Source organism: Pelodiscus sinensis, chromosome 2, assembly GCF_049634645.1.
Source record: "Pelodiscus sinensis isolate JC-2024 chromosome 2, ASM4963464v1, whole genome shotgun sequence".
Taxonomy (NCBI): domain Eukaryota; kingdom Metazoa; phylum Chordata; order Testudines; family Trionychidae; genus Pelodiscus; species Pelodiscus sinensis.
The window spans coordinates 219231170-219373686 of record NC_134712.1 but is presented as its reverse complement, the minus strand read 5'-3'; the positions used below and the strand labels follow the sequence as shown (position 1 = coordinate 219373686).

The window sequence follows — 142517 nt, the reverse complement described above, 5'->3', positions numbered from 1 at the left end:
TTGTAGACTGCTCCTATTTGCGCAAAAATCCCCTCTTGTGCAAGAGCCATTCTTCCTGGAAAAAATAAGAGAGAATGGCTCTTGAGCAAGAGTGGGTTTTTGCGCAAAAAGTAGACATTTACACAGCTCCTTCTTACGCATAAACCTTTTGCGCAAAAATGGCTGCTAATTAATTATGGAAATGAAGCACAGTGATAGTCTACTCTGTGCTTCATTTGTATAAGCATTTGCGGAAAAAGGGTGCAGTATAGACGTAGCCATAGTCAATGGGGCTGCAGGACAACCTGATAAGTTTCATTATCTCCTTTTAAAAGATTGAACTACATGAAAATATTCCTATTTACAAGGCATAATAAAAAATGTGAAACCTTGACAAAATATCTTTTTTACAAAACTAAGGCAAAAGCTAAACCAGCTTACACTTTGTTTTCAGCCATTGATCTCCAGAGGAGGAATACACTTGAATTCAAATATGATTGAAATTTCACAAATGGAATAAACATCGGAATATATGACATGTGTTGAAGCTAAGCTGTCTGAGACCTTTAAAATGTTTTATTGTTTACATATTACAAAAAATGTAATGCAGAGCTAAAAGAAAAGCAAGCTTGGGCCTGATCCAGTGCCCTGAGATGCCAAACCAAAGAATCCTATTTACTTCTGAGGCTCAAGCACTACAAGAGATCGTTTTGAGTAGGTGTTGTGTGGTTATTTGAACTGAAGTTATACAACAAAAAAAGTCTCTCTTTATATGCTCAAGTTAAATATAGCATTGATACTGTGGAATGAGATTAGTAGGAATCCAATCAAATTAGACAAGTGCTTTTCTGAGGACTTTGAAGAGCCTGTAATGATTATTCTTATAATCTGCATGGTGAGTTTGGCTCTTTTTATGGAAGTTACAGTGGAGTTGCCAAGTAGAGAAAGTGGAATTGCTTGAATGTTTTCACATAGTTTGGTGTTATATTTGGTTTTTTATGTAACTCCCACTGAGCTAATCTTCTATAAATAGATCCAGAACCTTGCAAGACTATGGAAAGTACAGATGTAACACACAAATGCAAGTCTCTGCAAAATGCACTACAACTTTAACAGGAGAAAGCAGTCCAGATGTGTGATTTTTTTTTATCAAAATCATTTTTATTTCATTAATTAAAGCATAGCTTGCTCACTCTGCTCAATGCTTGCCACAAGATACTTTGACTAACTAGTTGCAGGAATGGCATCTCTTTTGCAATATAGAGTGCTGCCAAATCTCATATCGCTTGGTAGCTGGTTGTGTCTTCTTCTGTAGAAAAAATAGCCTGCAAGGCCAATTCCTACTAAAATGAGAAGGACCAGAATAGCTACCATGCCACTTAGGTGGTGTGCAGGTGCAGGAACAACTTCATCTGTTTTCAGTGCTGCAAATGAATATAAAGCAATTACTTGGGCTGCTAAGGATTATGATATTTATTAGGATCTAACAATGGAACTGATTTCTAAAAGTCTTAACTCCAACTGAAGTCAATGTAAGTTGTGGAGAATCAGAAGGCAGAATTTTATTGCTGTACATCATTACATTTTACAGTTAACTTTTGTAGTGTTACTCACAAAATATAGCATATAGAGATCCAATCAAAACACAATTAAATATATTAATTGAAAATGAAATTGAATTTTAGGGGAGAGTTCTGCTTTTAGTCAGGTTTGAGATATAATAATCACAATAATACATTTCAAATAAACGTCCATGGAGCTGGGCAACTAACAATAATTTTGTAATAAAATAAAATAAAATAAAATATTTATAGCCTGATTTGAGTCTCTCTAGTTTGCTTATGAGAAATCAGTCCTACCTTTATTGTCTGATGGCTTCTCAGATGGTTCAAGTTCAGCAACTTTCAAATAAAAAAAAAGATTTTCGGAGTTCTTACATCAGATTGTACATTCGCACACAGTAAATACATCATGTCTCAAGAATTACCATGTCGGGCACATTGCACTTTATTTTAAAGTGCACTAATAGAGGTGCAAAATATATGACACACCTATGATTTAATCCAACTGAACCACCCAACTAAATCAACTGAAACATTCCAGTTAAATATCAAATCCAGGAAAAATGGATTCTTTTTGCTTATTTCACATGAAAAAAAGTTGCCAGTTGACCGGGGGTGTCAAGACTTCGTGAAATTTTGAGAAGCTGAAGATTTCTCACAGGGAAGTATGGGGAAAACTGAAACTTCATATTTGCATTTCTAAGTTAGTATTTGTGCATTTTTCTTTTTCCTCCACTCCTGATGGAGAATAGTTTACTCAATAATCCTAGGACTAGAAGTCTCACTGCACCAAACAGGCAGATCTTACGTCTGTCTGGAACCAGGCAAAAGAAAAACAAACTGGGTCACAATTCCCCTCTTTCTTCCTATGAGTCCTACATAGGCTGACCATGTATCCCATTTTGTCTGGGACAGTCCCTTTTTTAAATTCTGCTCTGGTCATACTGATTTTTTTTGGCAAAATTGGACATTTGTCCAGTTTCTTAATCAGTTCATAAGATTAAATGGGACAAATGCCCACTTTTGTCAAAAAAGAAGGATGAGGAGGAATGAGGGATAGAGCAGCAATGCAAGTCCTACTCAAGGCCTAGGTAGTAAAAGGGTAGAAACATGCCATCCCCATATGAGGTGAGGGGACAGAGCTTGAATGAGACACTAAGGCCAGTTCTACAGTGGAGGGGAGGGCACAGGAAGCTTGCAGGGGCAGTGATGTCAACCCTGTGAGGGGAGGAGCTTGGGCCAGCCTTGTGCAGCAGGCAAGCAGTTTGGGCAAGTTCTGCTTTGGGGGATGGGGAGTCTTTTGGGAAATATGAACACCATTGGCCTAGACACATCTTCCTATCTACTCAGCTCACAGTTGCAGCTCCCTTTCCCTACATCTTAGGACCCTTCCACTGCTGCTGTTTCTCAGCAGTGTCTCCTTCCCCTCTTTCAGCAGCACCTCTGCCATTTGGTGTCCTCTCTAGGATGGCCAACTCTCACAAAATCTATTCTGGGAGCTCTTTTTCCCAACATAACCAATGCCATTTCTTTAACATGGTATTTTAAAATCTCCAGGATTGCTTTCAATAGTCACTGGGAGACTCCAGACCAATCCTGTAAGATTTGCAACCCTTGTCTTCTCGCCTTGCCTCCCCATCTCCAATTAACTTCCTCTCGGGGTCTTCTTCTCACATGCCAACTGCCAAACCTATTTTGACTGCTCCTCCCTAACCCTACCAGCAGAGCAGATGCAAAGTAATTGATTTGCTTAGCTCCTGCTTTTCCAAGGCACTACGGACAAGGCTGATAGGGGCCTGTGCCCCCTGAGTTCTACTCCATCTTTATTAGCAATTGCCCTTAACTGACATTTCAGTGGATTTAAAATTAGAATATTTACCATAAACATAGACACATACAGAATACACAATGCAATAAATATTAGTTACTGCTGATAACCCACTGTACTGAACATATCACTTACTCTTTGGTATTTTACAAATAAATCCTTTGTCAGCAGGGCAGTAATAGCTCTTCCAGCCTCCATTTGAGGCATCCATGACAACACAGTGTTCGTGATAACCAGCCGTAGGCTCTCCTTTATCCCAGTTTACAAAATCTACTGCATTGTTGTCTACCCATGTCCATTTTCCTAAAGTTAAAATGAAAAATACAGAATAATGTATGAGAGGGTAAAGATCACTCATGTCTAGAGAAATGGTTTCTATCATACTTGTCGCTGTTGTATCTGATCACTCAATTCATTAATTAAATCAACACATTATCATTTTACAGATCTCAGTTTTCTCTCTTCCTGTATGCAGATACAATTGAGAATGTGTTATGTCTTTAAATTTTCACCTGGCAAGTGTTAGCTGCCTCAGTAAATGGCATCACAAGGCCCACAAAGCCTTGAAGAGGAAGACCAGGAGTTTCACTTGAACCAGAATATGCAACTGGGATCCTGCACAGCAGGTGGAGCATTAAAATGTGTTCCCTGTGGTCATTCCAATGAAGGGATCTAGAGCAGCTTCTATGCTTTCGGCTCTGTATCAGAGCTACTTCTAGACATCAATTTTGCCAGTTTGGGCTCAGTTAGTTAATTCTGCCTGATTGTATCAGGATGATTTAAAATTACACCTGTTGTTCTCTCCTCTTCTCTTACTCAAGCCCAGTTAGCAGGAATAGTTGCTATTTTTTGTGTCTCCAGGAGAAAGGGTATCCCAGGGCTGAGACTATCTGGAAAATGAATACCAAATTGTTTTTATTAAAGGAAAATGTCAAGTTTTCAGCACAAAAATTAAAATCAAAATAATTTCACTCCTGTGTGGAGGTGGGTCTTTTGGACAGGGACTCCTCCCTCATGCTTTCCCTGCTTCTCTACTCAATGGGCCCCCTCCCTGAGTACAAGGACTTGGAATGTCTAGTACTAGCAACTGTGATGAAAACATCCAATGGACTGAAAAAAAGTAAATCAGTAAGTAGACATGCTCCTGTCTATTTTCTGCACTATCCAAGACCAACCAGCCAGCAAGGAGCAAAATGCTCACTTTTCACATGGCAGTGGAATTAATGGTGTAGCAATGGCTGCTGCTATATGTGGTCCCCAAAGCTTCCAGAGGTACCTGCTAATATGGAGATCCTCTTTATACCCTCCCTGCATCCAGTGGTAGGGTTGTAACTTCAGAGGCACAGAACAGAATTAAAATCCTAACCAATAAATACAGAATTATATTTCTTGAAAAGACTTCAGCAGTCTTTTCAGAACTTCCTCTTGCTGAATAAATGCTTACCATAGTAAGGTTTCTGTTGAGAACAACTGAGGAGCTGCAAAGTTTTTCAATGTAAAGGGAATGAAGGAAAAGTGTGAAATGAAATAAATTGATCGATTATTATAGGTGAATAATTTCTTTTTATGAGATCAAGAGAGAGAGCAGTCATGTTTTCTGAAGAATTTCTCCTTTTTATGTACTATGATTGAAAAATATTTTACATCATATTTCTATGATCAGTTTGAGTATTTATTTATAAATAATTACTGCAAGTTGCATAATTACCCTCCACATTTTTATACATTCCTATCCAAAACTGTCTGGAGTCTGCTGCAAACAAATCCAAGTGGTGCATGAGAAAATTCATTTCAGCTGTATTTTCTATGGAAACTAAAGAGGCTCCTGCAAAACATAAATTATTAAATTTAAAAAACAGCAAATGACCTGGTAGCACTTTATAGACTATCAAAATATGTAGATGGTATCATGAGCTTTCAAAGGCACAGCCCACTTCTTCAGATGACTGGAGTTTTGACTTTAGGACGTGCAGACCTAAAATGAATAGGGGAGAAGAGTGATGGGGGAGGGAAAAAAGGATGAGGGCTGGAAACAAGGAGCTGAGGGTATGGAAATATCAAAGGGAAAAACAGGAAGGCAGAACTAGGAATCAGTAAGCATCTGAACATTGGATAGTTAAAATGAAACAGATAAGAATCAGAGTCAATAGATAAGAACTCAGGAATCTACACAAAGAGCTGTTTGTACCTTCACTGAATGTTTGATTGATAGTGTCCCAACCATCCCTCATCAGGATTGAGGCCATTCGCATGAGAATTGAACTTGTGGATGAATTGTAATTCCAACACCTCTCTGTGTATTTGACTAGTAGAATTGGTTTGTGACAAGCCAAACACCTTAATAAATAAGCATCATTTAAGCATGGCAGAAGATGGGAAAGCTACAGAAGGAGGTGGCTAGATTGAGGAGCATTTAAATCCACGAGCAATTCCTGGACAGTGTTCCTGTGGAGACAGCTGAGGTAGCTGTCCCGGTACACACGACTGCTGACACACCATTGGTGGAGGAGGAGATGGCTCAGGGTGGACACTGGCAGCTGGTTACTTCTGGCAGCAGGCAGTGCTCCACCCTTGTTCCGAACCCTTTTACCATAGTACTAGGAAACCGTTATGCTCTTCTTGATACAGGAGATAAGGAATCACCTCCTACAACAGAGGAGGAGAAGCCTCGTAACCCCAAGGCTGGGAGGTCTGCTGCCACTACTGCGAATAGGAAATGTAGGGTAGTGTTGGTTGGAGACTCTCTTCTGAGGGTGTCGGAGGTGCCCATCTTTCACAATGACATAATCTCAGGACACAGACTATCCAATAAGTTCTTGGACTGCATTGAAGACAACTTTTTATTTCAGGAGGTTGAAAAAGCTACTGGGGGGAAGCTGTTCTAGACTTGATTTTAACAAGTAGGGAGGAACTAGTTGAGTATTTGAAAGTGGAAGGCAGCTTGCGTGAAAGTGATCATGAAACCATAGAGTTCACAATTATAAGGAAAGGTAGAAGGGAGAACAGCAAAATAGAGACAATGGATTTCAGCAAGGTGGATTTTGATAAGCTCAGAGAGCTGGTAGGTAAGGTCCCATGGGAATCAAGAGTGAGGGGAAAAACAACTGAGGAGAGTTGGCAGTTTTCAAAGGGACATTATTAAAAGCCCAAAATCAAGTTATTCCGCTGCATAGGAAAGATAGAAAATATGGCAAAAGACCACCTTGGATCAATCAGGAGATCTTGCATGATCAAAAAATAAAAAAGGAGTCATCTAAAAAATGGAAAGTAGGACAAATTACAAAGGATGAATATAGGCAAACAATACAGGAATGCAGGGGCAAGATTAGAAAGGCAAAGGCACAAAATGAGCTCAAACTAGCTACAGGCATAAAGGGAAAAAAGAAGACATTCTATAAATATATGAGAAGCAAGAGGAAGACCAAGGACAGGATAGGCCCATTGCTCAGTGAGGAGGGAGAAACAAGAACAAAAAATTTGGAAATGGCAGAGACGCTTAATGACTTCTTTGTTTTGGTCTTCAATGAGAAGTCTGATGAAGGAATGCCTAACATAGTGAATGCTAGTGGGAAGGGACTAGATTTAGAAGATAAAATAAAACAAGAACAAGTTAAAAATCACCTAGAAAAGTTAGATGTCTGCACGTCACCAGAGCCTGATGAAATGCATCCTAGAACCAATAAGCACCAAGGATCCCAGAAGATGATGAGGCTAGCAGCTATGAAAGCAAAGCTTGCTTCTTCTCTTTTTCTTATTTTTCAGTGAGCCAGCATCATGGTGCCAGCTTTTCCCAAAAAAACAATTTTTTGAGGACTGCATAAGGAAGTGTAACCTACACACCTCCTGGGTATGGTTCACTGTCCTATGTAGTGGCATGGGGGCTACGTTTATACTGCTCCCTTCTTCTGCAAAAGTTTATGCAAATGAAATGCGGAGTAGCATATTGCCACACTTCATTTGCATAATTAATTAGGGCCCGTTTTTGCAGAAGAGACTTTTGCGCAAAAAGAAGCTGTGTAGACAGCTCGTTTTTGCACAAAAAATGCCTCTTGTGCAAAAATGGCCCCTAATGAATTATGCAAATGAAATGTGGCAATATGCTAATCTGCACTTCATTTGCATAAACTTTTGCAGAAGAAGGGTGCAGGATAGACTTAGACCACTTACAGAGAGAGAGGGAGATAGAAAACTGTTAAACTAAGGGTGTGTTAGACTACAGGGTTTTGTCGACAAAAGTGGACTTTTGTCAACAAAACTATACCTGCGTCTACACTGTCACTGAGTTCTGTTGACATAACATGGACAGAACTCAGAAGTTTTGTCGATGGCTGTAAACCTTATTCTACGAGGAATAAAGCCTTTTGTCGACAGAATTCTGTCGACAGAAGGAGTTATTGCATCTACACTGTCCTTTGCGTCTACACTGTCATGTCAAAAAAACGGCTTGCTTTGTCAACAGAACTGGATGTTGTCTAGACGCTCTTTGTTGAAAGAAGCTTTATCGACAGTATCTGTTGACAAAAGCCTGTAGTCTAGACATACCCTAAGACTATCAACTCATTTCACAGAGACCATATAAAACTGTGGGTTTTGGCTAACTGCCAAGTCACCTTTTCTTGAAGTACTCAGTTCACTAGGGCTTTAACAGAACAAAATAGCAAAAGTCTCTCTCATTTTTGCACATACCAGGAATTCCTTTTACAGTGTTTAAATCACAATGGCTAAGTCTACATTGGCCCCTTCTCCGGAAGAGGCATGTTAATTTCCAACTTCAGAATAGGGAAGTCCGCGGGGGATTTAAATATCCCCCGCGGGATTTAAATAAACATGGCCGCTGCTTTTTTTCCAGCTTGGGGAAAAGCCGGAAAAAAGCGTCTAGACTGGCGCGATCCTCCGGAATAGAGCCCTTTTCCGGAGGATCTCTTATTCCTACTTTGAAGTAGGAATAAGAGATCCTCCGGAAAAGGGTTTTATTCCGGAGGATCGCGCCAGTCTAGACGCTTTTTTCCGGCTTTTCCCCAAGCCGGAAAAAAAGCAGCCGCCATGTTTATTTAAATCCCGCGGGGGATATTTAAATCCCCCGTGGACTTCCCTATTCTGAAGTTGGAAATTAACATGCCTCTTCCGGAGACGGGGCCAATGTAGACGTAGCCAATAAGTAAAAGGTAACCAAAAGGTCCATAATACATCTTCTCTTCCCCAGATACTTGGGAAAGAGTTCTTACAGACCTGCATCTTGAACTCTTAGCTTCCTTCCTGAGGAAAGGCAGCTAATTATTTTCCAACCATTGGGTTAATTGGCAGGATAAAAATGCCACTGGACCAGAAAACAGCCTCAACCTCTTTTGATCCTGATTCCTCCCTATTAAGGTTCAGGGTAGAGGGTTTTATTTCCAGGAACCAGAGTGCCATCATCCCAGCTGTGTTGCTTGTTCAAAAACTGAATGTCCAGCACATCGTGTCTCACCACCAAACAGTAATCACATAGAAACCACTTGATTCACTTTCAACCTATGTCAGGTTCAGACCAATGGCCTTGGGGCCTTAGTCTGACTCATCACTCTAAGTTTTTGGTAAGTGTCCCCCACTGGAGCAAATTAGGGAGATAACTGGTCAAGGACTGAATAATTAACCATTTAAGAAGGTGACTCTGCTCATCAACGGAGGGAAGATAAAGGAGAGATGGCAAGAGGATTAAGGGGATTTCAGAGGGAAAATATTGCTTTGTTTCATTCTATCTTTTTTTGTAAAGTTTCCCAGGTTTTTGAAAGGAGACACAGGGCTCCCTTTAATTCCAACTTCCCCATCCAACCTCTTTCCTACCCTATGATCTAGTTGCTTGGGGGCAGATAGTGGTGGTTGTTTCCCAAAATAAATGGTGAGCCTGCACGAAGCTGTTATAGTCTAATAAAAGAGGACACTCACCTAATCGAAAACATTCCATCGAAGACTGGGGCCAACTTTCCAAAGATGAGGACTCAATGTAGTAACAGTGACCATGGAAGGGAATCCAAGATCTACGTATGTCAGATATAGGACATTTTCCAGGGAACTGTGGAGGATCAGTAGGGGCTAATACTGATAAGAAACCATATATGAAATGAATAAGGGCTTCTCGGATATATTACTGAAGACACACCAATACTGTACCATAAGCAGCCACTACTAATTTGACTGTGATACCATGAAAAAGAACCTCAAACGTTCATGGTTCACAATAAACTCATTTCTCTGGGCCAGATCATCTGCTCTGCTACATTGTCTTTAACTGAGACCTGCTTTTCTCTACCCAGCTAGATAAATGCAAAGCAGCCTATGCTGACTTAATTATATCAGTGTTTACACTACAGCTTTGTACCACAGATGTGCGTGCCCTACTACAGTAACATAGCTCCAATGCCAAAAGAGGAGTGGGCTTATGTTAGTGTAGCTGCAGGAGGATCAGTTTATCTTAGAAGGGTCACAGTATTGCCTCCTTTACTTCTCCATTGACTTCAGAGTTTGACGGCTGGATAGTGGTGACAGTTGGTTCAGTTCCCAGCTCTGAAAGCAATGTGCCACCACCAGCAGCACAGATGCAAGGATGGCAATACCATGCTATGTCACCCTTACTTCTGCACCATTGCCTTCAGAGCTGGGCTGATAGCTGGGGGCTCAGCTCTTCAGGTAGCAGCACAAAAGTGATGGTGGCAATCTCATACCATGCCATCCTTACACTGCAGTGCTGCGGGCAGTAGCTCTGCTTTCAAACCCAGTCTTCCAGCCAGCTGCCATCACTCTCCCTTGCAAACCCCTTCCTCCCCACAACTATTTTTGGGGTCAGGTCAAATTACAAATTACAAATTTCAGATTTAAATAGCTGTTATCATGACTATGCAATTGGCCATAATGGATGGTGAACTTGGTACAGGCTCCAGTTGCATACTTCCAGTTCCTAAAGAGGTGTATGGTTGGGTGGTCCATTTGTAATTCTGGTCTCTGTAACTCTGAGGTTCTACTGTAGTCATAATCAAGACCTGAATGCACTTGAACTTGAAGCTCGCTAATTAAAATAGCTAAACTCAGTTACTTACCATCAGACCTTTTGCAGACAGAAAAATATTTTTCATCACAAGACCCTGTTTTCCAGGTCCCATCAACATCTAAATAAACACAGGCTAAGTTCTGTTTTGGCTCATCACTGGCCCACTTAGAGTACTTGACTCTCCATTTATCAGTCCACACGTAAAAGCCATTAGTCTAAAAACAAAAAGTGATTAAGATAATTTTGCATTAAAAAAACCTATCCATCTTTTTAAAAGACCATTAAAGTCACAAAGTCAACAACTCAATTGTTAGAGATAAATTTGTCTATACAATCTATTCAGCTCCCTTTTGTGTATACATTATGATTTTTTTAAATTACATGATCACATATATTTTTCCACAGCATGCTTGCCTCAGTCCAAGAAATGGATGGTGCTCACTGAATGAACACTTATTCAGTATTAGATTTTATCCCTGTTGTTCAATATACATCCCACAACTCAAATCCTGCTTTAAAAACGGAATCATGCATTTTCTAATGGGTTTTTTATGGTGTTCATCAGGATAGTACCTGGGTGCTTCCCAAAGATTAATTCCCATTTGACAGAAGAGGAACTGATGAACAAAGACATTAATATAAAAATTGTTCACTAATTTTGAGTGCCACTTGCGAGACACATATTACCTCATTTGTCAGGTAACTTAGCAGTATAGAGCACTTTGTATGTTTAGATCACAGATGTCATTGACTTCAACTGCAGTTGTGAGTAATCAGCACTTCTGCCAAAGAGGCCTCAAATATCCCAAGTTGAGCCTACAGAAAACAGGCACACACAATAAGGTCATTTCTACACTGGGGTGCTATGGAAAGTTCAGGCAAATCATCCAAAGGTGTGATGTTAACATGCATAAATTAATGCATTAAACTCCCACATGAATGAAAAAAAGCATTACATTACATTAACTAAGGTCACTTTATTCCTGAGTGAGAGCATCTACAGGGGTTTTTAGTTCACTTTAACTTGTGCACATTGATTTCACACCTTCAGTTGATTTGGCTTAACTTTCCTTAGTGTCCCTGGGTGGACATGGCCTTAGTGATCACCTGTGAAAATGTTAATTTAGTGACTTGCCACTATCACACAGGAACTCTGGGGCAGAGTCAAAATCCAATCTCCAAAGATGTATACTATTGCCTAAACCATGACTCCTTCCTTGGAACCATACACTTATGCAACAGGTGCCTCAGGTTCTACAGACAACAACCCCCTTCGCACAGTCCTGAGTCAGTCAGTGAGCACTCTTCAGCTTGCCCACTAAATGAAACAAAGACACTGTGAGAAAAAATAGTGTGTGATCACGATTGAAGACAATAACCATAATACACTGGTACAAACATCTAAACTAAGGTTGCACAAGTAATATTATTAACATTCATTTAACATAGTTTTTTAAATGCATTTTCCTGGTTTTCTGTTTGTTTAAAGCAAATTGAAAAAACACAGATTCCACTATGCAGAATCCCACCGACTCCTATGTGTCTTATAAGTAGGGCTAGAATCTTTAGCACCATAGCACAGATCTTTGTCACTTAAACTAACTGTGGCAGTTAGGGGTACGTCTAGATTACAGACTTTTGTCGACAGATACTGTCGACAAAGTATCTAGAGTACAGCCAGTTCTGGTGACAAAGCAAGCCGCTTTTTCGACAGAGAGTCTAGATGCTCTCTTTTCAAAAAGCAGAGTGTGGATGCAATAGTGGGTTTTTTTACATAACTCTGTCGACAAAAGGCGTTATTTCTCGTAGAATGAGGTTTACCACTGTCGACAAAACTGCCGTGTTCTGTCAACTTACTGTATACTTTTGTCAACAAAACTCTGTAGTTTAGACACACCTAGGAGTTTAGTTATCCTCTCCTAAGCCAGCCATCTCAGGGAGAAGAGAAACACACCTGTCAGTCAGTTTTGCCAGTGTTTGCTGATAGCAGAAGAACACTGAGGCTCAAGACTCTTGGGTAGTGGTCATAGACCCACTGTCTCTAACCTCTTGAAGACTGACCTCTTCTGCACTGGGTCCCCCTAAGACTGCCCTTCACTCAGCCTGTCTGCCTCCCCACTCTGACCTCTTCCTCCATTTCCTCACCTTCCTGAATTTCTGGTCCTAGTTTCTTCCTCCCCCCCTTATCTCAGTCTCCCCACCCCCTGTCTTTCTTGGCTACTTGTCCCATCCCTATCGCCTTGCATTTTGTCTCTGTGTGCTCTGGTTGCCCTCACCCGGGACACCACAGCACTCCGCAATATGGAGCCAGAGCTGCCCCTGAGCACTCTGGTACTTCTCTTGGACACACTGCTATGAGCCTGGCTGTACTTTCTGCAGGCTGTCATCCAGGAGGTCCATCGGGGGGCTGTCAGTATCCAGAAGACCCTGTGGGAGACCTTCCACCCTGAGGAGCACTAAGAGCCTCCCTGTTCTGCCCCACTGGGGGCTTGTGCCTCATTCATCCCTCACGTCCTTCCACTTACCCCTCCCTAACCCTCCTTCCTGATGTCTAATAAAAGACATGTATTTTCATGAACACAAACTCTCTTTCTTTAACAAAACTGGTGGGGAGGGAATGAAACTCTGGTGAGACTGGGGAAAGGAGGTGGGAGAGGGTAGGGGGAAACCTGGGAGGAGGGAGCTGGAAGGGGGAAGCAAGGGGAAGAAGGGAGAGGGGAAGCTCAGGGCTCAGGGTTTGGGGTCTTGCTGGACCTTCTCCTAGGTTCGCATGTGGCCTTTGGTGGCCAGGCTGGCAGCTATCCTGCCATAGATGGCAATGTTCCTATGTCTAGTGCAGAGATCGTGGACGTTGGGGGCATCCTCCCCAAACCTGAATAAGGTCCATGATTGCCACCCTGGACCAGGAAGGCACCCACCTTTTCTGGGCCGTGGCAGGCTCCTGGGAGCTGGCAGACTGCTCCTGGGGAGCGGTGGAGGGCTGGCTGCCAGTGGCTTGCTGGCTCATGTTTTGGGGCCACTGCGTCGGGGCAGTGACTACTGGCTCTGGGCTGTCAGGCTTGGAGCTGGCACAGGCACTGTGGCCAGAGTCAACCCCTTTAAGGGCTCCGGAGAGGGGGAAGGGAGATAAGCATTCTTGATTGAGGCTGGAGTGGCCACCAGGGCACCCTGGGAAGGCTAGAGGCCCCCTATTTCGATATAGGTGTCTACATAGCACTTATTTCAAAGTTATTAATTTTGAAATAGCAGTTTGGCTGTGTAGACGCTAGTAAAGTTATTTCAAAATAACGGCTGTTATTGTCAAATTTGAAGCCCCTGCTTAGGGGCGGACTGGCAATCAAAATAGGCCCAGAAAATGGGTTGAGAATGGCCGACTTTTTCAGTTTTTCATGCACACTACCTTTGTTCGGTTTGCACTGTTATTTATTGTCAGTTATGGAAAACCACACACCCAAAACGACAGATGATAACAGAACTCATCCAACCACTGCGTACTCTTTATTCCCCAGTCAAGACTCAAGAGACTCCATCACTGATTCCACCACTGCACAAAGCAGGCCTACGCATTGCTGTCATGCACCATCGTGCAGTGCGCATTGCACATCCGTTCTGTTGATTTCAACCATAATGTGACGTCATTCACTTTGGTGCCAAAGAAACCAAGACTGAGCCAGTGCAGCGGCCCATGCCTGACCACACACACTTACACCCACGGCTTTGACTACCTCGGATTTATTCGGAAACATTTTGAATTTTGGTATTATAGATTTTTTGATATTAGAACAGTGGTATCCAACCTTTTTACAACCAAGATCACTTTTAAAATGTCAGAACAAGCCAAGATCTACTGCCCCATCCTTCCCCCAAAACCCCACTCCTCCCTTGAAGCCCCGCCCTTTCTATTCTCCTCCTCTGCATCACTTGCTATCTCTGCCCCTTATACACTCTACACTGCCGTTTTTTTTCCGATTCTTCTGTAGGAAGAGGTTTTTCCAACATTTGGCCTCTCTAGACGGGACCAAATGTCAGAAAAATCCCTTCTTTCAGAAGTCCTCTTATTCCTCATGGAACGAGGAATACAGGGCTTGCAGAAAGAGCATGTTTGCTCTTCCACTAAAAAAAAGTGGAAGAACAAATGCATCCATAGACGTGGAAGAGTTTTTCCGGGATATCTCTGGAATCTTGGAAAAACTCCTGCAGTCTAGCTATACCCTCACTGGCTTGAGACAAGATATGTGGGTTCTGGAGTAGGAATGAGGGATTTGGGTGTGGGAAGGGTTGAGAGATGCAAGCTGTGGGAGGAAATTTGGATGCAGGAGGAAGTGGAGAAGGGGACGCTGGCTCAGGGAGGGCAGTGTTGGGGTCAGATGGAGGGTTGTGGTACTAAGTAAGCCACAGGGTTGTGGATGGAAGGGTGCAGGAATTTGGGTTGGAGTATGTCAGGGGATCAGGGCAGGGGGATCCCGTGTATGATAGGCTCAGATTTAGGGTTGGGGTGGTGGTGAAAGAGTGTTATGATGCTGTGGCCAGATGGGGGCTTGGCCCCTATTGGGGGTTTGTTGGACAGGCTTCATTTTTAAATAAGATACTGTCAAAGAGGAGGGCTGTGTCTAGACTGGCAAGTTTTTCCGCAAAATCATCTGCTTTTGCGGAAAAACTTGCCAGATGTCTACACTGGCCACTTGAATTTCCGGAAAAGCACTGATGATCTCATGTAAGATCTCATGCTGCTCCCGTTTGGGCAAAAGTCTTTTTCCGAAAACCTTTTGCGCAAAAGGGCCAGTGTAGAGAGGACAGTACTGTTTTCCGCAAAAAAGCCCTGATCGTGAAAATGGCGATCAGGGCTTTTTTGCGGAAAACCGCATCTAGATTGGCCACGGACTCTTTTCTGCAAAAAGTGCTTTTGCGGAAAAGCATCCTGCCAATCTAGACGCGCTTTTCCGAAAATGCTTTTAATGGAAAACTTTTAACGGAAAATCATGCCAGTGTAGACGTAGCCAAAAAGTTTCTGTGTTGTCTTTATTTATGAGGACAGGGAACCTGTTTTGAATCAGGGGTCACTGACTCACAGAAAAGTCAGTTGGGGCCACAGAACTGAGATGCAAAAAAAAAACCTACTCGAAACCCGCCCCCACTAAGCCTCACTAATGTGGCCCCAACTGCACTAGTGGTAGCAGGGGATATAGTACTAGGGAAAGGTGCTAGAGATTGCTGAGGCGGGGACAGGGTGCCGGGTGGGGGGGGGGGCATGGAGCAGGGTTCTGCAGCAGGGGACAGGGTGCCAGTGGGGGCAGGGAGTCCTCAGCACCTGCCTCCTCCTGGGACTCTTCTCCCCTCCCCCTCCTCCTCCTCCTTCACCTCCCCCTGCAGAGGGGAAAAGCCCAGGCATGAGCCTTTTCTCTGTGGACGACTCCGCCCTCCCTCCTCTCCGCAGAGGAGAGAAAGCCCTGGCACGCACCTCCTCTGGGGACTCCCCGCCAGTTCTCTGCACACCACAGACCTGGGGGAGGGGAGCAGCCACTGCACTTCTAGAACCCCTGGAAGTGATGCACAGCTGCCGGATGTCCACCAACCCCTCAGGAAGCAGCCACTACCTCCATTGTCGCTGAAGGTAGGTAGTGGGGCTTCTTGGGGGTGGGAGGAAATTGGAGGAGGGCCCCCGAATGACTTGCATTCAACTAGTCGATCACGACTGATGGGTTGGTGACCATGGTATTAGAAGCTTTATGGTGGATATTAGGACGTCTCTAGACTACAGGGTTTTGTCGACAAAAGTGGACTTTTGTTGACAAAACTATACTCGCGTCTACACTACCGCCGAGTTCTGTCAACATAACGTCGACAGAACTTGGCAGTTTTGTCGATGGTGGTAAACCTCATTCTACGAGGAATAATGCCTTTTGTCAACAGAGTTCTGTCGACAGAAGGCATTATTGCATCTACACTGTCCTTTGTGTCTACACTCTCATGTCGACAAAGCGGCTTGCTTTGTCGACAGAACTGGATGTAGTCTAGACGCTCTTTGTCGACAGAAGCTTTGTCGACAGTATCTGTCAACAAAGCCTCTGTTGACACAAGTATGTAGTCTAGACGTACCCTTACGGTCCATTCGGATGATGGCCAACGGGAAATTCTCAGTATCCCGCCGACCCAGTCTGCTCATGCCCTTGCTTCAAAGTAGGGAGGGACTAACACTTCTCAACACAATGGTTGTAAGAGCTGAGTAAGAGCATGGATAAACTGAGAAGTGGTAGCACTGCCGCTCTAGCCACTGCAACAAACCACTGCAGTGACAGAGCATCTGCAGTATCTTCAGGCCAGAGTGTTCCCAAGCCCAAGTTCTATACTTCCGCAGGAACCTGTTGGACAGAAGTCTGCCAAGAAGGAAGCATGAAGTGGCTCGTGCCAGTTGTAACCCACATGCTGCCAACAGTCTGGGGGCCAATGCAATTCAATGTGGGTGGCATGGACTGGGAATGGTCTGATGCCCAGGCAGGTTAGGGATAAGCTGATTTAATGCAACCTTTTGTCATTCTCCTTGGATTTTAAATTTGCTCCAATTCAATGGAAACTCCACTCTGCCTGCCCTTCCTCAATATCAATCAGCACCAATCAAGCAGGCCTTGAGGCTTTTGGGATCTTCAACCACTTTGCTAACTCATTGTTTTAGAAAAGAAGCCCCCATCTTTTCTTCCACTCCTAGGATTTCCCCTTTATACTTCTCTCCCATGTGCTTCAATGCCCTCTCCCATTGTTTTTATGGATTCTACACTACTATGGGTGTCCTTCCATTGCTGCGTTTCCATGGGTACATAATTCCGTCCACATCAAATCTCCTCTTCACACAGCCTTTTCTGTCTCTCCCCCATGCCCATTCCCGTAACTCCCACTGCTCACACATAAGCTGCTTTTCAAGCTCACTGACAGGACCAGTGGAAGTTCTGTCACAGTCACTGCTCAAGTAGGAAGAAAAGGAAACAGAGCCCATAGTAATAGCTGTAGACAGCATTTGAGTAAGGAATGTGGAAAGTCTGATTTGACATACAGCAGCACCATAGTCACACTTATTTGATGTCCTTACCAAATTGCTGTTAAGACCTATCCAAACAGGCTGCCCGAGTTTTGACACTTGTAGCCACAGGAATGACTGGCTGAAGAGATCTAAAATGCTGGCAAGTTCTGAGTATTCAGCCTTGCAGTTTTTTTCTGCTTCTTCCCAGTTCATTCTGGAACTGATGAGTGAATAGCTACTGTTACGATACGGGATAAAGCCAGAGACTGGAACAATTGGTTGGGAATTATATAATTTAGGGTCTGTAGCAAAAACAAACACACAAACACAAAAAAGACAGTTTTGTAGTACATGAAGGAACTTACTGTTTCAATGAACAATTGTCTGCAGAACCCACCATTTAGGAGTGGTAATACTACCAGAAATTAAGACGAAGCACATCACAGCCAGGACTACAGTGACAAAAACCATGACTCGGAATTCTTTAATACTGAGACATGGTCCTTGTTGCTCTCAGCCAGATTCTCCCATGAATTATATTTATTTGACTCCCTGTGCACTAAATTGTGATTAGCCTTAATGCAGCTATATGGATTCAAGGCGAAGCACAATCTTCCCACCCACTAGTCCTCCCCTTGGGAGATAATGTCATGTCAGTATAAATGCACCCCACTCACAACAAATGGGAAGAGACAAAGTGGGTTTTATAATCCAGGCAAGGTTTCAAAACCTGTGGCCACAACAGTCAGGTAGGACAGTTCAACCTTGACCCTCAATCTGCCCCGTCTCACACTTCAACCCCTCCGCATCCATCCAAAAATCACTGTCCACTCTCACGCAGAGCATCGGCCAATCCCTATGGTCTCTCCAAGCAGCCATCCCTATGGTCTCTGAGTGCTAACTCTTTTAAAAAGTTATCCTGCTCATCCACCTCCCAATCCAACACTTTCAAAATCATCTCACCCAATCGAATCGTCGAATCCAAACTTTTCCATTCAAACAACTTTAATTCTATATTCATGGTTCTCCTGGGTTGTATCTCAGGGCGTCTTACAAAGAACCATGTCACCACAAGAGGGGTCCCAGGCAATACCAGGCTGCAGGAGAAAAAATTCCGGTCTTGGTGCCTTTCCAGTATTGTGACTACATAAGAGCTGGATGCTGCAGAGCACATGCTGGCTTTTCTATAGGCCAGGCTGCGATATGTATTAGAGTATGTATTGTTTTGGTAAACTATTCACCAGTGCATGTGAGCCTGTGAAATTCATTTCTTGTAGAGATCATGTGTTTCATGTGGAAAATCAGAATTTACCACAAGACAAACTAAAAATCACAGTAAATCTTTTAACACAATTCACTTAAAAGGCTGGTGACAGAGAACTCACCAGCGTTTCTCTGGCATACGTAGCTTTTGTTAGTTTGGCAGTCGGCATCTTTCCATTTCCCTGCTTCCTCAATGGGAGACTTTTTCATAAAAATGCAGTCAGCCTAAGGGGAAAATGAGACATAAAGGAGTAAGAACAAACAAACAGCAAACAAGAAACAATCTTCTTCCTTCTGGATTTGCAGACCCAGATAGCTCGGGTGGTTCAAGCACACACACATATCTCTGTCACTACCTATCTCTGCTCTCCTCCATCTTATCAAATCGTCTATTGAATCACTGATATTGAGTTGCTGTGGTGACATTTCCAAATCACATCCTCTCCCATGTGGCAGCTCTTTAAACCCAACTTCTCTATTAGTCAAGGTGCTCTTGTGACAGCTCGTCCCCTTCACCTCAGCTCGCTTCTCAGTTATATGGTTTTATTGTTAAAATGAGACATACTTAGCCAAGACAGTACAACGAGAGCAGGACAAATGGAAGTACAGCCATTATTCCACACTAGCCATTTCATTTATTATGGAACCACACCCAATTATGTTTTGCTATTCAAGTAAATTGACATCATTCTGGGGAAAATTTCAAAGTCACGGCAGAAGCTTATTCTGCAGAAATATTCAATGGCGTGTGGGAGGGAAGAAGATGAAAACAAGGGACATATATTCCTCCTCTTTGGGGAATGTATTCATATAATTATATTAATCTTCATAGACTAAGCACTCATGCTTATTTGCAACTCATATTTATAAGTATCCTCTTAATGTTATTATTAATTCTAATAATCCCTTCTAAGGCTCCAAAGTTACAGTTATTGTCAGATTATCTTGTAACCTTCACTCATGTGAGTTTTCTGACTCATCCCAGTAAAGTCAATGGGTTTATTCCCTTCACTAAAGTTTGCAGAATATGGACCTTATTCTACCCACTTTATTGGATTCATATTGTATCAGGGAGAAAATAAAAAGTTAAAATTGAAGTTTAAATAAACCCTTAGACTGACATACACTATCTATATACACTTTATTTCTAGTAAATCTCTAACCAAATATAGTTCTGGTATGTTGCAAATAAATATTTGAAAATGAAGCTCCAAAAACATGCTTCTATTGTAAGCTGATATAACTACCTCTTTTTCCTTCTAAAAGAGCTGAAACTCTGCCACCTAACTACTCTACTCTTAACAGCAGCCAGTACACAGAAATAAGGCTAAATGGGAAATAAATTGTGCATGTTGCATGCTGTTTGATTGGCTTGATCAAATGTATAATGATTTAATGATTATTTGTATTCCACATTTACCTCAATGTCATAATCTGGAAAATCTCTGGCCCAGTTTGTATAGGAGACACGTTTTCCATCTGTCCATAGGAATGTGTACTCAGAATTTATATTATTCAGTCCAATCCAGGCATCAGCTGAGATATCATTAAAGTAGGTGATGAGGAATGCTGAAGGAAAACAAACATTTTTACAAGTGGAGCATGGAGACACCAGTATATCTAGAGTTGAAATAATAGTTTTAAAATAAAAGCAAAATAATTTAAACAAATGTACTGTAAAATCTTGAGTATAATATGCACTGATGTATAATGCACATCCTGACTTTGAACTCTTATCACAATGGAAAAATCTAGACTCTTATATCTAATGCGTACCTACGAAATGAACCTGTAAGTAGCCCCTGGGCCGGGGAACTCCACCCCTTCTCCGCACAGAAACTTTCCTGCTGCAGCGCGGCGTGGGGGCCAGGCTCCCAGACAAGGCGAGGAGCCGGCGGCGGCGCCAGGCTAGAGCACCCTGGCTTGCTGCCTGCCCGGTGCTCCTTCAGGCTATGCCCGGGGACCCCACAGCAGGCGCGAGCTTGGCACAGCATGGGGGAAACTGTCCGGGGGTAGGGGTGGGAGGCTGGTTTTAAACTCCGCTGCCAGCTCCCTGGGCTGCGCACGCCTTTCCTGGATGAGACTGCAGGTGGGAGCAGAGCATCCCTCCCCCCAGCTCTCCTGCAGCCCGGTGACAGCTCCAGGCAGTGGGCGAGGCTGGGCTTGGTGCTGCCAACGCCGCTGGCTCCTCGCCCTGTCCAGGAGCCTGGCGCTGCTGGGTAGTGGGAGGTAGGGAGGGATGCACTGCTCCCACCTGCAGGCTCGCCCAGGAAAAGCGCGCGCAGCACAGGGAGCTGGCGGCAGAGTTTACAACCTGCTCCCTGCCCCTCCCGCACAGCTGCCCTGGCGTCTCACTGAGCTCGCGACTGCCGCGGGGGCCCCAGGATGCAGCCTGAAGGAGCACCGGGCAGGTAGCAAGCCAGGGCGGTGCTGCCTGGTGGCGCTGCCGGCTCCCTGCCTTGTCTGGGAGCCTGGTGGGACAGCGGCCCCCGCGCCGCGCTGCAGCGGGAAAGTTTCTGTGAAGAGGAGAGGAGGAGTTCCCCAGTGCAGGGCTACTTACAGGTTCGTCGGCTTCTGAATAAACTGCTAAAATAACATTTTAAAAAATAACTGCTATGTATAATGCGCACCCTGACTTTGACCCCCAAAAAATCAGAAAAGAAGTGCGCATTATACTCGAGATTTTGCGAAATCATGTTAGAATAATGTCTGTGGTGACATGCATTGGATATTGAAATAAATCAAATAATTTTAAAACCTGAAAGTTGTTAGTACATAGAAGAGCCTCCGAAGAGATTGATAGGAGGCATGATATCTATCAGTGTATAGGACAAAGCAAATACATCTAATGACATTTTGTGTATTAGTGTATTATAGTGTTTCTCAACCTTTTTTTTTATAAAGTACCTATTTTTTTTAAAAAAAAGTTGTAAGTACCCCCACTTCTTACTGTTTTCAGACACACACACTTTTTTCAACCATTGCAACACATTTGTTTAAATCACTTAATTGTAGCCAGGCAGGCAATGAAATTTTTGGGTGTAAATAGTACAAAAACAATAAAGCACTGTCAAACTTAAAACAAAAATTCAGTTTTCTCCAAATTTCAATTGTGTTGACGTACTTCACAGACATCTCTTGAGTACCCCAAAGGATACTTGTTCCACTGATTGAGAAACACTAGTGTATTACAACACAGCATGCAGAGATTTGCTCTTTTGGAGACTCTTTTTTTTCCCTCTTTCATAGGTAATAAGAGAGGACAGGTGACTGTGTCTTCTAAAACATTCCCCCACAACCCAATTCCATCTTAAATTATGCAGGAGCTAAGTATGTGCATCATTGAGATCTGGGCTTCAGTGGAAGCCTGAGCCAAGCTCATCACTGTCAGCTATGGTGTGCAGAGCACTAGCCCAGTCTGACTATTCAAAGATGGGTTTGCATTGTGCTTGCAGAGAGAAGGTGCAAATAATTATTAATGGAGGGAGCATGGAAGAAAATCAGAAGTGCCAACCTTGCTAAGTGAGCTTGGGAAAGGCTAACAAAAACTGGCACGAGACAAAGCAAATAAAACAGGATGGGAAGCCCTATGTGGGAGACCAACAATTTCACAGTTGAGGTGGTTTACATGGCGGTTAAATCACTGTTTGGGGTATCTAGTTAGCAATGTCCCTAAGCCTGATTCCACAGTGTTTACTCAATTTGAATGGTACTTCATATGTGCATGATCTCACTTGAGTTTTTTTAATCCAAAGCCACATAATCTATTATAGGACAAATTTTGTGTCAAACTTTGCATTGTAGTACTTGCAACACCAGCATATCTGCTACTAATTCCTCCAAGGCTGAGGCTTTAGATAGGGCTTGGGTAAACCACACAATTGTCATCAAAATTACATTTTTCTCATCCAATTTAAGAATCCATTAATTATTACTTTTAAGCAAAATTAGCAGGCTCCATTATATAAACTGAGGCTTTACATCTTTAATTTGTGTATTGTAGGGATTAGCTGATGTCTCATTTAGTATCCAGAAGTCTATACATTGTACCTTGCTCTTCTTCATTTAGTATGGAAGCCAGGTTTCCCTTCAGTTGTATACAAGCCGTGCGTGCAGCATGCCACGTCAACATCTCTTTTTCACTGGAGCCAAACTTTTTGAAACACTGAAAAGAAAAGTATTCTGAAGGCTGTAATTTGCTAAACAAAAAACATTTGAAATTGACAAGATTAATTTTTGGCTTTGTACAGGTGAGCCTAGAATATTAAATGATCTAATGGTCCCTTCTGGATTTAAATCTATGAATCTTATATATAAATATATATATATATATATATATATACACACACACACACACACACACACACTGAAAAACTTACATAATTGCTTCTTTTTCTTATCATCCAGTGAGAAACATAAGTGGTTAATGGTTATAAGAACAGAATATAGCAGTAAGATAACAATGTACGCATATATTTATGTTTATCAATTAAAGGACTAAGACTAAGAAATACTCTCTCTGGTCTCTTAAAAAATGCTGAAGGGATTATACTTATTAACAAAGAAATAACAAAAGAATTTGATCCTTGCTATAAATAACCATCCTCATCCAGCCTGAAAATTCAAGTGAAAAGAAGGAGAAAGGGGGAGAGGTAAAAACACAATGACAGAAACTGATTTCCTAGTTTTTCAACTCCAGTATGGAAGACTCTAAACTGAACATTTGAAGTAAAGCAGTGGTTTGGAAACTGAAGGCCAGGCCAGTGCTTCCCACAGCTCACATTGGCCGGAATTATCGAACCACATCAACTAGGAGCTGCAGGGCTCTGTGCCTGCAGATACTTAGGAAACAAACCATCTTGCAGCTCACTAGCAGCTAACCCTTATGTAATGCATGTAGCTCATGGGACAGAGATTCTCCAGCCCTGAAGTAAAGGCTGATTTTTCGCTCGACGTTTCTTCCGTCAGCCTTTTTCCATGAATGGAAAAGTGTAACTATTTATACCATGAGAGCATTTTTCTGACAGGGAATGTGAATGCTACACTGACTGACTCATTGAGAATGGTGAATTTTGTTAACAGTGTCTCAGAGCAGTGGATTTCAAAGTACAGGTTGCAACCCAGTACTATGTTGTGAAATGCCAGGAGCTGAGACACTTTCCTGTAGGCTGACAAGGTGACTAGTGGAGGTTGTTTCCTCACTGTCCTGGCACCACAGTCCGCACTGCACCCCAGAAGTGGCCAGCAGTCATTCCAGTTTCTAGGCAAGAGGCCCCAGGGCTTCATGTACTGCTCTCTGAGCATTGGCTCCACATTTCCATTAGCTGGGAAACAGCCAATGGGAGTAGGGGGATACAGTGCATGCATGTGATAGCAGTGTGTAGAGCGGCTTGCATACTGCTGCTTAGGACTCAGACCTGTTCTTGGCTGCTTTCAGGACACAGGTAGTTTGAGGTGCCAGTACAGATGGGAAGACAGCCTTAATATCCCTGCTGCTCTGCTGACTGCAAGTTGCTGGAGGTAAGCACATGCCCAAACTGGCACCCCAATTTCTTGCCTGAGACTTCTTTTGCACCCAAACCCATCATTTCCCGCCCCACCCTGGATCCCACTCTCTAGTCAAAATATATAATTATGTTGGGTCACAGGGATAAACACTTTTCTTCAACTGCATCATGAGAAAAAAAGTTTGAAAACCCCCGTCGTAGAGAACAAAGCGGGGGGGGGGGGGGGATTATTATAAAGTACCACTACATTTGTTATACAATGGAGAGACAAAAAGTAGTTGCATAAATATCTGCCTTTTGTGCACCAATGGGCAATTCCAAATCAATATAAATCCATCCAGGAAGGCCTGCATTTATATTATCTATTTCTGAATAAATCCTTTTAGGACGGAGAGAGAGCTAAGTACAGATTTATTTTCCCCCATATTTTACCAACAGAATACATTTGGTTAGCTATCCAATATTTTTTAAATTAATCATTTGAAAACCAATGGCAGAATCTAAGCCTAAGCCATTTAAAACCTACAGTAACTCACAAATTGATTTCTTAGCTGATTTAAATGTAGATATAATATCACCAGTTTGGCCTGATCAGTCATTCAGAACACAACTGCAATAATAAAAGACAAACATATATTTTTGTTCAATTCCTTTTCCAATTAACAGAAGACGTTTGCTACTGTACCTTGTTATTGAACAAAAGCCAGTTTGGAGGGCAGCCTCCTAGAGGTGCAGCTGATGTGGGAGCAACTGTTGCATGAGTAGTACCATGGAGCCTTTCACAGATAAAGTGCTTGGGCACTCCACAGTTCAGATCATTCCACAGACCTGAAACATGTTAAATGTAGGGAAAAAAAGCAGTACTGAATCACCTGAAGACTCCAATAGAAATCTACCCCTTCTTCTGGTGATTACAATATAGATGGTACAGTTACTTTGGTTTCCCTCCCAAGCAACAGTGCCCAGACACCATAGAGGAAGAACAGGAGCTATGAATTTCAAAGAATAAAATAGCTCAATCAATTGGTTGTATATAACATTACTGTGCCATTAAAAAACAAGTCAATCCTTGTAAAGTCCTAAACTATGAGATATTCATACTGTAGTAAGCTGAGGGTTGTTAACATAAAATTAGCAGGCCTGAATTAAGGCCTGTAACACAAACATCAGGCCTGAAATCTAATGAGCAAGAGTTTGGCTCACTGAAACTGCAGGCAGGAAAAAGGGTGGGCTATAGAGAAATAGTATAAGCCAGGTCAAGCATCAAGTACTTGGTATAGGTACCCAGCACAGGCTGGAAACACATTCCAAAGGGGTTATAGCAGAATGCCTAGCTAAGAAACATCTTTGTATCAACCACCTTCCCACAAATAAAGTACGTACCAACATAGGTTCATGACCAGGTCAAAGTTGACACATAATAGATAGTAAGTTGACAGTAGGAAGAATAGTAAGTAAGCCTCCCTTCTGCAAGGTAAGGGGTGATAACCAGGTAACAGAGGGTGGCAACCTGATACGTCAGTGATGTGTGGTTTATTTTTACCTGTGTATAAAAGTGCATCTCAAAGGGTGAACACCAACTGACTGTGGTGGGGCACTGGATGTCACTCAATGTGTATTAGCACATTGCTACAGCTTACATAAGGTGTAGTGGTACAGCGGCGAGTCTGTTTGCTGACAACTATTAGTGTATGTGGTTTGACAATAAGCCTGCTTGGGTGATTTCGATCCTGTGACGCCTGTTGCATTTTTATGTTTATTTTCTATGTAACATGTATGTGTTTGCTTCCCCGCACTCACTCATCTTTGAATCTGTGTTTTTTCTATTTAATAAATTTTTTATGCTTCCCCCAATTAAGTCTTTTTTGGGCAAAGAGTAGGGAATGTTTGTATCACACAGAACTGATAACAGGGGCAAGTGTAGCTATTTTTTACATCTTTGGGGGTGATGAACCAAAAGAGAAAATTCCAGGTGTCTGGTAGTTAAGAACTCAGGAAAGATGGATTTGGGAAGACTCGGGCCCAGAAGATCTATTGAGGTCACCCTGCAAGGAATAATTAGACTGGTGGAAGCCAGGGTGAGACTCTCATGCTTGAGGGCTAGCTACTTGCCTTATAGGATTCTGGAAGTGTGCAAGCATAAGCCCACCTACAGCTAAATGACATTCCCCCAGCCCATGGGGCGGATCCACTTAGTCCAAGAACTCAAAAGAGTACTCGGGACAAATAAAAAGAAAACAGGGGCAGATGTGCTGGTCAAAGGGTCAAAACAGGGAAGCCAGATGGGGACACTGTGGCCAAAGCTCCAGATAAAGAGAAGCAGTCTCTCATAACTGCCTTTCTCCTAAAGTGTTTATCTCTGCAGAGCCACACAACTATTGTCCTATGTGTGGGACAGAGATCTTGGAACCTTTTGAAGCAGTATCAATTAGTGCTTCTACTGCCTATGAAATTGCTGTATGTAAACAAGCTCCTCTGGGGAATAGCTATTTATCAGAGAGTTGCTTTGTACACAAGAACAGTGCAGATCCAAAAGAAGCTGAGGAAAAAAAAGAAGATTGGAATTGGGTTAAGTGAGCAAACAATACTTTCACATGATTGAAAAATGAAGAAAAAGCTTATAAAGTTTGATACAAGTTAAAAATACCTCTTGAGGTGATTTAATATATGAAATCAACAGTAGCTGCAAATAAAGATGGAGGTGCAGTAGCACAGATATAATTATCTACTGTTGCCCCACAGTAGGTTAAGTAGCCTTGCAGTTTGTTTTCATGTGTTATTTCTGTGTCTATCATTCTAAGTTTCTTATATGATCACCCTGCCATAGTATGTGAACACCTCACAATTTTTATTGTATTTATCTTCACAAGACGGAATTGCTATTTTTCTCCTCTCTATTTTACACATATGGGATGGATGCACAGTGAGACTAATCAATTATCCCCATTTTATGTATTATCAAACTAAAAGATTTACCTGGTGTTGCTCAAATAAGTTTTGTTTTTCTTCATTTAAGTCATTGTTCTGGGTGGGATTGGGAATGAAGTGTTCAATATACAGGCTGCCCCAGGGAGAGGGGCACAGAGCTCTCTTACCATAGCAACTTGTGGCCAGGTGAGAAGTGCATGAGTATGGCTACTACAGCTGCAGAGGCACAGCTGGGGAGGGGTACATGTCCCCAGCTGGGGTACAGACAGATATACAGACAAACAGATACACAAACTCTCTGAAATATACAGTAGATAACTGTTCCTTTCTCTATCTCTGCCCTACGATGGCCCAACTGATTCATAGCTGTCCCAGTCCCCCTCTCTCTGGCCTCTTGCTGCTCCCATGTGGTCATTCTGCCTCTCCTGCCAGATTCCTCCCTTTCCATTTTATGATAAAATCAAATTTCATGCATATCCCATTGTCCTGGCACAATCAAATCCTAACCTTGCTTTAAGTTATGATAAGAAGAAGCTGAATACCAAATTCCATGGTCCTGGCTCTTACTATTTAGGAGTTCTTGAAGAAATGGTCTCATAGATGGACAGACAGATGTATCTAGACTACATCCCTCTTTTGACAGAGGGATGTAAATTAGACACTTCAAAACTGCAAATGTAGCGGGGATTTAAATATCATATCATATATATATATTTATACTTACTTTATATTTTAGATATTCAAGTCTATCTGTTTCGGTCTCTCTGGCTGTGTCTAGACTACATCCCTCTTTTGACAGAGGGATGTAAATCAGACACTTCGAAACTGCAAATGAAGTGGGGATTTAAATATCCAGTGCTTCATTTGCCTAATCGCGTAATGGTGCTCCTCAAAAATGAGATCTACAGGATCTTTCAAAAAAGCCTGCCATTTTCAAAAGTACCACATCTAGACCGTGGTTTTACATTCGAAATGGTGCTTTTTCAAAAGACCACCATTGTGCAATTATGCAAATGAAGCACAGGATATTTAAATCCCCACTTCATTTGCAATTTTGAAGTGTCTGATTTAGATCCCTATGTCGAAAGAGGGATGTAGTCTAGAAACAGCCAGAGAGACCAAGATAGATAGATATGCATATCTAAAATATATAGTAAGTAAAATATTTATAAAGTATTAATAATCAATTTATGTTCTGGTAGTGTGGATGGGTCCTACTTTATGAACAACAAGAATACACGGAAGAGACTGTTCTTGTCCTAAAAATCTTATGATCTAAATAAATAAAACAAAGTGTAGGAGAAACAAAACGATATTGTCTCTGATTTGAGATGGAAACTGACACACAGAGTTTAACTGATTTGCCCATGATCATACAGAAAGATCTTTGAAAACCCAGTAACTGAACTACATCTTTTTGCTTCCAGTCTAGTGCCTTTTCCACAAAAAATTAGATTTTAAAAAGTGCCTAAAATGCCTTGTAGTGTAATTTTGTGCTCCATAGGCATTTTGATACTTTTGAAAATCCCACTGAATATTCAACCCACTTAATATACTAAATGACTTTGCATGAAATATGTGTATCATGCACACTCTTGTATCACACAGTGCGGGGTTGTTAGGACTCTGAAATATTGCTGTACTCACCTGTATCGGTATATATGACCACACAGTTTTCATCATCATTTGCAAAGGTGGGTTCATTGGGAGCCCAGGCTACATAGTTTACTGGAGTTCCATCCATCCAGCTAAAAGAAACAATGTAGCAATTGTTAGTGAATAGACTCATTTTCATTTTAAGGCTACATTAATCCATTTGATTTTATGTTATAGAAATTCTAGCTAAACAAGTAAAAAAGCAGGTTGGTGAACTTGGCATTTGAGTAGGAAGAAAGTCTGAGACATAAGCCCTAGTACCAGAGACTAAGGTGATGGTCAAATCTTTGCTGATAGAAATGAAAACCAGGTTGTGAGCAAGACACAGGCATGCTCACAGAATATAACAAGTAGAGGGCTGAGACTGCAGAAACACACACATTCCCAAGAAGTGCTAGGCATAGAATACTCACACAAACAAATTCCACTAGGGTGGTACCAGAACACTCCATAGCAAGTATGATAGGGTATGTCTACACTAATCCTCTAGTTCGAAGTAGGGAGACTAATGTAGGCATTCGAAGTTGCAAATGAAGCCCGGGCTTCAAATATCCCGGGCTTCATTTGCATCTTCCCAGGCGCCGCCATTTTTAAATGTCCCTTAGTCCAAACTCTGGGCCCGCGGCTACACACGGCACGGAGTAGGGAGTTCGAATTACGATCTCTAATTCGAACTACAGTTACTCCTCATGGAACGAGGTGTACTGGTAGTTCGAATTAGAGATCCTAATTCGAACTACCTACTCCGTGCCATGTGTAGCTGTGGGCACGGAGTTTGGACTAAGGGACATTTAAAAATGGCAGTGCCCGGGAAGATGCAAATGAATCCCAGGATATTTAAATCCCGGGCTTCATTTGCAACTTCGAATGCCTACATTAGCCTCCCTTGTTTGAACTAGGGGGCTAGTGTAGACATACCCATACAGACACACCTACAAAGATAATGTCAACACCCTGAACCCTCCTAAAGATAAAGTCAGGATAGTGTGATGGATAGAGATTAAGGATGCCAACCCTCCAGGATTGGCTGGGGTTTCCCAGAGTTGGCATAGATTTCCCAATGACTGTTGAAAAAAATTCTGGAGTTTTAAAGAAAATGACATTATGTCACGGAGCAAAAAATCTGCCTGAATAGCTTCAGTCAGAGTTGGACAACCTAATAGAAATGTTTTGATCAAACCAACATGCATAAGGTAGTGGGGAGCAATATATAACTTTATTGTATTGGAGTGCAAATGAAGTCTCAGAGAGTATCTTTGTTGGGGATAATAGAAAGTCCCACAATTAGCTGAACCAGTCCATTGCAATGGACTTATACTAGTGTACCTGTAACCACTGAGCCAGGATCTCAGGACTCTGCTTTCTTGACAATAAACCTGACAAAGTTTCTTCACTACAAATTGAGTCTGTGATTATCTGACAGTTTAATCAAGGTCTGCTGTTCCAAATATCTGTGCAGAGATGGGGCAACACACAGAGAACAGACACATACACAGCCAACATCTAACAGCTTTATGTGTGGCTTTCATAAGTATTATTGGAAATAATAAGACTGAAGTCCTGGAGTTGAAGTAGAAAGTATTCTATTGGGTTTTTTTAAGCTTACATTATCACTGTGCTCATTATAACGACATTCATTTAAATTATAACAGCTCAATGTTAAATGACTATCAAATATGCATATTATTTAGATAGATAATCTAATATATTTCTCATAGATACATTCTATTTCCCCATATGCATATTTTTCAGAGTTCACTGATCAAAACATATCACTAAAACAGCTAGCTGAAATAATTACTTGCCTATAATTGTTCTCTGGCACGTTCATCTCTTTCGCTGCATCTAGACTGGCAAGTTTTTCTGAAAAAGCGTTTGCTTTTGCTCAAAATCTTGCCAGCTGTTTATACTGGCTGCTTGAATTTCTGCAAAGGCACTGACGATCTACTGTCCGAAATCAGTGTTTCTTGTGGAAATGCTTTGATGTTCCTGTTCGGGCAAAAGCCCTTTTCCGGAAATGGTTTTGCGCAAAAGCGTGCCGCCAATCTAGACGTGCTTTTGCGCAAAAGCGCATTGTTATAGCGATAACTCCGGGATAACTCTTTTGTGGAAATACTTTTAACGGAAAAACGTTTCTGTTAAAAGTAATTCCGGAAAATCATGCCAGTCTAGACGCAGCCTTTAGGTTTTTGGAAGGTTCCTCAACTCAAAGGCCTAATCTATTGGCAACAAGCAGGTGTATTACTTAAATATTTTTATTTATTTTAAAATAGAAAAGTTATATTCTGGAAACTTTCTTAGGTTTGATCTCCAAACCAAGTTTGCCCACATTTGAAATTGAAACTTTAGTGGCCTCATTAGGAGCAGGTTTTCTAAACATAATATTTGTTGTGCTATTGTCTACAATCCTGGTATTATTTACTTACCTAAACTTTTTATCAAGGCTCACACTTAAACCAATATAGCGGGAAACCGCATTCCCATAATAGAAGCTCTAAAACAAAAATAAATTTTTAATTAAATGTAACAAAATAGCTATAATTCTGAGTTATTGTTGATTGTACAGCATGTGTAGTTGGCAATGATTTATTAACTTGCTGATGGTTGAGACACTCAGCCATATAATGGATTATATCTGAAGAATTTTGGAAGAGTGCTCTGAAGTGCTGGTTGAAAAATTCCCATCACAACATTTTATCATTATTGTCATAATATGACTTTTTCTGCAATATGGAAAGGTTTTTTTTTTGGGGGGGGGGAGGGGAAGAGGATTCATTATAATAAAATGTCCTGATTTTATCTGAAATAGCCCAACATTTTATCTTTTAGATTTTCAACCAAAACAATGGAATTTTTTTTGAAGGAAAATGTCAAAAAGTAATTTCCCAATCAATTCTTACTCTCAGTCGTGTTGGTTAAAATGCTCAAAGTGGTAAATCCAGGGCTCTCCTCCCCTTCTTTGACCTCACCAGAATTTATGTAGCAAAACAGCAAAGAAAAAAACTCTTTCAGATCAAGACAGTAACTGCGATTGTATTTGGAATGAGGTTTCAGCAGCTCCTTTTCATTCCATGGTTATATCAGTTTGAAAATTTAACATGTGCTGACAGTTCAGTAACTCAAGTTTGGATTTTGCATGCCCATTATAGTCAAAATTATCATAGAATCATAGAATACTAGGACTGGAAGGGAACTCGAGAGGTCATCAAGTCCAGTCCTCTGCTCCCATGGCAGGACCAAATACTGCCTATACCATCCCTGATAGACACTTATCTAACCTACTCTTAAATATCTCCAGAGATGGCGATTCCACAACCTCCCTGGGCAATTTATTCCGGTGTTTGACTACCCTGACAGTTAGGAACTTTTTCCTAATGTCCAAACTTCTTTGCTGCAGTTTAAGCCCATTTCTTCTCGTTCTATCCTCAGAGGCCAAGATGAACAAGTTTTCTCCCTCCTCCTTTTAGATAACTAAAAACAGCTATCATGTCTCTCCTCAATCTTCTCTTTTCTAAACTAAACAAACCCAATTCTTTAAGCCTTCCTTCATAGGTAATGTTCTCTCGACCTTTAATCATTCTTGTTGCTCTTCTCTGGACCCTCTCCAATTTCTCCACATCTTTCTTGAAATGCAGTGCCCAGAACTGGACACAATATTCCAACTGAGGCCTAACCAGTGCAGAGTAGAGCAGAAGAATGACTTCTCGTGTCTTGCTCACAATACACCTGTTAATGCATCCCAGAATCATGTTTGCTTTTTTTGCAACAGCATCAAACTGCTGACTCATATTCAGCTTGTGGTCCACTATAACCCCTAGATCCCTTTCTGTCAATACTCCTTCCTAGACAGTCGTTTCCCATTCTGTATGTGTGAAATTGATTGTTCCTTCCCAACTGGAGCACATTGCATTTGTCTTTATTAGACTTCATCCTGTTTACCTATGACCATTTCTTCAATTTGTCCAGATGATTTTGAATTATGACCCTATCCTCCAGAGCAGTCACAATCCCTCCTACCTAGTTATCATCTGCAAACTTAATAAGCATACTTTCTATGCCTATATCTAAATCATTTATGAAAATATTGAACAGAGCTGGTCCCAAAACAGACCCCTGTGGAACCCCACTTGTTCTACCTTTCCAGCAGGATTGAGAACCATTAATAACTACTCTCTGAGTACGGTTATCCAGCTAGTTATGCACCCACTTTATAGTAGACCCATCTAAGTTGTATTTGCCTAGTTAATTGATAAGAATATAATGCAGGACCGTATCAAACACCTTACTAAAGTCTAGGTATACCACATCCACGGCTTCTCCCTTATCCACAAGACTTGTTATCCTATCAAAGAAAGCTATGAGATTGTTTTGTCATGATTTGTTCTTTACAAATCCATGCTTGCTGTTCCCTATCATCTTGCCACCTTGCAAGTGTTTACAGATGATTTCCTTAAGTACTTGCTCCATTATCTTCCCTGGGACAGAAGTTAAACTAACTGGTCTGTAGTTTCCTGGGTTGTTCTTATTTCCCTTTTTATAGAGGGGCACTATATTTGCCCTTTACCAGTCTTCTGGAATCTCTCCTGTCTCCCATGATTTTCCAAAGATGATAGCTAGAGTCTCAGATACCTCCTCTATCAGCTCCTTGAGTATTCTAGGATGCATTTCATGAGGCCCTGGTGACTTTTAGGCATCTAACTTTTCTAGGTGATTTTTAACTTGTTCTTTTAAAATTTTATCTTCTAAGCCTACCCCCTTCCCACTAGCATTCACTATGTTAGGCATTCCTTCAGACTTCTCGTTGAAGACAGAAACAAAGAAGTCATTAAGGACCTCTGGCATTTCCAAGTTTCCTGTTATGGTAGTAACAGTAGTTCGGAATAGGAAGCCTAGTCCGAACTACCTAGTTCGTGCCGCGTGTAGCCGCAGGGCACGGAGTCTGAACTAGCGGACATTTAAAAATGGTGGCGCCCGGCAACATGCAAATGAAGCCCGGGATATTCAAATCCTGGGCTTCATTTGCAACTCCGGTTGACTACATTACCACCCTAGTTTGAACTAGGGTGGTAGTGTAGACATACCCCTTTTTTCTATCTTTTCGACACAGCGAATTAGCTTCCTTTTGGGCCCTTAATAATCTCCCTTTGAAAAACTGCCAACTCTCCTCAGTTGTTTTTCCTCTCAGTCTTGATTCCCATGGGACCTTACCTATCAGCTCTCTGAGTTTACTAAAATCTGCCTTCCTGAAATCCATTGTCTCTATTTTGCTGTTCTCCCTTCTACCCTTCCTTAGAATTGTGAATTCTATGATTTCATGATCACTTTCACCCAAGCTGCCTTCCACTTTCAAATTCTCAACCAGTTCCTCCCTATTTGTTAGGCTCAAATCTAGAACAACTTCCCCCCGGTACCTTTTTCAACCTTCTGAAATAAAAAGTTGTCTCCAGTCCAAGAACTTATTGGGTAGTCTGTGCCCTGCTGTGTTATTTTCCCAACATATATCTGGATAGTTGAAGTCCCCCATCACCACCAAATCTTGGGCTTTGGATGATATTGTTAATTGTTTAAAAAAAGCCTCATTCACTTCTTCCACCTGGGTAGGTGGCCTGTAGTAGACTCCTAGAATGACATCACCCTTGTTTTTAACCCCTTTTAACCTAACTCAGAGACTCTCAATACTTCCATCTCCTATGTCCATCTCCACCTCACTCCAAGTGTGTTCATTTTAAATATATAAAGCAACGCCTCCTCCATTTTTTCCCAGTCTACCCTTCCTGAGCAAGCTCTACCCTTCCATACAAACATTCCAATCATGTGTATTATCCCACCAAGTTTCTGTGATGCCAACAATGTCATAATTGTTGAGTAAATGACATTATGTTGAGTTTAACAAAGGTAACAGCTCTAGAAGTTAGCAACTTTGCACTCTCCATTTCCCTTTTTATAGAGAAGATGAGGACTTATCAACACTTGGAAATATACCAAAATAAGTGTTCCAGAGTACATATTTCAGAACATTTCCAACTACAGGTGAGTCCTGACCCTCACTGGATGTTATTTTTTAGGTGCAGATAGGATGGTATAGGCAGAGATATGAGATAAGAGTGTACACTTTCCAAAGTTTCAGAAGCAGATAGTGAGATGTGTCTTCTGGGTATGCTGCACTGAATTACCCATTTCTGAAGCAGTAACTATATTTCTTACATATTTCCACAGAAACTTTCTTTCACTTTCACTCTCAATGACAACAAGATCTCCAGAATTCTTCTTGCAATACTCTCGGGCTTTTTCCATGTGCAAAACTTCAGAGCTGAAATAGTACTCCTTGTCCTCATATATAATCCATCCATTTTCACTGGCTTTATATGAATAATCTGCAAAATAAATAATGAAGGCACACACAGAGTATTTATAGTACAGGTTAGATCATGATATGGTAACATTTTTCTGGTAATAGGAAGTACAATACGTACCAAATGAGGTACTTGGTTCAGGTTTTAATGTTGCTCCTGTAAAATAAAATAAAATCTGAATATGCAATATCTCTCATACATTTTCTTCACACACATTTATTATACAGGAATTATCATTTTAATGTGAAATAAGAAAATAAACCCCAGCATTATTTAATATATATATGTTTAATTTTTGGACATACAATTAATAAGAATATAGGACAGAATGGTTAATATTCAGCAAGGTATAATTCAGGCCCAAACAATGGTTAAGTTTAAAGAACATATTCATGTCTTTAAAGTGTCAGATTTCAGATATTCATAATGCAGAGTATAAACCATAAGCTACCTTCAAATGTGTGTCCTGAAACATGTTTCAGGTGCTGTAATCCATGACTCCTATTTAGAGTGAAATGGTATCTTCATTTAGATTGAAATGAGGGAAGTGTTTTGCTGTACTTAAGCATATACTAAGTTTCACTATGTTGTCATTGAAATCCTTTCCATCATGTTTGGAAGTTGCAACAGCTAATAGATGTTAGCATTTAGTATCCTCCCCGCTCCTTAACAGAACCAAGAGTTTTCTATTAAATTGGTACTGGATGACCCTGCTGTTTTGTGGTCTCCATCAGGCTATGATGGGTGAGTGAAGTAAGTCATGATAGAAGGGGGCCTTTTGCTCCTATATATATATATATATAAATTTAATTCAGAGGTTTGAATTACCCCTTCTCCCTTTGACCCACTAATACAAAGAAGGACGTCATCCTACCTTTTTTTATTTGACAAATCCAGTCGCACAGTTTTTCACAGAATAAATTGCTCCACTGCATACCACTGTATCCATAGACCACTCCACATTTTTTATTCCCGTCATCATAATCAGATTCTTCATCTTCCCAATTTTCATAGTTGACCTTTGTTAGAAACATAGCTCTGTGACTATTTCTTTCAAAGAAGAAAAATGGTTGTGCTCTGCCTGACAATGGCAAAGGGACCCAGCTTGATTTCAGCTCTTAAATCATACATCCTTTGGGACTGTAAAGTCTGGGACTATTTAAGAAATGGCATACTCTGCCCTTGCCAAGTGAAGGAGGAACGATCCTGTGACTCTCCTGAATGATTTACAAGCCACATTAAAGAGTCAAAGGAGTTTTGACTATCCCTATCAACAAAGAAACCAGCCAAGACATGGGCTATCGAGATGGAGCAATGAGGGACAATGGCCTAATTTTGCTGCTATTGGGATGGGGTAGGGTCTTTCTGTTGAATGGTTCAAATCAAAGTTTTCATGGGACAGTGTAGTAATAATTGAGATTTCTATTAAATAGGAGAAAGGTGAGAAGACTTCAGTTGGACCTGTTGTATAAAATGATTTACAACAGTAAATACAAGATTAAGGTTAATGTTGATAGAATGAGGGTGCCATGACTTTTAGGCATTGCCTTTTTACCATCTTTGTTGGCACATTTCCACTTATATGCAAGTGTGACCACATCTAGACAGTTATCTTGAGACCAGACAGCTCAAAAGTATTCTGTGTAGACCTACTATGAAGGGGTATGTCTACACTACCCTCCTAGTTCGAACTAGTGGGGTAATGTAGGCATTTGAATTTCCCGGGCTTCATTTGCATAAGCGGGGAGCCTCCATTTTTAAAACCCCGCTGGTTCGAACCCCATGTAGCGCGGCTACACGGGGCACGAACTAGGTAGTTCAAACTAGGCTTCCTAGTTCGAACTACCGTTACTCCTCATGATTGTTCCCTACTGAGCATTTTCAAGTTCTTTCTCTTCTGGCTAAAAGCATCACAAGCAATACAACTCCTGGTCCTTCCTAAATATGACCTCCTCAGTGGGGCAAAGTCTTGTACTTTGTACTAGACTTTCCATCTGCAAACTAAGATACTGAATTTTATTTACAAGGCCCAAAATATTTGACATTGATATTGCAAGGAATTCAAGTTCTGCATCTGCTCCAACTGATAAGGTTGGAAATCTCTTCATGGCCCTGACAAATATTTTGATTTTCCAAAGCAATAAGAAATCTTTGGTGCTTATGCAAAGAAAATAATGCTTGGAGTGAGCTGTTTAAAGCCACTGAATTATGCAACTACAGTAACAAATGTATTGCCTCATGTAAATGCTGTTGGGGATCATGCTGTTAAGGTGGAAGGAGGACATAAGTAGAGTCGGGTTGAGTAAAGACTGCAAAAAACAATAGGATAAATTCAGAATATTCAACTCTGGTGCAAAACACTGAATTACTCACTGGAGAGCCATCACTCCAAGTATATCCTCCATCAGGATCCAAAGCACTCAAACCCATCCAATATGGTATATAGTAATGATCTCTCTCCCTAGATATTATTTCATAAATATAGAGGAGACAATTTACATCTCAAAGCATACGTACCATTATACACATTATACAATTTAGTACTCACACCATGTCAGTAAGTTTGAATGTTTCTTATTAAATATCTCTAATATGCCTTAAAGATGTAAGAAATATTTTGCTTCCTTAACATGCTAATATAAATTACTTAATTTCCAGCATCCACAGAAAAAGCACTTGTATGGCACATGGTAGCAGACCAATTGTAATTTTTTTACAGGAAAGTCTCCAACTGCTAAGCTATCACCTTTGTTACATTGAATTGACAGTAAATGCAAATTAATATCATAGTCCTGCAAATAACTTAATAAAAAAACTGTTCCAAACCAGTGGAAACAAAAGAGATTTGATATTTTTAACCTCAGTCTTTCTTGTTGTTGTTGTTCATTTAGGATCCTATTTCCTGCAGATCAGTGTCACATTCTTCCGTATATTTCAGACACTTCATCTCAGATGGCTCATTTATAAATTTGCAGTTAGAAATTTTCAGCAGTACCCAAGAAGGCCACTCTTCATAATACCATCACCCCCCTGTAAACAGAGCCACAACCTGAACATCACCTTTGACACCTTGGGTTTTCCTCCTCCCACATCCAAGAAATTGAAAAGCCTAATTCTTTCCTCAGAACTTTTTGAACAATTCCTTCCTATCTATCAGGTCCAGGTTCTAATTATACCTCACCATTGCAACCTGTGCCTCTCCAGTTGTTTTGATGCCCATCTTCTTCCTCTCTACTCACAATGCTCTGCCAAAATCATCACTTCCACTACTCAGTATCCATGTGCAGATTTCTTTTCTATTCTTGTGTGGAATAAATGTTGTATGTGCACCAAGGCATGTGCAAAGTTGCACCACAAATAGAAACACAAAACATAGCTGTGGGCACACTGCTAATCAGCTGGTCAGCATTTGAATCTCTCCCAATTGGCCTCACAAGCACACAGCTTACAGAGAACACTGCTAGCTAGGCCACTTCATCTCCTCTCTGAGTTCACCAACTCCCAGCTCCTCACTGATCTGCATAGCAAGTCTAACTATTTTTCCTCACTTTAAAAGGCCTATATCACTTAGCCACAGAGGGCACATTTGGCAGTACTCCTTTCCCCTCTCCCTTTACACCAGTGACACCGACCTTGATGCTCCTTTATTTTCCTTTTCTCAAAGGGTACATCTACACTAGCCCCCTAGTTTGAACTAGGGAGGCTAATGAGGGCGAGCAAAATTGCTAGTGAAGCGCAGGATTTAAATATCCTGTGCTTGATTACCATTTTACCGTGGCCAGTTGCCATTTTGGAAACTGACTAGCCCAAAGTAATTGCCCACGTCTACATGTGGCAGAGAAGCAGGATTCCGCAGTAAACCCCTTAGTTCGAATAAACTGTTACGCCTCATGGAATGAGGAACTTCAGGCTAGTTAGTTTCCAAAATGGCGACTAGCTGGGAATATGCTAATCAAATCCCGAGCTTCATTAGCAATTTCAGTCGCCCTCATTAGCAATTAGGGGGCTAGTATAGACATACCCATAGTGTGTTTCCATGCTGCCTGATGTGGGGAAACACCTCTCAATCCATTTGCATAGCCACCACCTTGCCTCATCTAACTCCCTTCTCAACTACCATCTCTGCAATCTTGTAATACATAGACAGGAGAATAGGAGAATAAAATATTAAAAGGAAATCAGAACCACAAAGACGTACAGATGGTTAAACTGACTGATGACATATTTTAATAAAACACTTTCATGCTTTATTTATCACCCTCACTTATTTGATCAGTTCTAAAAATTCAAGATTGTACGGCCAGATCTATACTTACTGGCAGATCGACACTCCAGAAGTCGATCTTCTGGCTTTTGATTTAGCAGGTCTAGTATAGACCTGTAAATGGAATGCTGAGGACAGGTTTGGACAACATTTGTACAATTCACAGTCACGAGAAGTAAGGGAAGCTGATGAAAATATTTGCTCCTATCAGCCTCCCACTGTGTGGATGCCATCATGCCAAGTTTGGCTTAAGGTAAGCTGACCCCAGCTGTGTATTTTATGTAGCTGGAGTTGCATACCTTAAACCAACCTTCCACATCTAGTGTAGACCTGGTCTAGAATCTCCAAAGACAGGGACTTACCTTTCACTTTCACCTCTCTACCATATTCCTGGGTTCAGTCAATAAGCAATAAACAATAATAACAATACATGTTTGTTGTTTGGATGTATTGCTATTCTATCTTTAATTAACTCCGGACCAACTTTTACTTGCTATTCTATCTTCAATTTCTCCAGACCAAATGATACTCAGAAATCTGCACAGGTGAGAAATCTGGTGCCCAATTTTGTTTTAAGATAAAGTTCAAATGATACCAAAGCCCATACCCACTCCTTTTAATGCAACACAAATGTTTATTTTTGAATAAGAACCACAATCGCAATGTTTTGCTTTTCAGATGAAAGGATCTCTTTCAGAAGGGATATTCTCTGTTATTTTCATGTAATTCATTTCAAGTGAAGGAATAAGGGTAATGCAGATACTCACAAGCTCTTTATTACATTTTGCTCTTCTTCACTATGGATAGCAACCAGATCTCCTCCGATAGCTCTACAAAAATCCCGAGCCTCAAACCATGTTCTCATATGTGTTGGTCCTTTATGAAATAGCTAAAAAAAATTGTGACATTCAATATTTGTTAGGCATAACAGAATTAAGAAAAATCTGCTGTTAGTCCATCTTAGTCTCCATGCCTAACACCACCAGCATTCATCCATTGCACTGTGACTCTGCTGCCAAAGTCTTGGTTCATACCCAGGTCATCTCTTGAAATTTGCTACTGCAACCTTATCTGGTCTTCCCTCTCTGAGTCTCTGACAATCCCTGCCATAGTTTCAACTGTGTTTCATCACTTTCTCCCTAGACCATTTGGGAACCTTGAGGATAAAAGGAGCTATGTAAATGCAAGTTGGTGCTGAGTCACTTTTAGTCATCTGTCTATTCTATATTATCTGCATTTCAGGATTATAAGAAAGCAAAAGTACTTCATGTTCAGGGGTTTAATACTTACTTTGAAGCATGAGCTACTGTGGATACTTGAATGCCATCCATCTGGACATGAGGGGGCAGGAGTTGGTATTGGAATGGGAGGAGGAGTTACTCCCTCAGCCAATTGTTTGCAGAGAAAGACTGATTTCTCCTCACAGTTCACAACATCCCATAATCCAGCAGTAATTCCAGTCCTCATGGCAACACAACCTGGCTCCTTTCCTTCAGGACACATACAAAAAAAGAAAACTAATAGTTTACTTTTATTAATTGAATCATCTCTTCCCAAAGTATGTACTTATTATTCTGTTTATATTTGTAAAAAAAACTATGTAGCTTGGCTTTTGCTGCAGAATCCAAGTGCCACAGTTTTATATGTTCAGTTAGCATACACCTATCAGTGCAGCTGAGGTGTGACTTAAATAAATATAATCGATACAGGCAGTCCCCGGGTTACGTACAAGATAGGGACTGTAGGTTTGTTCTTAAGCTGAATCTGTATGTAAGTCGGAACTGACGTCCAGATTCAGCCGCTGCTGAAACTGATCAGTTTCAACAGCGGCTGAATCTGGACGCCAGTTCTGACTTACATACAGATTCAACTTAAGAACCCCAGGCATCCCCAAGTCAGCTGCTGCTGAAACTGATCAGCGGCTGATTCCAGGAAGTCCGGGGCAGGGGCTTCCTGTAGTCAGCCACTGGTCAGTTTCAGCAGCGGCTGACTTGGGGATGCCTGGGGCAGAGCAGCTGGGGTGCTGCTGGGTTGGTCCAGTAGCGCCGCCGCTCCTTGGCGCTACTGGACCAACCCAGCAGCTCCCAAGCTGCTCTGCCCCAGGCGTCCTGATTCAGCCGCTGCTGATACTGACTAGCAGTGGCTGAATCAGGACGCCTGGGGCAGAGCAGCTGGGGTGCTGCCGGATTGGTCCAGTAGCGCCCAGAGCGGCGCTACGGGACCAACCGGCAGCGCCCCAGCTGCTGTACCACAGATGTCCGGAGCAAAGCCGTGGAGCACGGGGGCAGCGGGGCAGCCCAGATGCGCCGTGGCTGTCCTGCTGCCCTCGGGCTCCGTGGCTTTTCTCTGCTTTGCTCCCCCTCTCCCTGGTCTGCAGACCAGAGGGACGGGGAGCAAAGCCACGGAACACGCGGGCAGCGGACAAGCCAGACGCGCCGTGGCTGTCCTGCTGCCCTCGGGCTCCGCGGCTTTGCTCTGCTTTGCTCCCCCTCGCCCTGGTCTGCAGACCAGGGGGACGGGGAGCAAAGCGGCGGAACACGTGGGCAGCGGACAGCCCAGACGCGTCTGGCCTGTCCGCTGCCCGCGTGCTCCGCCACTTTGCTTCCTCTCCCTGGTCTGCTGGAGACCAGGGAGACGGGCCCCGTTCGTAACTGCGGATCCGACATAAGTCGGATCCGCGTAACTCGCGGACTGACTGTAGTGAAGATTTTGATCATGAGACTTCACAAAGACTTATACAGAATTTCACTCACAAATATGGAAGATTAATTAAGCCAACTCTCAACGTCCCAAATAACAAATGAATGAAGGAAAATTCATGTCCATCAGAACAAGCAGATCCAGACAGTCTATTAGGAAGCAATTTCCAGCACATCCAGTTTAAAGCGTTAATTCTTAGTACCAATGAAATAATTTAAAAAATATAGTCAGCAATTTTGTTTGTTTTATGCCAGCAGACTTTCAGGAAGGCTCTTTAATTTTTAGATCCTCACATTCTGACTGTTCAAAAACATATCATGTGAACTTTCTACTTCATTATCAAGGGGGCTGCCTCCACAAGGATAATATGGTGGAAGTCTTTCAGAAGAAATTGTTTATTTACTGATATACACAGTTTGAGGCTACCTGAAATTATTCATAAATTTAACATGAATTCACTGAATGCTTTTGGTCCAAATCCTGTTTTTTAAAGCTAAATTCATGCAGAGAGTTAGGCATATTTATAAAATAGCCAGTGGAAAAGGTATGAGGTGCTAATCCACTTATAACATTAAGCCCAGTGGTGAGTGCACTTTCCTAGGATGTGAGATACCCTACACTGCAGGGGGAGATGGGCTTAAGATATGCAACTTCATAAATAACATAGCTGTCGTTGATGTACTTTAAACTGAGCTTGGCACTCTCTCCACAGTGGGAGGTCAATGGGAAAAATGTTCCCATTGATTTCCCTTATTTCTCGTGACAGTGAGGAGTACCAGCACCAAAGGGGGTGTGCTGAGCATTTAATTTAGCAGGTCTTTAGTAGACCCACTAAATCGAGCCTCAGAAGATCAATCACCAGAATGTCGATACTCTGGTAAGCGGAGACATGACCCCAGTCTCTTCTGCCGAAGAAGTTCTACTTTATATAAATAGTCATCTAAGTTGCTTGTTCGACCATCGGGCAGGGTTCAGATACCAGGCTGATGTCAATGGTCATGTCAAAACACTTAACAGAGAGGACATCTAATCCATGCAACAACTAGTGAATTATGTGTCTCCATGATCCTCCTATGGAGGGGCAGCCTTGATTCATTCCATCACACCAGGATGACAAACGTGGACATTGACTTTTACAGTTATTTTTCAAGTGGCCATATGAAACTATGGCAGGCCAGGAGGATTCTCTAACAATCAGGCTGTAAAGTCATTCTCATTCTTTGTCCCAACTATTTTATACCAAGTGGAACATATTCAATAGGAGAGAATGTGAAAGCCATTTTCAAAATTAGCCTACAGCTTAGTGGTTAAAGCACTCACTGAAAATGGGGGAGATCTAGATTTAAATCCTGGTTCCAGAGTGGGGATTTGAACCTTATCTCCCAGGTGACTGCCCTAAACACTGGCTTTTGATTTGGGGAGAGGTCACACCAGATCCACCTCCAGATCTATTTCTGAATCTAGTACTTTTTTGAATGCCCAGAAACAAAATGTTTAGGGTTGAACAAAACATGTACCTTCTTAATTTGCTAAAAATTCTGGAAAAAAAATAGATTCAGTTCAAATCAAACTGATCTTTTTTCCCCCCGGAACTGCCTGCAAACCAGCAAAATATTCTCTCGGTGGTCCCCTCACACAGCATGACATTACCGGGCATTCCTGAATTCCAGTGAGTAAACAGAACTGCGTCACCATCAGCCCACTTGAAAGTCCCTGGTTCCTCAACATCTGAAAGAGCGATCCAGAAATATTTCCTGGGACTAAACCCAACCAGGACAGTCAGGAAAGCTTGTTCATATCTAAGAAGGAGAAAAATAAATGTCAAATCCATTTTAAATCAAGGTTGTGTCACACTTTGTCCATTTCATGCTATCATTCATAATGCAAATGCTGGCAATATTATAATGGCATATTAATTTATATCCAGAGCAAATTCTGTTACTGACACCAGCCAGGAAGCATAGTAACTGTAATACTTTCATCATCTACAGTTATTCCTTTCTTCTTTTGTACTGTAGAAGAAAGAGCAGTAATCTGCAATAGTTTGCAGATTTTATTTACTCAACATATAAATGAACATTGCAGTTTTAACTGTGGTGTGATGTTGTTTTCTTCGTTTCTCTAGCACATACAATGCTGTAAGAAATGGTGATAGGTGCTCTATGCTTCCCTTTATCTGTGATGGGCAACCTAGGCTATTGGACTGCATGAGTGGCCCTCCTTCACCTCAGTGGGCCACAAACTTGCTGTGACAAAGATGTTCTCCCAGGATAGGGTACTTTTGCTAACTGCGCTTGCGTGCCTAGAATTTGTGAGATGAGCCAATTGAACCATAGATGGCCTGTGGTTCAATGCAGAGGGAATGCACAGCTCTTAAAGTTAAAGTTGTGTGCAATCAGCACGCACATCAGTTTCGTATGTCCTTGCTTTATGTTCGTGTCACTTTAGTAATACTGGTAGGAAAAAAAACCCAGAAGAATCTGGCAGAAGTAAATAAAATATCTTGTGGACCACATATAGAACTCCAAAGGACCACATACATCTCTTAGGCTGCGAGTTGCCCTCCATTGCCTTATATAGACAGATATTGTGTCCCCTACTCCTGCAATTTTATCATGAGTTGTAGGGTAAGGCCAGCTTATGGAACCATTACAATATGAGAGAGTCTCAGCTTTATAAATAGAATAATATGAAAGTTGCTAGCCCTTCTGGTTGCAGGGAAAGGCTTGAAAATGTAAACTGTAAACACTGGAAAACTGGAAGAGAAATAAATAGTACCCCAAAGGTATTACTTTCTAAATTTGAATTTTAGTGGTTGGCAGAACCGCAGAAAGACAGTATCAGTAGATTCACCATCTTTTACTTTTTTGTTAAAACAAGAGTTAACTGTCTTCTGAGGTTCCTTGTAATACTGTTTTGTGTGATCTTATTCAACTCTGCAATGCTATTGCCAGTCAATGAATTATATCTGTCATTACTGGTTGTACATTTAGAACATAGAATCTTTGGTCTTCCATTCTTCTCACAAATTTGAAAGCAAAGGCGTCTTTTTCATACCTGTCTTTCACAGTGACTAGGTAGCCTTTGTTTTCTTCACAGATGTTCTTTGCTTCTGAAAATGTCACAGATGTCTCTCTGACTGAGTAACAATAAAAACCATGTCTTATCCAGCCCTGTCAACATAAACAACAAACACAAATGAGATATTATCAAGTTGTGAAGTTACAAAGCACTTGATAACTGTTCACTACACTTCTAAAAATTTATATTAATGCAGTACTCATCCGTGAAATTAAACTAAGAAACAGTGAGAGGGTACATCTCCACTAGCCCCCTAGATCAATCTAGGGAGGCTAATGAGGGCAACCAAAATTGCAAATCAAGCCCGGGATTTAAATATCCCGCGCTTGAGTTGCATGTTCCCAGCCGGTCGCCATTTTAGAAATTGATTAGCCCGAAGTAACTATTCCTCCTGCCATGAGGTTTACCAGCTAATTCAATTTAGGGGCTTTAAATTGGAATCCTGTTTCACTGCCGCATGTAGATGCAGGCAGTTACTTTGGGCTAGTCAATTTCTAAAATGGCTGCCGTCCGGGAACATGCAAAACAACCACAGGATATTTAAATCCCGGGCTTGATTTGCAGTTTCAGTTGCCCTCATTAGCCTCCCCAGATCGATCTAGGGAACTAGTGTAGACATACCCAGAGGGTGCGTCTAGACTGGCAATATTTTGCACAAAAGCAATCGCTTTTGTGCAAAAACTTGCCAGCTGTCTACACTGGCCGCTTAAATTTGTGCAAGAGCACTGATGTTCTAATGTAAGAATTCAGTGCTTGTTGCACAAATAGTTTGATGCTCCCACTCAGGGATAAGCCCTTTTGCTCAAGAATACTTGCACAAGAGGGCCAGTGTAGACAGGCACCTTAATTTTTTGCGCAAGAAAGCCCGATGGTTAAAATGGCCATCAGAGCTTTCTTGCGCAAAAGCGCGTCTATACCGGGCACGGATGCTTTTGTGCAAAAGCACTTTTTGTGCAAAAACATCCATGCCAATCTAGATGCTCTTTTGCGGAAATGCTTTTAACAGAAAAATTTTTCCGTTAAATGTATTTCCGCAAAATCATGCCAGTCTAGATGCAGCCAGAGAGAAAAAGAATGTGATAATCAAAAATCACGAGGGAGCACTAACACCTCCTTGGACATATGTTGGGACTGCATCTCTAGTTGCTGGAGTGGAATCCACAGTGATGTTTTTGTGGATGTCACACATTTTGCCTAGGAGTTGGTGGGAATACATGGCCACAAGCACTGCACAGTTCTCCTATAAAGCCTATTAAATATGACTGTTTGTTTATGCTTCACTAAAGGCAAGCTGTACTATTGTTTTTCTTCCTTCATTGCTGCCAGTTATCAGCAATTTCAGCTTTGACCAGTGCAAAATATTCTTGGCCTTCTGAGTTGTGCAAGACCTAGAAAAATACTAATGCTGCCTGCAGGCTGACTTACAGAAAACAAAATTATTGTTGTGCAACTGGGTGATGCAAAATCATAATGGAGCAATGATTATTAAGTGATATATAGCATATGACTCACAAATGACCAAAACTGCATAGGTCTGTTCAATTCAGAAAAGAGAGAATTAAGATAAAGGGGGCACAAATAACAGAAAAACAGAATCAGGGAATATTTTGTTTAAGTAAGGGAGCAATTTTTTCCCAGTGATCTAAAATTTATCAATGTACCTAAATTATCAACTTGCTTGAATAAGAACAGCAAGCTTTGTCAAAAGTAGTTACCATAGATTGCATCTTAAAAGGCAATATAATTTTAAAGGTGCAAAACCAATAAGTGAATGTCCTTCATATATTACCATATGTATGTGTGTACTTACTTTCTGGCAGCCTGGGACAATAACCTCAACTACTTCAGATTCTTCTGTCAAAGGTTTCATTTTACAGATGTAACCAAGCTTCTTTTCACAAAGGTCATCTGCCCAATAGCCATCCTGAACAGGACAAAGAAAAGAAAGGAATGCCAAGGAAGAAGGATTAGCTCTTTAGAACTTCCCTCACTACTTTTCCCCACACCCCAGAGTTTTCCTTAAAAAGGCTCAGAGAAAATAATAACCAGACTGAACATTGGCTCATCTCCCAGCAGAAACCAAACCACTGTTTGGCATTGATTTGGCTCTTTCAACACCCTCCACACAACTACTGGTCTCTCTGTTGTTGTCCAGGCACAAGAATAAAAGCTCTGAAAATTCAATTGGATGGCTCTCCTGCTCTGACCAGAAGTTCATTAGCTTATTAGATCATATTTGTGTTGGGTGCATATCCTCTGAGTTCACAGAGTTAAAGTGGTATTTAGGAAGGCTTCAGTGACTGCAGAGAATGAACACATTCTAGTCTAATCTATTCTCATCTGTGCAGTATCCGAGCACATGACAGAAGTGCAATGTGTGACGTGACTAGTCTCGACCATGGTACAGATTATTCTTTTTTTTTATCTTCTTCAAGAAAAAAAATGAAATATATTCAAAAGTATTTATTTAATGTCAGCTTTGCTCTGCATATTTACTACTGAAGGTAAGTCAAAGGACAAGATGGTAAAATCTGAAGCAGTTCTTAGTACCTGTAGGAGTTCTTCCTTGGCAGGCCTATGAATGAAAGGACATTATAGTACATTAAGCTAAACCACAGCACGGCATGTTCCTGAAAATAAAAACACTCGTCCAAGAGACCTATAGGAACATCTACAAGGGTTAAGTCAGAATCTAGCAAAAGGGGTTGGAGAAACATTTTCTCAATATACATAGACATATCACAGTTATCCAGATTGATGGGAATTATTAGTCTTGGTCTTATAGGTACATTTTTAAAGAATATAATAAAGGCAAGCTAGTGCTATAGGCATCACCGGGCAAGAAAAGGGGTGTGTGGCAGTTGCAAATCTCACAATGCATCAAACTGAGCTTTTCAGTAAAATATCTTCATTTTTTTCCTTTAAAAACTGCAAAGCAAGGATGGGGAAAACCAAAGTAAAGTGAGAATAAAGCAACAGAATAGGGTTATAGTTGTCCTCTCTTCATATTACCCCATAATGGCACAAAAGGTATGGTGCCTTTCCTGATTAGGAAGCTCCTGTTACAGGGGCTTTTTCATAAAAGATCACCACTTGTGCAAGGTATTTTACAGAGAAGTAAAGAAGTCCCTGCACCGAGAGTCTTATCGCCAAGAAGATACCACTTGTGTGTGGCTGCTTGGTGCTCTTTAATCAACTTCCCTAGAGCAGACCAAGCCTTGGTGTGGATGTCTCCTTCTGTTAAACCTTGCTCGTACACGTGCAGAGCCGCCACTCTCACACTGTGCGGGCTTCTGGATCAAGGCCAGAGAACTGCATTTTTACAAAACCTAAATCTCCAGACACAATAACTTCAGAAGTTATGGGCCTCAGATTAGAACCTTTTCCCTTGGACAATGAGCTAAACTACAGGAATCCCTTAGGCCAGGCACGTTACACTGTACCAGGCAGAGTGCTTGCCACCACATAGAAGCTTAATAAAAATAGCAATGTGGGGCGGGAGAGGGTAGTAGAGGCAGCGGCAGCAGCTAGCTACACGAGCCTATATCCAAGGAGTCCAGGACACTGCCAGCCACACTGCTATTTTGAGCATCCAACCTGTAGCAGACCTAGCATGTCTCTATCTACCCACTCTGGGAAGTATGATCCCGGCTGCAGTGTAGATGGACCCTTGACAGAAAACCAGCTAGTACTAGTTAGAGTTAACTGCGTTTACCTCTCCCTTCATAATGACACAGTCTTTTTTCCTGTTGTTTGTGTTGGATGGTTCTTCACGTAGCCACTTGGTGTATGTCACAGGAGACCCGTCACTCCATTCAAAATACATCTCAATCCTGAGGTCATTCAAACCAATCCACAACTCATCTGTAGGCTCTAGAAAAAAAGACAGAGTTATGGATGAACTCCATATCTTTTAACATTGTTATTAAATTTCATGCCTATCCCTGAGTGAGTAATGAAGATGGATCTATGTTTTGGGGCTTTATGACTTTACTGTCATTGTCAGAACTGCAAAACTGATCCTGGCTACATCATAAACACGTATGCAGCTCCAGTGCTGCCCTGTAGCAATACTCACTGTACCCAAGCTGGGACACCGTGAAGCTGTACTCTTCGATGTTGTGGATGCTCGCCAGACCGCCACCCTCCTTTCTACAGGAAGACAAAGCGTCTTTCCATATTTTGGGTGTTCTGTAAATCGTGTAACAGTGGCCTGAATAGGGGATCCACCCAGTGGAGCATTTAATAGGCCTGAAGTCACCTAAAAGAAAAAAGAAATGTTTCAAACAATTATTCAGAAGAGCAATTGAAAGAGGGGGGGAATGAATGGTTCTGGCTACAGGGGCAGGTCTCTTCACTCATTCTACCAGTGCAGGACAAGCTACATCTATGCTGCAATAAAAAACCCAGAGCACAGCTGTGGCAGACTTGGGTCAGCTGACTAGATCTTGATGGGTTTAGGCTAAAAATTACTGTAAAGAAATGTTCAGAGGGGTAGCTGAGTTAGTCTGTACAGGATAAGCTTAAAAAACAAATAGTATGGTAGCACTTTAAAGACTAACCACCTACATGTTTCGTTAGTCTTTAAAGTGCTACTATACGATTGCTGTATAAAAATGGTGATTGGGCAGGATCCCAGGCTCTGAAACTCCATGAGCGGATGGTGGTGGCTCAGAGCATGGTCTCAGCCTGAGCCCAACCATCAGCACTATGTTTAGCCCCACACCTGAGCTACATGAGCCAGTTCAATTGACCTGGGCTTGAAGATTCAGTGGAGCAGTGTTTTTATAGCTATGTAGAGGCACCCAGCAGATCTCAGAAGCCCGGTGAGGGATGCACTCCAGGTCTGCCCTATTGCAGCACATGGTCCCACTAATACACTCTGCAGACTTCAGCATACATGCAAAGACTCAGGAAACTGACTAGGCCCTCAGGTCAGGACTCTGAGGGGGCTTCTGTTCCTGGAACTTTTTCAAAGTCGCTTTAGTGGAGCAGTATTTAAACGCCTACTTTGAGAGACATGACACTGTGTAATTCTTCCACATTCGTGCACAACTGGCCAAGGTGCCTAGCAATGTATAAAGATGCATTCCTTTTTTGTCTTTAGCTCAGTGCACAAAGGAAATCTGCAGTTTGAATTAACATCTTTTATTTTCATTGTCCAGCCTACCTGAGGGAATAATAAAGGAATCCAAAGAGGAGTTTCCTTTTTTGCAGATATAGCCATGTTTCTGATCACACTGCTGGTTTTTCCATCTCCCATTCCCAGACTGGAGCACTCCACAGATTTTTTCAGACTCGAGAGATGGACTTCCTTAGAGAAACAGATACAAAAAAGAGAGAATCTTTGTATCAGCATTTTACATTTTCATTTCACCAACCAAAGGAATGATTGACTGTGGTTCTTCTTGCCCTAAGAAATTAATTGCCAAATTTGCTAATAATCATCACTTTAAGGACAGAAGATTCAGAGTTCAATTACTTAGCTGACCAACAACAGGAATACTATAAAGTTATCACCCATTGATCAAAATAGTCTGACTACAACAGGATATCTATATATTTACCTCCACGTGCAACCCTCTAGTGAGTGCGTGTTACAGGTCCCCCTTAGCTTATGTGTAGACTGCTTTATTTCTGAAAGAGGATATGCAAATTCCATGGAATTTGCATATTTCTTCCGATCTCACTTTCTAAAGTGGAGCTTTCGAAATTGGAAGTAGTCTGGATGCAGTGTGTTCGAGGAAAAAAATGCTTTTTCGAAACACCGTTCTTCCTTAAAAAATGAGGTTTATGTGCGTTTATTTTAAAAAGGTTTTTTTTTTCCAAAAGCACGGTGTCCAGACTGCTTTCACTTTTGAAAGCTCTGCTTTCAAAAGTGAGATTGGAAGAAGATATACAAATTCCACAGGAATTTGCATATCCTCTTTCAAAAATAGAACATAGTTTAGACATACCCTTTGAGTCCTGTGATGGGGCCACGCCCCTCAACAAATCCCATTGCAGGAAATCTGAGTCTATTCAAGACCTACATAGCAAGCTATATCTCAGGCTGCATCAAATCATACTTTTAGGTCAGGAGGTTTCTGATTCCTGCGGAACTTGCATATCCTCTTTCAAAAATAGAATGTAGTTTAGATGTACCCTTTGAGTCATGTGATGAGGCGCTTGGCCCCTCATTATAGGAAAGACTGTGGGCTGGGCAAATCTGGCTGAGAGCTCCCCTCCCCCACAGCCTTGTCAGGCTTTCCCTATCCCTGCCTCTGCAGTTCTCCGGAACAGAGGAAGGCCCAGAAGCCTATGGACTAGGCCGCAGTGCTGTATTTACCCCAAGAGGGGAGCCTTGTATGGACTAGTCTGCAGTGCCACATTGACCCTGCTTGGGGGAACCCCATAGTCTGGGCCATTCTGACACTGACAGAGGGGTGCCAAGAACTCAGACACTGGCCATTGGGCCATGCAGACCCAATAGGTGGACTCGCTGGAGCATATCAACTGTGGGACCTCGTACGAGGGGGCCATGCCCCTCAACATGTCCCATTGCATGATATCTGAGTCTATTCAAGCCCTACATAACAAGCTATATCTCAGGCTGCATTAAATCGTGCTTTTAGGACTGGAGGTTTCTGATTCAGTTCCCCTGTGTTCCTCACACATGTCTTTTCTGACCTTTAGAAATCCCAAGGAAATTGTCAAAGAGAAAACTCACTGATATTGTCTTTATGAAGAAAGTTGGATACATTTTTATGATCTAAAAGACAGACCAAAATATATATTTCCACAAATCAGAGTCAATGTGTTGATTTGAAATTTTTCAAAGTTAGCATTCACGGATCATCTACACAGATTATGGACCTTATCCCACTCTGGCCTTAGGTGGGCGGAGACATGCTGAGGAAATATACTGTAGCCGAAGGCAAAAGACAAATTTCTGAGAAATGGCAACCCTCTTGATTTGGGGAATATATTTCTTTAAAACTTATGAATTTTGATTTATTTTTGAACCCTATTCATAATGCTAACCTGCGATGTGTAGCAAATAAGCAGTGGGCTGACAACGACCCCCGTCTTTATGCCACACACTGTCTGGAAGAAGTTACAAATACACAAAAAAGACATTACCATTTTAATGACTGTATTCTCTCAGGTCAATGAGTCTGCTAACAGAGGTACCTGACTTGGCGTAATCCAGTTATTCTAACACTGTGGCATCCAACACACTAGCCACATGTGGCTGCTTGGCCAGTTGAATGTGGCTGTTTCACTATAGCAGCAGACACTGAAGTGGCTACTGCTTCAGAACTGTTGGACACCACAGTTGTAAGAGGACTACAGAGAGGAGGGCTTGAAGAAAGGTGACTTCCCCAAAGGGAACAAAGAGACCTGAAGTCTTGAGTGAACTCTTTAAAACAACCAGTTAGGGACTCCTTAGAAAAAAGTGACCCAAATCATTGAAGATTCAGTAGAGCAGAGTTTTTATAGCTATGTAGATGCACCCAATGAATCTCAAAAGCCTGGTGAGGGATTCACTCCAGATCACCCGTGATTGCAGCACATTGTCCCACTAATGCATTCTACAGACTTCAGCATACATTCAAAGACTCAGGAAACTGACTAGTCCCCCAGGACAGTTTTCAATGTTAGCAATGAATGCTCAGGAATGAGGAGGAAACGGACTGAAAAAACGGCATTGAGATGGATCTCATTTTGCATGATTCTTTATTTCTTTTGAGCTGTCTAAAGTACCAGATGATTATTTTGTCACCTCTGGGTTGGTTTGCTTCAAATATCCTGTGTCCATGAGGAAGTAAATGAAAGGCCCACAATGTTGCAGCTCTGGGAAGGGTGTGCTTAAGCAGCTAGTGAGTTTGGGGCACAACAGCTAGTGAGTCTGAGGGCCTTGAGCAGTTGGACAGTGAGATTTCAGCTTTCAAAAAGGGATGTACCCTGAGAGTGCACTGAGAAACCAAGAGCCAAAGGCGGTGCAAACACAGAAAACGCACTTGTGCCCAGTGTATAAGACTCAAACACGACATCCTGGTAAGTTTTGAAAGAAGGAGCATGACTAGGGCTGTCTCAGGAACCTCATCTCCTTCCTGATTATGGGCTGCTACAAGGACATTGCTCTAGTTACTCCTGCAATTTTTGCACAAAGTATCCAATGGCAAGTGGTGTTTGGGGCCCCAGCAACCCTCACCATGACCACTTTTCCCCTCCTTTCCTAGCACACACTAGAGCTCCATGGAAATTGGAAGTGGGGCCTGCACATGTAAACACTTGCAAAGAATACAGAGTGTTCATGGGTGATTCTGCTTCACTTTTCACCAGCACCTGCAGCCTGAACCAAGGCTTAATTAATTCACTGGAAAGATGCACATTGATTTCAGTGAGCATTGGTCATACCTCTGATTCAATGGCCCTTCTACATTGCATGCGCATCAAGCCCTTCTTATAGCAAAGGGATGTTACATTCATTCATGCTGGACTTTACACCTCCTATTATTTCAACAGCAGCTGATAGGATTACTTACACATAATTTTAACATTTTTGTGCTGCCATATAATAGATCCTATGAGTTGTTATATGTACAATGAGTTATACATTAATATATGAATAGTCACAAAGTAAAAATAGAGGAATTTTCAACCCCTAAATACATTATTTCTTATAGCATCTATGTTTGAGGGAAAGATGAGTGATACTTCAACACTGATGTGACAACAGCATCTTGGATGTGATACATGGTGGTGTTTTAACTTGTTTGTTATTTACGTGTGCACTTTACAAGAAATGAATATTTGATTCTGATTCCTTAGTAGTTTATATGCTTTATGAAAATTGATTATGGTGCCACATATAGTGGATTATAAATCTAGCTGGGGAAAAATGTAGCAGGCCTAAGATGACCTTCTTGCAAATATTATCACTTTTTTAAAAATGGAAAAAAAGAAAGCATGCACTATGAGGTGTGTAAAGTATTTCAATTTTTTAGTAAGTTTTCAATCAGAATTGAATAGTATGTAAGAAAATCACTAATGGAAAATCAGGGAAATGAAGAAGATTCAAATGTCTTTAATTTTTAAATGCTTTTTTGGTTTGGAAATCTCTTTTAAGTTTGGGTTCCATATTAAGAACAAATTCCTCTCACAGCAATCCAGCATTTTACATTTTCTCTAGTCCCACTGACATCCATGGGAATTCTGTAAATGTGAAGAGAGCAGAATATAGGATCTTAGACCCACCATACATATAGAAGGTCTGTTTGCCCATAAACGGATTAACATTAAGCAGAGATGAACCTACCTGGAGCCCAGTTTAAATATCTCAATGGACTTCCACCAATCCATTGCCATCCACCATTAGGAATCAAACTATTAAGTCCAATCCAGAGTTCAGAATTCACTCTGTCAATCAGGCCTAAGTAAACAAAACAAACAGAATGACCATTTCTTAAATAGACTAGGATTTGCAGTGACTATATACAACTTAAATAAAAACGAAGAGTTTGAAAACTACATGTTTTGGACAAAGTCAGATCCCAGTATTGGTACATAGAGTTCTTCATCATACAGAGATGTGTACATTTTGCTGGAAAAAATGACAATTTTTATCTTCCCATGTCCTTAAAAATGGTAAGTAGGTAGTTAGGTACATATGTGTATATATGTATTAAAATGTAAAATCTCCAGAAACTGATTTATTATTTAGTTTTACCTGTCAGATAAGTTTGTTCATGTATCTCTGTAATACTTAATAATTCTGCATTCTGTTGCTGACAGCTTTTCCTTGCTTGGTGCCATGTTAGAGCAGAGTTGGAGTTTATTTGATAGTGGGTGCCTGTTAAAGGGTTTGTAGTCCAAAAGTCTTTGTCAATGGAATCTGTAAAGAGATGAATGGCAGAGTATTGGTTAATTGATAACACAATCAATCACACCTGCCAAGATTTGAAATCATATCCCTGGTATAGTCTAACATTAAGTGACATAATTTGCATATATTTAAATTGTATTTCACATACCATTTGTCCCACTTACATACACTCCATTTATTCAATGCTTACTTTTCTACATGTACCCCAATTATTTGTTTGTATGTGTATGTGGCAGGGGGGGAGCTTGATATCCCCTGCAACACATGCTTATCCCCTATTCCTCCCCTCCCCTTCCCTACAAGACCTGTCCCTGTTCTTCACCACCCATTCCACCTCTTCCCCAAATCCCACCCCTGCCCTGCCTGCATTGCCTCGACTCCTGCTCCTACATTTGTTGCCAACCCGCCATCCCATTCATGCTCAACCTCATTTGCTGACATCCCAAAGTGCACTGTCCTGATTTCCCGTTTCCCCTTTGCCTAGTGTACTGATCTCCACCTCACCTCCACAGCTAAGACCATGTTCCAGCTTCCCCCTTAACACATGTGTCTTCTAGTTCCTTCCACTGGTGTCTGGGTATGCCTGGCTGCTCACCCCTCCTGCATCCACCAGTCTTTGAGAGTTCACTGCCTCCCCAATACCACACACAGTTTTTGAGCTTCCTGGGCACAGGGTTAAATATGTGTTTAAACTGGTTTCCTAAATCAGGGCTCTTGTTTTAAATGTGAAGGACTTACCGTTCAATGGACAATATCCATATAGAGAGTCATCATCAAAGTCTGTAGATGTTGCACACCAGAGGAAGCCCTGTTGATTATCAACATTTTTATCCTTTGTGCATTCAGCATACCACTTAGTATTGAATTTGAAAGGGAATACACAGGGTGCTCCAAAGGCATTTCCTAGTAGGGTAAACATTTCTAAGGAGACAAATGAGCAGAGATAGCAATAACTGCAAACAGTGTCCACCAACATCTCTGATCAGAATCAACATTCCACACAAACAACTTAGCTAAGCAAGTTGATGCCGAGAGTGCATATAATTTACTGAATAGTAAGAAGTGTTACAAGAACCAAAGGTGAAGAGAGACAGTATATTTACAGTTAAGGTTACATTTTAAAGAGTTATTTAAAAAGTAGAGCTAAGCTCATCGAAACACCTACCATATTTTTTGTATTTCTCTCTATGCCAGATTTTCAAAAAAACCCATTCAAACTAGATACAGAATCATAGACTACTAGGACTGGAAGGGACCTTGAGAGGTCATGCAGGCTAGTCCCCTGCCCTCATGGCAGGACCAAATACTGTCTAGACCATCCCTGATAGACATTTATCTAACCTACTCTTAAATATCTCCAGAGATGGGGATTCCACAACCTCCCTGGGCAATTTATTCCTGTGTTTGAGTACCCTGCCAGTTAGGAACGTTTTCCTAATGTCCAACCTAAACCTCCCTTGCTGCAGTTTAAGCCCATTTCTTCTTGTTCTATCCTCAGAGGCCAAGATGAATAAGTTTTCTCCCTCCTCTTTATGACACCCTTTTAGATAACTGAAAACTGCTATCATGTCCCCCCTCAATCTTCTCTTTTCTAAATTAAACAAACCCAATTCCTTCATCCTTCTCTCATAGGTCATGTTCTCTAGACCGTTAATCATTCTTGTTGCTCTTCTCTGGACCCTCTCCAATTTTTTCACATCTTTCTTGAAATGCAGTGCCCAGAACTGGACACAATTCTCCAATTGAGGCCTAAGCAGTGCAGAGTAGAGCAGAAGAATGACTTCTCATGTCTTGCTCACAACACACCTGTTAATACATCCCAGAATCATGTGTGCTTTCTTTGCAACAGCATCACACTGCTGACTCATATTTTGAATTATGACCCTATCCTCCAGATTAGTCACAACCCCTCCCAGCTTGGTATGATCTGCAAACTTAATAAGCTTAATATACATTCAATACCTACCTTGAATTATGTGACAATGTTGTTTACTTTAAATCAAAGACTATCTGATAGAGCTCTGTACAGCTGTAGCTAAATCTTGCATTTGGAATAATTACCAACTGCTTCCCTTTTGCTCTAGACATAGCGGCTGCGTCTAGAGTGACATGATTTTGCACAAATACTTTTAACTGAAAAGTTTTTCCGTTAAAAGTATTTGCGCAAGAGAGTGTCTATACCTGGCATGTGCCTTTGCGCAAAAGATTTGCTTTTGCGCAAAAGCATCCGTGCCAGTGTATACTCTCTCTTGCGCAAGAAAGCGCTGATGGCCATTTTAGCCATCGGGCTTTCTTGCGCAAGAAATTAACGTTGCTATCTACAAGAATACTTGCGCAAGAGGGCTTATCCCTGAGCAGGAGCGTCAGAGTATTTGCGCAAGAACCACTGATTTTGTACATTACAAAATCAGTGTTCTTGCACAAATACTTTTGGCTAGTGTAGACAGGCGGCAAGATTTTGTGCAAAAGCGACTGCTTTTGAGCAAAATCATGCCAGTCTAAATGCAGCCCATCATTTTTGGCTGACTTCTACCGGCAGCAAATTATAACAGTTCCCTCTCAGGCCAGCAGCAATGGGATAAAGTTTGTGTCGACTTCTGCTCATACATCCCTCTCCTCCCCCGCCTTCTGTGGGCGGGGGAATTCACAGTCAGGCAGCCTCCTCTCCTTTCTTTGTGATGGGACCCAAGAGCTGGGTAGCCCAATGGGGAAATGATGAGGGTGGTTTATTGTCTCTTACTCTAGTTACAATGTAGCAGTTCAAAACATATAATTCTCATTCATTACATAAGGGACAGAGCTTTGAAACTTGGAGGTTAGTTTAGAGGTGACCTCAATTTTGAATCACCTGACTTCTTATAAGTCTCAGAGGGATAGATAGTTGTGATAGTTTGGATCTGACTTCTAATATTTCTGTTTCTGACTACCATTGTTTGCTTGCTAGTAATTACAACATTAGTACAATGATTTTACTGTTAAATTAATGGCAGGAACTCAGAACCTTAACTCCAGGCATATGAAAGCAGAAGGAATAGCAGAAGCAGTCACTAACATCCTAAGGCACTCAATCACTGTTTATTGTAGACTGTCACACCAACTGGAGTAGGAAAACTGCTCCTTCAAAGCTAAGACTCATGGGATAAGCAGAAAAAACACTTACTTTTTACAGAATCCATTTGAATATACTTTTTTTAAAATAAAAAAAGGTCCTTAGAATTTAAGTGTTTTTTCTCCTTATTATTTTGACAACCATCATGTCACTTTGCCTTTAAAAGCTATTTTCCCATATAAGCACATAACTAATGAGTGAACAGGGATGAGAAACTGAAACTCCTTTTCTTACGCTGCTGGACTACTATACGTAATGAATGTAATTGAGCCCAGGAAGAGCTGGGTCTCAGAGCCAGTTACAAGAATATAATTTTCCCTTAGTGGTGGCTGAATAGCTATATCAACCCAATCAACACTAAGACGTTTGATGCAGTGCAGTTCTGCACTTCTTCCACAAAGGGTCAGAGGAAGACCAATATATACACAGATCTTTTGTTGTTATTGTTATACACGTAGACTTTCTGATTAAAGATAGACCAGCCACATTGCATGAATGTACTTCATTTGGCACTTGAAATTGCCCTTGCCAAGTTAATCACAAATTGCCAAGGTCAGTTCCTGAACGATTCAATTCTGCTCTTTACTTGTAGTCAACTCTGCTATTGAGCCAACCATTCCACTGTGCATGGAATGATAGCAAGGTGAAGTACATTGGAAACAAAATGCTTTACTAGCTACACAAGTAAATTAGTTCAGAAAAAAGCGATTAATTTTCAAAACTTTACCTTCATAGCCCTGAGAACACACATTTTCTGTTGTTCCATAAATCTTCCACCTATTCCACGAGCCTAGTCCTTTGGACAGCACGACTTTCCTTTCCTCATTCTGGACAGAGTTGAAAAATAAATCTTTCCCTTGGATTGCGAGAAGAGTCCCATTTCTGCATACCCACTGCTGGAGTTCACTTGTCTTGTTACAAGGAGACAAAGAGATCTCAGTCTGGTCTTTCATTGCAGGCACTCCCAAGCATAACTTCAGTGCCATACTCAGAATCTGGTGGTCAGAGACCCACTTGAATTTCTGCGACTCATCATCCTTATCGCAAGTGGCAATTATGACAGAGTTAGAGTTTCGAGCTTTTACACAGAGCTTATGGTCTTCATTGTGTATTAAAAATATTCTTCTTCCTATGAAACAAAATGTGAATAACTTAATAGTTGGGGAAGGCTGCAAAAGCAGGTAAGCTGGTCATTCATTGAACATTTGACCCCCTGAAGTGAAAGATGCTGTTGGGGATGCTGGCAAAAACGGTTCCAGCTGATGCCAAGGTGCACATGCTTCACTCAGATCCTGACAAATACCTAGCTGGGATTAAACTGGCACCCTTGTGTCTGAGCATTGTGAAAATAGGCATTAGAATTATAAAAATGTGCTGAGTGTTTCCATTGTATTGAATGCTTGTAAGTGGATGCATGCATTGATCTCTCTTAGAATATCTGCATCCCCTCTGGTGAGGTCATAGTTGTGCATTGGCCTTGCAATCGATCATAGGTGTGTCACCCTCCAGACGGAAGAGAGAGAGACATTAAATAGTGAGCAATGCTGGCCTACAGCAAAACGTGGTATATCCTGCCTAGCACAGAAGGCCCATCCAAACCAGACAGACTGTTACGGAATGTCAGAGTACAAAAGATGTTTATTGCTTTCCTTTCCTTCCTCTTTCCCCATCATCCACATCTCATGAAGATGAAAAAATGGGAGTGATTTCCTCCTATCAGCTCAACTGGCAACTCAGAGAGGAGAGAATGGGAATAAAAATCCCTAAAGAGGAGAAATGGTATTTATATATACTGCATGGACTCTTGAGGGCAAACAAGAGCTCTCTGGTGTTTAGCACGAGTTAGCCCCATAAGACACATATTGCTTGATTTTTAGAGAAGCTTCTATTACCTTTTGAGACTTAAGATCGTATCTCATGTGTGTGTGCATATTTGCTTGTTTTCACCTTGTAAATAACATTATTTCCTTCTTCTAGGTAATGCATCTTTAGTTAGTTTATTAAAGGACTGGCTGCTGTGGTCTTTGGTGTCAATGTGTGGAACAACTGACCTGGGGTGACTGTTCCTTTAAGACTGGGAGGAATCTGAATACAGTTTTGATTTTTGAGGTGTGGTGACAGATAGGTCATAGTGTCCCCAAAGGGACTGCCTGTGATTCCGTGGCTAGCATGTTATAGCGCTGGAGGAGTTTACACCTAATAAATGATTGATGAAATTTAAGTATGGAATTCACAACCCATTTGGGGTTTGAGGCCTGGTTCTTAGCAATCTGCCCTGAGTTGGGTAGTTAAGCTGCACTGCAATTACTCAAAAGCGGAACAGCTGTGTCTTTCTAGCTCAATGTATTCAGGAAGAGATACACACAGGAGGGCAATGATTCAAACACACACAATATGTAACATTGTGTAGCCTGCAGATTTTGATAATGTAACTGCAAATTGCTCTTCTTCAGATCCTCCTTAAAATATGCGTATCCCAAGTAATGTTTCACAGATGTCTTCCAGAATTTATGATTTCCTCACTTACTCAATCCTTTACCATCACATAATGTTAAACATGTTAATTTTTCCAGGGTCTAGACTCGATTATACGTTCTTTTGGGCTGGAACCATGACTTGTGTTCATGACCTAAAATGTTAGGGCAGTTTTTAGCACATTGTTCGATCTCTCTAAAGGTGGCTTGCTCAGGCCTCCCAGGGAATTGTTTGCCTCTCTGTGAAAGTTAGAGCAGCCTTAGAAAACTATACTATCCTGTGATTGAAGGAACATAATAGCACATTGGCCATGTTGCCTCCCTGAGCACACCCTTGACCTGACTTAGTACCCAGGGGTCTAGAAAAGGATGGTTTAGAGGCATCTGTGTGTCACACAAAGGAAATCCCCACCATGGCCTGTTTCCATTTTCTAGCTTTTTGGATTTATGCTACCAGAGTGGTTCGAATGTGCCATGGCAGTGTCTAGGATATATCCCTCAACAGTTTCCCTAGCTGTGTTGTGACTGTGATGAACCGGGCTGGGTCTGGGCACTGCTGAGGACGTCTGCTCAGGGTGAATTGCTCGAACCAGGGACTCCTTACAGTCCCAGACTGGAGACCTTCCCAAACAGGCCACAAACCAGTCACACCGAGAACTTCAGCTGCCAATCTGGCCACCAGAAACCTGCTGAGCAAAACCCCTCTGGTACCCCAGCACTCCATGTGCCCCAATCAGCCTGCCCGTGGCAGCGAAATGGTAATTAGAACTAAGTCCTTAGTTCAAATTCACTATTACACCTCATACCATTTCGCTGTCGCTAGTTACTTTGGACTAGTGGAATTTAAAAATGGCGACTGGACGGGAACATGCAAATAAAGCCTGGAATATTTAAATCCCTGGCTTCATTTGCAACTTCGAATGCCTACATTAGCCTCCCTAGTTCGAAGTAGGGGGCTAGTGTAGACATATACTAATAGTTAGAGAATTAGGGTAAGTGGGGAAAAAATTAAATGAAATTTTTATTAGCCAAAAGAAGATTTCAGGTTGACCACAATATTTTACTAATTCATAGAACTGTTTTCAGTTTGGGAGAAAAATTAAAAATCAAAAGATTTCACTATTTTATCAATAAAACATTTTATCTTTCACTTTAAAATTACTTTGTGTGTCAAATATGACTTCTGTTTCATTGTGGAAAGCTGAAAACAAAACAAAACAAATTGGTAAATGGACTGTAAGGTGGATAGAACTCTGGATAGATTGCTGGGCCAAACAGGTAGTGATCAACAGCTTGATGTCAGGTTAGCGGTCAGTTTCAAGTGGAGTGCCCCAAAGATCAGTTCTAGGGCCAATTTTTTTCAATATCTTTATTAATGACCTAGATGAGGGGATTGATTGCACCCTCAGCAAATGCGTGGATGACCCTAAGCTAGGGGAGGGGTAGATATGTTTGAGGGCATGTAGTTCTGGGCCCCCCACTATAAAAAGGATATGGATGCGTTGGAAAGGATCCAGCGGAGGGGAACCAAAATGATTAGGGGGCTGGAGCACATGACCTATGAGGAGAGGGATTTGGTCTTATTGAGTCTACAGAATAGAAGAGTGAGGGGAGATTTAACAGTAGTCTCCAACTTCCTGAAGAGAGGTCCCAAAGAGGATGGAGAAAGGCTATTGTCAGTAGTTACAGATGGCAGAACAAGGAGCAATGGTCTCAAGTTACAGTGGGGGAGGTCTAGGTTGGGTATTAGGAAAAACTATTTCACCAGGAGGGTGGTGAAGTACTGGAATGGGTTACCTAGGGAGATGGTGGACTCTCCATCCCGAGAGGTTATTAGGTCTTGGCTTGACAAAGCCCTGGCTGGGATGATTTAGTTGGGATTGGTCCAGTTTGGGGAAGGGGTCTGGATTAAATGACTTCTGGAGGTCTCTTCCAGCCCTATGATTCATTTCACTTTTACTCAAACATATTTCATCCACCCAAAATTATTTTTGCTGGTTTTTCAGTTCGGTCAGAAAAGTAAAAATAAAATGAATGAGCTCCAATTGTAACACCCTAAAAAATGAAAGGAACAGCTTAGAATATACTACTTTTTGTTCAGGTACAATTAATGCTCCTGGCTTAAAATAGCCATCGTGAACTTTGTTCCTCATTCCCTTCTGCAGGCTTCAAGTCCACATTGTCACCACAGTTATCACCACAGAATCAGGAGGTAGCCCAACTGAGAATCTAAAAGGAGTCTTGGGGCAGAAAAGAGCAGATGACCAACTTCTGGGTCCTCGCCCAAAGAAAGGACTCATGCCATTCAGGACCAGTAGGCATAGCAGCAAGAACTCATGGCGAAGGGTATCAAAGGCACACAACAGATCGTAATGAATCAGAACTGACACATTACCACAGGCTTTGACCAAGTTCACCAGCACAGGTTCCGACCCATGTTTTGATCTAAAACCTGATTATAGGGCCTGAAGGAAATCCAAGGACACTCAAAATGGAGTGAAGCTATTTTAAATTAAGGCTAATAAAGATAATAAATTATCTCACTCTGCCCCAAAGGAGAAAGTTAAAGTGCCTAAGGAAAGGACAAAAAGCAGTGTTCCCTGTAAGCTATGCACTTAGGTGGCCACCCAAAAGAGATTCAGGTTTCACACAGCTGATTAGCAGATTGCCCACAGCTGGCAGCATGTATTTTTACTGGTGGTGTACACCTGCACATATATCGGTGCATATAAAAAAATTTATTCTGCACATTCATGAGGAAAATTAGAGGGAACGCTGACAAAGAGAATCACTTTTATACTCTTACCTCAAATATATATATCAGGAGAGGAACTTACCTGGCAATTGAACTGATGTAGTGAATAGAGAAAGAAAAGTCAGGAGCAGGTAGACAGCCATACCAAATTTTTCATGCCTTTCTGCCCTTCACCAAACGCTATAATCAGTGCCTCATAAGAAAATCTTCTTCTAATGAGCCAGATTAACACATACTCCTTTGTTTTGTATAGTTGGAGAATATAGGGAAGTTCTGCGCTCTAAATAAGGAACTATCATGTCCTGTGTGACATTTTGAAATGCATTTAGTGTACGAACTCTGCATCTGTAAGCAAATTTATTTAGGGTTGAAAGAGTGTGTTCTTCTCCAGAAATATCAATGACAAGCTCAGTGTTTGCAGTTCATTGAGGGTTTCTGGGAACATGGCCGTTATACAACTTTAAATGGTTAATAAGCCAATCAGCAGTTTAGTAAGAATACAGTAAAAAAAGACCAGGAAAGGGAGAAAGAGCAAGCAGAAATGAGTCTGTAAGTGTGAGTCAGTACCCTGAGAGAAAAATCCACTTTTTAGAAAATATGAAAGTCAAAGTTGCTATAACCTTGGACTCAGCAGGACTGAGGATGCCCAAATTATAGAGAAGAGGAAATCTTCAGAAGTAAGAAATGTCTTCACTGACAACTGGCCCTTCAGTGGCTCCATTGCCCACCCTCTTGCAAGAGCCATGATGTTGGTGACTATATTAGTAGAAGCCATGGAGGGAACTCACAGGAATGAAATCAGATCTCCAGCTTGAAATTTGATGGGGTTTCATGGGACAATGTTGCAGAAGAAACCTAGCTTCCCACCCCAGACTAAAACCACAAAACTCCAACACAATGGCATTGCCTGAGGAATCTTCAGGAATTGGGAACTTTAATGTTATCAAAAGATGGTAGGCCTCATACAAGTCAGGCTAAAGGCAGTTTTACATTGTTTGTCCGCTAGGAGCAGGTGCTTGTCATTTAAACTATTCAAACAAGAAGCTAAGGCTTTCTAAAAGTTTTATATACCCATCCCTTGAACTTTGTCTTTTCACAGGGACCTATGGACATGACATTCCCTTGGCTAGCTGAGTTTTTCAGCTAAATAAATTTTGATTAAGAATTTTCAGGCTTCTTTAAGAAAACACTATGACGATAGGAATAACAAAGTTTGTTTTACGATTTTTCTAAAATTAGAGGCAATTCCCAGACAAAAATCCCCATTGGGATGTTAAAGCAATGCCACATGCACAGATCTCACTTTTTAGGAGAGTGATTCACTTTTCTAAACATTTGCTGTCTTTGAAAATAAGCACAAAAGGTACAACTTGTAACTCCACCTATTTTTTATGTCGCCTGACACTTTCTGTTATAGGACCCTACTTTCAGTTGCTAATAACTTTGCAATACTTTAATAATTTTGTTTTAAATTATCCATGCTGTATGTCTGCTCAAGATGATTTATTTGCTGCTTTGCTTGAAAGTTTGCACTAAAAGGGTTCAGCCATTTCTTAGAACAAAGTTAGAGAAAAAATACATTGTTTGGTCATATTTAAAAACATCCAGCGACCTGCTCCCTTCAGGCTTTGGAGTAGAGAGGCCTCCAAATGTTTTTGTTGATCCCAGATTTGACCAAGTTATAAGACTCTCAAAAAATCTCAGTTCACACATGCTCAGTAGAAACTTGGGAAGATTTAGCTGCAAACCTTCAACTACATTCTGACTGTAATATAAATGTGCTGTATCCTGAGGCCTCAGGTACCAATCAGGACTTTCCTTGAAATTGTGGTTCCCAGCTGCTGCACTTGAGCAGACATACAGCATGGATCATTTAAAACAAAATTATTAAAGACTGGAGACCGAATGGCTAAGTAGCAGTTCTGCAGAAAAGGACCTGGGGATTATAGTGGATGAGAAGCTGGATATAAGTCAACAGTGTGCCCTTGTAGCCAAGAGGGCTAATGGCATATTAGGGTGCATTAGGAGGAGCATTGCCAGCAGATCCAGAGAAGTGATTGTTCAGCTCTGGTGAGGCCACATCTGGAGTATTGTGTCCAGTGCTGGGTCCCCCACTATAGAAAGGTTGTGGATGCATTGGAGAGGGTCCAGTAGAGGGCGACCAAAATGATAAGAGGGCTGAAGCACATGACCTACGAGGAGAGACTGAGGGATTTGGGTTTGTTTAGTCTACAGAAGAGAAGAGTGAGGGGAGATTTGATAGCAGCCTTCAACTTCCTGAAGGGAGGTTCCAAAGAGAATAGAGAAAGGCTGTTCACAGTAGTGACAGGTGGCAGAACAGAGAGCAATAGTCCCAAGTTACAGTGGAGAGGTCTAGGTTGGATATTAGGAAAAACTATTTCACTAAGAGGGTAGTGAAGCACTGGAATGGGTTACCTAGGCAGATGGTGGAATCTCCATCCTTGGAGGTTTTAAGTCTTGACTTGACAAAGCCCTGGCTGGGTTGATTTAGTTGGGATTGGTCCTGCCTTGGGCAGGGGGCTGGACTTGATGACCTCCTGAGGTCTCTTCCAGCTCTATGATTCTATGAAATCTATTAAATCTAAGTGTTTGGCTCCTCAGAAAAATGAAGGGTCTGGCTAAATAATGGGTGAATTTTACAGGTAATATTCATGTTACTTTAATTTGTGCATCCAACCTTAATTAGAGCAACAGTGCACCATCTCGACTAAATAGGATGACAAAAATTAATATTGACACCCAAGAGGTAGAAATCATAGAGCACCAGGCTTTCTAAACACTACCAGTGACACTGGGATAGTAAAGTATATGTGTGCATGGGTATGTCTACACTACAGCACTAATTCGAACTAACTTAATTTGAATTAGTTAATTCGAACTAAGCTAATTTGAACTAGTGCATCTAGACCTAAAAATTAATTCAAATTAGCGTTTTGCTAATTTGAAATAGCATGTCCACATTGTGTGGACCCTGAACTGAAGTTAAGGATGGCCGGAACCAGTGCTGGCAGGGCATCAGGTTAGGACTTAGAGTGTGGAGCTGCTGCCTCAGGCTAGCCGAGGGCTGTACTTAAAGGGACCTGACCCCCACCCTGGACAGACAGTTCTCAGGGTTCCCCACTTGCTTGTCTACCTCAATGAGGGACAGCAAAGCAGTCCTGACTTGGAGTGCCCTGAGTGCCCACACTCGGAACATCACAGCACTTGGCCATCAGCCCGGCTGTACTTGCCGCAGGCTGCCATCCGGGGGGGTCAATCGGAGGGCTCGCAGGATCCAGGAGGCCCTGCAGGAGAGCTTCCACCCCGAGGAGCCTACAGAACCACCCCAGTCCTCCCCATCGGGGGCTCGGGCCCCATTCCTCCCTCACCTCCTTCCACTTACCCCTCCGTAGCCCCCTTCCTGATGTAAAACATAAAAGACACGTGTGTTCAAAAATAGAAACTCTCTTTATTTAACAAAACTGGAGGGAGGGGATTAACCTCTGAAGAAACTGGGAAAAGGAGGTGGGAGGGGGAAGAGAGACGGTGGAAGAGAGGAGGGGGAAACCTGGTAGGAGGGAGATGGAAGGGGGAAGCCAGGGGAAGAAGGAAGAGGGGAAGTATAAAACTATGGTACGCCATATCTTCAGTACTGTGTACAGATGTGGTCTCCTCACCTCAAAAAAGATATTTTGGCCTTGGAAAGGGTACAGAAAAGGGCAACTACAATGATTAGGGATTTGGAACAGGTCCAATGTGAAGATAGGCTAAAGAGACTGGGACTTTTCAGCTTAGAAAAGAGGCGACTGGTGGGGGAGGGGGTTTGATAGAGGTATATAAAATCATGAGTGGTGTGGAGAGGGTGAATAAAGAAAAGTTCTTTATTAGTTCCTATAATTGAAGGACTAGAGGACACCAAATGAAATGAATGGGTAGCAGGCTTCAAACTAATAAAAGTTCTTCTTCACACAGCACATAGTCAACCTGTGGAACTCCTTGCCACAAGAGGCTGTGAAGGCTAGAACAATAACAGAGTTTAAAGAGAAGTTAGATAAATTCTTGGAGGTTGGGTCCATGGAGTGCTGTTAGCCAGGGGGTAGGAATGGTGTCCCTGGCCTCTGTTTGTGGAAGGCTGGAGATGGATGGCACGAGACAAATGGCTTGATCATTGTCTTTGGTCCATCCCCTCCGGGGTAGCTGGTGTTGGCAGCTGTCAGCAGACAGGCTACTGGGCTAGATGGACCTTTGGTCTGACCCAGTATGGCCGTTCTTATGGTTTTATGTTCTAAGCTCAGGGCTCAGGGTCGGGGGTCTCACTGGACTAACTTGATTTTCATGCAAACCTGCTCCTGGGTTCACATGTGGCCTTTGGTGGCCAGGCTGGCAGCTATCCTGCCCTAGATGGCTGCATTCCTGTGCCTAGTGCAGCGATCGTGGACATTGGAGGCCTCCTCCCAAACCTCGATGAGGTCCACGATCTCTGCACTACACGAGGCAGGGACCCACCTCTTGCAGCCCCAGGCAGGCTCCTGGGAGCCACCAGCCTGGTCCTGGGAAGAGAAGGAGGACTGGATGGCAGCGGGTGGCTGGCTCATGCCGTGCCAGGTGCAGGGTCTGCTGGCTGGGTGCTGGCAGGCTTGCAGCTGGCATGAGCACTGTAGCCAGACCATGCCCCTTTAAGGGCTCCAGGGCCGGAAGGAGGGCAGAAAAATTTTCCCTGGTTTGGACCAGAGTGGTCACCAGGGCAAGCTGGGAAGGCCTAGCCTCCAACTAGTTCGAATTAAGTGGCTACACAGCCCTTAATTCGAACTAATAATTCAAACTAGGTGTTACTCCTCATAAAATGAGGTTTACCTAGTTCAAATTAAGCGCTCCATTAGTTCGAATTAAGTTCAAACTAGCGGTTTGCATGTGTAGCGCCTATCAAAGTTAATTCAAACTAACTGCTGTTAGTTCGAATTAACTTTGTAGTATAGATATACCCTGTGGCTACGTCTACACTGGCCCCTTTTCCGGAAGGGGCATGTTAATTTCAGAGATCGTAATAGGGAAATCCGCGGGGGATTTAAATATCCCCCGCGGCATTTAAATAAAAATGTCCGCCGCTTTTTTCCGGCTTTTAGAAAAGCCGGAAAAGAGCGTCTACACTGGCCCCGATCCTCCGGAAAAAGCGCCCTTTTCCGGAGGATCTTATTCCTACTTTGAAGTTAGGAATAAGATCCTCCAGAAAAGGGCGCTTTTTCCGGAGGATCGGGGCCAGTGTAGACGCTCTTTTCCGGCTTTTCTAAAAGCCGGAAAAAAGCGGCGGACATTTTTATTTAAATGCCGCGGGGGATATTTAAATCCCCCGCGGATTTCCCTATTATGATCTCTGAAATTAACATGCCCCTTCCGGAAAAGGGGCCAATGTAGACGAGCCCTATGAGTCTACAGGACAGGCTTACTTTGGACTTGGTCCTGAACTTGGTCCATTATTTAAGGACTTTCTAAAAACTTCGCACACTTCAACTAATACTATTTACTTTTCCCTGATCAATTTTTCCATCTCCAGTTTACCCATATTCTCCTAATATGTTTCAGGAAAGAATATTCTTCCAGTACAAAGAAATGAAGATAATGAATATGCATGTCATATAAGCAGTAGCAAAGAGTGCTGAATGGGTGCATTCATACGTTTGAAAAAGAGAAACACACACACAAAAAATAGCTTTAGGTTCAGATTCTACCAAACAAAATTTTCAGGAATGGACAAAAAAATAGCTTTAGGTTAAGATTCTACAGAACAAAATATTCAGGAATGGGCAAAATTGTAAATGCAAAAATGCAGTCCTAAAAGTGTCCTCTACAATTGCACACACAATTATTGTAACCACATGGGCAATTTTGGAAGCGTAAGTACAAATATGCATGCATGAATTTTTGGAAACAGAGTTTGAACATCTGTTTTTTGTAGACCTGGGTGCCTCCTTTTTTGACAGTGTAACCCTTTCTTTCCTATGTGTACTCTATATTGTGTGTAAAAAACCACAAAGGATGGCTACCAGAAATGTGTTCCAAGCAGCACATATCTATTGAGAGTATGCATACTATAAATATTACTAACACAAATCCAGAAATACAATACCTTAAACATCACTTACTTCTTGGGTTTTTACAAACATATTTTTTATAGGAAGAGCAATAAATATTATTCCAGAACCCAAAATGTGCATACATTTCAACATAATGCTCTTTTGTTGACTTGAAGGTTCTCCTATGTTCCAGTTGACAAAATCCACTGCAGTGTTGTTTAGCCACAACCACTGTCCTAATGTTAATTAGAAATAAACTGAGCATTAAATAATAGGTAGGTGTTTATTCGTTTTTGACCATGGGAATAAAAATTCAAGGATACTTAAGGGAATGTTTCATATTTTTATAGTTTTTGAAAAATGCCCAGAATCTTGAGGAGTATGCCTGTGAGAGGTGTGAGGGTCTCAAAGCAGGCACAGGGAAAGTATCCTCTATTTTATTATTTTCTTTAGTTATTCTTATTGTGGTGACAACTGATGAAAAGACATAATTTAACTTCTCTGAAATGCCTTTTTCTTCTGAGATTTACAATTATTTGATTTTATGACTATTTACTCATCAAAATCCGACACATTTTTAATTTTCCTTGCCATAGTTTATTGTTCCTGCCTATTGGCTTTTGCAGGACTGGATTTCCATTTTCTGAACAATCATCTGTTTACTTGAATAAATCTTTTAAGCTTTGTTATTTAGCTATAGTGAGAACTTCTGTTGTTGTTTTTTTGTCTTGCTGTTTCCTTTTTTTTTTTTTTTTTTGGTGATATGTGTCTTTTCATTGCCCTTAAGTAACATTTAAATAACCTCCATGCTGAGTATACAGTTTTCCTTACTTTTGACTTACCAGATTTTGTAATCAGATTCCTCATTTCTTTGAAATTCCCTTCTCAGCATCACTGTGCTAGATTTTCAAGCATTTATTTCCTCAATATTTAAATTGAATTATTCACTATTTAGTGGCACAACCATAGTTAGTTCTTGAGTCAGTTCCTGTGTGTTTCTTAAGGTTAAAGCAAGAATAGCCTCCTCTGTGCTCTAGACTGAGATGTTTTAAGAAGCAATCACTTAAGAAGTCAAACAATGATTTCTATAAGCCTTTTTTTTCATGACCGATCACTGTAGAACTTCTTATTAGATTTTATTACATTCTGAACTCCCTCCTTATTATGATTTTTCAAAATGAAATTCATTTTTACATATTAAAGTTAAAGGACAAAAGCAGAAAAAAGTACTAATCAACTGCAAATATTTTGAGGGGGAGATTTTTATTTAACAGGAAAATTCTACACTTTTTTTGTTCTCATTCTGTTTAGGCAAAGAAAAAAAAACCCAAATTGCCATACTTCCCACACAATGAAAAATCTGATTCTAGTAAAAATCTGAAGCTAGGTCTAGTAATAAGTTTTCCATTGCCAAGAATACTATGTTGAACTTCAATTTCTGCATTTATGCCTTTTGCACTGGTATTTTTTCTTTTTTCCCAGTGAATCTGGTTTTTGTTTTTTCTGGGTTTTTTCCCTTAGCTCCGTAGTCTGATCCCTGTTATTTTTTTTGACCTGATCTCTATGAGCTCATTCTTTACCTCCACAATTAAGCTGCAATTCTTGTCCTATCCTTTTCTGGATAAAAACATGCTTTTCAATTACAGATATCCCAAGCAGCTGTCAGATTTCAGTTGCCCCCAACTTGCCGCTTAAAATAATCTTCATGCATCTTCTGTGCTAGCTGTGCAGTGTTTTGCATTGCGTCACGTACAGTCTGTACATTCTATATACATTTCCCTTCCTCAGAATGTTCTTCAGTATCTCATACACTTAAACTTCTGGTTACACCACCTTGTCAACTGCATAGTGAGTCTCTGACATTTCTACGGTCCAGCTGACTCCGCTCATGGAATTGCAAGTATTTCAGAGAAAGCCTCTCAAAATTCCTCAACTTAGACCTCTTTCCTAGCCATCTAAATTTAGCTTCCAGGATTTATATTACTCACCATTCTTGATCATGAGTATCAATCTGTACCATGACTACTGGGTCCCAAGCAACCTTCAGAAGAAGTCTGTCCTGATATATCATGAAATTTGCCATCTTTGAGTCTCTGAAGCAAATACTTAGACAATCCTCACACACTCAGCTAGAGTATCATTAGCATGTTTTAAATGAGAGTAGATTCGGTCACCAAAGCCATGTCTAATCATTACAAATCCTCCTCACTTCCAGGGATAATATTTTTAGTATCTGTGGAATGATAGGGTTTCTCTACCTTCATTGAAAAATAGGTCACAAGTAAAGGAGTCTGTCCTACCAAAGTTGATGGTTTCCTCGTATCATGAGACTACCTCATGCAAGTGAGGGATGAAGACAGCTGGTTGGAGGTATACCTGTTACCTCTATAAATAATTTAATCTCTTTGTACTCCTCTTATTCATCTAGTATGCATCTGATGAAGTGGATTTCATCTGATGAAAGTTCATGATTCTATATAGAATAGTGATAGAGATGCAGCCGTGTTAGTCTGGTGTAGCTGAAACAAAAGACAGAACTTTGTAGCACTTTAAAGACTAACAAGATGGTTTATTATGCGATGAGCTTTCGTGGGCCAGACCCACTTCCTCAGATCAATATATGGAAGAAAATCGGCACAACCATATATACCAAAGTGATACAATAAAAACAAACGAACGCATGTGAAATTGACAAATCAAATTTAGAACAGAGTGGAGGTGAGGGGGGAACTTCTGTTCTAAATTTGATTTGTCAATTTCACATGCGTTCGTTTGTTTTTATTGTATCACTTTGGTATATATGGTTGTGCCGATTTTCTTCTACATATTGATCTGAGGAAGTGGGTCTGGCCCATGAAAGCTCATCACCTAATAAACCATCTTGTTAGTCTTTAAAGTGCTACATAGTTCTGTCTTTTGTTTCATGATTCTATATATTTTTGTGAGGCTCGAAAGTGCCACAGAACTACTTCTTGTATCCCCTGGTTCAGTAACTCTGGCCCCAAGATGCTGCATTTGTGCACAGAAGGAAACAAGCTGCTTGAATCAGATGTATCCTCACCCCCAAGAATCATGTTTTATACTTTTTGAACTAAAAAGGCTAGGAACCCTCCTGATGGATTTGCTTTTGGTTTTCAACTGTCACAATTAAACCAGAGTTTTGACTCGAGGCAGGTACTAGATTGAGCTACCCTTTAATTTAAAGATAAAGTTAGAGGCTAATGATTAGAGATACATTAATTTACTTGATACTTTTTATATTGGTTGATGTACAGCTAAGACAACTTACTTGCACTGCAGGGCTGTATGTCCATTCTGTTGGTGCCTTCCTCTGCCCCTCCATATTTGTAGCCAGACAATATGGGTATGTCTACACTACCCCGCTAGTTCAAACTAGCGGGGTAATGTAGGCATACCGCACTTGCAAATGAAGCCCAGGATTTGAATTTCCCGGGCTTCATTTGCATAAGCGGGGAGCCGCCATTTTTAAAACCCCGCTGGTTCGAACCCCATGCAGCGCGGCTACACGGGGCTCGAACTAGGTAGTTCGGACTAGGCTTCCTATTCCGAACTACCGGTACACCTCGAGGTACCGAGGTTCGAACCAGCGGGGTTTTAAAAATGGCGGCTCCCCGCTTATGCAAATGAAGCCCGGGAAATTCAAATCCCGGGCTTCATTTGCAAGTGCGGTATGCCTACATTACCCTCCTAGTTCGAACTAGGAGGGTAGTGTAGACATACCCTATTTGAGCAAGAACTCTTCATTTATATCATGCCTGTTACATGACTTTCCCCTCCAACCACTTTATTATAGTCAATCAACTGGTTATATCTATAACCTTCATTTCTTCAACAGTAGATAAATATATAAAATATCTCCTTTCCTGTTTTATCTGTTTATGTCTTAAATCAAAGCTCAATGTGAAATACTTAATCAGTGTATCTTTATGGCAAATATTCCATCTGGGAATAAGTATTAAAGGAAAAAAACTCACTATCTACGTTTCTTTGCATCCTTGTCCAAAACATTGATGATTTTTCTTCAAGTGGCTCTATGTTCTGTGTAAGAAAGTTGGCTTCAGCCAAATCTTCTACAGAAACCAAAGAGGCACCTACAAAATATCAGGAAATAAACATGAAGATGAGTTTACAATGGAATACATTATTCTGGTTGAGTGTGACTGGTCTTTTTAAATGTTAGGAATTTTAAATCACTTACCATGTTGACTCATAATTTCCCACTGACTTTTGTGCCGAACGCCCAGTGGGAATCATTGCAGGATACGATCTTTTATTTCTGTCTTCAGCATAAATGTTCCCTTCCCAGTTCAGCAATGACACCAGTTATTTACTTCATACCATATAGTGTGCACTGTTTTACTCTATAAGATGTTGGCAAATTAAATTTTTGAATCTATAATTTTTTCTAACTATTCTGCTTAATTTCTTCACTCTTGATCTTTGTTATCAGATACATCATCACTAGAAACATAATTTTACCTAAAATCCAGAAATTTCTAAAAGCTCTTTATTTTGGTGGGAGAAATAGAAAAGGAGAAAGGATCATCCATCACAAGAAATTTTACTCTTGGACCAGACAGGCCGCCTATCACTCTGCTGCCTGATGGGCCAACCTTCTTGTTGTGCAAGATTGGGAAAGCTGTTCATTTACCCTCTCTCTCAAAGGCTGTGTCTAGACTACATGCCTCTGTCGGCAGAGGCATGTAGATTAGACAGATCGGCAGAGGGAAATGAAGCCGTGATTTAAATAATCGCGGCTTCATTTAAATTTAAATGGCTGCCCCGCTCTGCCGATCAGCTGTTTGTTGGCAGAGCGGGGCAGTCTAGACGTTCCCCTGTCGACAGAAAACCCTTTTGTCGACTGCCCCGTTATGCCTCGTGGGATGAGGTTTACCGGGGCGGTCGACAAAAGGGTTTTCTGTCGACAGGGGAATGTCTAGACTGCCCCGCTCTGCTGACAAACAGCTGATCGGCAGAGCGGGGCAGCCATTTAAATTTAAATGAAGCCGCGATTATTTAAATCGTGGCTTCATTTCCCTCTGCCGATCTGTCTAATCTACATGCCTCTGCCGACAGAGGCATGTAGTCTAGACACAGCCAAAGACACCTAGAATTTGATGACTGCCTGGGACATTAGCTGAAGAGGTGTCAGAGGGTACGTCTACACTACAACGTTAATTCGAACTAACTTAGTTCGAATTAGTTAATTCGAACTAAGCTAATTCGAACTAACGGATCCAGACTAAAAAACCAGTTCGAATTAGCGTTTTGCTAATTCGAACTAGCATGTCCACATTAACAGGACCCTGAACCAGGCTTAAGGATGGCTGGAAGCAGTGCCGGCAGGGCATCAGAGGAGTACTTAGAGCGTGGAGATGCTGTCTCAGGCTAGCCGAGGGCTGTGCTTAAAGGGTCCCGACCCTCACCCCGGACAGACAGTTCTCAGGGGTCCCCCGCTTGCAAAGCAGTCCTGGCTTGGATTGCCCGGACTACCCATACTGGGCACATCACAACACTCGGCCATCAGACCGGCTGCACTTGCCGCAGGCTGCCATCTGGGGAGAGGGGGCAATCGAGGGGCTGCAGGAGAGCTTCCACCCCAAAAGCCCGCAGAGCCAGCCCAGTCCTCCCCATTGGGAGCTCGTACCCCATTCCTCCCTCACCTACTTCCACTTACCCTTCCCTAGCCCCTCTCCTTGATGTACAAAATAAAGATAATGTGTCTTCCAAAATGGAATCTGTCTTTATTGAACAAAACCGGGGGAGACTGGGAAAAGGAGGTGGGAGAGGGGAAGAGAGAGGCTGGGAGAGGGGAGGGTAACTACAATGATCAGGGGTTGGGAACAGGTCCCATATGAAGAGAGGCTAAAGACACTGGGACTTTTCAGCTTAGAAAAGAGGAGACGGAGGGGGGACAGGATAGAGGTCTCTAAAAGCAGGAGTTGGGTGGAGAGGGTGCATACAGAATAGTTCTTCATTAGTTCCCATAAAGAAGGACTAGAGGACACCAAAGGAAAGGAATGGGTAGCGGGCTTCAAACTAGTAACAGAAAGTTGTTCTTCACAAAGCAAAGAGTCAACCTGTGGAACTCCTTGCTGCAGGAGGCTGTGAAGGCTAGAACTAGAACAGAGTTTAAAGGGACGTGAGATCAAGTTATGGAGGTTGGGTCCATGGAGTGCTATTAGCCAGGGGGTAGGAGTGGTGTCCCTGCCCAAGGTTTGTGGAAGGCTGGAGAGGGATGGCACAAGACAAATGGCTTGGTCACTCTCTTTGGTCCATCCCCTCCAGGGTCCCTAGAGTTGGTCGCTGTCGGCAGACAGGCTACTGGGCTAGATGGACCTTTGGTCTGACCCAGGACGGCCATTGTAAGCTCAGGGCTCAGGGTCGGGGGTCTCAGTGGACCACCTTGATTTTCATGCACACCTGCTCCTTGGTGGCCAGGCTGGCAGCTCTCCTGCCCTAGACGGCCACTTTCCTGTGCCTAGTGCGGAGGTTGTGGTCCCGGGAAGAGGGGGAGGGCTAGGGGGCATCGGGTGGGTGGCTCGAGCCGTGCCAGGTGCAGGGTCTGCTGGCTGGGTGCTGGCAGGCTAGCACCTGTCACGGGCACCGTAGCCAGCCCGTGCTCCTTTAAGGGGTCCGGGACCGGGAGGGGGGCAGATGAGTTTCCCTGGTGTTGGCCAGGGTGGCCATCAGGGAAACCTGGGGAGGGCTAGCCTCCCACTAGTTCGAATTAAGGGTCTACACAGCCCTTAATTCGAAATAGTAAGTTCGAACTAGGCTTAATCCTCGTGGAATGAGGATTACCTAGTTCGAACTAAGCGCTCCGTTATTTCGAATTAAATTTGAACTAACGGAGCGCTGGTGTAGCACCTATGAAAGTTAGTTCGAACTAACTTTGTAGTGTAGACATACCCAGGGCTACTACAGATAATTCTTTCACAGGTATGTGCAGGTTAGACTAGATAATCACAATAGTCCCTTATGACTCTAAAGTTTCTGAGTCTATATTGTAGTAGCTTGATGTGCATGAGGGACAGCTAAAGTGAAATGTTTCCTGAAAGTACTTTTGCAAAATTTTGGCTTCTGAGCAAGAATTTACACAAGATTTTCTTCCAACGTCCATGATCTCCGCAGGATGAGGAACATGGCCATCTATGGCAGTATAGTTGCCAGCCTGGGCATCAAAGGCCACATGCAAACCCAGGAGTTCCCTCCTCCCAGGTTTCCCCCTCCCCTTTCTCACCCTCTCTTCTCCCATCTTCCACTCCTTTCCCCAGTCTCACTAGAGTTTCATTCCCTCCCTCCCCCAGTTTTGTTAAATAAAGAGAGTTTGTGTTCATGAAAACATGTGTATTTTATTTGACATCAGGAAGTGGGGTTAGGGAAGGGTAAGTGGAAGAATGTGAGGGAGTAACGAGGCACAAGCCTCCAGTGGGGCAGACCAGGGAGGCTCTTAGTGCTTCTCAGGCTGGAAGCTCTCCCACAGGTCTCCTGGATACTGACAGCTCCCTGATGGACTTCCCGGATGACAGCTTGCTGAAAGTGCAGCCAGGCTTGCAGCAACGTGTCCAAGAGAAGCACCAGAGTGCCCAGGGGCAGATCTGGCTCCATGTTGCAGAGTGTTGTGGTGTCCCAAGTGAGGGCAACCAGAGCATACAGAGACAAAATGCTTTGCTGTCCCTCATCGAGGTAGGCAAACAAGCAGGGAAACCTGAGAACTGGCTGTCCGGGAGGGTCTCTAAGCACAGACCTCAGATAGCCTCAGTCAGCAGCCCCACACAGTAAGTCCTGACCTGGTGCACTTCTGGAACTGGTTCTGTCCAGCCTTAAATGCAATTCAGAGTGTGGCCGCGCTATTTTTTGAAATAGCAAAATGCTATTTCGAAATGCATTTTGTGTGTAGATGCATTATTTTGAAATAAGCTATTTCAAAATAACCAGGGCTCAACAAATAATACAATCTACTCACCCGTAGTGAATAGATTTCAGCTGCTAGCCCCATTCATTTGCTGCGCGCACATGCACAATGTGGCTCTTTCACATTCACAGTACGGGGCTGGCAAGCGGTTTTCGCCACCATTCGTCAAGCCCTGGAAATAACTATTTTGAAATAACACCGTAGTGTTGACATACCCTTAGTGTTTCCCAATCTCCAATCCATGGACTGGTGCCAGGCTGTGAACCGCTGACTGCTGGGCCGTGGCATCCTGCCAGGCCACACCCACGGCTTGATGATTGGCTCAGCAGGAACCTAAGTTCCCTGTAAGCTACACGCAAGGGTGGAATTTCAGGCTGGTGGGGGAGCAGCAGACGTGTGCTCTAGGACACGGCTAGCTTTCCATCCCGTTCCCCAGATGCTAAGGGAGTGAGGGGGAAGCATTTGCATTCCATACATGCTTCTCACGCCTGGCTGGTGAGTCCGCCCTCATGTCCTTCCTCACCAGTAGCCCTGAATCTAATCCCCTCCCCCAACACCAACTCAATTTATGTTAATTCTTTTGGGGAAATTGGATTCACTGACATGACTATGCTTAAAGTAGCATTTTTCAACAACAGGACTACATCATCAAGCAAGGAGTTACAGCATTCCCCATCACAGGTTCAGATCCAGTGCCAGGACTCTATCCAGCCCAAGTCAAGTCAGCTCAATGTGAATACAACCACCTGTGTACAAATACAGCCTCCCTGCTCAGCATGTACCAGTAGAGTCCATTCAGGGTTATAATTACACTGTGAAGACAAGAGACAATTGCAATGTGACCATAAGTTATGAGTAATGATAATTGGCTAACCCAGCTCTCTACTCTCAACTTCTTGCCAGCTCCTCCTATTGCCCAAATTACATTCTTGGCTTTCTTTTTACTGGATGAGGCTGAGCACAGTCCTGTGTGCTTCTACCCACAACTAATGTACATTCACTCTTGCTAGCCTCCCAGAAAAGCATATTATTTCTAGAAGACCAATAATGTGATGGTGCTTCTTTCAGTGTTTTTATTGTTTCTGCTACTCCTAGTATTTAAGGCTGTCTTCATGCTGCCTCTGAAATGCTTTCTTCTATTGTCCTCTGCTATGGTCTGTTAAACTTCCACAATACCCTCTGTTTGCAACGATACCAAGAAGACATGGTCTCTAACTCAAGCAGCATAAAATGTAAAGTGGTCGTCCACACCTTGGCTTTCACTGTTTGAAAGTAATTACATTCCATTAGTTTTCTGTGTTTTACAAGAAAAAAACCCATAAACAACAACAAATAGACTGGTAGCACTTTAAAGACTAACAAAAGATGTAGATGGTATCATGAGCTTTCCTGGGCACAGCCCACTTCTTCGGATGACCGGAGTGTTGGAAGTCCAGAACCAAGAAAAAATAAGGGAAGGAGGAAGGTGGGGGAAAGAAAAAATTTGGAGGGAGAGGGGAAGAGGACATTAGGTAGATCAATTTCAAAGGGTTTCCATTATGTAACTGGAAAAACTTAAAAAAACAAGAAATAGTCTATTAGCACTTTAAAGACTAAATAGGTAAGAGAGGCTGATAAGAACCATTAATTTGCAAAAGGAAAGGAAGAGTACTAACACCAGATTCTACATAGACATCAAGAACCATTGGCGCCTTTATTGTTTGGTTGGCTGATAATGCGCAAGCTCATTGATTACATGGGAGTTAACTTTGAGAATGAAATGGAGTTCCAATCCTTCTTTGTGAATTTGGCTTGTGGAATCTGGTGTTGGTGAGTTCCTGGTGGCCTCCTGTTCATAATCTGTTCTGTTAATGATGACTACAGTGCCCCCTTTGTCAGCCTCTTTGAGTTAGAATTGTTTTTGAGGCTGTGAAGAGCATTGCATTCTGCATGACTGAAATTATATGTTATATGTTGTTTGCTGACAATGTCAACTGGAGCACGTTTGTGGAAGCAGTCGATGTAGAAATCAAGACTCTCTTTATAACCATTAGTAGGGGTCCACATAGAAGCCTTCCTCTTGTGGAATTGGTGGGGGAGAGCATCAAGGTCAGTGTGTTGTACATTGGTATGTTGGAAATATTCTTTTAGGCAGAGGCGGCGAAAACTCTGCCAGCACATCCACACAAGCATTTTCATCACTGGACCCAACCATATCAGCCACCAAATCAGAGGCTTGTTTAACTGCATATCCACTAATGTGATCTATGCCATCAAATGCCAGCAATGCCTCATTGCAATGTATATTGGCCAAACTGGACAGTCTCTACGGGGAAGATTTAATAGACACAAATCAGATATCCAAAAAGGCAACACACAAAAACCTGTTGGAGAACACTTTCATCTTCCTGGATACTCATTAATGGATCTCCAAGTCACTGTTTTTGTTTCAGATTGATTCCAGAAGCCAAATACACAGAGAAGGATTGGAGCTCAACTTAATTCATAAGTTTAGTTCTTATGCCTATGCTTTGAATCAGGGTATCAGATGGCTCGCACATTATCAATCAACCAAACTATGAAGGTGCTAATGGTTCTTGATGTCTATTTAGAATCTGGTGTTGGTCATCTTCCTTTTCAAGTGCTAACTAATGGTTCTTATCAGCCTCTTGCAACTATTTAGTCTTTAAGATGATTCTAGACTGTTTGTTGTTTTTTAAGTTTTCTTTGTTACTGACTCACGGCTATCCCTCTGAAGCTTATCTACTCACTGTCTTTTTTTCTTCCTCCCCTTTGATTTTTCCCTCTTCCCCACTCTCTCCTTCACTTATTTATTCTTGGATCTGGACTTCTAATACTTTAGTCATCTGAAGAAGTAAGCTGTCCCCATGAAAGCTCATAATACCATCTACATGTTTTGTGAGTCTTTACTGTGCTAATAGAATATTTGTTGGTTTGGGTTTTTTTGTTTTTTGCTTTTTATACATTAGCCACTTATATTAGGTGAGCTACAGGATGACTGAAACCAGTGTGTGCATATATGTGTGCATGTTCACAATATAGGCTAAATCAAGCAAAGCAGTGATTTGGGGGATAAAATGCAAAAACTTTTTTTTTAAAGAAGAGTCTGGCAGTCTATGAGGCTGAAATTTGCTGACAGAATGTCCTGGAACAGAAAAACTTAATCTAAAACATTATTTTCAATAGATTCGCTACTATATGCTGTTCAGCCTTGCCTGTTTGGAATTTGGGGATAGAACTAGAACTGTTTGGTCATTGTGAGCGGAAGAATAGTCTGTTTCCTGAAGTTGTATCCAACGGATACAACTTTCACAGCTAGGAGAATTCCAATCTACTGTCATAAATTTACTGATTGTGGTGCCTCCTACAGTTTTTCCTACTCTGGAACATGGAGGTAATTTTCACTAAAGAAGCAATCTTTGTATGTCATTTCTAAGTCTGTCTCTAGGGTGAGCTAGATCTAGCAATCTTACTATTCACAAAATGGACATTTTCAAGTAAACATATATACATTTTCCTATTCTTCATACAGATCTGTGTTAGAGGGATTTTCACACTAGTAATCTCCCCCTAGTGAGATCCTTGAAATATGGACCTCCAAAATAAGGTAATGTGTAAAATATATATCTTTATCCTCTAGCTTCCCCGTGGCACTGAGAAGTGGAGAATACTTATGTCAAAAAGTGGCATTGGCCAATGGTTAGAGGACCAACATTGGATGAATTTAGATACTATACCTGCAAGGCTGCCTAGCAGATTTCAGTACCAGATTCAATTTTGATATTTGATGGAAGGAAGAAATCTGTCTTGAATTCAATATTGAATTAATGTTATGGGGATTGTGAAGACTACTTGTATGAATTGAAAGTACAATTCTGCGTCTCAACAGAGAAACCTTCCAACTTCATATACTCATCTTATAGAGCTAGTAATTATCAGTTAGGTAGTTTATTTAATGGATAGGAAGTATATTGATACTTTCCACATGAGTTTGAATGCGGTACTGCTTTAAGAACCAGAACAGAAGATTCTATTGTGTTTATGAAGAGATTTGACTTTACAGTTGTTACGGGGATACAATTGTGGCAACTAACTTGGTTTTACAAGTTTCTGATGCCACTAATAGTGGGGGTGTCCATTCACAATTCTTTATACTAAGAGCCAGATTCTGAACTCACATACACTAGTGTAAAACCAAAGAAATACTTCAGTGATTGGATTTACACCTCTGCAGTTGAGATTAGAATCTGTTTCTAAAATTCAAACTCTCTCTGTTGCATGTCCTAACATGGACACAGAAGACAGGTTAACCCATGTGGAAAGCAGCAGTGGATTAGTATAGAAAAGAAATACATCACCCCTTAGCAAAAGCAATAAAAAATAAACAAAACCTCTCTGTATTAGAATACATATACAACATCTGAATTGATAGCCTCTTGCAGAATGAACTAAACCCCTGGAGGAATGGGAGCAGGGATTCTGAAGAGATGTTATTTCTTGAACACAATGTGTTGTTCAACAGAGTTTCCCTAATACACTCGGAGAGGGCTTCTTTATATACTTTACTCAGGACTGATGCTGGCACTTTCAGTTACTAATACATCTCCAAAATAAGCATTCATCAGAAAAAAAGTGCAAATTCAATTAAATATCTACCCGGATCATTCTGGGGTGAAAGACTTATACCAACTTATAAGTCTGTAAGATTTATAGCAACTTACATTGCTTATACTCCACAACCTATTTCCTAAAGATTTTAAATGTTGTTTTATAATTACCCCAAATAGCTGCACCAACCAATAACTACAAAAATGTACACAAGGCCTGATATTTTCCAGAAAACATTGCTTACATGCAATTTCATTACAAATGAACCTGCGAGCATGCAATAATTATCTGTGCATGAGAAATGCTGTATGCAGACCTCAGGCCTCACTTTGAGAAACTCTGGCCCTCTTTCTCCAATATTGTATCATAAAATATAAAAATACATTATTGCTCTGTCTAAAATGCAACACATTGTGGATATGTGACTGTACCTTATTTTGAAACAAAAGCCAAGTTTCCAGACATCCTCCTGAGGGTGAAGGTGTTGTAGGAGAAACAGTTGCATTAATGGAACTGTTGTGCCTTTCACATATATAAGGATTTGGATAACCACAGTTTATATCATTCTATAACCCTGAATGTGAGATAAATACATAACTGGGTGAGACTCTCAGTCGTCATGAATCTCATCTCATGAGACACAAGGTGGGTGAGGTAATATCTTTTATTCAGGCCTGCTGCTGGAGGGCAAAAGGGACAACAGCCTCGGGGCCCAGTGACTCAAAAGAGACCGGGGCTTCTGGTCACTGCCACTGCTGCTACTGTGACAGCAGTAGCACCTAGAGCCCCAGGCCCTTTAAATCACCACTGGGGCACTGCATGGCACACTCCGGGTGACTAAGGGCTTGTGGAGGATATGCCATGATCTGGGTGGTGCTGAGGGCTGGCTGCCCCCCAGCCCCGCCCTTCTAGTAGTGTGGAGACACCACCTACCTACCTTGCCAAGAGGCCCAGAGAGGTTGTTTGCTCCCCTGCCTTTCTTGGACCAACTTCTGTTAATGAGACAGAGAAACTTTTGAGCTGCACAGAGCTTTTCTTCAGATCTCGGAAGGTGAACTGGATCTATATATATATATATATATATATATATATATATATATATATATATATATATATATATATATATATATATATATATATATATTAGAAGTTTCTGTATGAGAGGCTGTTTGTTCAAGAACTCCTCCTAAACGATAAGAGCTAGGACCACCAAATTTGGTGTGCAGTTCCTCTTACCATATTTCAAAGAAATATCGGGATGTGGTTATGCCAGAAAAACAAGATGTGGCTGGAATTTGATAGTTTTCATGACACAGAAAGAGAAGGGGAGAGAAAGGAGGAATACAATCCTCATACTTACCATTGGGAGCAGTAAGCACAGGAGACAGCTCTCCTGCCAAGTGACCATTTGGGCCAGTCGCACCACTGATGGCACTGGGGATAGGCCCCTGCCATCCTGCCTGCCTCTAGAAAGTGGCCATTCTGCCTAATGCCTCCCCCCCTCCAAATCCAGACTCACCACTGTGCACCTCCAATACCTGAGAACACCACCAGGACCTGCCAAACACAGCTCCAGCCATCGTCCACAGAATTCACAAGCATTAACGCTTTTCTGCCCTGCCCGCACCACTGGGATGCCCAGTGCGGCTGCTGCAAGCTAGTCTACAAGGTCCCTCTCTTCGACTTCTCCTCCCTCCTGCCCTGGACCAGGGAGAGCCTGGGGAAGCCTATGCAGCCTCTCTTACCTCCCAGGCTGGGCCTGAGAAGGGCTGGTGGGAAAGGCCTGTGACGACCCCTCACTCCTCCATCCCTTGGCCTCAGGAAATGTCTCCAGGGAAGACGTGCACAGCCCCTTCCACCTCGCCTGGTTAGTGCATGCAGAAGAGGCCTGTGCAGTCCTTGTCCCATCCTCTTGGGTTGAGCCCCTTCCCCTAGCCCCGATCCTACCCCAAATTAAATCCAGAAATGTCATATTGCTCACCTACATTTTTATACATCACTACACAGTTTTCATCATGGTTTGCAAAGTTGGGTTCATGTGCTGCCCATACTAAGAAATTCACAGGGGTTCCATCCATGCAACTTAAAATCAGATGAAACAGAACATACTTAGGCAAAAATGTATTTGCTTCCATGTTACAAAAATGATCCTGCAAAATGTTAAAGAAGTCTCAACCCAGACATTCTCATTTTCCCTAATCCATGCCTCTCTTCCTAGCTGTAGGGCAGGGAATAGCATAAGCACCATTATATTGGCAGTGTGTCACCTGACTTTTCATCCATGTAGAAAGAAAGCTGCTTGTAGTCTGGCAAGGCAGTTATAAGGCCACTATGTGATGCTGGAGCTTTACCAGTGGCAATAAGAAGGAAGTTCTAAATCTGAGTAAAACATTTGAGAATGGAGAAACAAATGTTGTAATACTTGGTAGCACAACGATTGTTAAAATACACTCTCTCCTGGGGACTACAGCAAGTAGTAAACAAAACCAGCATTCAAGAACCAGTTTAAGGATTGTTGTGTTTTGACATTCTGTGTAACGAGCCCAGGACACCAACATAGCCACCTGCTGACCCAGAAGAGGAAGCACCCTCTAAGACCCTTTGTTGGGTGGGTCCAGCTATACCTAGCCCTGCCCACATGAAGCCAGAGGGCAGGTCTAAGACTATAAGAGCCACAGCCTCAGTCAGAGAGTAGCAGCTGACCTGAGCGGATGCCTGGCCCCAGCTCCTGCAGCGAAGGGCTAGGACACGCTGCTCTTGGTCAGAGGACTGGGTTGGGCCACCACGACCGCTGCCAACTCCAGAGCCCTGGCTCAGACTGCTGAGACACTGGCCACTGCCTGAGCCCACACCAAACCCTCCGGGACCTTCGCCAGGCACTGACAACTGGGCTGGCCCACTGGGGCCCCTGCCCGAGCTGGAGCCCATGGACACCCAGCCAGCCCCTCAGTCACCCGAGGACCCCCCAGAGCAGCGCCAGAGTCTGGTAGGCCCACAGTGGGATTAGAACATGGCCCAAGGATAGCTGACCTTGGGCCGGCTGAGGACATGGTGGTTGGGTGGACAGCATGTTGCAGCCAGGACCCTCACTGACCTCGACCTTGTCAGCATGCAACAGCCCAGACCCCCGCTGACCTAGTGGCTTCCAGGCTGCAACTATCAGGGCCCTGGGCCGAGACGCAGTCGAGTGGGTGGGCCTACGTCCCTCCCTGTTATCCCTCCCATTGGGTGGCAGGTTCCCCCAGTGAGGCGAAACCTCCTGCGCTTGTCAGCTCTCAAAGAGTGAGGAGACCTGACCCTTGCCTGGATGGAACTTGGTGGAGCTTTAAACTACTGTTCCCCCATTGTTCGTCGCCCTGAATTCAGGCTGTGCCTTAAACTGTGACCTTAAACTGTGTTCCCCCAACTGCCTGGCACCCTGGCCATAGGGGGCCAGGCCAACAGCGAAGCCAGGGCATGCCACACAGACTTGTGGGCATCCTTGAGAGTCAACGGTGTCCCACTTGCTGACTGGAGATGCTTTACACTTGCATAGAACAAATTGTCCCTCTCAATAGTATACCTCAAAAATTTGACTGAGGCCGTCTTTGCTCTATAAAAATAATTGGGAGGATTGTTAGTGACCTGTAACTAGTTAGTTATTTTACTTATTTGAGAGACTTCTTAAGAGGGGGAATAGATGGTCTTCTGTAATGCCCTCCTAATCTTAAAATAAGTGACAAACTATAACATTCAAAATCCATCAGAGCTGCTGAATATAAGGAAGGTTAACATAAGAACATAAGAATGGCCATATGGGACCCATTCCAAACCCCTAATCATTTTTGGTGTTCCTTTCTGAACCTTTTCCAATGCCAATGTATCTTTTTTGAGATGAGGTGACCACATCTGTATGCAGTATTCAAGATATGGGAGTACCCTGCTTTTATATAGAGGCAATAAGATATTTTCTCTTATTCTCTATATATTTTTTAATAACTCCTTATAATTCTATTTGCTTTTTTGACTGCCACTGTACACTGAGTGGATGTTTTCAGAGAAATATCCGCAATTACTCCAAGATCTCTCTCTTGAGTAGTTGTAACCCAATTAGTCCCCATCAGATTGTATATATAGTTGGGATGATGTTTTCCAACGCGCATTACTTTACATTTATCAACATTAAATTTCATTTGCCATTTTGTTGCCCAATCATTTAGTTTGGTGAGATCTTTTTTAAGCTCTTCATAGTCTGTTTTGGTCTTAACTATTTTGAGCAGTTTGATGATATCTGCAAGATGATAACGTTAACAGTTAATGTTCAATATTGGTAGATATGTAGTCTCAGGGACAGGCCAGAAGATTATAGGAAAGTGGTGGAAGAGAAATGTATTAGCCCCAGACTAAATAAATCTCTATTCCCAGGGTAGATTAAGAAGGGCTGATCCAGAACCAGTTGGAATCTGCTAGACTCAGTAAGTGCAATCAGGCCAATTAAAACACTTGGAATCAATTAGGAGGCTTCCAGACTCCAGGGAGCCAGACTAATCAGAACACCTTGGGGAGCTAATTAAGAACCAGTTGGGACTGGTTTAAAAAGGCTTCCCAACGATTTGCTCAGTGTGTGAGGTGGGGACTACTGAGAGAAAGTGTAATTGAGAGCCCATGAGAACAAAGTGCAAGCAGGTACCATGAAGAAGGAGGTCTGCTAAAGAATGTGCTGGGGAAGTAGACCAGGGATTTGTAGCTGTCACACATGTTATCAGAAACATTACAGACAGCTGCTGTTACAGGGTCCCTGGGATGGAACACAAAGTAGGGGGTGGGTCCAGGTCCTGTCCCCCCAGCTTTCCATTTTAGTACTAGAAAGAGATTGCTTTTGGTACAAGGGTTTGTCCTGCCCTGTACTTCTGGGAGGGGCCACGAAGACTATGAAGTTTAGTTTCTCTTCTTTTCCCCCATGTTGGCCAATGATGAGAGCAGCTCCACAAACAGCAAGCTGGTGTCTGAATTGTGGGCTGCTGTGAACCTCTGAAGCAAGTAATCTGCCTGAAAGTGCAGGACCCACCAAGGTTAAGGAGGACCTTTGTCACAATAAAGATAAGCAGATGACAAAGTGTTTGACCAAGGTCTATATGCTGATCAAATCCTACTGATGTTCCCTAAAGTGTTGTATAAACTTACAGCACAAAAGAAATGTTTTTAAAAATCACAGTACATAGCAAATGTGGCTGCAGGACAACCTGACAAATCTCATTATCTCCTTTTAAAAGGCTGTACTACATAAAAATATTCCTGTTTACAAGGCATAATAAAAATGTAAAACCTTGACAAATTATCTTTTTAATGCTTAATTTACAAAACTAAGGCAAAAGCTAAACCAGTTTACACTTTACTTTCAGCCATTGATCTCCAGAGGAGGAATACACTTGCATTCAAATATGTTTGAAATTTCACAAATGGAATAAACATCAGAATATATGACATTTGTTGAAGCTAAGCTGTCTGAGACCTTTAAAATATTTCATTGTTTATATATTACAAAAAATGTAATGCAGAGCTAAAAGAAAAGCAAGCTTGGGCCTGATCCAGTGCCATGAGATGCCAAACCAAAGAATCCTATTGACTTCAGAGGGTCAAGCACTACAAGAGAACACATTGAGTAGGTGTTGTGTGGTTATTTGAACTAAAGTTATACAACCAAGTCTCGCCTTATATGCTCAAATATAGCCCTGATACCATGGAATGAGATTAGTAGAAATCTAATCAAATTAGACAAGTGCTTTTCTGAGGACTTTGAAGAGCCTGTAATGATTATTCTCACAATCCTCATGGTACACTTGGCTCTTTTGATGGTAGTTACAGAGGCAGGTGCCAAGTAGAGAACGTGGAATAACTTGAATGTTTCAAATAGCTTGGTGTTATATTTGGTTTTTTATGTGACTCCTACTGAGCTAGTCTTCTACAAGTAGATGCAGAAACTTGCAAGACTATGGAAAGTACAGATGAAACACACAAATGCAAGTCTCTGCAAAATGCACTACAACTTTAACAGGAAAAAGCAGTCCAGATGCATGATTTTTTTTTATCAAAATCATTTTTATTTCATGAATTAAAGCTCATTCTGCTCAATGTTTGCCACGAGATACTTTGACTCACTAGTTGCAGGAACAGCATCTCTTTTGCAATATAGAGTGTTGTCAAAGCTCACATTGCTTGGTGCAACTGGTAGCTGGTTGTGTCTTCTTTTGTAGAAAAAATAGCCTGCAAGACCAACTCCTACTAAAATGAGAAGGACCAGAATAGCTACCATGCCACTTAGGTGGTGTGCAGATGCAGGAACAACTTCATCTGTTTTCAATGCTGCAAATGAATATGAATCAATTACTTGGGCTGCTAAGGATTATTATGATATTTATTAGGGTCTGGCAGTGGGTCTAATTTCTAAAACTTCGGAGCATCCCTAACTCAAACTGAAGTCAATGTAAGTTGTGGAGAATCAGAAGGCAGAGTTTTATGGTTGTACATCATTACATTTTACAGATAACTTTTGTAGTGCTACTCACAAAATATAGCATATAGAGATCCAATCAAAACACAATTAAATACCTTAATTGAAATTGAATTTTAGGGGAGAGTTCTGCTTTTAGTCAGGTTGAGATATAATAATCACAACAACACATTTCAAATAAATATCCATGGACCTGGGCAACTAACAGTAATTTTGTAGGAAACTAAAATAAAATATTTATAGCCTGATTTGAGTATCTCTAGTTTGCTTATAAAAAAAAAATCAATTCTACCTTTATTGTCTGGTGGTTTCTCAGATGGTTCAACTTCAGCAACTTTCAAAGAAAAAAAGATATTCAGAGTCCTTACATCAGATTGTACAGTCACACACAGTTAATAAATCATGTTTCAAGAATTACTATGTTGGGCACATTGCACTTTATTTTAAAGTGTGATAATGGAGGTGCAAAGTATATGACACACCTATGATTTAATCCAAATGAACCACCCAACTAAATCAACTGAAACATTCCAGTTAAATATCAAATCCAGGGAAAATGGATTATTTTTTCTTATTTCACATGAAAAAAAGTTGTCAGTTGATGTGAGGTGTCAAGACTTCATGAAATTTTGAGAAGGTGAAGATTTTTCACACAGAAGCATGGGGAAAACTGAAACTTCATATTTGCATTTCTATGTTAGGTATTTGTGCATTTTTCTTTTCCTCCAGCTGCTGAGGGAACATAGCCTACTCAATCAATCCCAAGACTAGAAGGCTCACTGCACCAAATAGGTAGATCTTATTTTTGTCTAGGACCAGATAAAAGAAAAACAAATTGGGTCATAATTCCCCTCTTTCTTCCTTTGGGTCCTACATAGGCTGACCATGCATCTCAGTTTGCCTGGGACGGTCCCTTTTTTAAATTCTGCCCTGGCAATCGCATATTTTTTTGACAAAATTGGACATTTTTCCTGTTTGCTCTTGCCAACTTAATAGGTTAGCAAGACCAAATGGGACAAATACCCACTTTTGTCAAGAAAGAAGGATAAGGAGACATGAGGGATAGAGCAGTGATGCAAGTCATACACAAGGTATAGGTAAGACCAGGGTAGAAGCATTCCAGCCCCAGATGACATGAGTGGCAGAGCTTGAATGAGACACTCAGACCAGTTCTGCACTAGAAGGGAGGGGCGCAGGGAGCTTGGGTGGGCAGTGATCCCAACCCTGTGGGGGAGGAGCATGGGCCAGCCTTGTCCAGCAGGCAAGCAGTTTGGGTCAGCCTTGCATTGGGGGAGGGGCAACCCTTTGGGAAACATGAACGCCATCGGCCTAGACACGTCTTCCCATCTACACACCTCACAGTTGCAGTTCCCTTTCCCTACATCTTAGGACCCTTCCACTGCTGCGGTTTCTCAGCAGTGTCCTCTTTCCTCTCTTTCAGCAGCAGCTCCGCCATTTGGGGTTCTCTCTAGGGTGGCCAGCTCTGGGAGCTGTTTTTCCCAACATAACAATATCATTTCCTTAACACAGCATTTTAAAATCTCCAGGATTGCTTTCAATAGTCACTGGGAGACTCCAGACCAATCCTGGAGGATTGGCAAGCCTTCTCCTCTCACCTTGCCTCCCCACCCCCAGTTAACTTCCTCTCAGGGTCTTTCCCTCACATCCCAGCTGCCTAACCTGTTTTGACTGCTCCTCCGTAACCCTACCAGCAAAGCAGATGCAAAGCAATTGATTTGGCGAGTTTCTGATTTTCCAAGACACTACGGATAAGGGTGATAGGGGCCCATGGTCCCGGAGTTCTATTCCATCTCTATTAGCAATTCACCTTCACAGGGATTTCAGTGGGAGTAGAATCAGACTATTTACCATAAAATAGACACATACAGAACACACAATGCAGTAAATATCAGTCACTGCTAATAACCCACTGTACTGAACATATCACTTACTCTTTGGCATTTTACAAATAAATCTTCTATCAGCAGAGCAGTAATAGCTCTTCCAGCCTCCATTTGAGGCATCCATGATAACACAGTGTTCGTGATAACCATCCGTAGGTTCTCTTTTATCCCAGTTTACAAAATCTACTGCACTATTGTCTGACCAAGTCCATTTTCCTAAAGTTAAAATGAAAAATACAGAATAATGTATGAGAGGGTAAAGATCACTCATGTCTGGAGAAAAGGTTTCTGTGGCATCTGTCACTGTTGTATCTGATCACTTAATTCATTAATTAAATCAATACATTATCATTTTGCCGAGCTCAGTTTTCTCTCCTCCTACAGGCAGTTTTCATTTGGACAGTGTTCACTGCCTCAGAAAAAGACATAGCACGGCCCACAAAGCCTTGAAGGGTAAGACCAGGGCTGTGTCTACACTGGTATGTTCTTGCATTGTAACGGCTGCTTTTGTGCAAAAACATTCCGCCTGTCTACACTGGCCGTGCGTTCTTGCACAAGTAAACTGACGTTGTACTATTGAAAATCAGGGCTTCTTGCGCCAAAACTCTGACGCTCCCTCTCAGGAAGAAGCCCTCTTGCGCAAGAGCTCTCCCAGAAGAGGCCAACATGAATTTCTAGCGCAAGAAGCCCCTATGATTAAAATGGCCATCAGAGCTATCTTGCCCAAGAGAGCATCTACACTGGCATGGATGCTTTTGCGCAAAAGTACATCTCTTGTGCAAAAGCACATGCCAGTGTAGACACTCTCTTGTGGAAGAGTTTTTGCACAAGAACTGTTCCGCAAAAGAGTTCTTGTGCAAGAAGCTGCCAGGGCAGACATAGCCCAGGAGTTTCACTTGCACCAGAATATGCAACTGGGAGCCCATACAGTGGATGAAGCATTAAAATGTGATCCCTGTGGTCATTCCAATGCAGGGATCTAGAGCAGCCTTTGTGATTTCAGCTCTGTATCAGAGCTATGTCTAGACATCAACTCCTTTGCCAGGTTGGGCTCAGTTAATTAATTCTGCCTAATTGTATCAGGATGATTTAAAAGTACACCTATTGTTCTCTGCTCTTCCCGTGCTCAAGCCCAGTTAGCAGGAATAATTGCTGTTTCTTGTGTCTCAAGGATAAAGGGTAGCCCATTGCTGAGACTGAGGCTAGCTGGAAAATGAAAACCAAATTGTTTTATTAATGGAAAATTTCAAGTTTTCTGCACAAAATTAAAATAAAAATAATTTCACTGAAAACTTATTTTTTAACCAAAACTTGTGACTGAAAACTGGACATTTCAGAAATGCTGTTGCAGAGCTTACTGAGAACTGTAGTTTCAGTGTCTTGTGTGCTGGGATCCTTGTTCTGACTGTAACTTCCCTGATGCACTACAGTCTCCTCTCAACGAGCTGCCATGGTGCTGCATGGGAGTCCCTGCACATCTGGACTTTGATTATCATACAAAAAATCAGATGAAAAACTGCTTTGAAACCCCAGATTTCACCAGGCTCATACCACAGCATCACATGCCTCGTGGCAACGAGATACCAGAATCCCACCCAGCACTCTCCTCTTGGTGCCTAAGGTGATGCACAATAAGGGAAACAGAAATCTGCACAGGTTCTAGAGACACCGGCCTCTTGTCCCCAGCTCACCACTTTCTGCAAGCCCAGCAACTCTATTCTCTTTCGTCACTCCAGTGCTGCTCAGTTTCTATCTGCCCCACCTTCTCAACATGCCCTCACATATAACTGCCAAGGTCCTTGGTCCCCTAATCACAGCCCTGGACCCCATCTCCAACAAGTCCCCTCAAATTCTCACTCTGAAGCATTCGCTTCTTATTATTCTTTTGTACATTCCTGCTTGGGGAAGAGTTCTTTTCATCTTTATTTTCTCCTGTGTGGAGATGGGTCTTTTGGACAGGGACTCCTCCCTCATTCTTTCCCTGCTTCTCTACTCAATGGGCCGCCTCCCTGAGTACAAGGACTTGGAATGTCTAGTACCAGGCAACTGCTCTGAAATCATCCAATGGGCCCAAAAGATGTAAATTGGTAAGTAGCCATGTTCCTGTCTATTTTATGCACTATCCAAGACCAACCAGCAAGCAAGGAGCAGAATGCTCACTTCACACGGCAGTGGAATTAATGGTGTAGAAATGGCTGCTGCTATATTTGCCCCCTGGGGCTTCCAGAGATATTGTGTCTAGCACAAATGAAATACCAGCAAGAATGCTTGCTAATATGGAGGCCTTCCTCATGTCCTTCCTGTGGCAGACTATAACTTCAACGTTACTTAACCAATAAAAATAGAATTCTATTTCTTGAAAAGATTTCAGCAGTCTTTTCAGAAGTTCCTTTTGCTGGATAAATACTTACCGTAGGAAGGTTTTTACTGAGAATATCTGAGATGCTGCAAAGTTTTTCAAAGTAAAGGGAATGAAAGAGAAGTGTGTAATGAAATAAATTGATCAACCACTATATGTGCATATTTTTTTCTTTTTATGAGATCGAGAGAGAGCAGGGATCTTTTCTGAAGGATTTGTCCTTTTTAGGTACTATGACTGAAAAATATTTTACATTAGATTTCCATCACCTATATGAGTATTTATTTGTAAATAATTACTGCAAGTTGAATAATTACCCTCCACATTTTTGTACAGTCCTATCCAAAACTGTCTGGAGTCTGCTGCAAATGCATCCAAGTGGTGCATGAGAAAATTCATTTCAGCTGTATTTTCTATGGAAACCAAAGAAGCTCCTGAAAAATATAAATTAATTCACAAGCATAATTTAAACCACAGAAAATGATCTGCGCCTTCATGCTGACAATTCCTTATCCTTTCTGATATATTTAAAATAGCCAGAGACTGTAATTACCATAATTTTTGCCACAGAAGTCAATGTCACTTCCCGAAATAGATCAGTAACAGCCCTTATGTTTCTCTCTAGAGCAAAGCATCCTTTTTTTTGAGCTGCTATTCTGGTTATTTTCAGGAAATACAGCATATTTGGCAAATGTGTTACAAAATATGTATTTGTGTGCTCCATTTTTACATATAAACCTACTGTTTAATGTGCCAGAGACAATACAATTGAAAATGCAGCATTTAAAAAAAATATTCCCTCTTGCACTAGGGATGAAAGAACAAGAAAGAAGAGAGAAGCTGTTTGGGGAAATAAGAAATATCATCATGGGCCAGGTAAGAGGATGATTTTATTACCACCTTCGTCCCAAGACATCAGTAACCTGGAGGCAAAAAAAGCAGATATCTCTATTTCATGCTCACAGAGTCTGGTGAAAGAGTAGGTCTAGCCAATTTCACTTCTAAATAGATGCTATTAGATTGACAAGTGAAGAATGAAGTTCTTTGTTAAGCTAGAGAACAGATATTGGCAAAAGCATTTTAAGCACCAATAGATGCTTCCCAAAATTTTTCCCTGTAGGGTTCCTCAATACTGACCCCCTGTTGTATTAATGTAGATGAAATAAGTGGGGCCTAAAAGTCAAACCTATGAACATGATCATATCTTTGACCAACATTAAACAGTGTTAAACAAGGTTTAGTATACAGAGTCCTTGGACTCCTTCATACCTTGGTAAACACATCATTAAAATACTGTTAACCATTTATTAAAGGTAAAGAAAACAAGGTGGGCTGTTAAAGCATATGAAATGGGAAGTATTAAGTAAGTGTTCCATTTTAACAGTATCCCATGGTCCCTTTCCCCTTAGTTGGAAAGATCTTTTAAAAAGAACTTCCCTTCCCCATCATCTGACAATCTCTTAGAATCTGGAATTAAAACTGGGAATAACATCTTTTTGTGGAAAAATGTTAGTTGAAATGAGTTGATCTGTTGGTGGAGGTGTTAACATTTAATCCCATTTTATAGAAGACAGAACAAAAGGGAAAGGGAAGAACAGCTAAAATAGAAAATATGGTATATGTATCTCAGGTTGAGTCTCACTTGCAGCCTTATTACTGAAAAAACACAGGTACTGCACAATGTCTTATTAGTCATTCTGAGACCTGGCAAATTTTGTACCACTATTGGGCTGCCTAGTGCATGGCATTTAGATGTCTTTCTGATCAAAGGCTTATAGCAATGTTCCAAAATATAAAGTCTTAACTGACTAAGCTAGTCTTTTTCTAAACAGACGTATGGGCAGGAGGGAGGAAGGGGAAGAAATAAAGTAGAAGGAAAAGGACACATGGGGTATGGAAATACAGTTTCACATCCCAGATCATGGTTGAGATTTCACTAAAGCTGGCCAAAGGGACCATGGGTCAGCTGAGTCCCTCTGCCTGACGTTGTCTGGTGAAGACAATGTCAGGATATCGAAGGTACAATGGTGGCTCAATAAGGATCCCAGGAGATGATGAGGCTGGCAGCCATTAATGAAATATTTTCTGTTTCTCCTTCTTTTATTTTTCAGTGAGCCAGCATCATGGTAGCCAGCTTTTCCCAAAAAAACAATTTTTTGAGGACTGCATAAGAAAGTGCAACCCACATACCTACTGGATGTGATTCACTGTCCCATATAGTGGCACTTAGACCACATACAGAGACAGAGACCGACAGAGAAGGAGAGAGAGAGAGAGAGAGAGAGAGAGAGAGAGAAAACTACTAATTTGAGATTATCGACTCATTTCACATAGCCAAAACCCACAGTTTTATATGGCCTAATTGCCAAGTCACCTTTTCCTGAAGTGCTCAGTTTGTTAGGGCTTTACCAGAGCAAAATACAGGAACCTCTCTCATTTTGGTACAGACCAGGAACTCCTTTTATAGTCATTAAATTGCAATATGTAAAAGGTAATCAAAAGGGTCCATAATACATTTGCTCTTCCCCAGGTACTTGGGAAAAGGATAAAGGGGGCTTCAGAGGGAAAATACTGTTTTGTTTCACTTTATCCTTTGCTGTATAGTTTCACAGCTTTCTAAAAGGCAAGAAAGGGCTTTCTTTAATTCCAGCTTCCCCATCCAAACTCTTTCTTACCCTCTGACTTCCCAATAGTGTTCCCCCATCCCTGTTCTTCACTTTGAAGATATGATCAAGCTGTTGAGGGGCAGATAGCAGTAGTTGTTGCCCTAAATAAGTGGTGAGCCTGCAGGAAGCTGTTAGAGTCTAATAAAAGAGAACACTCACCTAATCGAAAACATTCCATGGAAGACTGGGGCCAACTTTCCGAAGATGAGGACTCAATGTAGTAACAGTGACCATGGAAGGGAATCCAAGATTTGCGTATGTCAGATACAGGACATTTTCCGGAGAGCTGTGGAGGATCAGTAGGGGCTACAACTGATGAGAAGCCATGTATGAAGTCAATAAGGGCTTCTCAGATATATTACTGAAGACACACCTGTACTGTACCATAGCCAGCCACTACTAATTTGACTATGATACCATGAAAAAGAACCTGAGACGTTCATGGTTCACAATAAACTCATTTCTCTGTCAGATCATCTACTCTGCTGCACTGACTTTAACTGAGGCCTGGTCTACACTATCCAGCTAGATCAATGCAAGACATCCTATGCTGACCTACTTATATCAGTGTTTATACTACAGCCTTGTACCACAGATGTACATGCCCTACTACAGTGACATAGCTCCAGTGCCATGAAAGGGGTAGAGCTTATGTCAGTGTAGCTGCAGGAGGATCAGTTTATTTTAGAAGGGTCACAGTATTGCCTCCCTTACCTCTGTGCTGACTTCAGAGTTTGGCAGCTGGATAGTAGTTACTGTTGGTTTGGTTTCCAGATCTGAAAGCAGTGTGCCACCAGCAACAACACAGATGCAAGGACTGCAATACAATGCAATGTAACTCTTTCTTCTGCGCTGCTGCCTTCAAAGCTGGGCTGCTCACTGGGGGCTCAGCTCTTTGGGTAGCAGCACAAAAGTGATGGTAGCAATCTCATCCCATGCCATCCTTACACTGTGCTGCTGCTGGCAGTGGCTCTGCTTTCAAAGCCAGTCTCCAAGCCCTCTCCCTTGCAAACCCCTCCATCCCCACAAGTATTTTTGGGGTCAGGTCCCCCACAATTACAACAAATTATAAAATTCAGATTTAAATAGCTGAAATCATGACTATGCTATTGGCCATAATCGATGGTGAACTTGGTATGGGCTCCAGTTGCATACTTCCAATTCCCATTGAGGTGTATGGTTGGGTGGTCAATTTATAATTCTGGTCTCTGCAAATCTGAGCTTCTACTGTAGTCAAAATCAAGACCTGACTGCATTTAAACTTGAAGCTCTCTAATTAAAATAGCTAAACTCAGTTCTACTTACCATCAGACCTTTTGCAGATAGATAAATATTTTTCATCACAAGACCTTGTTTTCCAGGTCCCATCAACATCTAAATAAACACAGGCTAAGTTCTGTTTTGGCTCATCACTGGCCCACTTAGAGTACTTGACTCTCCATTTGTCAGTCCACATGTAAAAGCCATTAGTCTAAAAACAGAAGGCGATTAAGATAATATGGCATTTTAAAAAAACTATCTTTATGCAAGAGCATTTTAAAAGCTCACTAAGTCATGTGCTCAAATGTTAGAAATACATTTGTCTATAGAATCTAGTCAGCCCCCTTGGGTATATAGAGTATGATTTTATTTAATTACATGATCACATATATTTTTCTACAGGATGCCTGCCTCAGTTCCAGAAATGGATAGTGTTCACTGAATGAACACTTATTCAGTATTAGATTTTATCCCTGTTGTTCAATATACATCCTAAGCCTTATTGGGGGCACACAATTCAAATCCTGCTTTAAAAACAGAATCATTCATTTCCTAGTGCGATATTTTATGGTGCTCATAAGGATAGTACCTGCGTTCTTCCCAAACTTTAATTCCCATTTGACAGAAGAAGAACTGATGAACTAAGACATTAATATCAAAACTGTGCTTTACTTTTGATTGCCCCTTGAGACACACGTATGACCTGATTTGTCAGGTAACTTAGCCTTATTGAGCTCTTTGTACATTTAGATCACACATGTCATTGACTTCAGCTGAAGTTGTGAGTGATAAGCACTTCTGCCAAATAGGCTCCAAATACAATAAATTGAGCCTACAGAAAACAGGCACACACAATAAGGCCATTTCTACACTGAGATGCTATGGAAAGTGATGGCAAATCATCCAAAGGTGTGATGTTAACATGCATAAGATAATGCACATTAAACTCCCACATGAATGCAAAAAGGAGTATTGCATTACACTGAACTAAGATCACTTTATTCCTGAGTGAGAGCATCTACAGGTGGGTTTAGTGCACTTTAACTTGTGCACATTGATTTCACACCTTTAGTTGATTTGCCTTAACTTTCCTTAGTTTCCCTGCATTTCACAGTGATCACCTGTGAAAATGTTAAGTTAGTGACTTGCCAGCATCACACAGGAAGTCTGGGGCAGAGACAAAATCCATTCTCCAAGGAAGAATACTATTGCCCAACCATGGAACTACACACTTTCCAGCTCATGCAACAGATGCCTCAGCAGTTCTGCAGACAACAGCCCCCTTTGCTGCACGGCCCCAAGTCACTCAATGAGCATTCTTCAGCCTATGCACTAAATGAAGCAGACACCTCTAAAAAAATAGTGTGTGATCACGATTCAAGACAATAATCATAATACACTGGTGCAAACATCTAAACTAAGGTTGCACAAGCAATATTCTTAACATTTATTTAACATAGTTTTTTAGATGTATTTTCCTAGTTTTCTGTTTGTTTAAAGCAAACTGAAAAAACAGATTCCACCATGTGGAATCCCACTGACTCCCACGGGTCTTACAATTAGGGCTAGAACCTTTAGATTTATAGCACAGAGCTCTGTCACTTAAAATAACTGTGGCTATTAGGAGTTTAGTTATCCTCTCCCACGCCACCATAACAGGGAGAAGAGACCTATGTCAGTCAATTTTGCCAGTGTTTGCTGACAGAAGAACGTTGAGGCTCAAGAGGCTCCAGAGCCCATTCTTTCCAACTCTTTGTCCCAATCCACTACACCCCATCCGTTTCTTTGTCCCACTCTCTAGGCTCAGCACCTAAGTCTTATGCATGCCAGCTAAGCTTCCTCCTGCTCCTCCTCTTCACTGCCAAACAAGCAAAAAGAGCACAAGAAAGGCTGAGTCCCTGCTCATGGCTTCTGCACTTGGTATCTCATTGGCCCTGGCTGGCATGGGGAGGCTTTTCTTTTTCTCTGCAGCCTTGGCCTGGAGCACATGTAAGTGTTCTCTGAAGAAGGTCTGATACAAGCTCAGCCTCGTTGCACACAGGAAACTGAGTTGAAAAGAGTGCAGATGGGATCTTTGGATAAATTAGCTGCAAAACTCTTAACAAATCTCCACTGACCCTGGTTGAACTGAGATATTCAGAGGCTAATAACTCAGTGAAATGTGAGCAGATTTTCATGGGGAGAGCAAGTTGCAGATCTTTGGAACTAGTCCCTGACAAATTTGAAGCCCTTGCTTCCAAGTTGGAAGGGACTAAAGCTTTTCAACACAATGATTGTGATAGCTGAGTAAGAATGTATGTAAACTGAGAAGTGGTAGCATGGCTGCTCCAGGCACTGCAACAAACCACTGTAGTGATAGAGTATCTGCAGTATCTTCAGGCCAGAATGTTCCCAAGCCCGAGTTCTGTACTTCTACAGGCACCTGGTGGACAGAAGTCTGCCAAGAAGGAAGCCTGAAGTGGCTCACGCCATTTGAAACCCACATGCTGCCAATAGACTGGAGGGCCAGTACAATTCAATGTGGGTGGCATGGACTGGAAATGGTATGCTTCCCAGGCTGGCTGGGGATAAGCTGATTTAATGCAACCCTTTGTCCATCTCCCTGGATATTAAAATTGCTCCAATTCAAAGGAAACATCATTCTGCCTGCCCTTCCTCAATATCAATCTGTAAATCAATCAGGCCTTTAGACTTTTCCTAAATCATTGTTTTCAAAAAGAACTTCCCTCCCCACTTTCACATATTGCTGATTAATCCTCTCTCTCCCACTCCCAGGATTCCCCCTTTACACTTCCCCCCATGTGCTTCAATGATTTCTCTCCCTCTCCCATTGTTTTTATGGCTTCCACTCTCCTACGGGTCTCCTTCTATTGCTGTGTTTCCACATGTACATAATTCCACCCACATCGAATCTCCTTTTTCTGTCTCTCTCCCATGCCCACTCCCTTGACTCCCACTGCTGACATGTAAGCTGCTTTTGAAGCACACTGACAGGACCAGTGGGAGTGTCACAATCACTGCTCAACTAAGAAAGAAAGGAAACAGAGCCCTTGGTAATAGCTATAGACAGCACTTGAGTAAAACGCCTGATTCGACGTACAGCAGAAGCAGCAGTCACACTTATTTGATGTCCTTACCACATTGCTGTTAAGACCTATCCAAACAGGCTGCCCGAGTTTTGACACTTGTAGCCATAGGAATGACTGACTGTAGGAATCTAAAATGCTGGCAAGTTCTGAGTATTCAGCCTTGCAGTTTTTTTCTGCTTCTTCCCAGTTCATTCTGGAACTGATGAGTGAATAGCTACTGTTACGATAAGGGATAAAGCCAGAGACTGGAACTGTTGGTTGGGAATTATATAATTTAGGGTCTGTAGCAAAAACAAACACACACAAAGACAGTTTTGTAGTACATGGATTGGTAACACTAACAGAAATTAAGACAAAGCACATCACAGCCAGGTCTTCAGTGATAAAAACCATGATTTGGAATTCTTTTAAAAGAAGTCACGGTCCTTGTTTCTCTGTGCCAGACTCTCCCATGAATTTATTTTCCATTTAACTCCCAGTGCACTGAATCATGATTAGTCTTAATGCAGCTATATGGATTCAAGATGAAGCACAATCTTCCCACCCACTTGCCATCCCTTTAGGAGATAATGTCATGTCAGTACCAATACACCCCACCCACAACAAATGGGCAGAGATTAGATGGGTTTTACAATCCAGGCAAGGTTTCAAAACCTGGGGCACAAAAGTCAGATAGGACAGTTCAGCATTACCCCTCTGCCTGCCCGTCTCACACTCCAACCCCTCCACATTCATCCAGAAATCACTGTCCACTCTCACACAAAGCACTGGCCAATAGATTCCCAGGAGCCACCCCTACGGTCTCTGAGTTCTAATGCTTTAAAAAAGTTATCCTTCTCATCCACCTCCTAATCCAGCCCTTTCAAAATCATCTCACCCAATTGAATCATCCCATCCAAACCCATTCAAACAACTTTAATACTCTCCTCGTAGTTCTCCTTGGTTGTATCAGGGGGCCTCTTATAAAGACCCATGTCACCATGAGAGGGGTCCCAGCAAGACCAGGCTGCAGGAGAAATATCTCTGGCCCTTGGTGCCTTCTCTGTCTTGTATGTACGTAAGAGCAGGATGCTGTACAACACATGCTGGCTTTTCTATAGGTCAGGCTGCTATATGTATTAGAGTATGTGTTTGTTTTGTGAAATTATCACCGGTGCATGTGAGCCTGTGAAATTCATTTCTTGCAGAGGCTAAAGGACATGTGCTGCTTGTGGAAAATCAGAATTTACCACAAGACAAACTAAAAATCACAGTAAAGCTTTTGACACAATTAACTTAAAAGGCTGGTGACAGAGAACTCACCAGCGTTTCTCTGGCATACGTAGCTTTTGTTAGTTTGGCAGTCGGCATCTTTCCATTTCCCTGCTTCCTCAATGGGAGTCTTTGTCATAAAAACGCAGTCAGCCTAAGGGGAAAAATGAAACATAAAGGAGTAAGAACAAACAAACAGCAAACAAGAAGCAATCTTCTTCCTTCTGGATCTGCAGACCCAGATAGCTCAGGTGGTTCAAGCACACACACATATCTCTCTGTCACTACCTATCTCCACTCTCCTCCATGTTATTAAATTATCTATTGAATCGCTGATATTGAGTTGCTGTGGTGGCATTTCCAAATCGCATCCTCTCCCATGTGGCAGCTCTTTAAACCCAACTTCTCTATTAGTCAAGGTGCTCTTGTGACAGCTCGTCCCCTTCACCTCAGCTCACTTCTCAGTTATATGGTTTTATTGTTAAAATGAGACGTACTTAGCCAAGACAGTACAACGAGAGCAGGACAAATGGAAGTACAGCCATTATTCCACACTAGCCATTTCATTTATTATGGAACCACACCCAATTATGTTTTGCTATTCAAGTAAATTGACATAATTCTGGGGAAATTTTCAAAGTCACGACAGAAGCTTATTCTGCAGAAATATTCAATGGCGTGTGGGAGGGAAGAAGATGAAAACAAGGGACATATATTCCTCCTCTTTGGGGGACTGTATTCATATAATTATATTAATCTTGGTAGACTAAGCACTTCTGCATATTTGCAACTCATATTTATAAGTATCCTCTTAATCTTGTTATTAATTGTAATAATCCCTTCCAAGACACCAAAGTTACACAATTATTGTCAGATCATTTTGTAACATTTACTCATGTGAGTTTTCTGACTCATCCCAGTAAAGTCAATCGGTCTATTCGCTTGAATAAAGTTTGCAGAATATAGACCTTATTTTACCCAATTGATTGGATTCATATTGTATCAGAGAGAAAATAAAAAGTTAAAAATTGAAGTTGAAATAAACCATTAGACTGACATTTATTATCGGTGTATACTTTATTTCTAGTAAATCTCCAACCAAATATAGTTCTGGGATTTTGCAAATAAATATTTGAAAATGAAGCTCCAAAAACATGGTTCTATTGTAAGCTGATATAACTACCCCTTTTTCCTTCTAAAAGAGCTGAAACTCTGCCACCTGACCACTCTACTCTTAACAGTATCCAGTTAACCGAAATAAGCCTACATGAGAAATAAATTGTGCATGTTGCATACGGTTTGATTGACTTGATCAAATGTATGATGATTTAATGATTATTTGCAATACACATTTACCTTACTGCGATAATGTGGGAAATCTCTGGCCCAGTTTGTATAGGAGACACCTTTTCCATCTGTCCATAGGAATGTGTACTCAGAATTTATATCATTCAGTCCAATCCAGGCATCAGCTGAGACATCATTAAAGTGGGTGATGAGGAATGCTGAAAGAAAACAAACATTTTACAAGTGACGCGTGGAGACACCAGCATAGCCAGAGTTGGAATCATAGTTTAAAAATAAAAACAAAGTAGTTTTAACAACTATATCACATTAGAATAATGTCTGACATTGGCATTTCTTGGATATTAAAATAAATCAGATAATTTTAAAACCTGAAAGTTGCTAGTACATAAAAGAGCCTCCAAAGAGTTTTTGAGGAAGCACAACATCTATCAGTGGACAGTGCAAGGAAAATACACCTAATGGCATTTTGTGTTTTACAACACAGCATGAAGGGATTTGCCATATTGGAGACAGACACTTTTTTTCTCTTTCATGGATAATAATGGTGACAGGTGATTCTGTCTTATGAAACATGCCTGCCTTCCCAGTTCCATATTGAATTATGCAGGAGCATCTGGGCTTGAATGGAAGCCTGAGCCAAATGTACCACTGTCAGCAGTGCTGTGCAGAGCACTAGCCCAGTCTGACTATTCAAAGATGAATTTGCATTGTGCTTGCAGAGAGAAGTAGCAAACAATTATTAATGGAGGGAGCATGGAAGAAAATCAGAAGTGCCAGCCTTGCTAAGTGAGCTTGGGGAAGGCTAACAAAAACTGGCATGAGACAAAGCAAATAAACCATGATGGGAAGCCCTATGTGGCAGACCAGCAATTTCACAGTTGAGATGGTTTCCATGGTGGTTAAATCATAAGCTTGGTGTATCTAGTTAGCATTGTCCTTAAGCCTGATTCCGCAGTGTTTACTCAATTTGAATGGTACTTCATATGTGCATGATCTCACTTTAGTTTTTTAAATCCAAAGCCACATAATCTATTATAGGACAAATTTTGTGTCAAACTTTACACTGTAGTACTTGCAACACCAGCGTATCTGCTACTTATTCCTCCAAGGCTGGGGCTTTAGAAAGGGCTTAGGAAAACCACACATTTGTATCAGATTCTCTCTGCAGGCTCCATTATAGAAACTGGGGCTTTCTATCTTTAACTTGTGTATTGTGGGGATTAGCTGAGGTCTCATCTAATACCAAAAAGTCTATACATTGTACCTTGTTCTTCTTCATTTAGTATGGAAGCCAGGTTTCCCTTCAGTTGTATACAAGCCGTCCGTGCAGCATGCCACATCAACATCTCTTTTTCACTGGAGCCAAACATTTTGAAACACTGAAAAGAAAAGTAATCTAAACGCTGTAATTTGCTAAACAAAAAATATTTGAAATTGACAAGATTAATTTCTGGCTTTGTACAGGTCAGGCTAGAATAGTAAATGATCTAATTGTCCCTTCTGGGCTTAAAATCTATGAATCTTAAAAAAAAGAAAGAAAGAAAATATACACACTTGAAAGCTTGCATGCATGCTTCTTTTCTTTAGCATCCAGTGAGAAACGTAAATGGTTAATGGTTACAAGAATATAATATAGCAGTAAGATAACAATGTACGCATATATTTATCTTATCAATTAAAGGACTAACACTAAAAAATACTGTCTGGTCTGTTAAAAATGCTGAGGGAATTATACTTATTAGGAGAGAAATAACAAAAGAATTTGATCCTAGTTATCAATACCCATCCTCATCCAGTCTGAAAATTCCAGGGAAAAGAAAGAGAAAGGGGGAGGGGTAAAAACACGATGACAGAAAATAATTTCCTACTTTTGCAGTTCCATTATGGAAGAATCCAAACTGACCATTTTAAGTAAGGCAGTGGTGGGGAACCTGAAGTCTGGGCCACTGCTTTCCACAGCTCCCATTGGCCGGGATTATTGAACCATATCAACTAGGAGCTGCAGGGCTCTGTGCCTGTAGATACTCAGAAAACAAACCATCTCGCAGCTCACCAGCAGCTAACCCTGATGTCGTGCATGCAGGGGCGGATATAGGGCAGGGCGAACGGGGCAGCCGCCCCGGGCCCCGCACTTCAGAACGCCCTGTGCATGCGCCGTGGCGCTGCTGCGCATGCGCATGGTGTCACTGCACATGCGCCGTGGCAAAGGGGGGGCCCTGTGGAATTACGCTGCCCGAGGCCCTGCAAAACTGTCATCTGCCCCTGTGTGCATGTAGCCCATGGTACAGAGGTTCCCCACCCCTGAAGTAAAGGCTGATTTTTCGCACCACATTTCTTCTGTCAGCCCTTTTCCATCAATGGAAAAAGTGTAACTATTTATACCATGGGAGCATTTTTCTGACAGGAAATGTGGATGATACACTTTGACTGATTCATTGAACATGGTGAATTTTGGTAATTGTCTTAGAGCAATGGATTTCAAAGTACAGGTCACATCCCAGTACTGGGTTGTGGAATGCCAGGCACTGAGTCACTTTCCTGTAGGCTGACTAGGTAACTAGTGGAGGATGGGGAATACAGTGCCAGCATGTAATAGCAGTGTGCAGAGCTGCTTGCATACTGCTGCTTAAGACTCAGACCTGTTATTGGCTTCTTTCAGGGCACAGTAAGATTGAGGTGCCAGGACAGATGGGAAAACAGCCTTAATATCCCTGCTGCTCTGCTGACTCCAAGTTCCTGGAGGTAAGACCATGCCCAAACTGGCATCCTGATTCTTTGCCTGAGCCTCCTTCTGCACCTAAACTCATCATTCCCTGCCCCCACCCTGGAACCCATGTGGACTCTAGTCAAAAGATATAATTATGTTGTGTCACAGGCATCAACAATTTTCTTCAACTGTATCATGAGAAAAAAAAGTTTGAAAACCCCTGTCGTAGAGAACAAAGCAAGGGGGAGTGAATATAAAGTAACACTACCTTTTTTATACAATGCAGAGACAAAGAGTACTTGCATAAATATCTGCCTTTTGTGCACCAATGGGCAATTCCGAATCAATATAAATCCATCCAGAAGGCCTGCATTTATATTTTCTATTTCTGAATAAATCCATTAAGGAAGGAGAGGGAGCTTTGTACAGATTTATGGATGTGCCCCCTCCTCCCCAGTTTTTCTAGTTAAGAAGCAGCTTTGTTTTTAGGTTCATGCTGACAATGGAATTTTGCTCACTGAACATGTACCAAAAGCAGAAACAATTATAGAAAAAATGAACATACATTTGGTTAGCTATACAATCATTTTAAAACTAGCCAATTAGCCCGTCATAAGATGGGATTTTCAGGTCTCTCCTCCACGTCAGTCTTCTCTCCTGAGCCTCCGGTCTCTCGCTCCGTCTCTCTCTCTCCTCCTCCTACTGCCTCCCCCCCCCCCCTCAGCTCTCCTCTGCCTCCTGCCTTTCACTTGGGGGACCACGGCGCCCAAATGGCCATTTGGGCTACGCACTACCCGTGCTGCATGGGGGGTGAGGAACCCAAACGATTGCTTGCGCCGCTTGCTCCCATGCGGCGGCCTGGCAGAGCAGCACAGAAGTCAGCCGAGCGCCATGGCGGGAGGCGAAGGGGGGCAAGGTGGTGACATTCACGGGCAGGGGGCACGACCTGGAGCCACTGTCACGCCGCACGTCACCGCCCTGTCCCCGCTTCGCCTTCCACCATGGCACTCGGCTGATTTCTGTGCTGCTCAGCCCGGCCACTGCGGGGGATCAAGCGGCACAAGTGGCCGCCTGGGCCCCGCACTCCCCATGCAGCACGGGCCGCCCAGAGGGAACAGCCAGTATTTCAGCAACAGCGCCCCACAGAGGGAACACCCAGCATTTCGGCGTTACAGACTCTCAGACACTGGGCTACTATATATATGATGAATCAATTGAAAAGCAATTGCAGGATCAAAGCTTAAGCCATTTAAAACCTACAGTAGCTCACAAACTGATTTCTTAGCTGATTTAAATGTAGATCTAATATCTCCAGATTGGCCTGATCAGTCATTCAGAACACAACTGCAATAATAAAAGACAAACATATATTTTTGTTCAGTTCCTTTTCCAATTAACAGAAGATGTTTGCTACTGTACCTTGTTATTGAACAAAAGCCAGTTTGGAGGGCAGCCTCCTAGAGGTGCAGCTGATGTGGGAGCAACTGTTGCATGAGTAGTACCATGGAGCCTTTCACAGATGAAGCGCTCAGACACTCCACAGTTCAGATCATTCCACAGACCTGAAACATGTTAAATGTGGGGAAAAAACATACTGAATAACGTGAAGACTGCAATAAAAATCTACCCCTTCTTCTGGTGATTACAATATAGATGGTACAGTTGCTTTGGTTTCCCCCTCAAGCAACAGTGCCCACACACCATAGAGGAAGAACAGGAGCTACGAATTCCAAAGAATAAATAGCTCAGTCAACTGGTTATATAAAATATTACTGTGCCATAAAAAAAGTCAAGCCTTGTAAAGTCCAAAACTATGAGATATTCATACTGTAGTAAGCTGAGGGTTGCTAACATAAAATTAGCAGGACTAAATAAAGGCCTGTAACACAAACAGCAGGCCTAAAATCTAATGAGCTAGACTTTGTCTCAGTGAAACTGAAGGCAAGAAAGAGGCTTGGCTATAGAGAAATAGTATAAGCCAGTCAAGCATAAAAGTACTTGGTACAGGTACCAAGCATAGACTGCAAACACATTCCAGAGGGGTTATAGCAGAATGCCTCGCTAAGAAACATCTTTGTATCAACCACCTACCCAGAAATAAAGTACGTCCCAACATAGGTTCAGGATCAGGTCAAAGTTGACACATAATAGATAGTAAGTTGAAAGCATGAAGAATAGTAAGTAAGCCTCCCTCCTGCGAGGTAAGGGGCGATAACTAGGTAACAGAAGGTGGCAATCTGGTACTTCAGTGATGTGTGTTTTATTTGTACCTGTGTATAAAAGTGCACCTCTAAGGGTGAACGCCAGCTGACCGTGGTGGGGCACTGGATGGCACCTAATGGGTGTTAGCACTTTGCTTCGGCTTCCATAAGGTGTAGTGGTGTAGCGGTGACCCTCTTCGCTGACAACTATTAGTGTATGTTGTTTGGCAATAAACCTGCTTTGGTGATTTTGATCCTTATCCGATTTGTGGTCTCTGGGGGATCTCTTGAGAGTCTGTTGTATTAACTAATTATGCACGGTTAATGCGCTAGACAGGGGAGCACATGCACATATGCGCACAGCCAAAACTTTATCATGACTGACGGAGTAGAGGACCTGTCAGGAACCCATTGGAATGAACCCCGAACCTTAATTGACGACACTACAATTACATATCTTTGTGTGTGTAAAATTCATGTCATTTCTCCTCTGCCCCTCCACATGGTGGTGAAGCAGTCAGACAGGAAGGGGAATATTAGATTTATTCCCAGCATCTAACAAAGGTGGGACATTAGAATTAATGGGAAAACATTGAAATAATGTGAAATTGAAAAGAAAAGGGCAATCTTGGGAAATTAAGAAAGCAAAGAATTTCCACCCACCACAAATCACCAGAATGAGAGAGAGACACAGAGAGAGAGAGAGAGAATCCTGCTAAACTTATAAGAGTATGTGTAAACTTCGTGGGGGGTTCTCAGGAGAAGATATGCAAATTCCACTCCAATTTGCATATTTTCTTCCATTTTTTTTTTCTGGAAGAGGCTTTTCTGATATTTGGCCAGATTACATGTGCCAAATTTAGGAGGAATAAGGGGGTTTTCAAAAGAAGGTTTTTTTCTGACATTTGGCCCCGTGTAGACAGGCCAAATAATGGAAAAGCCTCTTCCATGGAAAAAAACAGAAGATATGCAAATTTGAGTGAAATTTGCATATCTTCTTCCAAAAAAAACCCATAGTCTAGACGTGCCCTAAGAAGAGAAGGGATCTGAAGTGAAAGGCATTCAGAAACTGTGGAGCAGCCTGTAAGTAGGAAGCTGTCCATCAAATCCTGGATCCCCTATGAAACAGGGGACAACATAGGGGACTCTCTTCACTGGCAAAAAGTACTTTGTATATAAAAGGGAATTTATCTAATTATAAAGTGTGAGACCTGTTGCCTTTTTATGTTTATTTTTTATGCAACATGTATGTGTTTGCTTCCCCTCATTCGTTTATCTCTGGCCTCTTGCTGCTCCCACGTGGTCATTCTGCCCTTCCTGTCAGATTCCTCCCTTTCCATTTTATGAGAAAATCAATTGTTATGCATATCCCATTGTCCTGGCACAACCAAATCCTGACCTTGCTTTAAGTTTTGATAAGAGGAAGCTGCATAACAAATTCTGTGGTCCTGTCTCTTAATATATAGGAGTTCTTGAATAAATGATCTCATAGATGGACAGATAAATACAGACAGATACAGATAGACACACACATCTAAAATATATAGTCAGTAAAACATTTATAAAATATTAATAATCATGTTATGTTATGGTAGTGTAGATGGTCCTTTTTTAGAAACTGCACGAACACATGCACGAAATCGTATGCTCTAAAAAGATAAAACAAATTGTAGGAGAAACAAAATCTTATTGTCTCTGATTTGAGATGGAAACTGAGGCACGGAGTTTTACTGATTTGCCTTTGATCATATAGAGAGTTTCTAGAAAACCCAGTAACTGAACTACATCTTTTTGCTTCCAGTCTAGTGCCTTTTCCACAAAGAATGCAATTTTTTAAAGCATTCTAAAATTCCTTTTAGTGTGGTATATGCTCCCCAGTCATTTAGATACTTTTGAAAATCCCACTGAATATTCAACCCAATTAATATAGTAACTGATTTTACATGAAACATGTGTATCATGCACACTCCTATGACAGATAGTGCAGGGTTGTTAGGACTCTGAAATATTACTGTACTCACCTGTATCGGTATATATGACCACACAGTTTTCATCATCATTTGAAAAATTGGGTTCATTGGGAGCCCAGGCTACATAGTTTACTGGAGTTCCATCCATCCAGCTAAAAGAAACAATGTAGCAGTTGTCAGCGAATAGATCCATTTTCATTTTAAGGCCACAATATCCATTTGATAGTATATTATAGAAATTCTAGCTAAACAAGCCAAAAATCAGCTTGTGAACATGGCTTTTGAGAAGGAAGAAAATCTGAGACATAAGCCCTAGTATCAGAGACTAAACTAATGATCAAAGCTTTGCTGATAGAAAAGAAAACCAGGTTGTGAGCAAAAGATAGGCCTACAAGAAAAAGGCTGGCAGTGCAGATACACACACATTCCCAACAAGTGCTAGGCACAGAATACTCACACAAACACATCCCACAAGGGTGGTACCACACCTTGAAAGATAATGACAACAACACACTGACCCCTCCTAAAAATAAAGCCAGGATGACAGTGTGATGGATAGAGCTTAGGGATGCCAATCCTGCAGGATTGACTGGCATTTCCCAGAATTGGCATAGATTTCCCAGTGACTGCTGAAAACAATCCTAGAGATTTTAAGAAAATGACATTATGTCATTTTTGGGGGAAAAAAATCTTCCTGAATACCTTCAGAGTTGGACAACCTAATAGAGATGTTTTGATCAAACCAACATGTACAAGCTAGTAGGGGGCAATATATAACTTCTTTGTATTAGAATAAAAGGAAAAACTATGTAGCAATATCAGACTAACACGGCTACCTCTCTATTACTATTCTTTGTATTAGAGTATAAATGAAGACTCAGAGAGTGTCATTTATTGGTGTAGGGGATAATAGAAAGTCCCACAATTAGCTGAACCAGTCATATGCTAGTGCACCTGTAGCCATTGAGTCAGTATATGAGGACTGTGCTTTGTTGACAATAAACGTGACCAAGTGCCTTCACTACGAACCGAGTCTGTGGTTATCTGGCAGTTTAATCAAAGTCTGCTGTGCCAACTATCTGCGCAAAGCTGAGACAGCACACAGAGAACACACATACACAGCAAACATCTAACAGCTTTATGTGTGACTTACATTAGTATTACAGGCAGTCCCTGAGTTACACGGATCCGACTTATGTCGGATCCGCACTTACGAACGGGGCTCTCTCGCCCTGGAGCTCGCAGGCAGCAGGACCGCCCAGAGCGCAGCGGTCGCGCCACCTCAACCTCCGGGGCAAGAAATGGTGATCCGGGTGCCCCTGGTCTGCTGGGGACCGTCTCCAGCAGACCAGGGACACCTGGAGCAAAGCCGGGGAGGCGGAGGGGTCCCGCGCCTCTGAGGCTTTGCACTGGCAAAGCCGGGGAGGCGCGGGACTCTGCCGCCGCTGCGGCTTTGCTCCCGGTGTCCCTGGTCTGCTGGAGACGGTCCCCAGCAGACCAGAGGCACCGGGAGCAAAGCGGCAGCGGCGGCGGGGTGCCGCACCTCTGAGGCTTTGCCGTCTCCAGCAGACCAGGGACACCCGGAGCAAAGCCGGAGAGGCGGAGGGGTCCCGCGCCTCTGAGGCTTTGCTGTGGCAAAGCCTCAGAGGTGCGGCACCCCGCCGCCACTGCCGCTTTGCTCCCGGTGCCTCTGGTCTGCTGGGGGGGGGGGGCGCAGCTAGTGCGCCTACCCCCCAAGCAGACCAGGCTTTTGTTGTGGACCCTGGGGTAGAGCAGCTGGGGTGCTGCCAGGTTGGTCCTGCAGGGACCTACCTGGCAGCCCAGCTGTTCTGTCCCAGGCTCGAGATTCAGCCGCTGTTGAAACTGATCAGTGGCTGATTCTAGGAAGCTGGGGGCAGAGCAATTCTGCCTCCAGCTTCCTGTAGTCAGCCCCTGGTCAGTTTCAGCAGCAGCGGCTGAATCTGGAGCCAGTTCCGACTTACATACAAATTCAACTTAAGAACAAACCTATAGTCCCTATCTTGTACGTAACCCGGGGACTGCCTGTATTGGAAATAATAAGACTGAAATCCTGGAGTCGATGTTGAAAATTCTATTGGGTTTTTTTAAAACTTACATTATCACTGTGCTCATTATAACTACATTTATTTAAATTATAACAGCTGAGTGTTAAATGAATATTAAATATGCATTTTATTTACTTAGATAATCAAATACATTTCTTATAGATACATTCTGTTTATCCATGTGCATATTTTTCAAAGTTCATTGAAACTTTAGTGGCACCCTTAGGGGGAAGATTTTCTAAATATAATATTTGTTGTGCTATATTCTACAAGCCTGATATTGTTTACTTACCTAAACTTTTTATCAAGGCTCACATACAAACCAATATAGAGGGACTCCCCAAACTCATAATAGAAGCTCTAAAACAAAAATAAAATTTTAATTAAATGCAATAAAATAGCTACTATTCTGGGTTAGTGTTTGTTATACAGCATGTATAGCTGGCAATGATTTATTAACTTGCTGATGGTGGAGACACTCAGCCATATTATGGATTATATCTGATGAATTTTGGAAGAGTGCTCTGAAGTGCTAGATGAAAAATTTCTATCACAAAATTTTATCATTATTGTCATAAAATGGCTTCTTCTGCAATATGGAAAGGGTTTTTTGTGGGGGGGAGGAAATTTATTTTCAACAAATTTTTTTAACCTTTTTATTTTTTAGATTTCCAACAAAAATGGACATTTTTCAAAGAAAATTAGGAAAAAATAGTTTCCCAATCAATTCTTACTCTGAACTATGTTGGTTAAAATGCTCAAAATCCAGGGTTTTCCTCCTCCTCTTCTACCTCACCAGAATTTATTTTGCAAAACAGCAAAGAAAAAAAACTCTTTCAGAACAAGATAGTAACTGTGATTATATGTAGAATGAGGTTTCAGCAGCTCCTTTTCATTCCATGGTTATATCATTTGTAAATGTTCATGTGCTGACAGCTCAGAAACTCAAGGTTGGATTTTTCATGCGTGTTAATCAAAATTCTGTTGGGTTCAGCAAAGGGAACATCTCTAGAAGCTAGCAACTTTACACTCTCTATTTCCCTTCTTACAGAGAAGCTGAGGGCTTATCAACACTTGGAAATATACCAAAGGAAGTATTCCAGAGTACATATTCCAGAACATTTCCAATTATAGGTGAACCCTGACTGTTGCTGGATGTTATTTTTTAGGTGCAGATAGAGTGGTGTAGGCAGAGATATGACCTAAGGGTCTGTCTACACTACACGGCTCCATCGATGGAGCAATGTAGATGAGCTTTGTAGACATAGCAAAATGAAGCGGCAATTTAAATAATCGCTGCTTCATTTACATCAAAATGGCTGCCACGCTGTGCCGATCAACTGTTTGTCGGCTCAGCGCGGTAGTCTGGATGCTCGGCGGTCGACATCAAAAGCCTTTGTTGACCGCCCCTTTATGCCTCATGGGATGAGGTTTACCGGGGCGGTCAACAGAGGCTTTTGATGTCTACTGCCGAGCGTCCAGACTACCACGCTGAGCTGACAAACAGCTGATTGGCACAGCACGGCAGCCATTTTGATGTAAATGAAGCAGCAATTATTTAAATCGCTGCTTCATTTTGCCATGCCTACAAAGCTCATCTAAATGGCTCCATCGACGGAGCCATGTAATGTAGACATACCCTAAGAGTGTACACTTTCTAAGATATCAGAAGCAGATAGTGAGATGTGTCTTCTGAGTATGCTGCACTGAATTACCCATTTCTGAAGTAGTAAATATATTTCTTACATATTTCCACAGAAACTTTCTTTCACTTTCACTCTCAATGACAACAAGATCACCAGAATTCTTTCTGCAATGCTCTCGGGCCTTTTCCATGGGCAAAGATTCAGAGCTGAAATAGTACTCCTTGTCCTCATATATAATCCATCCATTTTCAATGGCTTTATATGAATATTCTGTAAAATAAATAAAAGCGGCACACAGAGTATTTATAGTGCAGCTTAGATCATTATATGGTAACATTTGTCTGGTAATAGGAAATACAATACCTACCAAATGAGGTATTTGGTTCAGGTTTTAATGTAGCTCCTGTAAAATAAAATAAAATCTGAATGTGCAATATCTGTCATGCATTTTCTTTCAGTGACATTTATTATACAGGAATTATCATTTTAATGTGAAATAAGAAAATAAACCCCAACATTGTTTATTTATTTATTTTTCATTTTTGGATACATAATTCATAAGACTATAGGAGAGAATGGTTACAGTAATATGCTGCAAAATATAATTTAGGCTCAATCAATGGTTAAGTATAAAGAATATATTCATGTCTTCCAAGCATCAGATTTCAGATATTCATAATGCAAAGTATAAACCATAAGCTACTTTCAAATGTGTATCCTAAAACATGTTTCAGGTGCTGTAATCCATGACTCCTATTTAGAGTGAAATGGTATCTTCATTTAGATTGAAATGAGGGAAGTGTTTTGCTGTCCTTAAGCATACAGTAAGTTTCAATACCTTGTCACTGAAATTTTTTCCATCAAGTCTGGAAGTTGCAACAGCTAATAGATGTTAGCATTCAGCATCTTCCCCACTCCTTGAAAGAGCCAAGAGTTTTCTATTAAATTGGCACTATCAGCTGAATGAGACCCTGCTGTCTTGTGGTCTCTTCATCAGGCCATGAAGGATGAGTGAAGTAATGGAAGGAGGCCTTTTGCTCCTATATATATCTACATTTATTCAGAGGTTTGAATTACCCCCTCTCCCTTTGACCCACTAATTCAAAGAAGGACATCATCTTACCTTTTTTTATTTGACAAACCCAGTCGCACAGTCTATCACAGAACAAATCATTCCACTGCATGTTACCGTATCCATAGACCACTCCACATTTTTCATTTTCATCATAATTATTAGGTTCTCCATCTGCCCAGTTTTCATAGTCGACCTTTGTTAGAAACACAACTCTGTGACTATTTCTTTCAAAGAAGAACAGTCATCATGCTCTGCATGACAAGGGTAGAAGGACCCAGCTTGATTTCAGCTCTTAAATCTTGCATTCTTTGTAACAGTAAAGGCTGGGGCTATTAAGAAATGGTATACTCTGCTCTTGCCAGGTGAAGGAGGAAACACTTTGTGACTCTTCTGAATGATTTACAAGCCACATAAAGAGCCAAAGGTGTTGTGACTAGCCCTATCAACGAACATACCAGCCAAGACATGGGCTATCAAGATGGAGCAATGTGGGGCAATGGCCTAGATTTGCTACTATTGGGATGGGGCAGAGTCTGCCTGTCTGAATGATCCAAATCAAAGTTATCATGGGGTAGTGTAGCAATTGAATTGAATATTCTTGTACTCTAATCTATGAAATAGGAGAAAGGTAACAAAACTTCGGTTAGTACAAAATTAAGGTTAATCTTGATAGAATGAGGTTTCCATTACTATTGGGCATTGCCTTTTACCATCTTTGTTGGCACATTTCTTCTTATATGCAAGGGTGACCACATCTCAACTGTTATCTCGAGACCAGACTGCTCAAAAGTATTCTATGTAGACCTACCATGAAGGGTACATAGAACATAAGAATGGCCATACAGAATCAGGCCAATGATCCATATTGCTAGTATCCTTTTTTTTTTTTTTTTTTTTTGACAGTGGCCAGTACCAGACACTTCAGAGGGAATGATCAGAATGAAAGAACTATTGAGTGGTCCATTCCCTGTTGCTCAGTCCCAGCTCCTAGCAGTTGGAGGTTTAGAGACACCATAGCATGAGTTTGCATCTCTGAATACCTTGGGTAACAGCCATTAATAGACCTAGCCTCCAAAGCACTATGGGCTCAGCATCCCCTTTCTGGATTTGATACTACTCATTGTACAGAAAACAAGGCTGTTCATAGCAGTCTTACCAGGAGCCATTATCAACTCAAACAAATAACTTAAAAACTGAGGCAATCTTGGGATGTCTCAGACATTATCCATAAACATCCAGCTCTCAAAACAATGCATCCACAATTCCCAGCACGCACTGGGGACTTTGGCACAGTGATTTTCAGCCTTTTGTCTGTAACAAACTCTTTTTGTTTGAGTTGGGCCATTTCTGTTCCACTGTCATCACAACAGCCACAAACATCAGCTGACTACACTATGTCTATTTATACAGCCTCTAACACTACCTCAATGTAAATGGAAGGGTGACAGGAAGGAAAATGGATAAAATGGAGTGGGGAGGAAGCTGAGGTGGCCTACACTCTAGAGCAGTGCCACACACCAAGAGGACTTTTCAGCAAAGCAGGGAATGTGAGAAAAGCTAGAGATGAGAAAACCCTGTTACCCCTACATCCTACTCCATCCACCCCTGAGGAGAATGCAGGATTGTTCCCTACTGAGCATTTTCAAGTTCTTTGTCTTCTGGCTAAAAGCATCATAAGCAATACAACTCCTGGTCCTTCCTAAACATGACCTCTTCAGTGGGGAAAGTCTTGTACTTGGTACTAGACACCCCACCTCAAACTAAGACACTGAATATTATCTACAAAGTCCAAAACATTTGACTTTGAAATTGCAAGGAATTCAAGTTCTGCATCTGCTCCAACTGGTAAGGCTGGAAATCTCTTCATGGCCCTGGCAAATGTTTTGATTTTCCAAAGCAATAAGAAAACTTTGGTGCTTATGCAAAGAAACTAATGCTTGGAATGAGCTGTTTAAAGCCAATGAAATATGTAGCTACACTAGTGTTGATCACTGATTAACTTCCATTGTAAAAAAATCCTGCAATAGTGAGTAACAAATGTATTGCCTCATGTAAATGCTGTTGGAGACCATGCTGTTATGGTGGAAAGAGGACATAAGCAGATCAGATTGAGTAAAAATTGCAAAAAACAATAGGAGAAATTCAGAAAGTCAACTCTGGTGCAAAACACTGAATTACTCACTGGAGAGCCATCACTCCAAGTATATCCTCCATCAGGATCGAGGGCACTCAAACCAATCCAGTATGATGTATAGTAGCGCTCTCTCTCCCTAGATATTATTTTATATAGAGAGAGAGGACCGTAAACATCTCAAAGCATACATACCATTATACACATTACACATTTTAGTACTCAGACCATGTCAGTAAGTTTGAATGTTTCTTATTAAATATCTCTAACATGCCCTAAAGATATAAGAAATATTTTGCTTCTTTAACATTCTAATATAAATTACTTAATTTTCAGCATCCACAGAAAAAGCACTTGTATGACACATGGTAGCAGGCCAAGTTGTATAATTTTTTACAGGTAAGTCTCCAACCGCTAAGTTACCACCTTTGTCACATTGAATTGACAATAAATGCAAATTAATATCATAGTCCTGTAAAGAACTGAAGCATGTGTGTCCACAATGGGCCTGCTCATGTTCACATGTTCATGTTGGATCCTATTTCCTACAGATCAGTGTCACATTCTTCCATATCTTTCAGACACTTCATCTCAGAAGACTCATTTATAAATTTGCAGTTACAAGTTTTCAGCAGTACCCAAGAAGGCCACTCTTCATAATACCATCATCCCCCCTGTAAACAGAGCCACAACCTGAACATCATCTTTGAGACTTTGGTTTTTTCCTCCTCCCACATCCAAGTCATTGAAGAGCCTAATTCTCTTCTCAACACTTTTTGAACAATTCCTTCCTATCTATCAGGTCCAGGTTCTAATTATACCTCACCATTGCAATCTGTGCCTCTCCAGTTGTTTTGATGCCCATCTTCTTCCTCTCCACTCACAATGCTCTGCCAAAATCATCTCTTTCATTTTTCCGCATCCATGTGCAGATTTTTTTCCATTCTTGTGTGGAATAAATTATTTATGTGCACTAAGGCATGTGCACCACCAACCAAAACATAAAAAATAGATGGGGGCACACTGCTAATAAGCTGGACAGCATTTGAATCTCTCCTGAGAGCTCGCACAAGTGCACAGCTTACAGACAACACTGCTAGCTAGACTACTTCATCTCCTCTCTGAGTCCACCAACTCCCAGCTCCTCACTGATCTGCATAGCATGTCCAACAAATTTTCCTCACTTTCAAAGGCTTCTATCACTTAGCCACAAATGGCACATCTGAGTCTGCCTTTTTGACACTACTCCTTTCCCCTCTGTTCCACCAGTGACATCGACCTTGATGAGTCTCTCTTTTCCTCTTCTCACAGCGTGTTTCCATGCTGCCTGACGTGTGGAAACACCTCACAATCCCTGTTTGCACAGCCACCACCTCGCCTCATCCAAATCCCTTCTAAATTTCCAACTCTGCAATCATGTAATACAGACAATTTGTATGAAAATGGAAGAATAAAAATTAAAAAGGAAGTCAGAACCACAAAGATGTTCAGATGGTTAAACTGATTGATGACGTAATTTTACTGAAACACTTTCACCATTTATTTATCACCCTCACTTATTTTATCATTTCTAAAAACTCTAGATTGTAAAGCCACATCTACACTTTAGGGCTGTGTCTACACTGGCATGAATTTCCGGAAATGCTTAAAATGAAATACTATTCCGTTTTCAGTTTTTCCGGAAAAGGAGCGTCTACATTGGCAGGCTGCTTTTCCGGAAAAGCCCTTTTTCCGGAAAAGCATCTGTGGCCAACGTAGACATGCTTTTCCGGAAAAGAGCCCCGATTGTCATTTTCGCGATCGGGACTTTTTTCCGGAAAAGACTACTGGGCTGTCTACACTGGCCCTTTTCTGGAACAATGTTCCGGAATAAGGACTTATGCCCAAGCGGGAGCAGCGTTGCTTTTCCGGAATAGCGGCTGATTTTGTACAGTAGAGCGTCGTTGCTTTTCCGGCAATTCAAGGGCCAGTGTAGACAGCTCGCAGCTTATTCCGGAAAAGCGGCTGATTTTCCAGAATAAGTGGCCCAGTGTAGACACAGCCAAAGGGGAATCAACGCTATGGAGGTCAATCTTCTGGCTTTCAATTTAGAGGGTCTAGTATAGACCTGTAAGTCAAAAATTGAGAGCAGCTTCGGATGACATCTGTACCATTCACAATCATGAGGAGTAAGGGAAGCTGATGAGAATATTTGCTCCTGTCGGCCTCCCGCTGTTTGAACGCCACCACACCATATTTGGCTTAAGGTAAGCTGACTTCCAGCTATGTATTTTACATAGCTGGAGTTGCATACCTTAAACCAATGTTCCAGGGACTTGTCTTTCACTTTCACCTCCCTACCATATTGCTGGGATCAGTCAATAAGCAATAAACAATAATAACAATACATGTCTGTTGTTTGTATATATTGCTATCCTACCTTCAATTAACTCTGGACCAACCTTTAGAAACTCTCAAATGCTACTGAGAAATCTGGTGCCCAATTTTGTTTTAAGATATAAGTTCAAATGATACCAAAGCCCATATCCAATCTTTTTAATGCAACACAAAATTTATTTTTGAATAAGAACCACAATCTCAATGTGTAGCTTTTCAGATGAAAGGATCTCTTTCAGAAGGGATATTCTCTGTTATTTTCATGTAATACATTTCAAGTAGAGGAATAGGACAATGCAGATACTCACAAGTTATCTATTACATTTTGCTCTTCTTGATTATGGATAGCAGCCAGATCTCCTCCGATAGCTCTACAAAAATCTCGAGCATCAAACCATGTTCTCATATATTTTCGTCCTTTGTGAAATAGCTAAAAAAAATGTGTCATTAAATATTTTCTAAGCATTGCAGAATTTAAAAAAACATCCACTGTTAGTCCATCTTAATCTCCCTGCCTAACACCTCCAGCATTCATCCATTGCACTGTGACTCTGCTGCCAAAGTCTTGCTTCATACCCAGTTCATCTCTTGAAACTTGCTACTGCAACCTCATCCGGTCTTCCCTCTCTGAGTCTCTGATAATCCCTGCCACAGTTTCAACAGTGTTTCATCACTTTCTTCCTAGACCATTTGGAAATTCTTGGGCTCTTTGAGGATAAAAGGAGCTATGTAAATGCAAGTTGGTGCTGAGTCAATTGTAGTCATCTATCCCATGTATTTTTTCTGCATTGTACAGTTATAAGAAAGCACAAGTACTTTGTGTTCAGGAGTTTAATACCTACTTTGAAGCATGAGCTACTGTGGGTACTTGAATGCCATCCATCTAGGCATGAGGGGGCAGGAGTTGTTGTTGGAACGGGAGGAGGAGTTACTCCCTCAGCCAACTGTTTGCAGAGAAACACTGATTTCTCCTCACAGTTCACAACATCCCATAATCCAGCTGTAATTCCAGTCCTCATGGCAACACAACCTGGCTCCTTTCCTTCAGGACACACAAAAGTACACAAAACTAATACTCTTACTTTTATTAATTGAATCATCTCTTCCCAAAGTATGTACTTACACTTCTGTTTAAATTTTAAAAAAACTATATAGCTTATATGTTCCGTTAGAATACGCCTATCAGTGCAAATCAGGTCTGACTTAAATAAATATAATCAATAGTGAAGATTTTGATCATGAGACTTCACAAAGACTTATACAGAATTTCGTTCAGATATGTGGAAGATTTATTAAGCCAACTCTCAAATCCCCAAATAACAAATGAATTAAGAAAAATTTGTGTCCATCAAAACAAGCAGTTCCAGACAGTCCATTAAGAAGCAATTTCCAGCACATACAGTCTAAAGCATATATTTTTAGTACCAATGAAATCATTTAAAAAAATATAGTCAGCAATTTTGTTTGCTTTATGCCAGCAGATTTTTAGAAGGGTTCTTTAATTTTGAGATCCTCATGTTCTGAATGTTCAGAAAGATATCACATGACACCTTGTACTTGATTATCAAGGGTGTTGCCTCCACAAAGACAACATGGGCGAAGTTTTTCAAAAGAAATTGTTTATTTGCTGAAAAATACAGTGTGAGTCAACTGGAAATTATTCAAATCCCCCTTCTGGAGCAAGGGTTTGAATCCCAGTGTCCCCCCTATATACTCTAGCCACTATTGAAGGATGGGTTTCTCTGAGTCCAGATCTACACTGGGGCGGGGGGGAGGAGGTTGGCTTAAGATATGCAACTCTGGCTACATAAATAACATAGCTGGCTTTGATGTACTTTAAACCGAGGTTGGCACTGTCTCCACAGTGGGAGGTCAATGGGAGAAATGTTTCCATCAATTCCCCTTATTTCTTGTAACAGCGAGGAGTACCTGCACCAAAAGGGTGCACTGAGCATTCAATTTAGCAGCTTTTTAGTAGACACACTGAATCGACCCCTACAAGATCGATCACCAGAATGTCGATACTCCGGTAAGAGGAGACATGACCTCAGTCTCTTCCACTGAAGAAGTTCTACTTTGTATAAATAAATAGTCATCTGAGTTACTTTTTAGACCATTGGACAAGGTTCAGGTGACAGGTTGATGTAAATGGTCATGTGAAAACACTTAACAGGGAGGACATCTAAACCATGGAACAAATAATGAATTACTTCTCTCTATGATTCTTCTATGGAGAGGGAGCCTTGATTCATCCCATGACATCAGAATGGCAAACTTGGACATGGACTTTTTAAGTTACTTTTCAAGTGGCCAAGAGGATTCTCTGACAACCAGGCTGTAAAGTCATTCTTATTCTTTGTCCCAATGACTATTCACGTATTTTACGCCAAGTAGAACAGATTCAAAAGGAGAGAGTGTGAAAGCTACTTCCAAAAATAGCCTACATCTTAGTGGTTAGAGCACTCACTGAAAATGGGGGAGACCTAGATTTAAGTCCTGGTTCCAAAGTGGGGATTTGAACCTTATCTCCCAGGTGACTGCCCTAAGCACTGGCATTTGGCTGGGGAGAGGTTACACCAGATTCTCCTCCAGATCTATTTCTGAATCTAGTACTTTTAAATTGCCCCAAAACAAAACGTTTTGGGTTGAACAAAACATGTACTTTGTCAATTTGCCAAAAATTTTAAAAAAAATAGATTCAGTTCAACTCAAACTGATCTTTTTTTCCCCCGAAATTGCCTGCAAACCAGCAAACTAGTCACTCGGTGCTCCCCTTCAAGCAACATGACATTACCGGGCATTCCTGAATTCCAGTGAGTAAACAGAACTGCATCACCATCAGCCCACTTGAAAGTCCCTGGTTCCTCAACATCTGAAAGAGCGATCCAGAAATATTTCCTGGGACTAAACCCAACCAGGACAGTCAGGAAAGCCTGTTCATATCTAAGAAGGAGAAAAATAAATGTCAAATCCATTTTAAACCAAGGTTGTGTTACACTTTGTCCATTTCATGCTATCATTCATAATGCAAATGCTGGCAATATTATAATGGCATATTAATTTATATCCAGAGCAAATTCTGTTACTGACACCAGCCAGGAAGTATAGTAACTGTAATACTTTCATCATCTACAGTGATTGCTTTTTTCTTTTGTACTTTAGAAGAAAGAGCAGTAATCTGCAATACTTGGGTTGATTTGCAGATTTTATTTACTCAACATATAAATGAACATTGCAGTTTTAACTGTGATGTGATATTGTTTGTCTTTGTTTCTTGCACATTTCAAGCAGATCCTCAGCTAATGCCTAATATCTTTCAAATGTAACATCTCATGTCCTAGACTAGCTGTCCCAGGTGATTATCAAGTTCCCTGGTCTCTATTTTATATCACAGGACTGAGAAATTTTTCTTAGTTGAGGTGACATTAAGCATGTTACAGTACCACTCTATCGCATAAAATGCTGTAATAAAATGGTGATGGGTACTTTATGCTTCCCTTTATCTGTGATGGGCAACCTAGGCTAGTGAGTGGACTGCTTGAGTGGCCCTCCTTCACCTCACTGGGCCACAAACTTATTGCGACAAAGATGTTCTCCCAGGATAGGGTAGTTTTGCTAACTGCGCTTGCATGCCTACAATTTGTGAGGTGAGCCAATTGAACCACAGATGGGCTTTCACTGAATGCAGAGGGAACACTCAGCTCTTAATGTTAATGTTGTGTGCAATCAGCACACACATCAGTTTCATATGTCATTGCTTTATGTGTGTGTCACTTTAGTAATACTGATAGGAAAAAAAACCCCAGCAGAATCTGGCAAAAGTAAATAAAATGTCTCGCGGACCACATATGGAACCCCAAAGGACCACACACATCTCTTAGTATGCGGGTTGCCCTCCATAGCCTTCTATAGACAGATATCGTGTTCCCTACTCTTGCAATTTTATCATGAGTTGTAGGATAAGGGCAGTTTTTGGAGCCATTACACTATGAGAGAGTCTCAGCTTTATAAACAGAATAATACGAAAGTTGCTAGCCTTTCTGTTTGCAGAGAAAGGCTTGACAATGTAAACCATTAATACTAGAAAACTGGAAGAGAAATCAATAGTACCCAAAAGGTATTTTTAAAATTTTAATTGTAGGGGTTGGAAGAACTGCAGAAAGTGATAGCAGTAGCTTGACCATCTTTTACTTTTTTGTTAAAACAAGGATTGATGAATAACTGTCTTCTGAGGTTCCTTGTAAAACTGTTTTGTATGATCTTTTTCAACTCGACAATGTTATTGCCAGTCAATGAATTACATGTCATTATTGGCTGTTTGTTTAGAATATAGAACCTTTGGTCTCCATTCTGCTCACAAATTTGAAAGCAAAGGCATCTTTTTCATACCTGTCTTTCACAGTGACTAGGTAACCTTTGTTTTTTTCACAGATTTTCTTTGCTTCTGAAAATGTCACAGATGTCTCTCCTACTGAGTAACAGTAAAAACCATGTCTTATCCAGCCCTGTCAGCATAAACAACAGACACAAATGAGATATTATCAGGTTGTGAAGTTACATAGCACTTGATAACTGTCCACTACACTTCGAAAAAGTTGTATTAATGCGGTACTCATCCATGAAATTAAACTAAGAAACAATGAGAGAGAAAAAAGAATGTGGTAATCAAAAAGCACGAGGGATCTGGACATATGTAGGTACTCTACTGGACATATGTAGGTACTGCATCTGTAGTTGCTGTAGTAGAATCCACAGCGATGTTTGTGTGAGTGTCACACATTTTGCCTAAGGTTGGTGGGGATGTATGGATACAACCACTTCACAGTTCTCCTATAAAGCCTATTAAATATGATTATTTGTTTATGCTTAACTAAAGGCAAGCTGTCCTATTGTTTTTCTTCCTTACTTGCTGCCAGATATCAGCAATTTCAGCATTGTCCAGTGCAAAATATTCTTGGCCTTCAGAGTTGTGGAAGACCCAGACAAATACTAATGCTGCCTGCAGGCTGACTGACTGAAAAAAATACTATTGTTGTGCAATTGGGTGATGCAAAATCATGATGGAACAATGATTATTGAGTAACATATTGCATATGACTCATGAATGATTAAAACTGCATAGGTCTGCTCAATTCAGAAAATAGAGAATGAAGACAAAGGGGACACAAGTAACATAAAAACACAGTCAGAGAATATTTTGCTTAAGTGAGGGAGCAATTTATTCCAAGTGATCTGAAAATTATCTATGTACCTAACTTATCAACTTGCTAGAATAAGAATAGCAAGCTTTGTCAAAAGAAGTTACCATAGATTGCCTTTTAAATGGCAACATAATTTTAAGGGAGTGAAAACAATAAGTCAATGTTCTTCATATATTACTGTGTGCTTACTTTCTGGCAGCCTGGGACAATAACCTCAACTACTTCAGATTCTTCTGCCAAAGGTTTCATTTTACAGATGTAACCAAGCTTCTTTTCACAAAGGTCATCTGCCCAATAGCCATCCTGAACAGGGCAAAGAAAAGAAAGGAATGCCAGGGAAGAAGGATTAAGTCTTTAGAACTTTCCTCATTACTTTTCCCTGCCTCCCCCCCTGCGAGTTTTCCTTAAAAAGATCCAGGGAAAATAAAATCCAGCACAACCCAAACCACTTTTCGGCATTCGTTTTGCTCTTTCAACTCCCTCCACATATAACTATGGGTCTCTTTGTTCTTCTCAAGGCACATCAATAAAAGCTCTGAAAATCCCATAGAATGCCTCTGCTGCTCTGTCCAAAAGTTCATTAGCTTATTAGGGCACATTACTGTTGGGTGCATATCCTCAGAGTTCACAGAGTTAAAATGGCATTTTGGAAGGCTTCAGTGACTGCTGAGCAAGAACACATTCTTGTCTAATCTGTACTCATCTGTGCAGTATCTGAGCACTTGATGGAAGTGCAGCGTGTGACATGACTAGTCTCGACCATGATACAGATGATTCTTTTCTTTTATCTTCTTGAAGAAAAAAAACATGAAATATATTCAAAAGCATTTATTTAAAGTCTGCTTTGCTCTGCATATTTCCTCCTGAAAGTAAGGGTGTGTCTAGACTACACAGTTTTGTCGACAAAAGTGGACTTTTGTCGACAAAACTATACCTGCGTCTACACTACTGCTGAGTTCTGTCGACATAACGTCGACAGAACTCAGCAGTTTTGTTGACGCTGGTAAACCTCATTTTATGAGGCATAATGCCTTCTGTCGACAGAGTTTCTGTCGACAGAAGGTGTTATTGCATGTAAACTGTCCTTTGCGTCTACACAACCATGTCAACAAAGCAGCTTGCTTTGTCGACAGAACTGAACGTAGTGTAGACGCTCTTTGTCGACAGAAGTTTTGTCGACAGTATCTGTCGACAAAAGCCTGTAGTCTAGACGTACCCTTAGTCAAAGGGTGCTTTGCACACAAAGCAGAAGGTGGTAAGTTCTGAAGCAGTTCTTTGTACCTGTAGGAGTTCTTCCTTGGCAGGACTATGAATGAAGGGACACTACAGTACACTAAGCTAGCCCACTGCATAGCACGTTCCTGAGAAGAAGAACACTCATCTAAGAGACATATGGGAACTTTTCCAAGGGTCAAGTCAGAATCTAGCAGAAGTGGATGGAGAAATATTTTCTCAATATATAGACATATCGTAGTTATCCAGATTGATGAAAACTACTGGCCTGGGTCTTGTAGGTATGTTTTTAGGGAATATAATAAAGGCAAGCTAGCCCTGTGGGCTTCAGCAGCCAGAAAAAGTGGTGTGTGGCACTTGCAAAATCTTACAATGCATCAAACTGAGCTTTTCCATTAAATATCTTCATTTTTTTTCTTTACAAAGTGCAAGGCAAAGATGGGAAAAACCAAAATGAAGTGAGAATATAACAACAAAATAGCATTATAGTTATCCTCTATCCATAGTACCCCATAATGAGTGACCGGGGCATAAAAAGTATGGTGCCTTTCCTGATTAGGAAGCTTATGCTACAGGGGCTTTTTCATAAAAGTGCAACACATATGCAAGGTATTTTACAAAGAAGTAAGAAAGCCCCTGCACCGAGAGTCTTACCGACAAGAAGATACCACTTGTGTGTGGCTGCTCGGTGCTCTTTAATCAACTTCCTTAGAGCAGACCAAGTCTTGGCGTGAATTTCTCCTTCTCTTAAACCTTGCTTGTATCCATGCAGAGCCACCACTTTCATACTGTGCAGGCTTCTGGATCAAGGCCTGAGAGCTGGATTTTTACGAAAACTAAATCTCCAGAAATGATAACTTCAGACGTTATCAGCCTCAGACTAGAACCTCTGCTCTTGGACAATGAGCCAAACCACAGGAATCCCTTAGGCCAGGCATGTAACACTGCACCAGGCAACGTGCTTTCCACCACATAGAACCTTACTAAAAATAGCAGTGTGGGGCGGCGGAGGGTAGCAGTGGCAGTGGCAGCAGCTAGCTACACGAGCCTGTATCCAACGAGTCCAGGCCACTGCCAGCCACGCTGCTGTTTTGAACACCCAACCTGTAGCAGACCTAGCTCTATCTACCCACTCTGGGAAGTATGATCCTGGCTGCAGTGTAGATGGGCCCTTGACAGAAAACCAGCTAGTACTAGTTCGAGTTAACTGCGTTTACCTCTCCCTTCATAATGACACAGTCTTCTTTCCAGTTGTTTGTGTTGGATGGTTCTTCACTTAGCCACTTGGTGTATGTCACAGGAGACCCGTCACTCCATTCAAAATACATCTCAATCCTGAGGTCATTCAAACCAATCCACAACTCATCTGTAGGCTCTAGAAAGAAAAAGCACAGTTATGGATGAGCTCCCATCTTTTAACATTGTTATTTAATTTCATGCCTATCCCTGAGTGAGTAATGAAGATGGATCTATGTTTTGGGGCTTTATGACTTTACTGTCATTGTCAGAACTGCAAAACTGATCCTGGCTACATCATAAACACGTATGCAGCTCCAGTGCTGCCCTGTAGCAATACTCACTGTACCCAAGCTGGGACACCGTGAAGCTGTACTCTTCGATGTTGTGGATGCTCGCCAGACCGCCACCCTCTTTTCTACAAGACGACAAAGCATCCTTCCATATTTTGGGTGTTCTGTAAATCATGTAACAGTGGCCTGAATAGGGGACCCAGCCAGTAGGACATTTAATAGGCCTGAAGTCACCTAAAAGAAAAAATAAATTATTCAGAAGAGCAATTGAAAGAGGGAGGGGATGAACAGTTCTGGCTACAGGGGCAGGTCTCTTGACTCATGCTACCAGTGCAGGACAAGCTACATATATGCTGCAATAAAAAACCTAGAGCACAGTTATGGCAGGTTTGGGTCAGCTGAGTTGGCCTTGCTGGGTTTGGGATAAAAAGTACTGTATAGAAATTGTGACTGGGCAGGATCCCAGACTCTGAAACTCAATGAGCAGATTGTGGTGGCTCAGAGCATGGGCTCAGTCTGGACCCAACTATCAGCACTATGTTTAGCCCCACATCTGAGCTCCATGAGCCAAGTCAATTGACCTGGGCTTGGAGATTCAGTGGAGCAGGGGTTTTATAGCTATGTACCCAATGAATCTCAGAAGCCTGGTGAGGGATACACTCCAGATCAACCCTGACTCATAGACTTAATGTCAGAAGGGGCCATTATGATCATCTAGCCTGACCCCCAGCACAATGTAGGCCACAGAATCTTACCCACCCACTGCTAGAATAATCCTCTCACCTATATCTCAGATACTGAAGTCCTTGAAATGATAGTTCAAAGACCCCAAGATGCAGAGAATCCGCCTGCAAGTGACCCATGCCCCATGCTACAGAGGAAGATGAAAAACCTCCAGGGCCTCAGTCAATCTATCCTGGAGGAAAATTCCTTCCCAACCCCAAATATGGCTATCAGCTGAACCCTGAGCATGTGGGCAAGACTCACCAACCAGACACCCAGAAAAAAGTTCTCTATAGCAACTCCTTTCTTCCCATCATTGGCCTATTTACCACTGACAGTGAAAGGTCAATTAATTGCTAAGATCATGTTACCTCATCAAACCATCCCCTTCATAAACCCATCTAGCTTTATCTTGAAGCCAGATAGGTCTTTTGCCCCCACTACTTCCCTTGGAAGGCTGTTCCAGAACTTCACTCCTCTGATGGTTAGAAACCTTTGCCTAATTTCGAGTCTAAACTTCCTAATAGCCAGCTTATATCCATTTGTTCTTGTTTCCACATTGGTATTGAGCTTAAATAATTCCTCTCCCTCCCTGGCATTTCTCTCTCTAATATATTTAAAGAAAGCAATCATGTCTCCCCTCGGCCTTCTTTTGGTTAAGGTAAACAAGCCAAGCTCCTTGAGTTTCCTTTCATAAGACAGGTTTTCCATTCCTTGGATCATCCTAGTGGCTCTTCTTTGTACCTGTTCCAGTTTGAATTCATCCTTCTTAAACATGGGAGACCAGAACTGCACACAGTATTCCAAATGAGATCTCACCAATGCCTTGTATAACGGCACTAACACCTCCTTATCCCTACTGGAAATACCTCGCCTAAAGCATCCCAAGACCGTATTAGCCTTTTTCACAGCCATGTCACAACTGCGGCTCATAGTCATCCTGTGATCAACCAGGACTCCGAGGTCCTTTTCCTCTTCCGTTACTTCCAACTTATGTGTCCCCAGCTTATAACTAAAATTCTTGTTATTAATCCCTAAATGCATAAGCTTACATAAGCTGATTGCAGCATATGGTCCTACTAATACATTCTGCAGACTTCAGCACACATTCAAAGACTCAGGAAACTGACTAGTCACACAGGGTGGGACTCTGATGGGGCTTCTGTTCCTGGAACTTTTTCAAAGTGACCTTAGTGGAGCAACATTTAAATTCCTACTTTGAGAGACATGACATTGTGGAATTCACAACTGGCCAACAGGTCTGACAACTTGGTTTTGACAACTGAGACAGAAGGTTATGTGCACTGTATAAAGATGCATTCCCTTTTATCTTTAGCTCATTGCAGGATAGAACTCTGCAGTTTGAAGAAACATCTTTTATTTCCATTGACCAGCCTACCTGAAGAAATAATAAAGGAATCCAAAGAGGAGTTTCCTTTTTTGCAGATATAGCCATGTTTCTGATCACACTGATGGTTTTTCCATCTCCCGTTCCCAGACAGGAACACTCCACAGATTTTTTCAGACTCGAGAGATGGACTTCCTTTGAGAAACAGACACAAAAAAGAGAGAATCTCTATATCAGCACTTTACATTTTCATTTCACCAACCAAAGGAATGATTGGCTGTGGCTCTTCTTGCCCTAAGAAATTAATTGCCATATTTGCTAATAATCATCACTTTAAGGACAGAAAATTCAGAGATCAATTACTTAGCTGACCAACAAGATGAATACTCTAAAGCAGGGGTCTCCAAACTACGGCCCGGGGGCCGGATGCGGCCCGCGAGGCCCTCTCATCCGGCCCGTGGAGACCTTTTTGGATTCAAAGGCAGAAGTGAGATTGTTTCAAAACCCATTTGAAGCAGATGTGGCCAGTTGCCCAGATGAACTGCAGCTGGAAGTCATTGAGTTGCAAGCAAATGACCTCCTTAGGGACAAGTTCAAAATAGGACTGGTGGGTTTTTACCAGTTTTTGCCCAAGGAAGACTTTCCTAATGTCAAAACTTTTGCATCAAGGTACCTTTCAATCTTTGGAACAACATACCTGTGTGAACAAACATTTTCAAGAATGAAATATGTGAAGAACAATTTGAGAACAAACTTGTCCGATGATAATCTCAGGTCACTGTTGATGTTAGGGACAACAAATCTAAAGCCAGAAATGTCTGCTATTTTGGCATCCAGGAAACAATTTCACCATTCACACTAATACAGGTGTTCATGTGTAGTGTATGAATGTGTTATTAAATAATAACTGAATAAAATAATATTAAATAAATAATTAAAAACAACATCCATGTTTTGATTGTTTTTTATTTGGACCTCAAGTGTGTAGTCGGCCCCCGAACTGCTGTTTGATAGTTAATGCGGCCCTCGGGCTGAAAAGTTTGGAGACCCCTGCTCTAAAGCAATGATCCATTGATCCAAATAGTCTGACTACAAAAGGATATCTATATATTTACCTCCATGTGCAACTCACTGGAGAGTGTGTGTTACAGGTCCCCCTTAGATTATGTCTAGACTATGCTTTATTTTTGAAAAAGGATATGCAAATTCCCCGGGAATTTGCATATCTTCTTCTTAACTCACTTTCGAAAGTGGAGCTTTTCGAAAGTGAAAGTAGTCTGGACGCAGTGTTTTCAGGAAACAACACCCTTTTTTGAAACTCCACTCTTCCTTAAAAAATTAGGTTTACCCTTGGGTTTTTTTAAGTTTTTTTTTTCCCGAAAAGCACCACGTCCAGAGATCCGAAGAAGATATGCAAATTTCAGCAGAATTTCCATATCCTCTTTCAAAAATAAAGCGTTCTATTGAAAATAGAATGCAGTTTAGATGTACTCTTTGAGTCCTGTGATGGGGCGCTTATACCCCTCAGTATAGGACAGACTGTGGGCTGGGCCCAGCTGGCTGAAAGTGCCCCTCCCTCACGGCTTTGTCAGGCCTGCTCAGTGGTGAGCAGGAGTATAAAAGGCCCTGAGACTGCTCACTCAGGGCTGACCACTGAAGGGGAAGGAACTACAGAGCTAGCTCCAGAGCCAGAGGAGCTGCTGCAGCCCATACCAATGCAGCAGCCACTACAGCCCCTGCCCGCAGCAACCACAACCACAGCCACAGCAACAGCCACGGCCCTAGAGACAGGCTGGAGGTACGGCACCGAAGGGATGCGGGGGCGATAGGAACTAGCTTAGGGCAGGGAATTGAGTACCCTGAGTGCTCGGCAGTGAATGGGGAAACCCCTTGCTGAGCAAGCAGTAGACCGAGCCTCTGCCAATAGGGCCCTGGGTTGGGACCCGGTGGAGTGGGAGGGCCCAGGTCCCCCTATCCCTGCCTCTGCAGCACTCCAGAACAGAGGAAGGCCCAGAAGCCTATGGACTAGGCCACAGGGCTGTAGTTACCCCAAAAGGGGAGCCTTACTTGGACTAGGGCACAGGGATATATTAACCCAAAACAGGAGCCTTACTTAGACTAGGCCACAGGGTTGTGTTTACTCCAGGAAGGGAGCCTTGTATGGACTAGGCTGCAGGGCCATATTCACCCCAAAAGGGAAGCCTCACCTGGACCAGGTTCCTGGGCGGCATTGACCCCAGGGGGAACACCAAGTCTGGGCCACATGGCCGTACGGACGCTGACAGAGGAGTGCCAGGAACTCAGACACCGGCTGTTGGGTCATGCAAACCCAATAGGTGGACTTGCAGGGGGATTTCAACGGTGAGACCCCACACAAGGGGTTCACGCCCCTTGACAAGTCCCATTTGCAGGTAATCTGAGTCTATTCAAGGCCTACATAGCAAGCTTTATTTCAGGCTACAGCAAATTGTGCTTTTAGGTCTGAAGGTTCCTTATTCAGTTCTCATGTGTTACTCGCACATGCCCTTTCTGACGTTTAGAAACCCCAAGGAAACTGTCAAGGAGGAAAAGCTGCAAGGAGTCCTGTGGCACTTTATAGACTAACGGAATAATAACGGAATCCAAAGAGGAGTTTCCTTTTTTGCAGATATATCCACGTTTCTGATCACACTGCTGGTTTTTCCATCTCCCATTCCCAGACAGGAACACTCCATAGATTTTTTCAGACTCGAGAGATGGACGGAAGATTTGGAGCATAAGCTTTCGTGGGCAAAGACCCACTTCATCAGATGCATGTGACGCTTTTGCAGATTCAGACTAACACACCTACCCCTCTAATACTTGTCAAGGAGGAAACTCGCTGATACTGTATTTATGAAGAAAGCTGCATAATTTTTTATTATATGAAAGACAGACCAAAATATATATTTCCACAAATCAGAGTCCATGTGTTCATTTGAAAATGTTCAAAGTTAGCATTTATGGATCATCTACAGATTATGGACCTTATCCCACTCTGGCCGTAGGTGGGAAGAGACATGCTGAGGAAATATACTGTAGCCGAAGGCAAAAGACACATTTTTGAGAAATGGCAACACTCTTGATTTGGGGGATATATTTCTGTAGAACTTATGAATTTTGATTGATTTTTTAACCCTATTCATAATGCTAACCTGTGATGTGTAGCAAACCAGCAATGGGCTGACAAGGACCCCGTCCTTAAGCCACACACAGTGTGGAAGAAGTTACAAAATAAACAAAAAAAGACATTACCATTTTAATAACTGTATTCTGGCAAGTCAATGGGTATGCTAACAGAAGTACCTGACTTGGCATAATCCAGTTATTTCTAAAACTGTGGTGTCCAATACACTAGCCAGTAGCCATATGTGGCTATTTGGCCAGTTGAATGTGGCTATTTTGCAATAGCAGCAGACACAATAGTGGCTACTGCTTCAGAACTGGTTGGACACCACAGTTGTAAGAGGACTACAGGCAGGAGGGTTTGAAGCAGTCTGATTTCCCCAAAGAGGAACAAAGAGACTGAAGTCTTGAGTCAACTCTTTAAAACAACCAGTTAGGGACTCCTTAGAAAACAGTGACCTAGATCATAAAGAATACTCAGAAATGAGGAGAAAACTGCACCAAAAATGGCATTGAAATGGATCTTATTTTGCATGATTCTTTATTTCTTTTGAGCTGTCTAAAGTATAAGATGATTATTTTGTAACCTCTGGGTTGGTTTGCTTCAAATATCCTGTGTCCATGAGGAAGTAAATGAAAGGCCCACAAGGGTGTGCTTAAGCAGCTAGTGAGTTTGGGGCACAACAGCTAGTGAGTCTAAGGGCCTTGAGCAGTTGGATGGGGAAATTTCAGCTTTCAAAAAGGGATGTACCCTGAGAGTGCACTGAGAAACCAAGAGCCAAAGGCAGTGCAAACACAGAAAACGCACTTGGGCCCAGTGTATAAGACCCAAAGACGACATCTTGGTGAGTTTTGAAAGAAGGAGCGTGACTAGGGCTGTGACAGGAACCTCATCTCCTTCCTGATTATGGGCTGCTACAAGGACATTGCTCTAGTTACTCCTGCAATTTTTGCACAAAGAATCCACTGTCAAGTGGTGTTTGGGGCCCCAGCAACTCTCACCATGACCACTTTTCCCCTCCTTTCCTAGCACACACTAGAGCTCCATGGAAATTGGAAGTGGGGCCTGCAACATGTAAACACTTGCAAAGAATACAAACTGCTCATGGGTGTTTCTGCTTCACTTTTCACCAGCACCTGCAGCCTGAACCAAGGCCTAATGAATTCACTGGAAAGATGCACATTGATTTCAGTGAGCATTGGTCATACCTCTGATTCAATGGCCCCTCTGCATTGCGTGCACATCAAGCCCTTCTTATAGCAAAGGGATGTTACATTCATTCATGTTGGACTTTACACCTCCTATTATTTTAACATCAGCTGATAGGATTACTTACACATAATTTTAACATTTTTGTGCTGCCATATAATAGATCCTATGAGTTGTTATATGTACAATGAGTTATACATTAATATATGAATAGTCACAAAGTAAAAACAGAGGAATTTTCAACCCCTAAATAGATTATTTCCTATAGCAACTATGTTTGAGGGAAAGATGAGTGATACTTCAACACTGATGTGACAACAGCATCTTGGATGTGATACATGGTGGTGTTTTAAGTTGTTTGTTATTTACGTGTGCACTTTACAAGAAATGAATATATGATTCTGATTCCTTAGTAGTTTATATGCTTTATGAAAATTAATTATGGTGCCACATATAGCGGATTATAAATCTAGCTGGGGAAAAACGTAGCAGGCCTAAGATGACCTTTTTGCAAACATTATCACTTTTTTAAAAATGAAAAAAAAAAGAAAGCATGCACTCTGAGGTGTGTAAAGTATTTCAATTTTTTAGTAAGCTTTCAATCAGAATTGAAAGAAAATCACTAATGGAAAATCAGGGGTGTGAAGATTCAAATGTCTTTAATTTTTAAATGCTTTTCTGGTTTGGAAATCTCTTTTAAGTTTGGGTTATCTATTAAGAACAAATTCCTCTCACAGCAATCCAGCATTTTACATTTTCTCTAGTCTCACTGACATCCATGGGAATTCTGTAAATGTGGAAAGAGCAGAATATAGGATCTTAGACCCACCATACATATAGAAGGTCTGTTTGCCCATAAACAGATTATCATTAACCAGAGATGAACCTACCTGGAGCCCAGTTTAAATATCTCAATGGACTTCCACCAATCCATTGCCATCCACCATTAGGAATCAAACTGTTAAGTCCAATCCAGAGCTCAGAAGTCACTCTCCCAGTTATCCCTAAATAACAAACAGAATGACCATTTGTTAAATAGACTAGGTTTTGCAGTGACTATATAAAACTTAAATCAAAACTAAGAGTTTGAAAACTACATGTCTCGGGCAAAGTCAGACCCCAGTATTGGTATATAGAGTTCTTCATCATACAGAGATGTGTACGTTTTGCTGGAAAAATGACAATTTTTACCCTCCCATGTTCCTAAAAATGGCCCTGAGACAGGTAAGTAGGTAGTTAGGTACATGTGTGTATATATCTATAGAAATGTGAAAGCTCTAGAACTGACTTCTTATTTGGTTTTACCTGTCAGGTAAGTTTGTTCATGTATCTCTGTAATACTTAATAATTCTGCATTCTGTTGCTGACAGCTTTTCCTTGCTTGGTGCCATGTTAGAGCGGAGTTGGAGTTTATTTGATAGTGGGTGCCTGTTAAAGGGTTTGTAGTCCAAAAGTCTTTGTCAATGGAATCTGTAAAGAGATGAATGGCAGAGTATTGGTTAATTGATAACATAATCAATCACACCTGCCAAGATTTGAAATCATATCTCTAGTATATACTAATTAACATTAAGTAACATAATTTGCATATATTGAGATTGTGTTGCATACACCAGTTGTCACACTTACACACACTCCATTTATTTAATTCTTACTTTTCTACATGTATCCCAAGTTTGTGTGTGTGTGTTTATGTGGCTCTGGGATTCTTGACACCCCCTCCACCACATGCTTAACACCCATTCCTCCCTCCCCCACAAGATCTGCCCCTGTTCTATTCCACCCATTCCCCAAATCCCACCCCTGCCCTGCCTGCATTGCCTCGATTTCTGCTCCTACGTTTGTTGCCAACCCACCATCCCATTCATGCTCAACCTCATTTGCCGACATCCTGAAGTGCACTGTCCTGATTCCCTGTTTCCCCTTTGCCTAATGGGCTGATCTCCACCTCACCCTCACAGCTAAAACCAGGTCCTAGCTTCCCCCTTAACACATGTGTCTTCCAGCTCCTCCCACTGGTGTCTGGTAATGCCTGGCTGCTCACCCCTCCTGCATCCACCAGTCTTTGAGAGTTCACTGCCTCCCCAATATCACACACAGTTTTTGAGCTTCCTGGGCAGGGTCTGCAAATGACACAGGGTTAAGCATGTGGTTAAACTGGTTTCCTAAATCCAGGCCCTTGTTTTAAATGTGAAGAACTTACCATTCAATGGGCAATATCCATATAGAGAGTTGTCATCAAAATCTGTAGATGTTGCACACCAGGGGAAACCCTGTTCATTTTCAGCCTTTTTATCCTTTGTGCATTCAGCATACCACTTATTATTGAATTTGAAAGGGAATACACAGGGTGCTCCAAAGGCATTTCCTAGTAGGGTAAACATTTCTAAGGAGACAAATGGGTAGAGATAGCAATAACTGCAAGCAGTGTCCACCAACATCTCTGATCAGAATCAACATTCCACACAAATGACTTAGCTAAGCAAGTTGATGCTGAGAGTACATGTAATTAACTGAATAGTAAGAAGCCTTACAAGAACCAAAGCTGAAGAGAGCCAAGACATTTAGGCTGTGTCTACACTGGGCCACTTATTCCGGAAAATCAGCCGCTTTTCCGGAATAAGCTGCGAGCTGTCTACACTGGCCCTTGAATTTCCGGAAAAGCAACGACGCTCTACTGTACAAAATCAGCCGCTATTCCGGAAAAACTATTCTGCTCCCACTCGGGCATAAGTCCTTATTCCGGAAAAGGGCCAGTGTAGACAGCCCAGTAGTCTTTTCCGGAAAAAAGCCCCGATCGCGAAAATGGCGATCGGGGCTCTTTTCCAGAAAAGCGCGTCTACATTGGCCACAGACGCTTTTCCGGAAAAAGGGCTTTTCTGGAAAAGCAGCCTGCCAATGTAGATGCTCCTTTTCCGGAAAAACTGAAAACGGAATAGTATTCCGTTTTAAGCATTTCTGGAAATTCATGCCAGTGTAGACACAGCCTGTCAGTTAAGGTTACATTTTAAAGAGTTATTTAGAAAGTAGAGCTGTGCAGAGTTAAGGTCATTCAAACACTAACCATACTTTAAAGTCTGTTTGTGCCAGATTTTCAAAAAATTTCAGACCAGATATCCATTGAATTATACCCACCTTGAATTATGTGAGGATGTTTTTTACTTTAAGTCAAAGACTATTTGATAGAGCTCTAGAGAGCTGTAGCTAAATCTTACATATGGAATAATTAATGAGTGCTTCCCTTTTGCTCTAGACATAATTTTCGGCTGACTTCTACCGGCAGCAAATTATGACAGCTCTCTCTCAGCTCAACAGCAATGGCTGGTGGTGCCTTGTGGTATAAAGTTTGTGTCTATTCTTGCTCATACATCCCTCTCCTCCCCCTCCTTCTGTGGTAGGCAGACTCCTCTCCTTTCTTTGTGATGGGACCAAAGAGCTGGGTAGCCCAATGGGGAAATGACGAAGGTGTTTTATTGTCCCTTACTCTAGTTATAATCTAGCTGTTCAAAACAGATAGTTCTTGTTAATTACACTTATTCTCATGTTGTTGCATAAGGGACAGAGCTTTGAAAATTGGAGGTTGGTTTAAAGGTGACCTCAATTTTGAAGCACCTGACTTCTTATAAGTCTCAGGGGGGTAGCTGTGATAGTTTGGATCTGCCTTCTATTTTTTGTTTCTGACTACCATTGTTCACTTGCTAGTAATTACAACATTAGTGAAATGATTCTAGTGTTAAATTAATGGCAGGAACCCAGAACCTTAACTCCAGGCATATGAAAGCAGAAGGAATAGCATGAGCAGCAACTATCATGCTCAGGCACTCAATCATTCTTTACAGTAGACTGTCACACCAACTGGAGTAGGTGAAAATTGCTCCTCCAAAGCTAAAACTCATGGGATAGAAAGAAGAAACACTTACTTACTTTTTACAGAATCCATTTAATATATGTGTTTTTGTAAAATAAACTTCAGGTCCTTAGAATTTGTGTTTTTTCTCTTAACTATTATTTTGACAACCATCATGTCACTTTGCCGTTAAAAGGTATTTTCCCATATAAACACATGAATAATGAGTTAACAGGGATGAGAAACTGAAACTCCTTTTCTTATGCTGCTGGACTTCCATGCTTGATGAATGCAGTTGAACCCAGGAAGAGATGGGTCTCAGATCCAGTTACAAGAAAGTAATTTTTCATTAGTGATTGCTAAATAGCTATATCAACCCTAAGACATTTGATGCAATGCAATTCTACACTTCTTCCACAAAGGGTCAGATGGAGACCAATATATACACAGATCTTTTGTTGTTATTGTTATACACGTAGACTTTCTTATTAAAGATAGACCAGCCACACTGCATTAATGTACTTTATCTGGCTTTGAAATTGTCCTTGCCAAGTTAATTACAAAATGCCAAGGTCAGTTCCTGAACGATTCAATTCTGCTCTTTACTTGCAGTCAACTCTGTTATTGAGCCAACCGTCCTGCTGTGCATGGAATGATAGCAAGGCAAGGCACATTGGAAACAAAATGCTCCACTAGCAACACCAGTAAATTAGTTCAGAAAAAAAGTGATTAATTTTCAAAACTTTACCTTCATAGCCCTGAGAACACACATTTTCTGTAGTTCCATAGATCTTCCACCTATTCCATGAGCCCAGTCCTTTGGACAGCACGACTTTCCTTTCCTCATTCTGGACGGAGTTGAAAAATAAATCTTTCCCTTGGATTGCGAGAAGAGTCCCATTTCTGCATACCCACTGCTGGAGTTCACTTGTCTTGTTACAAGGAGACAAAGAGATCTCAGTCTGGTCTTTCATTGCAGGCACTCCCAAGCATAACTTCAGTGCCATACTCAGAATCTGGTGGTCAGAGACCCACTTGAATTTCTGCGACTCATCATCCTTATCGCAAGTGGCAATTACGACCGAATTAGAGTTTTGAACTTTTACACAGAGCTTATGGTCTTCGTTGTATATTAAAAATATTCCTTTTCCTATAAAACAAAATAAGAATAAAATAATAGTTGGGAAATGCTGCAAAAGGAGGCATGCTGGTCCATTTATTGTACATTTGACCCACTGCAGTGAAGGATGCTTTGGGATGCTGGAAAAGGACATGCCAGCTGATGCCAATGTGCACATGCCTCACTCGGATCCTGACAAATACCTAGCTGGGATGAAACTGGAACCCTTGGGTCTTAGCATTGTAAAAATAGGCATTAGAATTATAAAAATGTATTGAGCATTTCGATTGTATTGAATGCTTGTAAGTGGCTGCATGCATTGATCCCTCTTAGAATATCTGCATCCCCTATTGTGAGGTCATAGTTGTGGATTGGTCTTGCAATCCTTTGCAGCTGGGTCAGTCTCCAGACAGGAGAGAGAGAGAGAGAGAGAGAGACATTAAACAGCAGGAAATGCTGGCCTACAGCAAAAGATGGTATATCCTGCCTAGCACAGAAGGTCCATCCAAACCACACACACTATTATGGAATGTCAGAGGACAAAAGATGTTGTTTATTATTTTCCTTTCCTCCCTCTTTCCTCATCATCCACATTTTATGAAGAGGACAAATGGGAGTGATTTCCTCCCATCAGCACAACTGGCAACTCAGAGAGGAGGGAATGAGAATAAATATCCCCAAAGAGGAAAAACTGTATTTATATGCTGCATGGACTCTTGAGGGCAAACAAGAGATCTTCAGTGTTTAGCACGAGTTAGCCCCATAAGACATGTATTGCTTGACTTTTAGAGAAGCTTCTATTACCTTTTGAGACTTAAGATCGTATCTCATGTGTGTGTGCATATTTGCATGTTTTTACCTTGTAAATGACATTATTATTTCTTTCTTCTAAGTAATGCATCTTTAGTTAGTTTATTAAAAGACTGGCTGCTGTGGTCTTTGGTGTCAATCTGTGGAACCACTGACCTGGGGTGACTGGTCCATTGAGACGGGAGTAATCTGAATATGGTTTTGATTTTTGGTGTCAGGCAGGCTTACCTTGGTGACAAAATAGGTCAGAGTGCCCCAAAGAGATTGCCTGTGATTCCATGGCTAGGCTATTATAATTCTGGAGGAGTTTTCATTTAATAAACGATTGGTGAAATCTAAGTTTGGAATTCACAACCCATTTGGGGCTTGAGCACTGGTTCTTAGCTCTGGTAGTCAAGCTGTCCTGCAGTAAATCAAGAGCATAGCAGCTGTGTCTTTCTAGCTAAATGTATTCAGGAAGAGATAAGGGCTGACTCATAGGCACCGGAGGGCAATGATTCAAACGAACACAAAAAGTAACATTGCCTAACCTGCAGATTTTGGTAATGTAACAAATGTAACTGCAAATTGCTCTTCTTCTTCAGATCCTCCTTAAATCATGCGTATCCCAAGTAATATTTCAAAGATGTCTTCCAGAATTCATGATTTCCTCACTAACAATACTTTACCATCACATAGTGTGTTAAGTTTTTCAGTGTCTAGACTAGATTATACATTCCTTTGGGCAGGGACCAGGACTTCTAACATGTTAGGGAAGTTTTTAGCACTTTGTTCAATGTCTCTGAAGGTGGCTCTCAGGATTGCAAGGGAATTGTTTTTCCCTGCTGCCCCCCCCCCCCCCATGAAAGTTAGAGCAGCTTTAGTGTATATTAGACTGGGATTCAAGGGCCATGTTGCCTCCCTGAGCACACCCTTGACATGTCTGAGCATCCGGGGGGCTAGAAAAGGATGGTTTAGAGGCTTCTGTGTGTCACACAAAGGAAATCCCCACCACAGCCCAATTCCATCTGCTAGCTTTTTGGATTTATGCTACCAGAGTAGTTCAAGTATGCCGTGGCAGCATCTAGAATCTTGCCCTATATACCCTCAACAGTTTCCTAAGCTGTGTTGTGCTTCTGTCTTCACATCTCCTCTCACCAGTGCCAGGAGATGAGGAACTAAGGTGGGAATTGCGATCAGTGTGGTTTCTTTTATTCTCCCTCACAGCTGCAGCAGCAAAAATGGCTGACAGAAAGGGAAGTAGAGCTAATTGGGTGGATGACATGATCACCATGTATCGCTGCAAAAAGAGGGGTGAAGTCACCATGTCTAACTCTCTAACTGTAAGTAGAGGTGGGAAAAAAAAGTTTAAATGAAACTTTTATTAGCCAAAAAATGCAGAATTCAGGTTGACCATAATATTTTACTAATTCATTGAAGTGTTTTCAGTCAGCGGAAAAAAAATTAAAAGTCAAAAGATATCACTATTTTCTAAATAAAATATTTTATCTTATTATTCAAAACTACTTTGTGTGTCAAATATGACTTCTGTTTCATTGTTGGAAGCTGAAAACCAAACCAAACCATAGTATTTGGTAAATGAACTATAAGGAGGATAGAAAGGTGGCTAGATTGTTGGGCCCAACGTGTAGTGATCAATGGCTCGATGTCAGGATTGCAGTCAGTTTCAAGCGGAGTGCCTCAAGGATCAGTTCTAGTGCCAGTTTTGTTCAACATCTTTATTAATGACCTGGATGAGGTGATGGATTGCACCCTCAGCAAATTTGCAGATGACACTAAGCTAGGGGGAAAGACTAGAAGGCAGGGATAGTGTCTAGTGCGACCTAGACAGATTAGAGGATTGGGAAAAAAGAAGTCTGATGAGATTCAATAAAAAGAAGTGCAGAGGCCTGCACTTGGTAAGGAAGAATCCCAAACACTGTCACAGTCTGGGGATCGACTGGCTAGGTAGCAGTTCTGCAGAAAAGGAGGGGACTACAGTGGAGGAGAAGCTGGATATGAGTCAACAGAGTGCCCTTGTAGCCAAGAAGGCTAACGGCATATTAGAGTGTATTAGAAGGAGCATTGCCAGCAGCTCTAGAGAGGTAATAGAGACGTAGCAGTGTGAAGTACACAAGGAGAGTGATGAAGTACTCGAATGGGTTTCCTAGGGAGGTGGTGGACTCTCCATCCCTAGAGGATTTTAAGTCTTCGCTCGACAAAACCCTGGCTGGGACGATTTAGTTGGGACTGGTCCAGCTTTGGGCGGGTGGCTGGATTCAATGACCTCCGGAGGTCTCTTTCAGCCCTATGTCTCATTTCACTTTTAGTCAAACGCCACATTTCATCCACTCAAAATTATTTTTGCTGGTTTTTCAGTTCGGTCAGAAAAGTAAAAATAAAATGAATGAGCTCCAATTGTAACACCCTAAGAAATGAAAGGAACAGCTTAGAATAGACTACCTTTTGTGCAGGTACAATTAATGCCTCTGGCTCCAAAATGGCCATCGTGAACTTTGTTCCTCATTCCCTTCTGCAGGCTTCAAGTCCACTTTGTCACCACAGTTATCACCACAGAACCAGGAGGTTGCCTAATTGAGAATCTCAAGGGAGTCTTTGGGCAGAAAAGTAAGAGCAGATGACCAACCTCTGGGCCCTCACCCAAAGAAAGCCCTTGTGCCTTTCAGACCCAGTAGGCATAGCGGCAAGAACTCATGCTGAATGGTATCAAAGGTACAAGATAGATCTTAAAGAATCAGAACTGACACATTACTACAGGCTTTGACCAAGTTGACCAGCACAGTTTCTGACCCATATTTTGTTCTAAAACCTAATTATAGAGCCTGAAGGAAATCCGAGGACTCTGGATACCACCAAAATGGGGTGAAACTATTTTACATTAAGGTTAATACAGATCATAAGTAATCTCACTCTGCCCCAAAGGAGAAAGTTAAAGTGCCTAAGGAAAGGACAAAGAGCAATGTTCTCTGTAAGCTATGGACTTGAGTGGCCACCCAAGAGAGATTCAGGTCCACACAGCTGATTAACAGAGTGCCCACAGCCAGCAGCATGTATTTTTACTGGTCGTGCACACTTGCACATGCATTGGTGCATAATAACATTTATTCTGCACACTGATGAGGAAAATTAGAGAGAACATTGACAAAGAGAAGCACTTTTCAATATATATATATTATATATTGAAGTGATGTATAAAAGTCAGGACCGGAACATACCTGGCAGTTGAACTGATGTACTGAGTAAAGAAAGAAAAGTCAGGAACAGGTAGACAGCCATACCAAATATTTCATTCCTTTCTTCTCTTCACCAAAAACAAGTTACAATCCTCATAAGAAAATCTTCCTCTAATGATCCAGATTAGCATGTACTCCTTTGTTTTGAATACTTGGAGATTATAGGGAAGTTCTGGGCTCTAAATAAGGAACTATCTTGTCCCATGTGACATTTTCAAATAAATTTAATGTAAGAACTTTGCATCTGTAAGCTAATTTATTGAGTGTTGAAAGAGTGTGTTCTTCTCTAAAAATATCAATGACAAGCTCAGTGTTTGCAGTTCATTGAGGGTTTCTGGGAACATATTTATCACACAACTTTAAAGGGTTAATATGCCTTTTAGTAAGAATACAGTAAAAAATAAATTTAAAAAAAGGACCAGGAAAGGGAGGAAGAGAAATCGGAGATGAGTCTGTAAGTGTGAGTCAGTAACTTGAGAGAAAAATCCTTATCCAAAATTGCACTTTTTAGAAAATATGAAAGTCAAAGTTGCAATGACCTTGGGCTTAGCAGGGACTGAGGATGCCCAAACTATAGAGAAGAGGAAATCTTCAGAAACAAGAAATGTCTTCACTGACAACTGGCCCTTCAGAGGC

At 41.7% G+C, this 142517-nt stretch overlaps 2 protein-coding genes and 1 long non-coding RNA gene across 5 annotated transcripts; 1 reads left to right on the top strand and 2 right to left on the bottom strand.

The window, feature by feature from the left end:
- Positions 1-546: 546 nt before the first annotated feature.
- LOC102456456 (macrophage mannose receptor 1-like) lies at positions 547-63593 on the bottom strand. 3 transcript variants are annotated; one of them, XM_075922474.1, is made up of 30 exons: positions 63449-63593; positions 58865-59266; positions 55767-55949; positions 54873-55037; positions 54462-54575; positions 50328-50471; positions 49236-49418; positions 48873-49030; positions 46968-47081; positions 45134-45249; positions 43727-43875; positions 40667-40866; positions 40144-40265; positions 37486-37573; positions 35987-36131; positions 35233-35268; positions 34964-35133; positions 31186-31253; positions 28751-28851; positions 24861-25003; positions 22719-22833; positions 20089-20237; positions 18791-18893; positions 17475-17707; positions 10443-10608; positions 9295-9447; positions 5078-5194; positions 3505-3672; positions 1839-1880; positions 550-1403 (listed from the first exon to the last, which is right to left on the bottom strand). In XM_075922474.1, exons 1-30 carry the CDS (start codon positions 63507-63509, stop codon positions 1204-1206), a joined length of 4308 nt encoding a protein of 1435 aa, XP_075778589.1. In that variant the 5' UTR covers positions 63510-63593; the 3' UTR covers positions 550-1203. The 3 variants fall into 3 exon arrangements, with proteins under 3 accessions (XP_075778590.1, XP_075778589.1, XP_075778591.1); XM_075922475.1 differs by lacking the exon at positions 9295-9447 and having other exon boundaries at positions 547-1403; XM_075922476.1 differs by lacking the exons at positions 550-1403; positions 1839-1880; positions 3505-3672; ... (1 more) ...; positions 9295-9447; positions 10443-10608 and adding an exon at positions 10734-11209.
- A 17121-nt stretch (positions 63594-80714) lies between these two features.
- LOC142827354 (uncharacterized) lies at positions 80715-93613 on the top strand. Its single transcript, XR_012902062.1, has 3 exons — positions 80715-80770; positions 80909-80983; positions 93549-93613. It is a non-coding gene; the product is annotated as an uncharacterized LOC142827354 (long non-coding RNA).
- Positions 87431-142040, bottom strand: LOC102456197 (macrophage mannose receptor 1-like). Its single transcript, XM_075922470.1, has 30 exons — positions 141864-142040; positions 137467-137868; positions 135075-135257; positions 134177-134341; positions 133762-133875; positions 128569-128712; positions 126498-126680; positions 126135-126292; positions 123874-123987; positions 122873-122988; positions 121278-121426; positions 119326-119525; positions 118792-118913; positions 116159-116246; positions 114025-114169; positions 113269-113304; positions 113002-113171; positions 111548-111615; positions 109241-109341; positions 106438-106580; positions 103576-103690; positions 102360-102508; positions 101055-101157; positions 99801-100033; positions 96709-96874; positions 95563-95715; positions 93055-93171; positions 90427-90594; positions 88767-88808; positions 87431-88326 (listed from the first exon to the last, which is right to left on the bottom strand). Exons 1-30 carry the CDS (start codon positions 141922-141924, stop codon positions 88076-88078), a joined length of 4359 nt encoding a protein of 1452 aa, XP_075778585.1. The 5' UTR covers positions 141925-142040; the 3' UTR covers positions 87431-88075.
- Between the last annotated feature and the right edge of the window lie 477 nt (positions 142041-142517).

Bases quoted from the DNA above. Each gene is read 5' to 3' on its own strand.
- LOC102456456 (XM_075922474.1), bottom strand. From the start codon at position 63,509: ATGGCTGTCTACCTGCTCCTGACTTTTCTTTCTCTATTCACTACATCA. The intron at 54,576-54,872 runs GTAAAACTAAAT...TTGTTTACTTAG, and splicing joins TGAACAAACTTATCTGACAG to GCCTGATTGACAGAGTGAAT. The intron at 20,238-22,718 runs GTACAATGTATA...GTTTTCCTTCAG, and splicing joins ACTAAATGAAGAAGAGCAAG to CATTCCTCATCACCTACTTT.
- LOC102456197 (XM_075922470.1), bottom strand. From the start codon at position 141,924: ATGGCTGTCTACCTGTTCCTGACTTTTCTTTCTTTACTCAGTACATCA. The intron at 134,342-135,074 runs GTAAGTTCTTCA...ATCTCTTTACAG, and splicing joins TGGATATTGCCCATTGAATG to ATTCCATTGACAAAGACTTT. The intron at 119,526-121,277 runs GTAATGTCATGT...TGTGTCCTGAAG, and splicing joins CTGGAATTCAGGAATGCCCG to GAAAGGAGCCAGGTTGTGTT.